Below are 144,179 nucleotides of genomic sequence, written 5' to 3' on the forward strand. Positions count from 1 at the left end.
TGGATCTATGTGTAAGATTTCCTTTAACCTTTGGCTACAATGTTGGCTTCCTCAGAATGAGGATATTATTATCTTAATGGAAGTGAGTACAGTTACTATAGAAAGCACATCCCTTTCGCCAGTGACAGAAAAACACCAGCTGTAAAAAAAAACAAATCATGTGATGAATTTATTTTCTTTTGATTTCTTATGTATGGGGTGAGATTGGACACACCCTACTTACAAGGGAGATGGTAACAGTCGCCATATTTATTTCCTTCATAAAAGAGGACCAGCACATCAAGGTATGTTCAGAAAATATGTTACTGAGATGTTAATTGTGAATAGGATTGAAAAAAGTCACAGGTCCAGCCTGTAACACTATGTTGTTGGATCCAGAGGAAGGCAAAAAGGCAGATTGTAGGGGAACAAATTCTTCTGAACTCCAAATATAATGGTCAGGATAAATTTTAATGTTGATATAATGGATGATGTCACTATGCTGGACCATAAAAGAAACATTATCTGTAAATGCTTGAAAAGGAAGTGATCATTGTTGATTACAATTTCTACAGGTTCCTTACATAAATGTTACATCCTACAGGCAGAGATGAAAGAATGGGGCACATTAACTTAGCCGCCCCGTTGACCCTGCCCATCGAGAATGTCCAAAGACGATTCGAAGCTTCCGCGATTCACTAAGATCGTGCGTCCAATTTCCTGCATGTGTCGATTTCCCGCTGAGGTCCGTCGGAGTTCACCATCTTCTTCCCAATGCATGTAAGTGCTGATCTTGAAACACAATTTTGAAAGTTAAATTCCGCGGTTTGTCCGAATCAGTCAGGTTTTCCGATGGCAACGCCCCCGATTTATGTCGCATGAAAGCCGGCGCCAATGTGCCACAATCCGATCGTGTGCGCCAAAAACCTGGGGCAATTCAGGGCAAATCGGACAAATTTGGGAAACCCAACCGAAATGGACCCTTAGTAAACGTGCCCCAATATATTCTGAAAATTCTGCCATTTGCGAAGCTTTTCCCTTCTAAGGCATCCTAGAAGAGCTTCTTCATGCCGATCTCTCATCTATGACAGAGATATTTCTTCTAAATGTTTATGATGCTGATGAAGTGATAGGGGTGTATCAGAATGAGAGCGACAGGAACCGCTTAGATCATCTGCCAATTTATTGTCCATCTGATACGTTATATACAAATACCATCTCATCTATCATAGCACAGCTCTAATGCAAATATATACCAATAGGCAAATGTTATACCTTAAGGGAAACCTACCATCAGAAATCTACCTATTGATCTAGATCTGACAGTAGGTGGCTAGTAACGTGCTAAGCCCGAATCTATTTTTACCTAATACTAAAATACTTCCTAAACTAAACTACACTTTATCTAGCTAATATGCTAATTATCGGCAGAGGCTACTGGGGTGTGGATTAGCCATTGTTCCCACTACCTGGAGAGGCTAATCCACACCCTGGTAGATAATAGTTAATAGGTAGATTTCTGATTGTAGATTTCCTTTAATTTGCCTTTAGGGTACCCACACACTCCACCCCTTAGTTGGCCAACAAAGTATAATACCCTCTTTAATGGGCCTGAAAAAAGTTGCCCTTGGGACCCACATAGTATAATTTTATCTTATGACTTCCAAAGTGTAAAAATCACCCATCCTGTGGCCCAGCGGCCCAGTAAAGAACCCCACTTGCTATGGCTCCCACAGTATATAAAGTTAACCCAATTTGGAGGCTAGTGGCCCCTATTTTCTTTGGGTTAATGAAAGAGCACAATTAGGTTTACAGCCCTTCGCCTAAACAAATATATTCTTTTTTTCCTGAATGAATGATACAGTGCCCCCCTCATTAACTTATTTACACCTTGTCCTTAAAGGAAATCTACCATCAGATTTAATGATGGTAGACTACTAGTACTCATATGTGGGTTTTTTAATATTCTCGGTGAAAGTATTTTCTGGATGGCCTAAATTTCATAAAAATGTGTTGTTTAAAAATATCCAATCCTTGAATTGTTATGGAATGAATAAATTAGTACACGGGAGAGCCTGGAAGTGTTCCAATGACACCCCCACAGGGTTCTACCAATTTATTCACTCCCACATCCACCAGCCTAGACCTCTCACTTCTCCTGCTCCTGTCCAAATTGATATTACCAGTGGCTTTCCTATAAAATCACACCAGAGAAAAAGCAGGTACAATTTCCTTTTGGTCAGAGTCACAACAATTCTGCTTTATTCGATCAAGTACACAAACTCATATAGAAAAAGAGTAGGTGTTGCCAGCTTTGTTCTTTGTCTCTTCTTGTTAGGAAGATCCATGATGACCAACACTTCATGGTGGTCACATTCCAGCCTTATCTCAGATGCTGACGACATCTTTGGGTAGTCTTCAGACACAGATTCCATATTTAAAGAAGAGTATTTTCACAGTAGTTGTAGACGGTTATCTGTTCACATGATGTAAGGTCAATAAATGGATTTTGTGTGCACAAACAACCTACTAAACATAACCTTGAGATTTCTTCCTTTGCAGTCCCCATTTCTCCCCACAGTCCCCATTTTTTAACCTTCTTTCCCTAACACCTGACTTACCCACTATCATGTGTCTTGAACATTTTTGTTGGTCCTTTAGATTAGTGAAATCTTACATATCGCCCCTCTTGGTTCCCTACACATTAGGGATGGGTCCTGTCCCTTCTTGTTTTACATTAGGGGACTTATGTTTTGGTAAAGCTGCCTCCGAGGTGTCCTATTTTTTTCACTGGTGGGTGTAAGCATAAGTTAAAACTGTGATGGGATCGTCACGATCTGGATCTGTAAATTGGGTTCCCCAATCAGATTCTATGGTTTTTGGTAGGCCAAACCCTGCAACACACCTCACCTTGACAACTTATTTGCTGTGACTCTGACAGTAGCCTTGGTCATAAGAAGAGCTTGCAGCCAACCTGGAAAGAGATCAATGCACACAAACACATACTCATATGTGCCACTTTTTGGTAGCAGCTCTCTCCCAGGACTGCCTTTCCTCTAATGGCTCTTGTTACACCACAGCTAAGAACACCTGTGGATCAAACTAACATTTCCAAGTACTCAATGAGGCAACCTAAACCTTCTGGGGTTCAATTCTCTTCATTGGCTTCTCTGTCTGCAGCATTGTTTCCCTTTGCCTCCATAGTTGAGACCTTTGTGTGTGTTCTAACTTGTGTGTGATCTACAAAAAAACTAATCTATTCAAGGTAAAAAAATATACTCATGAAAAACCTGAAGTTTGCTGTTGTTGCATTACAGAAATTTTCAACTTCAAATAACTCTTAATAATCTAGGAAATGATCAATACATTAGTACCAGACTATTGATAAGTGTTTGGGCTGCACTTATGGGCACATGGCTAAAATATCATTAAAGGGGTATTCTGGGAATAAAAACATCTGATGCAAAAACCCATGATGATGTTAATGAATGAATATAACAAAACTCAATTTCATAAGTCATAAAAAGGAGCTTAAATAGGTTGATTTTATGATTTACAAAATTTACAAACTCTCTAAAGAGTTATCACCAACTACAAGTTCCATGATCCTTTAGTGCTCAGTAACTTCTCTTACCTCTCACCCTATGCTTCCAGTGATGATCTAACAAACTTTCTTGCTCAGTTACCATAGTAATGACGTGTAACTGCCATCACTGCACATTACCTTACTTAGATTAGATCTCACCATAACCACAGTCATACTGGATGAACTGCAACCAACCGACTACAGCCAAACATAGTGGTGATCATATAACCGCTCAGGCAGGTGCAGGACATGTAATGCGCACAGGTGATCAGTGGCCATCTTCTGTCCTGTCATAAATAGTACATACAAATGAAAGGAAATCTACGAAATCTACTATCAAAATCAAGCATGGGTACATCAGGTGCACTTCTTATCCATGACCTCCTTCCTTTTAAAATTAACTTTTAAATTATGCTAAAGAGCGGTTCCCAGTGCCGCTCCGTTTAACAGATTACAGGCTGTAACAGTGTGCAAGGAGTACTTCACCACTCCCACTGTGTTCTGAATCTTCCACTGCTGTGATGAGATTAAATCAGGCAGAGGGAGAGGAGTAGTGCTGAGGGGGAAGGGGGAGAGAGTCTAACCGAGCGTGAGCAATAGGAGGGGCTACAAGAGAAGACTTATGGCTCATCCAGTTCCCCCTCTTCCTCTCAAACGAGGCAAAAGTACAGGTATATATGCGTGCAGAGACATGTCTAATGGAACAGATTCATTGACAAGTGGCCAACCCATTTAATATTTCATAGTTGCTGGTTACAAAGGGTAAATATAAGAACTGTCGAACAATGTTAATAGCTTTACTACCTCAGTACACAGGGCCAACTAAATGTTTGCATCCCTGACTAATACACAAGATTATGAATGTAGTATGGAGTCCACTGGCACCCTGACGCACAATTTGCAATACTCTGCTTCCTCAGGGGGTGTCTCACATTATGTGCCCTCTTCCCATTTATGTCTCTTCCCATTTTAGTCTGCTAATGATGATCGTAGTGTGTGTAAATGGTCTGGTGTGTGAGTACAGCCGAGTGATTTACGACGTATCCGTGCCATCATTGCCCTACTTCTGGGACAGTGGTAGAGTTGCCCAGGATTCCAACATGTATAAGGAAAACAGATACTGCACATGCGCCATAATACAGCGTCAGTGCAACACAGTGTCGCTCACAGACGGATAGCGTGCAAGCAGCAACATGAGTTAAGCAGACTAAGTATGTATGATACTGATATATCTGATAGCCACAATAAATTGAGTACAAGTCCAAAGTGCTGTTCATGGGAGTTTGGCAAAGCAAAAGTATCACTTGCCAAAACACTACATAAAAGAACATCTCTCATTTCCAAAAGACAATGCCAAACAATAATAAAAGCACTTGTACCATCCTTGCACCAGATGGAGTAAAGACTTGTGGAATACAGGAAATAAAGGACATTCATGCTGTTCATGGTGGTGGTAGTAAGAGATTTTAGAAAACCAAATTTTCTCTGTTGATGATACGTCTAAATAAAAAATAACTAAATCTTTTATAAGGTTGTATGCAGATATAAATAGTAATTGTATCCTTATATATTTGACAGCTTAGTGTGTTTCTTATTGAATATAAATAAGTATTGTGGTCCATATTTAGGGAAAAAACCCATATAGGGTTAACTTTACCATGTGCAGGCCCCCCAATTGTTTTGATAAATAATCCGAATGTTTGTTCATTTTAGCATCTATTCTAACAAGGACACAGAGAATTGAGACAAAGTGTTGTTTCTGCAGTTAACAACACAAAGGACAGATTTGTAGTCATCCATAAGATGGTAATTTACAGTTGGTGTCCTCTGTACTCCATTAAAAGTGTCTCCCATAGGCTCCGAGACAAAATTTACTGAAATGGTATTGCAAAAAGTCTAGGACTAGCCATAAAAGTGATTCCAGCAATACATGCTTGTAAAATGTGCCTTATTAATAATGAGTTATTTTTGTGCTATAATCCAAATGGCTTTCAGTTCAGGATCAGGACATCTTTGCTTTTCACGTAATATCTTTACCACTCAAATGAAAAATAGCCGTGCAATGTATTGGCTGCCTGAAAATCTATTTTTCTTTACAAAGCAGTTAACACTGTGTCACTGAATTATACCAACTTACGCAAACCAAATCTTTCTTTTTAAGTACAATATACATATACTTTAGATATAAGGTGCTTGTTAAGGCATAAGGTGATAGTTAATCCGAAATATGGGGACAGAAATGCAGTTGACAAAACAGCTCTGGGATCTGGGGCACAGAAAACACTTCTTCACATTCTAGAAGGCTATCTGCAGTGTGTACATGCAAATATCTGCATAAAATGGTATGCACCTCTGCATACATCAAAGATGATCTCCAAGAGCAATAAGTTGCCACAGTAACACTATAGGCTAGCTCGAAACATTGCTGTCCCCATTAGTGTGGTCCCTAATTACAAAGTAGTGATGGAGGTTGCCAGCAGAGACACTATTCACTCTAACAAGAATTGCATGGAAGATTTGCTAATTTGAAGATTTCTCTTTTACTGGATCCGTTTTCCCTTATTAATTATTGAGTATAGCTATTCTTGTGTTAACCTTTGTTGCTGAGCAACAAAGGTCCTTATCCTACTGCTTTAGTGGCTTAACCAACTGTAATATTGCTTATTTCTAAGGCATTAGATGGGTGTAATTGACACATTAAAACAGATTTGAATACTGATAATTAAACAGAAATGTAACCTTTAAAAATGTTATCTCAGGACCTAGTGTTGAAGTGCCCCTTCCTTTAACTTTATACATTTTATGCCCTTTAATATCACTCGCTTCAGGAATCATAACTATTAGCCCAAGTGAAAAGCCACTAACAGACACCATTTTACAACATCAGACCATGGTAAGCCATTTATTGAATGACCAGGATGTAATACCACCTTTCCCCTGCAGTGGCATCTGCTGTGATTCTTAGAAGCAGTCATCTAGTCACGGGGCAGGCCTATTAGCGATTAAAGGAAATCAACCATTTGAAAAAACAAAAAAATACCTAGAAATACTCACCTCTGCTCCTCCTGTTGACACAGTGGGATCACCTAGAAAAGTAACTTATAATTAGCAGCACAGAGTGCAGGGACAAAATGTCCAGTGCTCCTGGCTGCTAATTATGCATGCCATCTTGTTCCATTCCCATTTTTATTCCCTGTCAATAATTCTTCACCTTCTCATAATCCGTGAACCATTCATACATAACGGATACTACTTGCTATTGATACTCACCAACTCACAGAAAACCTTGAAGTCTACACTGTACCCTATCTCCTCCTTCACCTGTCCTAACCTGGCTAATAACCATTATAATCTTATAGTAAAAAGCACCCTGAATGAGATGGCACCAATCTATTCAAAATTTTCAATACAGACCCAAACAACCTTGGCACACACCCCAAACCTGTTCCCTTCAACAGTGCTGCAGGAGTGCCGAATGTCTGTGGAGAAAATCACACACATCTGTAGACTTTCCCTCAAAATTCATGCTCAGGACCTTTGACACTCTTAACTCCTAACTAACTCCCAAACAGCAGCCACCTGTCACAGACATCGAGGCTGAAGATCTGGCCACCTATGTTAAAGGAAAGCTAACACTACAGTTAACCTAAATTAAACTACAGATCCTCACCTTTACTCCTCTTCACCTTGATACCGGCACTCCTCTTTATGTTTGACATGCCTTAATAACCTGACAAAAAGTTATAAAAAACAGCCAGGAGCACAGGGAGGTAAAGTCCAGTGCTCCAGGCTGCTGATTATTAATGCCTCTCGCATGATGTCACCTCCCTCTTCCATGCTGGGAGAGGAAGGTGACATCACGCGAGAGGTGTAAATAATTAACACCCCAGAGCACCGGACATCTCGTGAAGAGGAGTATAGGTGATTCCACAAGCTCCATGAATCCGCTTTCCTCCTGTACCTCACCCTGTTTGCTCTCTACCTTTGAGCAAGTCACGGAGGAAGAGGTGTCCAGGCTCCTTTCCTTTGCTCACCTCACTACCTGCATCAGTGACCCCATCCCCATGCATGTTGTTCAGTCCCTCTCCCCACTAAAATCTTTAATTTCTCTCTTTCTACTGTTGTCTTTCCCTCCTCCTTCAAACGTACTGTTGTAACCATGCTGCTAAAAAAAAACCCTCCCTGGATCCATCCAGTGCTGTTAACTACCGACCAGTTTGTGCAAGGGAGTCAAATTTCTTACCCAATTGTACCAGAATGGGACTCTCAGGACTCTGCATACTTTAGCCAGGAATTTAATCTGGCACCTACTGCCTTTTATAGATACCTTCAACTGCGTTATGCACTGGTGGCACAATTTGAAAAAAGGAGAACCTAAAAATCTAGCATAGTCCTTTGAAGACTAATCGCTAGATTCAAAGATCTTGCAAAACACACTTCCACTTTCTACAAACAGCTACTAGACTAGACCCGCAGCCTTCACCCTCAGACAGAATTTCTATGGAATTGCAGTGGGATATCTCTGAACTGGAATACTGCCACTTTAGGACTCACATATAATTGGCGCTCCACAGCCATCAGCACTCGTGATCAGATGCAACAGGTCAAATGGCTCAAGGAGTTTACCTGACCCCTTTGTGTCTCCGCCAGCTGCGCGGACTCCCCTCAGATGTGTGCACTAGAGGTGGAGATGGTACTGGTACATCTATTCAAGGTTATTGGATGGACATTGACTCTTACTGAGTGAATGAGCATTTGGGTCTCCCTGGTGTCTGTTCCCCTCCGGTGTATCTCCTGGTTGAGTGCGGTCAGCTGCCCTAGGCAAGAGGTAACGTTTGTGAGGAGTATGCTCCTCATATTTCTGTAATATTATTTCATAGGGTTTACCTTTACTACTCCTTTTGTACAAATCACTGTTCATGATTGTATTATGTACTCCCTTGAAGTGGCTGTTGGCTCTTTGTTAAGTTTTATTTTTTTTATTAAAAAAGTCTTTATTTTAAAAAAATACTACCGACCAGCTTCAAATCTCCCCTTTATTTCCAAACTACTGTTTTTGTTTCTTGACTAACTGGTTATCTCTCTGCTTACTACAATCTGGTTTCCAAATTCCACATTATGCAGTCCACTGAAACTGCTCTTTCTAATGATCTCTCACTGCAAAATCCAAATGTGACTATTCTCTCCTCATTCTACTGGATCTCTCTGCAGCATTTGGTACTGTGGCCCACCAGCTCCTCCTTAGCATGCTTCAATCCGTTGGATTGAAGGACACTGTGCTCTCTTGGATTTCCTATCTCTCTGACCGCATTTTGAGAGTCTCTTTCTCTGGATCTCTCTTGTCTCCTCTTTCCTCTACTGTTGGGCTTCCTTAGGGCTCAGTCCTAGGTCCTCTTCTCTCTTCTCTCTATACTGCCCCTATCGGAACAAACCATTATCAGATTTGGTTTTTAGTACTATCTTTATGCTGATAATACCCAACTCTAAACTTCTATATACATCACCCCTGCCTTACTTCATAATGCTAGTGATTGTCTTTCTATCATTTCTAACATCATGACCTCTCTCTGCCTGACGCTTAATCTATTTAAAACTGAACTTCGTGTCTTTCCACGATCTGGTAATCGACCTAAACCTGACATCTCCATTTGTATTGGGGGTATCACTATGACTCACTGTCTTGGGGCTGCTCAACTCTGACCGCTCTTTTGAGCCTTACATATAATCAATTGAATATTCCTGCCTTTTCATAGTATCATAGTATATAAGGCTGGAAAAAGACGCAAGTCCATCAAGTCCAACCTTTAAGAATTAAATAAATGTTTTATCCCCATAACCCGTGATATTTTTTTCTCTGCAGAAAGGCATCCAGGCCTCTCTTGAACATGTACAAAGAGTCCGCCATAGTCTCACTGCTCTTACAGTAAAGAACCTTTGTCTATGGCTATGGTAGAATCGCCTCTCCTGTAGGTATAAAAAGATCTTTGGAGAGATCCTTGTACTGTCCTTTCAGGTATTTGTACATTGTAATGAGGTCTCCCCTCAGACATCTGTTTTCTAAACTGAATAATCCCAAATTTTGTAATCTGTCATTGTATTCTAATCCCCCCTGGTTGCTCTCCTCTGCACCCGTTCCAACTCTACTATATCCTTTTTATACACTGGTGCCCAAAACTGTACACAATATTCCATGTGTGGTCTGACCAGGGATTTGTATAAGGGCAAAACTATGTCTTTATCATGAGAATCTATTCCTCTCTTGATACATCCCATAATTTTATTTGCTTTAGCAGCAGCCGCCTGGCTCTGGTCACTAAAATTAAGTTTACCATCCACCAATACCCCCAAGTCCTTTTCAGCTCCAGTTTTAACAAGTAATTAACCATTTCTCTGCCCACTCCTCAAGCTTCCACAAATCCCTCTGTAATGCTAAACTATCGACCTCAGTATTTATTACTTTACACAGCTTAGTATCATCTGTAAATATTGAAACTTGACTGTGTAAACCCACTACAAGGTCATTAATAAAAATATTAAAAAGAAGTGGCCCCAATACTGACCCCTGTGGCACTCCACTGGTAACGTCAACGCAATCTGAGAATGTGCCATTAATGACGACCCTCTGTTTTCTATCACTAAGCCAATTACTTACCCAAATACACAGATTTTCTCCTATTCCCAGCAGTCTCATTTTATATACCAACCTTTTATGTGGCACGGTGTCAAATGCCTTTGAAAAGTCCAGATATACAACATCCACAGCGTCCCCCAGATCCAGTCTTGAACTTAGACTTAGACTCACGGGTCTGTAGTTTCCAGGATCGCTATTTGATCCTTTTTTGTATATTGGTACCACATTTGCTATGCGCCAGTCCTGTGGAACATAACCAGTCCTCAGTGTATCTTCAAATATTAAAAATAACGGTCTGTCTATCACAGTACATTGTTCATGCAGAACCCAGGGGTGTATGCCATCTGGCCCTGGTGATTTATCTATATTAGTGGTTGTGAGGTGGCGCCGTACCTCTTCCTGGGTTAAACTGTTGACATTCCAAAAATAATTTACATTATTCCTCATTGTGTCTTCCACCAGGGGATTTTCCTGGGTAAAGACAGTAGAGAAGGCGACATTCAGTAGATTGGCCCTTTCCTCATCTCCTTCCACCATGACCCCCATGTTATTTCTAAGGGGACCCACACTCTCTGTTTTTAGTTTCTTATCATTTATATACTTGAAAAATAATTTGGGATTATTTTTGCTCTCCCTGGCAATTTTTCTCTCTGTCTCTATTTTTGCAGCCTTTATCTGCTTTTTACAGGATTTATTTTTCTCTCTATAATCCTGTAATGCCTCATCGCTACCTTCACGTTTTAGCACCTTAAACACTTATCTTTCTCGCTTATTGCTTTCCTTACAAGATTAGTTAGCCACATTGGCTTTTTCTTGTTCCTCTTATGCTTTTTCCCATAAAGTATGTGTTTCTCACAGGACTTTTTCAGAATATATGAGAAAAAGTCCCATTTTTGGGGGGGCTTTTGTCTTTGAGAACATTATCCCAGTCTATGCCTTTAAGGTCTTCCCTTAGTTGCAGAAAATTTGCCCTCCTGAAGTTTAGAGTGTTGGTTGCCCCTTCCCTAACGTTCTTAGTAAAGCGTAATATAAAATCAATAATATTATGATCACTATTCCCCAGGTTCCCCCCAACCTGTAGTTTGATACCCTATCAGGTCTGTTGGTTAGGATAAGGTCCAGCAGTGCCCCCCCTCTTGTTGGCTCCAGGACTATATGCGACAGGTAATTGTCTTTTGTTGTTGACAAGAACCTGCTGCCTTTGAAGGACCTGCATGTTTCTGCCCCCCAGTCAATATCTGGGTAATTGAAATCCCCCATGATAAGTACTTCACCATGCTTTGAAGCCGCATCCATTTCACTTATCAGCATTTCCTCTGCTGCCTCCAATATATTTGGAGCCTTATAACAAACCCCTAGTAATATCTTAATATTCTTTTTCCCTCCCCTTATCTCCACCCATAGGGACTCCACATTTGCATTTGCGTTACTGATGTCATCTCGCAAGAGAGGCTTGAGGCAAGAATTCACATATAAAACAAACCCCTCCCCCTTTTTTATTTATACAATGCTTTCTAAAAAGACTATAACCAGTCATAGCTACTGTCCCGCCATGTCTCTCTGATACCCACTATATCATATTTCTGCTCCAACATCAAGAGTTCCAGTTCCTCGATTTTGTTTGTGAGGCTTCTGGCCTTTGTGTACATACACTTTATATGGTTTTCCCTGTCTGTATTCCTTTTGTTCTTATTCCCCAATCTCACTCCAGCCCCCCTTCCTCCCCCATGGACTATGACTCTTCCCAGCTCTCTATGTACACTGTCTATTTGCCCTGCACAAGTGTAGTTGCCCTCCCCCCAGGTCTCTAGTTTAAACCCTCCTCCAACCTTCTAGCCATTTTCCCCCCAAAACAGCTGCACCCTCCCCATTGAGGTGCAGCCCATCCCTACTGTAGAGCCTGTAGCCGACAGAAAAGTTAGCCCAGTTCTCCATGAACCCAAAACCCTCCTTCCTACACCAACTTTTGAGCCACTTATTTACCTCCCTTATCTCCCGCTGCCTTTCTGGTGTGGCATGTGGTACAGGTAGTATTTCGGAGAAAACTACCTTTGAGGTCCTTGCCCTGAGCTTATGGCCTAAATCCCTGAAATCATTTTTTAAGGACCTTCCACCTACCTCTTACTTTGTCATTAGTGCCAATGTGGACCATGACCGCTGGTTCCTCACCAGCCCCTCCCAGTAATCTGTCAACCCGATCCGCAACATGCCAAACCCGAACACCCGGCAAACAACACACTGTTCGGTATACACGATCTTTGTGACAGATTGCCCTGTGTGTTCCCCTAATAATCGAATCTCCCACTACCAGCAGCTGTCTTATCTTGCCTGTGCTCCCATTACCCTTCTCACTGGAGCAGACAGTCCCCTGGTTGCTAGAGGCCATGTCTTGCTGCAGCATTGCTACCCCAGAGCTGATATCCCCCTCATCCGCCAGCCTGGCAAACTTATTGGGGTGCACCAGATCAGGACTAGACTCCCTACAACTCTTCCCTCTACCCCGCCTTCTACATGTTACCCAACTAGCTGCCCCCTCACTCTGCACCTCCATACTTCCCTCCCCACACCCATCTTCCCCAGAGAGTTTGTGCTACAGGAGCAGCAAACTTTGCTCCATATTGTCAATTGCCCGCAGCCTTGAAACTTGCTCATTTAGATCCAGAATCTGGGCTTCCAGATGAGCAATTTTCACACATCCCACACAGCAGTATTCCCCCTCGAACGGCTGTTCAAGCAAAGCATACATGGCACAGGATGTACACTGTGTAGCAATGCCACTTATGGGGTCCATTGTTCTAATGGGGATTACAATAGAAATATGCACGGAAAGAAGAATTTACAGTCAAAGTAACACAAAATACTTTACCTGCTAAAGTCCCTCAAACTTAAGTCCCTTAAACGTAAGTCACACTTAGGACTCAGCACACGCTTCGGATCAATGCACACTCGCTTTTCTGATGCTTTTTTAAAGGCTGGCTGCAAACTCAAAAACATTTTTAGAATCCATCCTTTCTTGATCATGGAAACCTTTATACCCTAATTGTTGCACTGATTCACTGATTAACTCCCTACTAAATCTCTCCTCAACAATCCATTAATGCTGCAGCCAGTCTGCTTTCATTCAGCATTATTTATCTCTTTATTTATTTAATAATTTTATACTTTAAAGAATGGCTGGCCATAGTAAAAGTCTTCTTCTGTGTCCCCCCTTCATCCTCATAGATTGTAAGCTCTGGCGAGCAGGGCTTTCATCTGATTATGTTATTACTCTGTAATGTCTTGATATATTTATATATGTTCCCCATGAGCTGTACAGCACTACGAAATATAATTGTACTGTATAACTAAAGATTTTTTATTATTCTTATTATCCATTTTCCCTACTATTGTTATGCGTAGAGAAAATTGCACTGCCTTATGTATACTCTTTTCTGAATTGCTTTTTAGAGTTTTGCCCTTGCTGGGTTTATCCGATACTCAAAAACATTCAACACAATATGTGATTTCTATGTTTAGTTTAGATATTGTAAAATTTACACTAAATGTAACACCAAAACAAAATGACACTCTGATAATGTGTACCAGATAATGTATACGTTCTCACCAAGTGACTGATAAGCTTTCCTTGTGCTGTCAGAGCTCGAATAATATTAATTTATTTCTATGACTATCCATCATAACCTATTCTTTCCATGTCTAACACACTGTTTAATGTTATCCTTGGAAAGTGCTTGTTACTGACAAGAGTAAAGAAATGTCTATCACATAAAAAAAATCAATGTGGCTTTTTTTCACTGGAGCTAGATGGTAAATGACATGTTCTCCAAAGTGCCCTTTCTTGAAAGAAATGAGCAGCAAAATCTTGGGGTCAAGGAGGATCCACACTGCCTTTGCATTAGAGACATCAAACTGTCCTTGCTATTATCAGGGCTCTATTTCTTCTTTCCCAAGCCAGAGTATTATAATATTGTAAAGATATTTGTAATGATTGGACTGTGTGCACAGTTTCCCTGGATATTTCTGTATATTTTAGCTTTTACAATGTAAGGTCTTATTATAATAAGAAACATAATACATGGGAACATGAACTGCTAGATTAAGCTGATATTGAATAAATCACAGCACTCGATCAGGTGATGATGGGAAATATTTGACCTGATCTGTAGTTTAGTGTCAGAAGAGTCAGCTTATCTCTCTCATTATAAAGGAAAAAAATTATATGCGAAAGCAGTTAATGTCTATAATAAAACTGTTTTATCATAAATACATTAAAAAGTCCAGACTAATTAATTATTATATCTACATATCTGCTGCAAAAAGCTGGAGTTTAAAGAGACAACATATATTAATAGGAAATACTGGATTTTACACTAATTCATTTTCAAATTTTTACACATTTTCTTAGACTCTTTACTGCTCCATTTTTATGTTATTTCTCCCAACAGTCCAACACTGTACCGGTTGCAGACAACACCTCCTTTGAGCAAAGGAAACACATCAGAATGGAGATCCATGAAAGTCAGACTAATTCACTATATCCAAACTGGGATGATACAGTAAAGATGCAGATGTGCAGCAATGGACTTGCATGAAACCCTATAGGGATGCAATGCTTAAAGAGAATCCGTCAGGCAAATTAAGCCCCAAAACTTAATATATATTCATAAACTGCCATTAGAAAGCATTGTGTCTATCCAGTCATTGTCACTCTACATGCCTCTAAACTTAAACAATCAGGTACTAAAGGTGTATGCAAATGACCTGAGAGAGGTCCAGTGAGTCATTAACCTATTCAGAAGTCCAGCTTATTCATGAATGGGAGGCACAGCTACACCCCCAGTGCTTGACTGACAGCCTGTATAATGATGTGACACTCCTAGTGCTGGCTCCTCTCTATACTTCCTGGTTGTGGCGCCCCCTGCACCCTAATGTATGTATGAGATACAACTGCTCCAGGATGCAGCCATGTGTATAGAAGAGTATGTCAGGCACTTGTGTAGCTAATGTCTGTGTCTCACACATGTGCATGGGAGGACACAGCATGTCAGCAGGTAAAGCACAGACACCAGCAATGCTTTACTATGCATTTAAATACATACATATATGCAACCACCTCTAACTCCTTTCTACATCATGTCCAATAAATTGACCTGGCAGACCTTAAAAATCATTCACCCATGAATTAAAAATACTGCCCACCAACAACTAATAACACCATTACACAGTATCGCTTGCTCACGTTCAGAAGGAAGACTTGGCTTATTAATGCTCTGTGAATGACACTACCACTGCTGAGAGATTTCTCATACACACTAGAAGGTTAGTCAGTAGCTACAATACTGATTAGACACTTGCAGAAGTGGCATCTAGCAACTTATAGGTGATAATTCTGTTCCATCAGGTCCAGAACCTCAGAATAAACCTCCTGGCCATGTCTTATCCTACAGAAGTCTTCAGCTCCTCTCATCTCAATTCTGCTAGATCTAGTCCAAAATTTCAGATTGAACTTCTTGCTACCATGACATGGCTGATGAATTTTCTACAGATGTGTTCTGCTCCTTGCATTACATCTCCACACTATTTGTTATATTATTGAAAATTAATAAAATACAGTTATAAAATAAAATAGCAGTCACTTAAAGTATAGTGTCCCCTAATAACCGATAAATCCCGCTCTATACGCTAAAACAATATATAACCCTCACCCCATTATGCAGCCATTTATATGCAGCACCCCCAAAAGAATACATTTATATGCAGAACCCCTCACTAACTAATTAATATGCTACACAAAGTTGAACCCTCTGGCTGAGCTAAAACTATAAAAGTGCCTTACTCTCTGAAGATCCTGTAGATGCCTCTCCTACCAGCTCTTCTGTCTGGGTTCTTGCCATTGCTAAAGAATGTGTCTTATAGAAGACACATGTAGAGATATCTAGGAATCAATGACATCTGAAACTTAAAGAGTGACCAGTGACCTCCCTCCCAACATGCCGAGTTCAGTTCAACGCTTCTACATAAGGACGGGTAAATCCAGCAAACACACGGTGTGAGTTTGTGGGAAGTTTTGTGTTCCTGACCTTTATTGTAAAGGGAGGCTGGATCCTTGCTCTATCTATTCAAGTCTATAACTAATTAAGTTTATGTTTTTGATCTCTTGCTATAATTTTTTAAATGTACAGTACATTGCACTAGAATTAATTGGGGCTTTAAAAGTGAATGCGGTGGTAATAAAATAGAATTGTGCAAACTTCACGTGTAATTGTCCAAATCTGTTTAATAATTGACTTCATATGAAGCTACAGTAAAGTTACTATACTACTACTCCCAGGGGTGCACCACCGTTCGTAGTCGTAGGTGTATAGTGTCAAAAAAATCACTGCATGATGGACCACAAAAAATGTTTGTACAGTGAATATCTTAGTTATGACCTAAGAAAACAATCAGGTCTATGTTGAATACATTTTAGTTGTCTGAAACTTTACATCCACGGGGACCAGGAAAAGGGCAGCAACCTTCAGATTAGCTATTTTCAGTAATTAAAGTGATGGGGAGGCATGGATACGCATACTAGACTGAAACTTTGTGTTATTGCTAGACAAAATATGTAGCAAGTTTCTCGGTTTACTAATATATTGGATTCATGTAAACACAAATTCATTTATCAAACTTTATTATTTTTTCCACTCTTTTTTGGATTTTTTTTGTGTAATTGCCACACAATTGCTACTTTTACACCTGTTTTACAAATTTTACCACAACAGAGCAACAATCCAGCGCTTGATTTATATTGCAAATCGAGATGCGGACGTCTGAAAAAGTTGTTTTTGCCCAATCTCAGTGAAAAAGTTTGGAGCAAATAACCTCCAGTCCACAGCAGTTGCAGGCAAGGGGTTGCTTAAATGTTTGAGACTTTTGTGTGACTTTTCAGACTAAAGTCTAAAAAATCCAACAGACTCACATGTCTAAAAAAAACCCAAAAAACTAGATGCACATTTCCAGATAAATGTCCCCCAATGTCCTTTAATAATGCACTATATAATGTCATATTTGAGTTTAGTGACACTGATCATATAGAGGTACTGTGCCTTGCAAAAGTATTCGGTCCCCTTTTCTACTTTTCTACCTTTTGCCACATTTCAGACTTCAAACATAAAGATCTAAAATTGTAATTGTCAGGGCTGGGAATCTGTGGACCCTCTGGACCACCACAGGAGATGGTACTAGCCAACCTGGGACCAGAGTCTAAGTGGCATCCGGTCTTCACCAGAGCCCGCCGCAAAGCGGGGTGTGCTTGATGCAACGGGATACCACCAGGTCTTTCCACAGGTTCGACTAGCCCGGGGTGGCTGCCAAGGTAGTAATACAGGATACAGTCTGTACCCGGGGTGACAGCAGGAAAATAGAACAAGAAGGTATTCTAGGACTCACATCAGCAATCACAGCAGCTGGCACGCAGGTCAGGAACACAGGAACGGACTGGCACACAGAAATGCAGGTACACAGGAACGGACTGGCACACAGGAATGCAGGTACACAGGAACGGGCTGGCACACAGAAACCCAGAAATTACAAGAACGGACTGGCACACAGGAACCCAGAAATTACAAGAACGGACTGGCACACAGGAACTCAGGAATCACAGAAACGGGGGAATCACAGGAATGCAGGAATCACAGGGGAGCTTTCTTTTCAGGGGAAGGCTTGAAGATCCAGCAAGGGTCACAGGAAGGGGCAGGAATTTATATCAGGCCAGCAGCAATTATCGCCGAGGTGCGGGAGCAGCAGAGATTGCCGCTGGAGCCAGGGGAGGTAAGAGGCACCAGACTCCGGGGGCACATGGAGAGACACGGGTACGCACAAATGGGACACAATTGTGAAATGGAACAAATTTATTGTATATTTTAAACTTTTGTAAAAAAAACAATAAGCTGAAAAGTGGGGCATGCAATATTATTCGGCCCCCTGAAGTTAATACTTTGTAGCGCCACTTTTTGCTGTGAATACAGCTGCAAGTTTTGCACATCGAGAGACTAAAATTCTTGTCCATTCTTCCTTTGAAAACAGCTCGAGCTCAGTGAGGTTGGATGGAGAGCGTTTATGAACAGCAGTTTTCATCTCTTTGCACAGATTCTCGATTTCAGTCCAGTTCTGGACTGTGACTTGGCCATTCTAAGACCTGGATAGGTTTATTAGTGATGTGATGTTTTGGATCATTGTCTTGTTGGAAGATAAATCTCTGTCCCAGAGATTAGCCCAGCTGAAATGTGTTTACTGCAGAGAGGTCTGTCATTTTGTCCATCACATAAATTCAACACTTTCGATTTAGAAATGGATCTACAAAAATTTTTAGAGGGATTCGCCTCAAAACACATTTTGAGGACTCTATCCCACCAACTATCGAGTATAGAAGCCCAATTAATCTCCCATCATTAGGTTTGAGGAACAAAAGTCACTTCATGCCACCCAAAGGTTCACATAGTGTTGAAGCCTTCATTAACTTAGTCAACAGAGACATTACCCAACTGAGACAGAACATAGACTCAGGCCAACTATATGCACCCAACAACATGAGTAGCACTGACAAATTAGCACTATCTAACCTTTTGTCATCCAAAGAGATTATCATAAAACCAGCCGACAAAGGCGGAGCTATAGTAATCCAAAACAAAGAGGATTACATTAATGAAATACTATCACAACTTAATGATACCAACATTTATGAGAGACTAGACAGAAATCCTACAGCCAGGATCTCTAAAAGAATAAAAGACACTTTGGATAAACACCTCTCACTTGGCACAATTGACTCCTCCACACATACCTTCCTAACACAAAAAACACCTATCATCCCAGTAATTTATACCCTTCCAAAAATTCATAAAAATCTCAACAAACCTCCAGGCCCTCCCATAGTGGCATCAACCGAATCCATACTCTCACCACTTTCCATTCTTCTCGAAAAAATTCTAACCCCATTGGTAAGATCTACAAAGTCTTTTCTCCTAGATACCAACTCATTTCTCGAACTCATTAATGACATTAAAAAAAATCAACCCTACAGACCTTCTAGTCACCTTAGACGTTAACAGCCTTTACACCTCGATAGCCCATAACAAAGGCCATAGAGCAGTTCAGGAACTACTTAAAGAAACCAGCTATCCCACTGTTGTAATTGACCTATGTCTTGAATTACTAGAAATCGTACTCACAGAAAATCACTTCATGTTCCAAGACTCATTCTACATCCAACGACAGGGTACCGCCATGGGGTCCAATGCGGCACCCCCATATGCGAACACCTACATGGCCTTCTTCGAAGAAACCTTTGTCTATCCCAATCAACTCTTCTCCACCCATTGCCGCATCTGGAAACGCTATATCGACGATGTGTTCTGCATATGGGGTGGCACATTGGACTCCTTGCACAACTTTCTTCTTGATCTCAACTCAATTTGGCCAGAGTTACAATTTACACTCCACAGTGACAGTGAAAGAATAAACTTCCTAGATACCATGATCATCAAAGAGACAGATGGGACCTTATGGTCAGATCTCTATACCAAACCAACCGATCGTAATAACCTACATCACTTTACTAGCTGTCACCCCAAATCTACCAAAAACTCACTCCCCATCTCCCAATATAAAAGACTTGAAAGGATAATCAGTAAACCAGATATCCTAAACACTAGATTAGAGGAGATGCAAGTAAAATTCTCAGAAAGAGGATACCCCTCCAATACACTCACAAAATACAGAAATACACCCTCGAGACCCAAAAGGTCCGCCCAAAGACGCATACCGTTTGTTCACACCTATCATCCTTTCTCTTTCAAAGTCCATAAAATCATACGGAAACACTGGCCCATACTCCAAAAAGGACACCCAAATATCCCGGAATTCAACGAACCATTTCTACCCTGCTTCAAACGCCCTGATAATCTACGAGACAAATTAGTTAAAGCTGACATAGGCTCGGGAATTAAATTACAAAAACAACTATTCCTGAGAACTCAGAAAAAAGGCACTTTCCCATGCCTTTCTTGTGCACAATGCAACAATGTACAAAAAGGCGAGACATTTTCACACCCCCATAACGGGAAAAATTATCCCATACATGACTTCTTCACATGCAACTCCGATTTTGTGATCTACATGATCAAATGCCCATGTGGCCTCGCATATGTCGGCGAGACCACATTACTCATCAAAGACAGAATTTCCAAACATAAATCTACCATCAGACTAAAGAACACTTTACTCCCAATACCAGCCCACTTCCTGGAAAAAAAACATTCTATCAACCAACTAAAATTCCAGGTTATCGAACAAATAGGGACCCCGAGACGCAGTGGGGACCGAGTATCAGTTCTGAAAAAAAGAGAGTCTTTTTGGATTCATACACTACAAACGCTATCACCAAAAGGAATGAATAGGGACTATAATATCCAAAGCTTCTGCTGATTTGTCATTAATATGATCAATTCTATTTTTGTTACAGAGACGCTGAAAACATACATATCATCAACGCTATGGTATTGTATATGCAATATAGTAGATATGTGTTAAATCTATGTTATTACTATGTTATTACTTTGTACATGCACGCATGTCATATATGTCCCCATATCCCATATTTGTTTCCCACCACTGCTATTGCATCTACTCACATTGTAGCACAGCATACACTAGATATCACTTTTAACATCTGGCGCGTTTTAATATACTCTACCATTTAGGCGTTTATTCTTCAGCCTAACTACACTAATAGCTCCCATTATCCTGTACTAATCTCCAATAGTATCCCCACTTGATACTATTATCGCGCCATACTCCTTATTCCTTTAACGTTCTGACACATCCAATACTATCAGTGTACGCTACAGCCACTCCCCCATCATCTCTGCTCCTATCAGCACACAATAGCCTATGCGTTCCACCTCACGGCAACGAGTGGAACGCAAGCTATGACACACTTCCGGTCCAGACCGGAAGTGACGTTTTCAGGCGCTCGCGCGCCCGAAATTCCTATTTAAAGCCTCACAGCACTTACCAATACAGCGCTTCTACCACACAAGCGGACTCCCGCTCTTCCCCTAAGCGCCCAGCCTGCATAGCAGCTCCTTAACCTCTACTAACTTGCATATTGGTAAGCATTGGTAAGTCTTATACTCTCATGCTTCCTTTACAGGTACCCTGTCAAGCTTTCTACTACTGAATCCTATAGCATCCCCAGAGTATCCCTGCTCATCCATTACCATATGAATTGATACACTATGTGAATTGATACATCATATACCCTCGTGTCACAGGAATAACCCTGGCCTTCTCTGTATATGTATCACGTATATCAGTATACCACTATACTTGTTTTGTAAATATGTAAATATGCCCATTGTATATATCTCTTTCACTATTTGAAACCTTCCTTATTGTTATGCATAAATATTTATATGTAATCCCATCTCACCATTTACAGTGTCTGAAGAAGGTCAGTGATTGACCGAAACGTCACTTGAATATAACTGTTTGCAAAATAAAAAATTCAAATTCACAATCAGTGAGACTGGATTCCGTACTATAATGTTTAAATGGGATTGGGACCCTATCCAGAGCACCTGAACAACAAAACCCAAGGTGTGCGATACAACTCCTATACGAAAATCTGATGTCCCAGTCTCAAGTCTTTTGTAGTCTCCAACAGGTTTTTTTTTTCCAAAATGGTCCTGTATTTGGCTCCATCCATCTTTCCATCAATATTAAACCAACTTCCAAAAGTCCAGATTTGTGCAATGTACAACTGGTTGTTGTCCTATGGACAGACGCTCCCACTTCAGCTGTAGATCTCTGCAGTTCATCCAGAGTGATCATGGCCCTCCTGGTAGCATCTCTTATCAGTCTTCTGGTTGTATGAGATGAAATTTAAAAGGGACGGCCGGTTCTTGGTAGATTTTCAGTGGTCTGATACTCCTTCCAATACAATATGATAGCTTTCACAGTGCTCCTTTAGATGTTTAAAGTTTGTGAAATCTTTTTGTATCCAAATCCAGCTTTAAACATCGCCACAACAGTATCACTGACCTGCCTAGTGTTCTCCTTTGTCTTCATGATGCTCTCTGCACATTAAACAGAACCCTGAAAGTATCAGAGAGCAGAGACTTGATAACACACAGGGGGTTATATTGATCATTGTCAGTCCTTTAGGACAACATTGGATCATTCAGAGATCCTCACTGAATTTCTGGAGTGAGTTTACTGCACTGAAAGTAAAGGGTCTGTTTAACCACTTAGCGTTCAGCACCGTAATAGTACTGCGCAGGCTCCCACTATTAGCGCTCAGTGCAGTACTAGTTCAGTGCTGAGGCGTTGACGATTTGGCTCTGTACCGGAGCCGATGCGACATACCCAGCTAATACCCTGCAATACATCAGTATTGCAAAGTATTATCATGAATAAGCAATCAGATGATTACTTGTTCATGTCCCATGGTGGAAATAATAGTTAAAAGTTTAAAAAAAGTTATTAAATAAAAATAAACTAATAAATTAATAAAAATGCCCATAAGCACCTAAACATATAAAGAGACATATAATGCACAAAAAAGTCTAAATCATAACACAAACCCCACATATATAGTATCAGCACATCTGTAACAACCCATTTAATACAAGTCAATAATTATTGAACCTTTTCGATGAACACCGTAAAAAAACTGTTAAAAACCAGCCAAAAATTATGATTTTTACCTATTTAATCCCACAAAAAATGCAATAAAAATTGATAAAAAAATGGAACTCCAGAATGATACTGTAGCAAAGTACAACATTTCCCGCAAAAATAAAGCCATCAACCAGCTCTGTAGCCAAAAAAAAGTAAAATGCTATGCCACTTGGAAGGCGGCGCTTCAAAAATGATTTTTCCCCACATTTGGCTTTTATTTGGCAAATTTTGTAAAACATAAGAAAAAATGTTCAAGTATGGTATGCCCGTAATCGTATCGACCCATAGAATAAAGATAACATGATTATTAGGCTACGGTGAGCAAAAAAAGACAAAGAAAAGTGTGTTCCTGCCTTTCACACTCCTAGCCTTATTGTGCCTAGCTAACAACCATGGTTTGGTAACTGTATACAAATACTGAATGTTATAGGCATGGTTGTGCCATTATTTCCATTGATGTCATATACTTTTTGCTATTGAAGCCATTAAGTGGGTTGATTCCTTTTTATGCACCCTTCTGGATACTCGTCTTGACTAATGGGGCATTTGGCAATAATTGTTTTATTTGTCTTTGCTTATGCAATGTGATGTATTGCCTTATCAGGGTCCGATACAGTGGTCTTTGTAACATGTACTGGTGTACTTTTTTGATGTTTTTACATTTTGTGTTGTTTGGTACTTTGAAATGAAATAAAACTTTTGTACATATTTTTGGCCTCTATACATACTTTTCTTTGTCTTTTTTTGCTCATGGTTCAATAGTTGTCTTAGTATGTTGGCCTGTTTATATTATATGACACACCTCTTTTTTAGGTATTGAGTTGTGCAGGTTTCTCTTCTTGTGCATAGTATTAGGCTATGGTGAACACCAAAAAAGAAAAAGGAAAAAATCCAGTACAGAATTGATGCTTTTCTACTCCTGCCCTCAAAAAAAGTTCAACAACAGAGGATACCAAACCCAAAATGGTAGCACTGGAAAAAGCATCTCACCCCACAAAAAAAATTACCCCAATAAAGAAAAAGCTAAAATCTCTGTACATGGGAGAGATGGGTTTTCTCTTTTTATCTTTTGAAAATGTTAAAATTTTAGGGCTAAATAAACATGTAATCAACAAAATTTGACCATTCTAAATTTCACCTCCATTTTGATTTAATCACTATGAAGATCTCAAGGGGTTAACAATCTTCCTAAAAGCTATTTCTGATTGTTTGAGGGGTGCAGATTTGAAAATGGGTTGATTATATAGGTTTTTTAATGCTAAATATTTAAAATTTCATTCAAAATAGTATTTATCCCCAAAATAGTCAATTCTGAAAAAACTGAAAAGCGGTATTCGATTTGTAAGCCGTGTGACATGAAAATAAATTATCCAGACATTTCAAAAATGATGAAAATGTAAAGAAGACATATGGGAAATGTTATTCAGCAAATTATTTAGGTGGTAAATCTATCTGGCTGAAAACGTGATTATTTCAAATTTAGAAAATGGAAATTTTTTTAAAAAAATCATTATTATTTTTTTTTGTAAATAAACGCAAAACTTATTAGCCAAAATTTACCACTAAAGTATGATTGAAAAAACAATATCATAATCGCTTTGATAAGTAACAGTGTTCAAAAGTTATAACCATATAAAGCGATGCATGTCAGAATACAAAAAATGGGGCTGAGCCTTAAAGAGGACCTGTCACCCTTAAAAATGGCACTCCTAGTGCTAAAACAAATGCAGCAGTGTTACAATGCTAAAGTAATCAGAAACCTCCGATAACCCTAACAAACACTGCCGCGCTGTATACTAGAAACGCCGGACCGCTTTCAAAGCAGTCCAGCATATTAATTAGGCGGCAGTCCGAGATGCTGCCTCGTCCCGCCCCGCCCTCTTCAAGGCCAGAGGTGACTGCTATGTGTCATGTATCAGTCACTGCCCCTAATCCTGCCCCCTCATGAATAGGCCGGACCACTTTGAGAGCGGTCCGGCGTTTCTAGTGTATAGCGCGGCAGTGTTTGTTAGCGTTATCAGAGGTTTCCGATAACACTCGCAGTGTAACACTGCTGCATTCGCTTTAGCAATAGGGGCTACTTCCTTAAGGAGTTAATGTTGCATGCCCCACTTTTCAGTTTATTATTTTTTTACAAAAGTTTAAAATATTAAATAAATTTCATTCCACTTCACAATTTTGTCCCACTTGTTGTTAATTCTTCACCAAAAAATTACAATTTTATATCTTTATGTTTAAAGCCTGAAATGTGTGTGCCACAATCAGATGGGTGTGCCACAATCAGGAACAAGGGTTTACGGTATTTGTGTCGTTTAACTTTTAAATAGTCAATAGTTTGAATAAGACCATAGCGTTACACCTATCACTACAATGTTATGACTTAGCTTATGTAAGATTGAAATCAATCAGTTCTGACATCTTCTTTCAGTCATGTCATTTATTTTGGCCAAATGCCCTTGTGTTCTCACTTATGTGGTTGAAAGAAAACAGCAAACTTAGGGTGGAATGACAACATAAATCATTTATTAGGACATCATGTTAAGAAAACAAAGCCAAGAAACATAGTTCGACATTGTCAATTGTCTTTGAAACAAATTCATGGTTTATTTCAGAAATGCATAAATACAGGCGGCCCCCTACTTAAGACCACCCGACTTACAGATGACTCCTAATTACAAATGGACCTCTGGATATTGGTAATTTACTGTACTTTAGCCCTTGGCTACAATAAACAGCTATAACAGTTATTACAAGTGTCTGCAATTAAGCTTTATTGTTAATCCTGATTCTAATGACAATCCAACATTTTTTAAAATCCAATTGTCACAGAGACCAAAAAAATTTTGTCTGGAGTTAAAATTATAAATTATACAGTTCCGACTTACATACAAATTCAACTTAAGAACATACCTCTAGAACCTATCTTGTAGGTAACCCGGAGACTGCCTGTAATGGATATGGATATATAGAAAATATGTACACAACTGACATTTAAAGTGTTAGGTTATTTTAATTGTTTTTTTTGTACTGTGTGTGTAAGTGTGGGAGCAGGATATTAGGGAATTTAACAATATACACTTATTAAATGTTCTGCACCACTTTCTTGAAATGTAAAGTAAAGCCCCCGGGTTCAGAAATTAGTCTTTTACCTCATCAGCTGCCATTTCTGTCCATAAAATGGCCTCAGATGGAGGGTCATGTGATCTCTACCTGTCCATGACCAATCTCCCTTCCAGGACCTTATGATTATATTTATGAATATAAGCTTAAGGTCCAGGAAGTTTGATTAGTCATGGTAAGTTATGATCACATGACACTCTATTTGAGGCCATTTTATGGACAGCAATGGCAGCTGATGAGGTAAAAGAAACTTCTTAACCAAGCAGGTTCTCTACACTTTTCAAGCAATAGAGGTACATTCATAATTTACTTAATATCCTGCCCCCTCCACACTTACACACACATTACTAAAAACTTGTAAAATAAAGTTATAAGTGATGTAGTGAGCACGTCAGTTGCAGTACCTCTTATCTAGACCAGATTGATGAAGGTAAAATTGGACACCCTATCTAAAAAATAGTCTCTGCCATCCCTTAAACCTTACCCAATTACTTCAGTGAGCAAAAGATATCTAGAAATTTTATGTTGAAGGGTCGATTTTCTTCTTTGCATTCACAATGGAGCTGCTGCGATTCACTAATTTCCTGCATATGTCGCTTCCCCGCTGAGGTCCGCCGGAGTTCACCTTTTTTTCTCGGTGCATGTGAGTGCTGATCTTGCGACACACTTTTGAATGTTAAATCCCGCACGTTGTCCGAATCCACCCCCCCCCCCCTTCTAAATGCGATCCACGGACCCTAAGTAAATGAGCCCCAATATGTTACCATGGAAATATGGACAATGAACTAAAAGTTTGCTGATATATAATCCCTTGTTTTAATGAGAGTTTATATGGTATAACGGGTTGCAGATACATTTTTTGTGAAGTTTCAATGAAGACTTCTGGAGCCTTACTGATTGTATAGCCGGATTGAGTATAGCGTATAGAAAAGCTTCTTAGTGTTGGTTTTTGTGATGATATTTTGTATGCATACATGTCAGGAGCTCTCCCAATGCATACAAATCTTATAACCAGGTATAAGTAAAATACCATAATGAGGTCACCCATAATGTACTTTGGTAAACTTGTTGAACTAAAGTCCCGGAGGAACCCTTCATGAACATTACTCCCAAGTCAGTTGCCAGGGACATCTGCATGCTACTCCAATTGTTGCCATAGGAGTGATGTTCATGAACCGGCATGCATATAGTAATGAGTGCATGGCCGTCTGACCTCCACCTACAGCACTGAGAGCCATGCAGAGCCCTCCTGTCTCATTACCATAATTTAAAAGTTGATTTTAGAAGGAAGGTGGCTACAGATAACACATGTAAGGAGATTACCACAGTTACTGTCCCTGGATCTTTGAGTAAGTGGTCCTGTTTTATCAAGCTTGATTTTTATGGTAGATTTTTTTACATAAAATAAGATGCCACACACACTGAGGTTTTTTTTCATCTTTATTGTACAACCTGTATACCATAAGTATAATTTCCTTTTATTGCTTAATGTCTAACACTTCTAAATGGGATTAGTAGTTTGATACAAGTTATTGTTCTCACTAGATAATATTAACAGGCATCTGTTCCTACGTAGCTTGTTTCACAAGAGCTGAGGCATGTGTGCTCTTCATAAAATACCTTCACACAGGAAAAGGGAACTACTATTTCTGTCTGTTATAGATAGAACATATCTAATTCCAGGAGCAATCTGCTGACAGCTCCACTTCCCCAGCATTGAAGGTACCACCTTGCCATGTCTCACAAGAGCATTCAATACTTCCCATTTGTAGAAGTGTATGTTTGCTACATTTAGATTGAAAGTATCTTTTGTTAAATTTAGCAACCAGAGTCAGTAAGTTAAGAAAAAGATGTCTTATTCATAGTGTACAACAAGTGTCTAATGCTCACCCAAAGCACATAAAAAAGAACGAAAAAATAGGAATGATCAGCAGGGTTGTGTTGTAGAAGGTGTCACAAAATCACACATCAAGTAACACGTTTCCACATCACCCTGAGACGGTGCCAAGATTACACCTGCGATTTAAAACCAGCCTACTGCTCTTAGCATTGTAATGCCAGCTATGCAGACTTCACTTGTTCAATGGAGAAATCGCACAAACATTTTTTTTTTCAACACAATGATTTCTCTTACATAGTTGACAGTATAGAAGTTAGAAAGATAAATTCAATTCACTGATATGAGAAACAGTTTTGTGTGTAGAATTACTTTCTGGTAAGCTGGGGCCCCTAACACAGACAACTAGCATGGGAATCCAAGCATGCATCTAGTCCAGTGGCGTAAGCGGGAGAGGATGGGCCCCCTAGCAGATTTCTGCATCTGGCCCATCTTCCCCTTAAAAAATATACACATATTTGTATGTTAATACAATCACACAAATTCATATATACACACATTTATATACAGGCAGTCCCCAGGTTACATACAAGATAGGGTCTATAGGTTTGTTCTTAAGTTGAGTTTGTATGTAAGTCGGAATTGTATATTTTATCATTGTAATCCCAGCCAGAACTTTTTGGTCTCTGCGACAATTGGATTTTAAAAATGTTGGGTTGTCATAAGAATCAATATTAACAATAAAGCTTCATTACAGACACCATTGATAACTGTTACAGCTGTTTATTGTAGCCTAGGACTAAAGTACAATAAATTACCAATATCCAGAGGGCCGTTTGTAACTAGGGGTCGTATGTAAGTCGAGTGTTCTTAAGTAGGGGACCGCCTGTACTTAAATTCTCACACACATGAAGTTCTATACTGATACACACATTTATATACTCACACAGTATAAAAACACATACATACATGTATACACTCATATGCACACATTTATGGACTCATACTTATATACAAACTCATACAGTATATACACACAGTATGTACACATCCATACATTTATACGCACATATACACATATGGTTGAGATTTATCAGAAGAGTCTGAGAGCAGAACTGTTCTAGTTGTCCATGACAGTGCCCAGCTTTGATTTTCTCACAGGTGTTTAAAAAATGAACGCTGAGCTCTGATTGGTTTCTGTAGGCAACTAGAACAGTTTTACCTCAGAAACTTGTGCTAAATCTACCCCTATTATAGTATATACACATCAAATTTGCACACAAAGGAGGCATTGATCATAGTTTTTAGAATGTTTTGCTGATTTTTGGGGAAATTTTTACGGGCTCAGTTATTAAATTTGTCTCTAATGGTGAATGGCTGTTCTGCAGTGAATGGCATGGTATCTATCACAATTTTGTGCCTAAAAATTCACAAAAAAGTCACAAATATACACCTGCTCTAAGCAGGTGCACTTGAGAAAAACCTACATTTTCATTACTGAAAACAAAGGTATTCGCTTCCAAAATTGAAAATAAACTCCGTACGGTGACACACGCTCATATCCGGGTTATGGGGACGTGTATACATCGGCCATATATACGTCCCCCAATGGCCGTGTGAATGCAGTGTTAGAGAAAGGTTAACAGACTGATAAAATAGAGATGTGGGAATAGCATTTTAAAGGAAATCTACCATCAGAATCAAGCATGATAAACCAGGCTGTGGTAATGTTTTTATATTTGTTATACAATGCCATCCTTCTTCCTAAAATCAACTTTTAAAATTATGTTAATGAACCTGAGGGGTGCCCTAGCCTCTCTGCGATCTAGTTTTACAGGCTGTATATATACTCTGCACTGTTCCGTCATCAGGAATAATTGCTATGGGACTTCCAGGGTGATTTACAGGTTAAGGTAATCTCAGAAGTCCTTATTACAATTGGTAGTTTTAGGGTGTTTGTGATTCCTCTGTGATGACCATGAAAAAGGCTTCCTAAATCGAAACATGTTGGTCGTTCATGTTGTTTATGTATCCTGTACATTTTTATAAGAATTCAATCAAGACAACTTATTGTGCTGGGAACTGTTCTTTTATGAATTGGGAGTTCCTCTGTTCTGCTAATCACAGGGTCCCAGTTCATGAATTATAATAATAATAATAATAATAATCTTTATTTATATACCACCATCAAATTCTGTAGCGCTTTACAAATCATAGGGGACATTTACAACTATATTACATTACATAGAACAAACAGTCATATGGAACAATAGGAGTGAGGGCCCTGCTCACAAGAGCTTACAGACTATAAGGATCAGGGTGTTAACACAAGAGGTTGTATAATGGTCCAGCCATTCTTTATAAGGGAACAATATAAAATAATAATAAATAATTTAATCAATAAAAATTTTGCTGCTTGAACCAGCCATCAGCAGCCATCTTATTTACAGGGTCCTAGGTGAAAAAGACTGCAGAGAAGTCTGGAGCTTGGTAAATATTTGGAATAGTAAAGGGAGAGTTGACATTTCATGCAGTTAGCGAGTGTGATAGGCTGGCCTAAAAAGATGGGTTTTAAGAGCACGTTTGAAGCTTTGGAGGGTGGGTATTAGTCTGAGAGTCCGGGGAAGGGCATTCCAAAGAATTGGAGCAACTCGGGAGAAGTCCTGGAGACATGCATGAGAGGTTCAAATTAAGGTAGAGATTAATACGGAAGGAGACAGGCAGCCAGTGCAATGATTGGCACAAACTGGAGCCATCCGTGTAGCATTTGACCTGAAAGATGAGCCTGGCTGCTGCATTAAGAATAGATTAGGAGAGGAGAGTTTAGCAAGTGGAAGACTGATTAGTAGGGAGTTAAAGTAGTCTAGTCGAGAGTGAATAAGTGCAATAATTAGCATTTTAGAAGTTTAAAATGTCAGAAACCGTCGGATTCTCGAGATGTTTCTGAGATGCAAGAGTGAGCAAGAGATTGAATATATGGTGAAAAGTAGAGGTCAGAGTCCAGCACAACCCCAAGACAGCGGGCCTGCTGCCTCAGTGCTATAGTCATCCCACAGACTGAGATGGAGAGGTCAGGGTTGGGTTGGTTAGTAGATGGTGGAAAGACAAGAAGTTCAGTCTTAGAAAGATTAAGTTTCAAGAAGAGAGAGGACATGATGTTAGAGACAGCAGAGAGACATTCACTAGTGTTCTGGATTAAGGCAGGGGTGATGTTACGTGCAGAAGTATAAAGCTGGGTGTTATCAGCATAAAGATGATACTGGAAACCAAATCTGCTGATGGTTTTTCCAATGGGGGCAGTATAGAGGGAGAAGAGAAGAGGACCGAGGACTGAGCCCTGAGGAACCCCAACACTGAGAGGAAGATGAGAAGAGAAGGATCCAGAAAAGGAGACACTGAAAGTGCAGTCAGAGAGATAGGAAGAAAACCAAGATAGTGCAGTGTCCTTTAGGCCAATGGAGCGAAGCATCCTTAAAAGGAGCTGGTGGTCCACAGTATCAAACGCTGCCGATAGATCCAGGAGAATGAGGAGAGAATAGTCACCTTTGGATTTAGCAGTGAGGAGATCATTGGAAACTTTATAAAGAGCAGTTTCAGTGGAGAGCATAGAGTGGAAACCAGATTGTAGGGGGTCAAGGAGGGAGTTAGCTGAGAGATAGTGGGTTAGTCGAGAATAGACCAAGCGTTCCAGGAGTTGAGAGGGAGGTTAGAAACTGGTCTGTAGTTAGTAGCACTGGATGAGGTGAGCAGTGACTGCTGGGGAGAGAGTCTGTACCAGATGTGAGGGGATGGGGTCACTGATACAGGTAGTGGGGGGAGCAGAGGAAAGGAGCCTGGAAACTTCTTCCTCTGTGACTGGCTCAAAGTAAGAGAGTGAACAAGATAAGGTACCGGAGGGAACGGGATTGGAGGGGTGACTGGATTGAGCAATTATTCCCTGGCGAATACAATCAATTTTATCCTTAAAGTAGGTGGCCAGATCTTCAGCTCCAATGTCTGTGACAGGTGGTTGTACCTTTGGTTATAGTAAGAAGTGAAGGGTATCAAAAAGCCTTTTAGGGTTATTAGAGAGAGAGGATATGAGATTAGCAAAATAGACCTGTTTAGCAAGGTGAAGGACAGAGTTATACGTTTTTAGCATAAATTTGAAGTGTAGAAAGTCTGCAGATGTGCGAGATTTTCTCTACAGACGTTCAGCAATCCTGGAGCACTGCCGAAGGAAACAAGTTTTCTCAGTGTGCCAAGGTTGCCTGCGTGTGTGTTGAAAATTTCGGATAGTGAGTGGTGCCATCTCATCTAGCGCGCTTCCGACAGTGTGATTATAGTGGTTAGTAGCTAGGTTTGGAGAGGTAAAAGAGGAGATGGGGGACACTGCATACTGTACGTTTTCTGTGAGTTGATGAGTATCTATTGCACGTGGGTTCCGGTATGAATGATGGGTGGAAGGATTCTGAGAAGGTGGAGGATTATTGAAAGTAAAAGAAAGGAGATTATGGTCTGAAAGTGTAAAAGAGGAATTGGTAAAATCAGATATTGAAGATGGTCGGGAGAAGACCAAATCATGGATCTTTCCCTCACTATGAGGAAAACGCAGAGTTGTGAAAGACCTAGAGAAGTAGTTAGTGCTAAGAGCTGAGAGGCAGGAGGGGAAATGGGAGGGATATTGATATAACAGGGATATTGAAGTCTCCCATGATGATGGTTGGAATGTCACAGGATAGAAAGTAAGAGAGCCAAGAGGCAAAGTGGTCAAGGGACTGATGGGGTGAGCCAGGAGGACGGTATACTACAGCCACTCGAAGGGAGAAATGGCAGAAAAGTCTAAGGGCTTGGACCTCAAAAGATGGGAAAGTAAGAGAGGGTACAGGACGAATGACCTGGAAAGTGCATTGTGGAGAGAGGAGTATGCTTATCCCACCTCCCTGCCAATTCTCAGGTCTGGAACAGTGCGAAAAGTGTAAACCGCCATAAGACAATGCCCCAACGGAGGTGGGGTCATCCTTCTGGATCCATGTTTCTGTAATGGCAAGCATGTCAAAAGAAAGAAAGAGGTCATGAACTGATTCTAGTTTATTACACACAGAACGGGCGTTCCATAGGGCACATTTAAAAGGGGTTACGGGTGGAGGCGGAGAAGAGGGGATAAACTGAATCTTTATAAGGTTAGCAGGGTTTCTTTGTGAAGCGTTAAAATAAGCAGCGGGTTGGCCTGGGTTAGGAGAGATGTCCCCTGCAGCAAGCAGAAGGAGAAAGAGAAGAGATAAAAGATGTTTTAGAGATTTATAAGAAGTTATTTCTTGCTTCACAGCAGAAGACTGTGATAAGTTAGTATGGTTACATAACGTATAGAGTGTGTGAGTGGTAAAGAAAGGTGAGTGAAGAAGGGAGGCATTGATATGGATAGTTGGTACTAGTAGAATAGATGGACAGTAAATAAAACAACCATAGCAAACAGAGAGAAAATGGAACCATTTTTAGACAAACATAATGTTAGGGTTGGTTACACAAAAGACAGGGGATAGTGAGCCCTGAGCTTGCCCCAACCTCTGTCCCTTCCTATAGCCCCCCCACGCTAGACCGTGGGGCGACTACTTGAAGACTCGAAATATTCTGGGTAAGTGTGGGAAGGGGAACACAAACAGACTGACAAACATAAAACATAAAAGAATCGTAAACAAGCCGGAGTCACAACTAGAGGGTACGTCAAAAGCAGAATCAGTAAGCAAGAGTCAAAGTCCAAAACTAGCCGAGTTAGCAACAATATAGATACAGATACAGAGCAATACAAACTAGCAGCAACCAGGTGGAGAAAGGGATTTTCAAACACTGGCACTGGTGACTAGTGAAGCTGCAATTTATGCAGCCAGAACTCCACCTCCAGAACCTGATAGGTGCTGGACAGCATCTGGGAATTAACCCCTCATGGTGCAGAAACAACCAAGCACCAAGCAGAGGTTCAAAAGTCCCAGCCACTCCTAGACAGCGCGAGATCTTAGCAGCCGCTGCCCAGGACGAGAGGTGGAGTTTGCGCGGATACGCGCCGGGGTTCGGAGAACGCTGCTGGTACCACCAGAAGAACCAGAAGTCCCAGCAATCTCCCTAGCGAACCTGACAGTACCCCCCCCCTGACGGGGGGCCTTCGGACCCCTAGATCTTAAAGATGGCTTCTGAGGGTAGGTCTGATGAAATAACCTGAGTAACCGTGGAGCATGAACATCTCTAGCCGGAACCCAAGACCTATCCTCAGGACCAAAACCTTTCCAATGGACCAGGTACTGCAGGGAGTTACCTACCCATCTGGAATTCACCACCTTTTCCACCTCAAATTCCAGATTCCCCTCCACAATAGATGGAGAAGGAGGGTCAGAAAGAGGCAAAACAGGCTCAACATAGCGCTTCAGAAGACTCTTATGGAAGGTGTTATGGACCCGCCACCCTGCTGGAAGTGTAATCTTGAAGGAAACCGGGTTAACAATATGAGTAACAACAAACGGACCCACAAACCTGGGCGCAAACTTCAAAGAGGGGACCTTCAATTTAAGGTTTTTTGTTGATAACCACACTTTATCCCCCACCACAAACGTATCAGATTTAGTGCGCCTTCTTTCAGTTTGTTGGACCATAGAATTTTGTGCCCTCTGAATATTCTCCCGAACTTGTGACCAGAGCGAGCGCAACTTGGATGTAATGGCTTCCGCTCGAGGAATATTAGAGACAGGCACAGATGAAAAAGAGAAACGTGGATGAAAACCATAATTGCAGAAAAACGGAGATACCTGTGTGGACGAACTACAGTGGTTATTAATAGCAAATTCTGCCAACGGAAGGAATTTCACCCACTGGTCCTGACTGTCCGAGACAAAGAGTCGCAGATATTGAATCATCTCCTGATTCATTCTCTCGGACTGACCATTAGACTCAGGATGAAACGCTGAGGAGAACGACAGATTAACTTCCAGTCTAGAACAAAATGCTCGCCAAAATTTGGAAACAAATTGTACGCCCCTATCAGACACAATATCATCTGGTATACCATGGAGGCGTACAATGTTCTGTATAAACAAATCAGCCAATTCTTCAGCTGAAGGTAACTTTTTTAATGGAACAAAGTGTCCCATCTTGGAGAAACGGTCCACTACCACCCAAATCACTGTATAGCCTTGAGATGCTGGCAGATCAGTGACAAAATCCATTGACACTTTAGACCATGGCCTGGTGGGAACTGGAAGCGGAAGAAGAGGCCCCTCAGGACGTCTCCTGGGAGTCTTTCCTCGCGCACAGACCTGACAGGCTTGGACAAATGCGTGCACATCATTAGTCATGTGAGGCCACCAGTAACTTCTCTTTAAGAGATCCAAGGTACTCCGCATTCCCGGATGACCTGCCAATACTGAGCAATGCGTCTCCTCCAACACTCTCAAACGACAAGAAAGAGGAACAAATAATTTGCCTTCCGGAAGGTCTTTGGGTGCAGATTTTTGTCCTGCTAAAATTTGAGAGGAGAGGTGGGAGGAGACAGCTGCCAACACAACACCTGGAGACAAAATATTACTGTCCGTAGTCGCTGGAAGCTCAGGAGTCCCGAAGCTACGGGACAAGGCATCAGCCTTCACATTTTTTGACCCAGGTCGGTAGGTGACCACAAAATTAAAGCGAGAGAAAAACAAGGCCCACCTAGCCTGACGTGAGTTCAAACGCTTAGCAGTATCCAAATATACTAAGTTCTTATGATCTGTGAGCACAGTTATCGGATGAAGAGCTCCTTCCAAAAAGTGTCGCCAGACTTCAAATGCCCACTTAATGGCAAGGAGCTCTCGATTACCAATATCATAATTCCTCTCACAAGAGGAAAACTTTCTAGAGAAATATGCACAGGGCCTAAGTCTGGTGAGAGTGGAGGACCCCTGAGACAACACTGCACCTACTCCTACCTCGGAGGCATCAACCTCCACAACAAACGGTAGAGAGAGGTCAGGTTGAACCAAAACTGGGGCTGACGAGAATGCCGCTTTTAAAGTTTCAAACGCTGAGCAAGCGGCAGGGGACCAGTTGTTTGGATCAGCACCCTTACGGGTTAGATCCGTGAGGGGTTTGGCGATCACAGAAAAGTTCTTTATAAAGTTCCGATAATAGTTAGCGAAACCTAAAAATCGTTGTAGGGCCTTAAGATTGGTAGGCCGAACCCAGTCCGTGAGCGCCTGAACCTTACTCGGATCCATCTGTACATCAGAGGGAGTCACAACATAACCTAAGAAGGAAACCTTCTGGACGCAAAAAACACACTTTTCCAGCTTAGCGAAGAGGTGGTTTTTGCGCAACCTGGTAAGTACTTGGCGGAGATGTTGCTGGTGAGAAACCGTATCAGGAGAAAAAATCAAAATATCGTCTAGATACACCACCATAAACACACCGATGTAATCATGAAAAATGGAGTTCATAAAGCCTTGAAAAACCGCTGGGGCATTACTCAAACCAAAGGGCATAACCAGGTATTCAAAGTGCCCCAAAGGTGTATTAAATGCGGTTTTCCACTCATCCCCTTCTCGGACCCGAATCAGGTTATAAGCCCCTCTGAGATCTAATTTAGAGAAAACTTGGGCCCCAGAAACCTGATTTAAGAGATCCGGGATCAAGGGGAGGGGACCTGAGTTTTTTACCGTTATCTTATTTAATTCTCGATAGTCAATACACGGCCGTAAACCACCATCTTTTTTCTCAACAAAAAAGAACCCAGCCCCAGTGGGCGACTCAGAGGGACGAATATGTCCGATTGCCAAACTCTCATCAATATAACTCTTCAGTGCCTCGCGTTCTGGTACCGACAAGTTATATATACGACCCTTTGGCAATCTAGCATCAGGAAGAAGGTCAATTTTACAATCAAACTCCCTGTGAGGAGGAAGGACTTGGGACAAGGGTTTTGAAAACACATCTGAGTAGTCCGAGAGAAAACCTGGAAGACCCTGATCTTCCGTCACTACTGTACATAGTGAAACTCTGGTCAGGTGCTCCTTACAGAGAGGACCCCAATGAACCAGCTCCAGAGTTTCCCAATTAATTACCGGATTATGGATCCGGAGCCAGGGTAGACCAAGAATGACATTTTCAGACAGGTTTTCCATAACTAGAAAAGAACACCATTCTTCATGCATAGCTCCTACCATAAGCTTTATCTGCGGGGTTCGGAATTTGATCAACCCTGCCTGTAGAGGGGTCAAATCCGCACCCGACATCTGGATAGGAGTGGACAATGGAATCAATGACATGCAAAACTGAGAGACAAAATTATAATCGATTAAATTAGTCGCAGCACCTGAATCCAAAAAGGCGCGACCAGTGCAGGAAACAGACTGAAACTTAACCGTACAAGGTAAATACATTCTAGACACAATAGGGAGTACCTGAGCTCCTAAGCAGTCCCCCCGACTACTGCTTAGGAGCGGAAGTTTTCCTGCTGCTGCCTCTTGGAACAGGTGTTGATCTGATGATCAGGACTTCCACAGTAGAAACAAAGATGGCGTCTTATTCGATGTTGCTTCCGCTGTGCAGGAGAGATGCTATCCAGCTCCATGGATTCCAATTCTGGACTACCTGGAGACGGACTGGCCGCTGGCTGACAGTCCGAGGACACCCGAGGTGATCGCCTGGATCTTAGGCGACGATCAACTCGGATGACCAGAGTCATAGCATCATCTAATGTCTGAGGCTCGGCATAAGCTAAGACTAAGTCCTGTACTCGGTCTGACAGTCCGGACATAAATTGGTCTTTTAGGGCGCAGTCATTCCATTGAGAGTCAGTCACATACTGTCTGAACTGGGCACAATAATCTTCTGCTGTCCGTTTTCCCTGACACAGAGATCTAAGGTGGGAAACTGCAAGTGCTCGGCGGTCAGGTTCGTCATAAATCTGGCCTAAAGCAGAAAAAAAAGCGTCAAGAGAAGAACGGGATGGAGAGTCAGGTGGGAGAGAAAAAGCCCAATTTTGCGGATCCCCACGCAACAGGGAAATTACCACGCCCACCCTTTGAATCTCTGTGCCCGATGAACGAGGGCGTAAAGAAAAGTAAAGTTTACAGCCCTCCCGAAATGAAAAAAATTTCTTACGGTCACCAAAAAACACGTCAGGGAGAGGAACCTTAGGTTCAGGCGTGGGTGGCAGTGGATCCTGCGGTGATGTCTGCCGTGGAACCTGCATAGATTCCTGAATTTGGAGACGGGAAGCTAGATCCTGAACAAGCTGAGTTAGGGTCTGGACCTGAGCGACCACAGCTGACAAAGGCTCCATGGAAGGAGAGAATGTAGCAGGTCGGATACAGGATGCAGACCTATGTGTGGCCAGTGTTTCTGTTAGGGTTGGTTACACAAAAGACAGGGGATAGTGAGCCCTGAGCTTGCCCCAACCTCTGTCCCTTCCTATAGCCCCCCCACGCTAAACCGTGGGGCGACTACTTGAAGACTCGAAATATTCTGGGTAAGTGTGGGAAGGGGAACACAAACAGACTGACAAACATAAAACATAAAAGAATCGTAAACAAGCCGGAGTCACAACTAGAGGGTACGTCAAAAGCAGAATCAGTAAGCAAGAGTCAAAGTCCAAAACTAGCCGAGTTAGCAACAATATAGATACAGATACAGAGCAATACAAACTAGCAGCAACCAGGTGGAGAAAGGGATTTTCAAACACTGGCACTGGTGACTAGTGAAGCTGCAATTTATGCAGCCAGAACTCCACCTCCAGAACCTGATAGGTGCTGGACAGCATCTGGGAATTAACCCCTCATGGTGCAGAAACAACCAAGCACCAAGCAGAGGTTCAAAAGTCCCAGCCACTCCTAGACAGCGCGAGATCTTAGCAGCCGCTGCCCAGGACGAGAGGTGGAGTTTGCGCGGATACGCGCCGGGGTTCGGAGAACGCTGCTGGTACCACCAGAAGAACCAGAAGTCCCAGCAATCTCCCTAGCGAACCTGACACATAATTGTTCCAGACATGTAATTCCTATCCTGTGGGTGCTTTTTAAATTAAAATCCCCTTTGGAGTATGTGCAACTTGAGTATGAGTAAGCATTATCAAGCTTTATCAAGCTAGGATAGGATACCTAGGAATGTAGGCCTCAAAAATCCTGTTGATTTTAGCAATATAGCCAGCAAAGAAATTGCTTTTTATCTATTGATAAAATAAAGTATATAATTTTAACTCTTATTTTAAATGCCCCCCAAGACGGCAAGGTGCAAAATCATAAGGCAGTAAAAAAGTCAAATAGGACAGTATGGTAGCAAGCACAGAAGAGTATATGATGGTAAATTTAAGTGAAGTGCCTTGACGCTGCCCCAGTAGCTGATTGGTTTATAGGCAGTCCCCGGGTTACATACAAGATAGGGTCTGTAGGTTTGTTCTTAAGTTGAATTTGTATGTAAGTCAGAACTGTTTATTTTATCATTGTAATCCCAGCCAGAACTTTTTTTGGTCTCTGTGACAATTGGATTTTAAAAATGTTAGGTTGTCATAAGAACCAGGATTAACAATAAAGCTTCATTACAGACACATTTGATAACTGTTACAGCTGTTGATTGTAGCCTAGGACTTAAGTACAGTAAATTACCAACATCCAGTGGTCCGTTTTTAACTAAGGGTCATATGTAAGTTGAGTGTTCTTAAAGGAAACCTACCACTTAGAATGGTCGGTGTAAGCAGTAAATACCGAGCACCAGCTCAGGTTGAGCTGGTGCCGGTACTTACTTTCGTTAGTGTTATAAACCGCGGTATCGCGGTTTTAACACTTTTTAAACTCTAGAGTATAACAGGCTTCGGCGCTGCGTGCGCCTACATAGGAAATGAAGGAGACGTTGCGCGCGCACGGTCGCGCGCAGCGCCGAAGCCTCTTCTGCTCTAGAGTTTAAAAAGTGTTAAAACCGCGATACCGCGGTTTATAACACTAATGAGCTCATCCTGAGCTGGTGCTCGGTATTTACTGCTTACACCGACCATTCTAAGTGGTAGGTTTCCTTTAAGTAGGGGACCGCCTGTATTTGGCAATAACTCAAACTGGCACCTGTGACATACCCCCAGTTCAGAGAGGCAGCAAGATTTCAATCACTCAGCACTCTGCAGAGGATTCACCTTGGTGTGCTACTCATCCAGTAGAACTCAAATTGCTGAACTAGAACCTGCAGGAGTACTGACAGCTGTATGATTAGTTCTGTTTCTAAGTTTACCTCTGAGGAGCAAGACTCTTCTTGAAATGACTGGTTTTACACTGCAACTTTTGGAAACTTTTAAAAATAAATACTTTTGTAATTTTAACATATTAATATTAATCTGTACACATATTCTAAAAAAGAAAAAGGGAAGGAATAAAAAGGTTTATACTAAAAGTTATTGTTGAATGGGAATACTTATTATCACATGCAGGGATAAAACATGTTAGCAGATCCGTACTGAATATATAACAGTGGCTATTAGGGCTGCAAATGACATGTTCTATAGTATTGTGTCATGATCTCGGACATAGATTGATATGATTTAACCTGACTGAATCTCTTCTAAAGATTGCATATGACATGCTTTGATGAGAATTAGGAATATTCTTCCCAGGCTATCTGTGCTCATTTTTTGATTGTAATTGTTTTCGATGATGGGATTTAGTGCCTTTAGATATTGACCTCTGGTAAATATCACACTGTCATCTATATAATTGGCCAAAATCATGTACCAACAAAGGAACATTTTTATTACTATTTTAGAAATAGGGGCACTAGACTAAATGACAACAGTCATGACAATGAACCCTAAAATTCTAGCCCCCTTGCCTGATTACCTCTGCATATCCTAGGTCAGTGATGGCGAACCTTTTATATACAGAGTGCCCAAACTACAACCAAAACCCACTTTCATGTAGCAAAGTGCCAACATGACAATTTAAGCAGTAGCCTATTGATCCCTGCTGTATCACAAGTTTCAATCATATTGGCGTCCTGAGGACACCAATACAATAGAAAGCAGGAGACATTTGGATTGTAGCTTCCCTCCAGAGTCCCCTGCCCACAGAAAAGGCTCCGAGTGCCACCTCTGGCACCCGTGCCATAGGTTCGCCACCACTGTCTTAGGTGATATTGGACAACCATGAAGACAGTCCTTTCCTACGCCACAGTGCAGACAAGAAACAAAGGCAAACAAACAGATAAACACACAAGGGGAGGTAAACAATCTGGGTCACAACTGGAACAGCATATACAGTACAGAATTGAATACACCAAAGAATAGTCACAGAACAAGAAAAGAATCAGATAACAAGAAGTAGCGAAGAATAGCAGTACAGAAAGTAGAGCAGACAAAAATGACTTTTAACTGGCAATGGACTAGGTGAACAGAAGATAGTTATGTGTTAGCCAGGAACCCAACTCCAGGTGCAAAACGCAGGGCTCTGGCAGTCAGAGTAAGGTAAAGGGGTTTGCCCATGAAAGAAAGTTCTCACATTTTAATCACCTAGTGATGTTTACACAATAAAGATAATGTTTAACTCTTCACATTGCAATTTCAGTCAGTTTTATTGCTGTTTTTGGTCAGTGGTGGTCCGTGTAAAATTCAGCAGTGTGGGTGGGTACTAGCTAAGGAGATACTTCATGATTCCTCTATGCTATGAGATGCTGTGTGCTGACAATGTTCTTAGATTATCAGGATACAGGCAGGGCCGATTCTAGCCTTTTTGATGCCTGAGGCTAAAACTGAAATGGTGTCCTCACCTCAAAAAAGTCCTAGCCCAGATTGCCTCCTATATTCAGCCCTCTGAATTTACAAATGCATCTTACAGAAGACTCTAAAACCTGATTAATAGCTAACTATATCCTCACACAGCACCACAGATCACTGACACCCTGTGACTGACACTATACATGCTGACGCTGTCTCACACACTAGTTATCAATCAGTGACAGAGACTTTAGTGGTGTCTAGTAATTGTAACTCCAGTTACACTGTTGTTATGCAAATTCAGAATTTTTATTTAGCACAACATCCAAAAGTGACGTTTAGGTCAGACAATTAACCTTCATCAGACTCTGTGAATACATAGTATGAGTGTGGATTACAGCTAAGTAACAATATAGGCAAAATGTTAAATATTTACATATATACAAATCCCTATGCGTGTTCATTTTTCCAATACCTTTCCCTTTTATCATTTTATTATGTATTCCTAAATTATATTTTATTATGTTTCCTTTTAGCATGTGCCAACGATAGGTAGCCTCTGCTACCTATACTTTTCATTTGATCACTACATTCTATGTGTAGCCTCCTCTACTTGCACTAGATACTAGGTCACCCTCCGATTTGCATCGCATGAAAGTCAGGGCCAAAATCCAATCGAGTGCGCCAAAAAAAACTGTTAAATGCGGTGCAAATCGGAAAACAGTCCGCGGACCCTTAGTAAATGAGCCCCATTATAACAGCTTCTCTCTTTGTATTTATGTAAATTCTAGCTGTAGCTCCCGGATTTGCCCAGGATAGTAAATAACTGCTCTTAGCTGTAACAAAAAGAATGGGTTAACAAAAATATTTTATATGTATCTGTAGACCGTCTCTGTCTCGAGCACTCTCATTCCAGTAACTGTGTGTCTCAGGCACTCTCATTCCAGTGACTGTCCGTCTCGGACACTCATTCCAGTGACTTTCAGTCTCAGGCACTCTCATTCCAGTGACTGCCTGACTCGGGCACTCTCATTCCAGTGACTGTCTGTCTCAGGTACTCTCATTCCAGTGACTGTCTGTCTCGGACACTCATTCCAGTGACTTTCAGTTGCGAGCACTCTCAATCCAGTGACTGTCCGTCTCGGTTACTCTCATTCCAATGACTGTGTGTCTCTGGCACTCTCATTCCAGTGACTGTCTGTCTCGGGAACTCTCATTTCATTGACTGTCTCGGGCACTCTCATTTCAGTGACTGTCTCAGGCACTCTCATTCCAGTGCCTGTCTCGGGCACTCTCTGCTTCCAGTGACTGTCTGTCTCACGTACTCTCATTCCAGTCATTGTCTGTCTTGGACACTCATTCCAGTGACTGTCTGTCTCGGGCACTCTCATTTCAGTGACTGTCTCAGACACTCTCATTCCAGTGACTTTCTGTCTCGGGCACTCTCATTCCATTGACTGTGGGTCTCGGGCACTCTCATTCTAGTGACTGTCGGTCTCGGGCACTCTCATTCGAGTGACTGTCTGCTTCTCTCTCACACTCTTATTCCAGTGACTGTCTGTGTCTCTGACTGTTACTTTGTCTATGGGGAGATTTATCAGAAGTGTCTGAGAACAGAACTGCTCCAATTGACCATGGCAACCAATCAGAGCTCAAGTTTCATTTCTGCACAGCTGTTTATAAAACTAAAGCTAATCTCTGATTGGTTTCCATGGGCAACTGGAATAGTTTTACCTCAGACACTTCTGATAAATCTGCTCCTATCTCTGTATCCCTATCCAGCTTACCTCACACATCTGTCTTATACTCATTGCCTATTGTAACCAGAGCTCATATTAATGACCTGTGGCAAAACAGCAGCAGCAGACAATGGCTCCTGTATATGGTGGGTTCCCTGAGACACAGGCAACAACTGTGCGTCACTTTTGGATGTTTGTGCTAAATGAAAATTCTGAATTTGCATAACAACAGTGTGACTGAAGTTACAATTTTCCTATGCTTTAAAAGATTGGATCCACCCTAATGAGCTTATGGTATTTACAGCCCAAATTAAATTATCTACAGTACCCCATGATAGCCCATAAATGCTCCCCCTTTACAATCTACCCTTCATATAAAATCCCCCCATTTAAATTATATACAGTAGCCACCACCCAGTTCAATTAATATCCATCCCCTGCAAAAAAAAAATCCATCCCCAGCCCCAGTTTAGTTATATATATATACTTATATATAGAACCCCCCGCACCCATTTAAGTCATGGGCAGCATAGTGAATGATGGCCCCCCTTTCCCCAGGTTTTGTCATATATAGAACCCCATAACCTCCCCTCCCCCCAATTTAGTTAGAATCTGGCCCTTAATATTTAAATCACCCTCTCCTATTTATTACATACAGCTGACAAAGATAATATTTTTTATTAATATTATGGCCAGTTTAAAAATAATAAAACTTCCCTCTCATCTCCTCCCAGCTCTTCTGCCGAGCAGTGCTTCCTCACATGGATGCAGGCAGTGTGATGTCATCAAACACCGCCTTCGTCCCCTAGAGCCATGGAGCATTGCAGACAAATTGGTTTGTGCAGCGCTGTTCTGCACCACTGTATTGCTTCCCTCCGTGTCTGTAAGTATAGTAATTGGGCAATATGGACCTGCCCCCTTCTTCAGGGATACACACTTGCTGTCAGAGGTGGATTTTTCATCCCGCCCTATGGCAGATGCGGCCCTACGTACAGGGTTTAGCTCCACTTTCATTTAGCTTCTGCTAAAGATTGTACTAGTATCCGACACATGAGATGGGTAAGATGAGCCATGAGATGGATATAAGACACAATGACACACTCAGCACTTCTACCTCATCTATAAAACACACAGTTAGTACTGCTATTCCCCTCTCTCCTCGGATCCAGAGATTATCTTGCCTCTAGAAATGCTGCTGTCTCCTCTGCACGTTACTGCTGGCCAGGAAGTATGTCTATAGTGCTCTCTGCCTCCTGCCTGCTATAGTTTATAGTACACAGAGACAACCAAAATGTAAACAGGATGTGTTATCCTGAGTATATTTAGAAATTTAGTCTTTGTGGGAATACCCCTTTAAGCCCTGCTAGTCCAGAACAAAGCTGGACATGATAGTTTCACTCAGCAGTACGGCACCAGAATACTGTTCAGACTGCCGAAAAACAAATTGGTCACAAAGAGATCAGCGGGTTATGACAATTCTCTTTATTTTTTCTCTGCTCAATGTATTTTTTAATATCCTCAACCTTCCATTCACTATACAGGCATGAGGGATATGTGTTTGCCAACTGTTGGAGGTGGGGGCTTTCCCCTAAGTATACCCATTGCTGCTTCAAGAATCTCAGGGCACCTTGATCCTGGGGAGAGTTATTTTTGCGCCTAGACCTAGGAATACCACTGGTCCACCATAATCAATAAAAAAGCATTTTGTGAATTCATGCAAAGATTCTACCTTTAACCTGTGCCAACTTTCTGTCTCAAGTTATAGTAAATCTGTAAGGCCAAGGTGTTATTAGCCTCTCTTGAGCTACGTCCGGATCTGCCTATTTTTTACATTTTTTTTGTAAGTGGCCCAGAAGGTTTGAAAAACAGTCTACATTTTATGGGATGCAATGGCCCTGCACCATTAGCACCGTGTCTGGGTCGATTTTAAGTTTCCCTTAACACTTATTTGAAGTATGTAAATTGTCTGCTGTCCAAGGGCTTTTGGCTTTGAGGAAGGATCAACTGCATGTCTGAGTGGAGAATAGGACTGAAATGTTCTACCCCATAAATAATGGAACAGTCATAGGTTCTGAATGTCTTAATATCACAGCACCACTGAGATCTGCTGAGAGCAAATGAAAACATAAACAGTTTTGCAGCCATAGAAAAATTCGATTTAATATATTGCTTTCAATTGCACCCTTATTTTCTCTTGTGGTTGCAATATTTCTTGTGATCATCACATCAGCTTTCAAAATGATTTTCAGGATATATAAATAAATCATTACTTCTTCCACTTTTTTTTTCTAGCAATTCAACATTATATTCTTTCTTTTCAGTCCATGTATACCCAGTAGCACATTCTCAGCTGAAAAAGACTAATTGTTCTGGAGCTCTGAGGCATGATTTGTACAATAACGCTTGAGTTGTTTTGTCTTAATATGTATAACTGAGAAAGAGGGGGAAAGGGTCACATGACTACAAACTAAAGGCCACTTTCACATAGCTCTGCAGTTAAGGTTAAGAATTTTTAAGTCAAGGCCAGTTGTAAACGCAGAAGATGTTTGACTTAAAGGGGATGTGTCATTAGCAATATTTGTCCTCTAGAAATGTATAAATGTGGGGTAGGGTATTGGAATCACAGCTGATGGACTCTGTGATCAGCAGTACAAGGGATTACAAGTCTGATCCATAGTAAGGGTGTGGTTACACATTGCATTCCAATCTGTTCTTCGTCCGTACTTGCGTTTTTGCATGATTACCATGCGTTTGGGTGGATTGGATCTGTTGTTCGTAATTTCTGGAGATGAAAGCAGCTGTATTAACATTTTCACAGCTGCTTACACTTCCATAAATGATGAAAAACATATTGAAACCAGCTAAATGCATGGTAAACATGCAAAAACGTGTTTCCAGTGCATTTAAAAATGCACCAAGAACGAACCAAGAACTCACCGTGTGACCGCACCCTTAGCCGTGTTTTGGGTGTGCTGTATGCTGATCCAGAAGTCCAACAGAAATCAGATGGCACAAGGGGGATCTCCATCCTGTGCTTGTATTAACTTCTATGACACTTCTGGATCAATAACATCCAAAATCCAAAGTGGATCAGAGGAACTTGCAAACCCCAGTTATGCTGACTGTGGGAGATCCAATAGCTGAGACTATTGTATTATTAATATCACAACCTCTTTAATTAGAACTAGTGTAGCACGCCAAGCAGACTACTACTATGCCATAAAACCACAGCAAAAGAATGTTAACCCATCTACAGTTTATTGTGATCTACCTTTCAAAGAAGGAGAAGGAATTACGTAAGTATGTCTGCATCGTAGTAGAACCATGAGGATTGCAGGCACCCACAAGGTTTGTTTTCCAATAAAACATCCTTTATTAAGCCAATTCAAAACTTACAGGAGAGATGAGGTAGTGCAATATCAGGCATTCCCGGCTGGCAGCGCTTCTTCTGTCTTTTGTCATATGACAAAACTTTCCCTTTAAACCCTGTTCTAAACCATTCCCCTGTTTCCTATTGGTTATTTGGTACATCAAAAGATGTTACCGGTGATAGTATATTATGCCAGTTAGCCTTTATTATACCATCAATCAATCAAATATTTTAATTGATGTAACAAATTACCAATAAGAAAGAGTGGTTTGGAACAGGGTTTAAAGGGAAGGTTTTGTCATATGATCAGTGCAAGGCACACAACCATCTGGGGGGCGTATGCACGGTCACAAACTTGTGGTGTACATACGTCCCCCATAGACGGGTACGGCACCTGGGCTTGGTACGATGAACACAACAAGTGCCTGCTCTATCTTTGGCCGTATCAACGACCGTGCAGCTACTATTTTCTATGGAGAAGGGAGGGGGTGAGCAGGGGTCAGCCCCTCCTCCTTTCCCACGCGCCAACGTATATGCCCACCCAACTATGGCTGAATAAATGGCTTACTAAAGGATGTTTTATTGGAAAGAAAGTCGGGTGAGTGTAATGCCATCCTTGTGGTTCTACTATGATGAAGACATACTTATGTAATTTGCTTTTGTGTCAAATCATAGAAAAACATTACCTTGTGAGAAGATACGTAAAATTAAAAAAATATATATACCTTTTGAGTATATATAATTAGATATACCATACAGTACTACAGAATACTAATCACATAATAATCATGTAAATCTTATATAACAAAACCCCACATCCAGGCTCCTCCTTGTCACAGTGATGAAGCATCAGATCTGATCTTGTAGAAATGCTTCGCACTATACATAAACTCATGACTGTAAAACCTTATTCAGGCTATGCCTTATAGAGGATGCGCTCCATTCTAGTGCATATATGACTGCATTTCTTATTGATCACAGGGATGCTTGTGGAAATTGTATCTGCAGGGCAATGAAGTAATAAAGCCATTGGGAGATCAGAGTCATCTTTATGACCCTCCATGACATTAAATTCAAAGTGCATTTGCAGAAAAGCCAGATTCATTCTCAAATAATATTCAGGTTGTGGCTGGATTCCGTATGAAAGAAGATACATGAAGTCCAAGTTTATTTCCAGGACTTCTCCTGAAATGCATTTTTAGATAAAGTGAGCCTGTCACCAAGACAGTTATTTTTAGCAAGGGGCAGGAAGAATGCATGAGGAGACAGGCACAAAGACTTCTGCAGCTGATCCTCCCGCCCCCGAGGACTCACCACATGCTGCTGGCAGGGAGACCGGTAATGTGAAATAAAGTTTTATAAACCAGTGGCAGTATTCAGAATGCTGACAAAGGAATTATAAAAGTCAGCTAATCATAAGCCATTGGAACCTGTCACCAGCTTAAAATGACATTCCTGCTGACAGGTTTTCTTTAAAGGACATCTATCACCAGATCAAGGATTGTACACTAAACATACAGACATACTGGTGTGTGCCCCCTCTGTCAGGATCTGCTGTTCTTTTAGCTTCTTATGCCCCAGTTTTTAAGAAAAAAATGCTTTTACAATTATGCAAATGAGCCTGAAGGGCATCAAGCTCCATAGGAGTTAATGCAGCCTGGAGCCCATTGGACTCATTTGCATATTTTTAAAGCCCTTTTTTCTTAAAAACAATGGGATAGTAAGCTAAGAGAACAGCAGATCCTACCAGAGGGGGCACCAGTATGTCTGTATGTTTGGTTTACAATCCTTGATCTGGTGATAGATGTCCTAAATTAATGTTCTATTTCTCAAAATTCAATTCTAGAAAGTCTATTCCTTTGGCTTTGTGCCATTACCCCTATATTTTTAGTTTTGTTTCATTAGTTATTACTCTGTCATGTCTGAATTTTTTCAGTATATTTATCCTTTGATTTGTTAACTGACACGCAATATTTTGAAGATATATATTGAAGACTATTAGTATTTATTAATTAGAGCACTTTTAATTCCATGCACATAGTAAGAAGTGTTTACACTGTATGAATACAAGAACAAATTAATTCTAAACCAGACTGAATTGACACAAGTCAAAGGTGGACCCTGCTTTTGAGGGTTCGCAATCTATATGAAAGGGTAACAGGGATACACAAGGTGAGGGAGCAGAGCAGAGACGTTTATCGTTATCATTTATCGTTATGTTATATTGTATGTTATACTATATGTTGTAGTATTGTATTATCATTGCATTTAAATTTCTAGAACTTCAAAAAAGTTTCAGTGGGAATAAGAATAGACTTAAAAAGGCAAAACAGCACAAACTTGATGGATCTCCAACGTCCTCTGAGTTAGCAGAGACTGACACTCTCCAATGTAGCCACTATCCAATGTTAAACCTGCTGGACTGCAAGTAGGTCACATGTTATCAGTGAAATATAGGAAATCCCAGTACCATATTAAAAACATTTAAAAAATTTTTTAGGATTCTAAAATCTCATGTGAGATAGTTAGAGCCTATGCATTTCTAGCATGGCAACACCCTCTGTTACACATAGGCTTTGTCTATCTCTCATAGCAGGAGATTTTAAAAGGAAGTGGTAAAGCCATTAAGTGACATATTTCTTCATATCCCTCTTTGAGCTACAATTCCGCAGCCAAGTGAACTAATCCTGACGGAAAGTTTATGTAGCTAAAACGTAATGTTTCATTGGTCCCTACAAAACGATAATATAAAAGTGCTTCTTTATGAGAATCATACAAGCCTCATATAGAATAAGGTCTATTCTCACAGCAGGAAAAGAGAGGAGCGCTCAGTTATACAGCAGTAAAGTGTCGGAAGACATGGATTTTATTGGCTCTTCAATTCGTTTGGGAAACTGAATTTTCTACAAGGTGACAGATGGTATTAATGAGAAATGTGCGTTTAGCAATGCTACTAATTCATTCTAACTCCTGGGGGTCAGATTACTAAAGGGTGTGGAAAACCTGCATAATTTCCAGGCTTCTGCTTGTATCAACTCACCAGGGTGAGCGCAGAAAAAGTCTGGAAGATTTATCAAGCTGCCGACCCGGCTTGTTTTCGTTGAGTCTAAAGCAGATGTGAACAGATGTTTAAAATGGCAGATTTCTGCACAGACTTATTACCTGACTTTTCATTGTTTATGTGACGACAGGGCGATACACCACATTTTGCCGTATTTCAGGTGATGTGACCTCCCATGCAGGAGAGATCCTGTTTCACCTTACTTGACTGTGATTGAGTAAAATAGATGGGTATAATGTTCCACAGCATAAATCTCTCCCCTTGAACATCTGTTCCCATATGATGAATGCACCGTGCCATCCACTGTCACCGAACACCTGAGAATAGCAGTAACAAGGAATATGACCGCATGTGTCACCGTAATTGTCCTTATTTATATAACTAGGTGACCTTCTGAGAGATTACATGTACTGCTTTAATAATATTAATAGAATATTTGCCAGAATAAGAGAGAGCAAAATGGTATTAACCCAGAAAGTTAGGTCTGTTGATAACCTTGCCAGTATGGATAGGTTTAATACTTGACACCAATGTGGACTGCGGGTGAGGACTATTCCACAAGAGTCTAGAAGTGCTTTACTTATTCACTTATATTGATTATATAGCAGCCGCAACATTCATAAGACCTCCGAATGCTTCCAGTTTTTCCTGCCAGATTTAATGCATGACCCATAGAAAGAACATTGTGGCATGGTACATAGAAGATATATTCTGGAGCTATGCTTCCACGGGAGAATAATCTCATAATATATTGCCACATGTATCTATATATGGCAGCACAAAAAATTGCCTACCTTTGTATAGTACAGAGGGATCATGTACTGGTGTCCGGTTTCTGGGAATATTGCTCTGCAGTTTAGGCCTTAGTTTCACCCCACTAAACTACTAGTCCCTCAAATGTCTTTTCTAAAATTCCCTTTTTTATGTGAATTCCGATCCATTTACTTATAAAATAAAATCTCTAGCAAAGTCAGGTAAATATATCTTACACCATTTTCACATGAGATGAGTCAAAGAAAGTGGTTGCAGGGGTAGCGTAATTTCAAACAAGAGCACCGGAGGATGGGGAGGCCCCCGCATGAGCTGATCCTGCTAGCCAGCCGATCCACTGCCACGACGTCTACGAGGCAGCAAGGCTGGCTAGCACATACGCAGTGCAGAGGTGTATCATACAAGACGCATCTGTTTCTCCCTCCAGGTACACACAGGGCCGGAGGAGAGATAAGAGGGGCACTGCGCATGTGCAAGATTGCAAACAAGAGAGCCGGAGGACTGGGAGGTGCCGGAGAGCCAGGAGGCAGGGCAGGTATTGGCTCGATGGAGGGAAGACAGGCAGAGTTTACATGATAATGTGACCTGGAGGGTGGGTGAGAGCTTGACTCCTATACCCCGAATCCCACCCCCCAGCCTAGTACCTCTCTGTACATATAACTTTATTTTTCAGGATACAGGCAGCTTTAGACCGTTATAAGGACATGACTAGAGAACACTAAACAGCCACTATAAGGTATGTTTTCGAGTTTTAGAGCTGTGCAGGTGGTGACAGGTTCCCTTTAAGTGCCGAGTTCTTTGCTGTTTTTTAAGTGGTTTCATGTACTTTAAAAACAAAATAAGCCAGAATAACTTTAGAGGCAGTCCTATCAGTAATAGGCAGCAATGTCTGTATACATAATCCGCTCAGCTCCTCCCTCTCTAAAACATGAAGCTTGCATATAATACATTTGTGCAGATTTTCAAGTTGTCTATTCTACAATACTGGAGTAATTTGCACCACATGTATTAAGGGTTTTGCACAGTTTTAGGCAATATTCCTACTTCTACACAAAAAGTGTTTGTGCTCCAAAAAATAAGGTTGGTGTGCCTGTTTCGGGGTGAATGGTGAACTGTTTGTCTTCCCTGTGTGTTTGTACCTTTTCTTCTTTTTTTCCTCCTGCTGGCCAGCAAACCTTTGTCTCTGTCCACTATTGTTTCACCAGACAAACCAGTTCGGCAGTCACCATTCAGCATTACCTGATCTTACCTGTGTGTGTGTGTGTGTGTGTGTGTGTGCAAAACCTGAGCAGAGGGTGAGCTGGGATTATATAGCTGCACCTGATTACTGCCAGGTGATGCTGAGCTGAAGCCATGTGGTTTATGTTTGCATTTCTAACTTTGGTTACTTTGTGTATATTGTAAACTCCCCTTTATTTTTATATTGTGTATTATATTGTATTGTGGCATTATGTATATTAAGTAAGAAATATATCTTTGTGTGATGTTTGTTGTTAAAGGTGCAACCCAGGGGTGTATCCCTTTAAAACCCAAGGGAAATAGTTGGGTATTTAATGACACCTGTGTGTACATGGATGGTCTATAGGTCAGAGTGTCTGATCTGACCACAGGGGAGGTGCTTGTTCCAAGGTAGCTGCAATCTATCCCCTGAATTATCTGCATTTTTGTTCTGTACATTTTATTTTTGTGCAAATAAATGCAAGCCTTTTCTTTGGACCTGAAGCCTGAATAAAGATTTATTTTTTTTAACAGCCAGAAGACCCCACATCTCAACAGTGCCAAAAAAAGTGCATTGAACTAGACCAACTAATAGTGCAATGTACAACTCAAGAGCCTTTATTACCCCAGATAGCTGAACACTAAGGGATTAAAGAGACTGTGAGTTTTTATTCAAACTTTCTGTCTCCTTTTGTGATCCCTGGTCTTCTACCGCTAACACCACAGGCCTCCCCTTCACCATCTGCCCTACTGTGGACACCTGGAGAGCCCCAGGAGAAACTCTTCACCATATTGTGGCCTCCCCCTTCTCTTACATCTCCCTGCTGGCTCTGACTGGCGTGGATGAGGTCTGTTCTCCTGGACCAAGCTAGCTCACACTACAAGCCAGCCACTCAGGTCCCAGGGAATCCAGCTGCCCTGTGGTCAGGCCAATTTCTCTTTGCACCTTGTCATAGTCTATGAGGATTAGTCCCTTAGGACTAAGTAAGTGGACTCCCTGGACCCCCGCAGGAGATAACAACCTTAGCCGCACCCGGGAGCGGAGTCTAAGTGAACTCCTGGTCTTTGCCAAAACCCACCACAAAGCGGGATGGTCTTGCTGCGGCGGGAGTCACCAGATCGCTCCGCAGGTGCAACTAGGCCCGTGGCGGCAGCCAAGGTAGGGACACGGGGACCACGGGAAGGCAGGCAGGACCACGGGAAGGCTGGCAGGACCTCTGAAGGACGGCTGGCAGGACCTCTGAAGGACGGCTGGCAGGACCTCTGAAGGACGGCTGGCAGGACCTCTGAAGGACGGCTGGCAGGACCTCTGAAGGACGGCTGGCAGGACCTCTGAAGTACGGCTGGCAGGACCTCTGAAGGACGGCTGGAAGGACCTCTGAAGGACGGCTGGCAGGACGGGAATCACCACAGGAACACGGGAATCACCACAGGTACACGGGAATCACAGAATCCACAGAGGCGTCTGGAAATGCTCGGGAACACGGAGGGCTTTCTCTTCAGTAACAGGACATGAAGATTCGGCAGGGGATGCTGGGAGTCGCCAGGCTATATAGCCGAGCCAGGAATGCCAGAGCCAATAAAGAGGATGCTGGCCCTTTAAGGCTGGGAGAAGTCCGCGCGCGCCCCTTCTAGTGGCAGGAGCACGCGACTGCATGGAAGAAGCATGCGGCCTACATGCTGGGAGCAAGAGTGCAGGCCGGAGCCAGGAGAGGTTAGTGAGAGCTGGTGGAGCAGGGACCGCGGCAGCAGGCACGGGTACACCCTCAATCCGTACCGAGGATCGCGGGTGTAACCGTGACACACCTCTTAACTTTGTGTGGATTTCCAGGATTTATTTTGTATTTATTTTCCACTTTATGTAGAAATGCTGAATTTGATTTTCAGTTTTGGGAATTTTTTTAACAACAAGTTATATTTTTTCAAAGGCTCGATTTGCATTGAGCCAGTGTGGGTCCTGTCTAACTGTCAAAAAAAAGCCAGGATGACTCAGTTTTAAATAACCCTTAATGTATTTCAATTTCTTTTAAGAAAAGTCAGAGCCTACTAATGCATATTGAGAAAAAAATAACTTTTTTTCAGCTTTAGAGGTGAATTTCGAGTAAAAGTAATTTTTGCTGAAAGATGCTATGTCATAATACTCCCTTCTGTGCACAGTTCGCAGTCCTCCCACTTTTTCTTGGTGACGGCAGGATCCCATCCTCATCACAGCACAAGTCACAGATACTACAGCGAAAGAGTGCTTGGTCAGATAACAGGCAGCCGTATATCACAACACTTTTTCTGCTGGAGCAGCATGTAACACAGCAGTGTGTAGAACACTGAACCAGTCTGAGGTGGCGGCCAGTTATTCTACATAGGCAAAATTATAACCATAGAACACTATGAAACACACAGTAACATCTGTTGCATTATGCATATTGGTTTTTATGCCTTGGCAAACTAGTATCAAAGTATTAATAATATCAAGTTTACTAACTTAGAAAGAGTGTAAGTGTTAATTATATTATATAAATTCAGTTTTTGTTAAAAGGGCAGGAATTTCTTTGATTAGTTCCACTGTATAAAAAAAAAAATCTCAATTCACATAGTAGAATGTTGCAATGTAAATCCACAGGAGCAGTTTCTGAGTCAATTAGGAAGTTACTTTAATTTTCCAAATGTCTTTTTAAAATTTAGCTTGCTTTCATTTATGTAGATGCTTCTCACAGTGACTGAAGACTTAGTGTATATCTCTTATATGTCTTCCCCTATTAAGATTAAAAAAAACATATAGCCAAACTGAATTCTTTTTAGACTGATCATAACCATCACGAGCATAGAATTTAAAGGGGGGGTTCTGATTTTTCAGGACTGGGGGAAGCAGAAGAAAAAACTATATTTAACCCTCCAAAGGGGATCCTTGGTTACCCCTCCGGGGATCCTACAGCTATTACAACCTGCCTCTAGATGTCAACCAATGACAACCCTAGAAGTCTCTAAGAGGCCCAAAGCTGTCAAGGCAAGTGACTGACAAACCAATGATGTCACGTATGTCCCTAATGCTTAGCTGCTGTGGTCGGGTACCTAACCCACTAACTGCAGTTAAAAGTCGTTGTCTCTTGTATAATTAAAGGGAACCTGTCAGCAGGAATTGACCTAATAAACCACTACCAGCATGGTGACAAGCAGGAATTGACCTAATAAACCACTACCAGTATGGTGACAAGCAGGAATTGACCTAATAAACCACTACCAGTATGGTGACAAGCAGCAAAACACCTTCCAGATCATGTTTCTTTCATGGCTCAGTGTGGTAGAATTATCGAGAAAATCTACTTTGAAGTGAGATGTAAATTGGTTGTATAAAGTCAAGGAGTTGGGATTTTAACACTGAAGTCAAACTCTCTCTTCCTCAGAAAGCCCCTTAACTGTAATTGAAGGTCCTGCATCAAAACACATTCCTTACCAGATCTCCTGAAGTCAGAAGCATGATGTCAACCACAGAGGAGGAGGCTTTCAATGTTCCCCACCTTGACTTCCCCAATTAAATTCTCCGCCTCCTTGACTTTATACAACCAATTTACATCTCACTGCAAAGTAGATTTTCTTGATGATTCCACCATACTGGACCCAGAAAGAAACATGATCTTGAAGATGTTCGGCTGCGTGACAATATTCTGGTAGTGGTTTATTAGGACAATTGCTGTTGACAGGTTCCTTTTAAGCAGCCACCTGCCCTGTATGGAGAGGGGTCAACCTGTAGATAGACATTGTTTTTTGGACTTAAAGGTGTGTTAGGAACACTGTGGCACTTGTCATGGAATAGTGGGTGGTGGTTGATTTCATTGCAAAAAAATTTCTATCCCATAACACATGCAATGCAATCATTTTATCAATTGACAAAAACAGCAGCAGTTGAGCAAATCTCATATATAAATACCAACTGGCTCCTTGGTCCCACTTCTTAGCCTTTTAGCCAGCTTTAGCTTTCAGAGAAAATCAGATAAAGAAGTGGAGAAGGAAGCACTTTTCTCAAATAAGATATATTACAACATTTTTTTATTTAAACACACAAGTGAATCTGTCCTCAGTTTTGACCATGTAAAACTGCAGATGTTATTAGGTAGCAGAACTGTAGAACTGTGTAACCTTACCTTTCTGTGTGTTTTTAGTCGCAAAATTGTGAAAAATGCATTTATATTCCAGTATTGTATCTGGAAAAGGGGATGTCTGGTGCACTGGTTTGTGAGATCTTTTAACTGAACACAGCACCCTGCTACAGCAATGACTCATAGCATAGTGTGGTGTGTGCTGTGAGTGCTTTGAGTCCAGCTACAATTCTTGAAAATAAATGCATTTTTCACAGAACTACTGCTACTAATGATACACACAGAGGTAGTGTAACACGATTACTGCATATACCGTATTTTCCGGACTATAAGGCGCACTTAAAAGCCTTGGATTTCCTTGGAAATCCAAAGTGCGCCTTATAGTCCGGTGCGCCCTATATGAGGGCAGCGGACCCTACTTACATAGGTCCCCGCTACCGGAGACAGCAGATCTCCAGCGGGAACTGCAGACCACGCGGCACGAACAACTTCTGCCGCGTGGTCTGCAGTTCCCGCTGGAGATCTGCTGTCTCCGGTAGCGGGGACCTATGTAAGTATGGTCCGCTGCCCTCCTCCACCTCCCCCTCACCTTCCCCACTCACCTTCCCCGCGTCGCCGCGTCCGATGCGCCTTATATATGGAATTATTACATATATAAGGCGCATCGGACTGTTGCGCCTTATATTCCGGTGCGCCTAATGGCCCGGAAAATACGGTAATTCACTAACTATTTGCATTAGTGCCCATGTAAACCCGCTTACCGTTTTCCATGTCAGCTGCTAAGGTAATAATATTTCCCAATACAGTTTGCATATTTTCAGCAGCATATCCTCCTGTCTACAAGTAGAGAAACACTGCCACCAATTTTTCAGCCAGAATAAACATGCGATCATCCAACAAAATGTTAGCTCTGTTGTCAACTTGTTGTGTGGCCTTTTGCACAGTCTAATGATCAAGAACAGGCATGTAAATGTGAATATCCATTCATTTTACCAGTATATCAATCTCTCATATATTCATATATAATGTATCCATTTCATGTATTGATGGTATATTATACTTAGCTGTCTGTTTCATAGCTATCTATCAGAGTGATGTCTTCAGGTATCCACATGTAGTTTGGCCATGCAGAGAAATGAAGCAGAATCCACCTTGTGTTACAAGTTTGTGCCTGAATGAGAAGTAATGAGAAATAATGGGCACCAATCTCTCAGGGCTCTCTAATATGATGAGGATCAATAGACAATGATGTGCAGTAATAGGCAGTGATCTCTCAGGGTCTTTTTTTTTTATTTGTAACTGCTTCTTGATGACATTTCTTCTATAGAGAATCAATGCTAGATGGAATATGCTCTTTTACGGAGGACCAATGGATACAATCATGTTCAATGCATTATTAAGTGCCAATATTTAGGAATATTGGATAGAAATATTATTATCCTTCTATATATTATATAAAATTGATTTCCTTACTTTCAATTAAAATTTGAGAAGTGAAAATGGCTGTGAGCTATATTACCTGCAAGTCCTCGCGTCCATCAATTTTTGGTAATAAGGATTTAAAAATCCATTTGAGATGTGTAAACTATTATATTTCAGTGTAAAATTCTGGATAGTTTTGAGTGTAAAGTCTAATAAATGACCTTGACTTTACCAGGGACTGGTGTCAGGTTGTGAAGATTTGACACTGAAGAACAGTGGACCCAAAGCAAATATGGATCATTTTGCTGAGCATTTTACCATGTATACAAGCACTTGGCACCAATGGCAAGAAACAGTTTTGGGTGATTCAAAGCCCAACATTAGTTTCAAAGTGAAAATGTGTAATAGCTTTGGGCATGCTGTGATGTATAGCAAAATGTGCATCCCCACCTGTTAGACAATGGCGTATTATAATATGGTTGATACTTGCTTAGAACTACATACCACTAATAAGAAGATCAAAACCATCTGTATCTTTAAGACAGAGATGCTTTTGATTCTGAGAAGAGTGCAGCAGAGATACCTATCAGTGCACTCCCTCTAAGACACAGCCAGTGCGCATACTTATACTATACAATACCCAATGCTGTCTGAGTCCTACCAGAAGTGAAAAAACGCAGGCGTAGAGCCAGGTGAAGAGTCAATCAAAGGATTGCAGGAGGGTAAGACTCTTTTATTGTTTTTACAGCCTAGGGGGGCCATAGCTCTGATGTGGGGGAACTGCATATATGTTATTTATGGGGTGCTACATATATAAAGTATCCACAAGGAAGTGCTTCATGTAAATTAGGCACAAATTTTATGGTTCAATAGAAGGTTTTTGAAAAACTGAGTGACAAGTAAAAGTAACAATAATATTGACAGTAGAAACAGGAGTACCAAGTGACCTACATGGCGGTCAGAATGTTCGGGACGCAACCCCATAAAGCGATCATGAGAAAAGACTTATAACACAAATGTAAGCGCTCAAGGTACCTTTTAAGTAAATAGTGGAAACCAGAACAATGGGGAAGTGGGGTAGGGAGGAGGGGGAGTAGGGAAGGGTGGGAAAAGGGAAAGGGGGGAGGCCCCCCTGGCTCCACAGGTCATTGTGAAATAATTTCTAGTTTGATGGAGAGATGGAAAGTGCCGTAAGCATCAGGGGTCACCAGAGAGACAGTTATTGAGAGAGTCTGAGTTTCTCCACTGGGTCCATTTAGACCAGGTGGAGAAATAAGCCTCCATCCGGTTGCCGTCCGACGCTCAAGTTCTTCCATACGGCAGATGTGATCTATTTCCTCAACCCACATCAGTCGCATAGGGAGGGGGTCGTAGACTTCCAGAGTCTGGGGATCACCAACCTGAGGGCTACTAAAAAGTGTCTCAGGGTGCCTTTCTTAATGTCGCGGAGGCGACCCGGGAGCATCAAGAGTAATGCAATAGCAGGTGTGAGATCCCCAGAGGCTCCACATATGTTCCTGTATAGGTCCCAGACGGCCGACCAGATGGAAGCTATAACCTTGCAGTCCCACCAGACATGGGGCATAGTTCCAGGGGCAGAGTGGCAGCGCCAGCATATTGGTGGTACAGATGGGAACATGCTATGGAGGAACACCGGGGTCCTATAACAGCGTGTTAGAATTTTGTAATCAGTTTCTTTTATTTTGCCGGATATTGACATTTTGTGGGTCAGGACCAGGGATTTAATTAGGCACAAATTTTATTTGTGGTATGCAATATAAAGAACTGATATTGTATTAAACTTAATTATTGGTGTGCAGTAAATTAATGCATGCATATCATGGTCAGTTGTGCTGTGAGGGCTATACGTTATTGTTTGGAGCACAGTGTGGGACATAGTTGTGTACAGGCAGTCCCTGGATTACGTACAAGATAGGTTCCATAGGTTTGTTCTTAAGTTGAATTTGTATGCTAGTCGAAACTGTATATTTTATAATTGTAGTTCCAGACAAAAATGTCAAATTTTTTTGCTGTACTGGGACCAAGATTATCAATAAATCTTCCTAACAGATAACTTACAGCTGATCATTGCAGTCTGGGACTATAGTAAAGCATTCAGAGAGCTTTGACAGAGGTAACAGTGGGCATAGGGGTCCTTCTGTAACTAATGGCTGTCTGTAAGTCGGGTAAGTAGGGGACCGCCTGTATCCTGCAAGAAACCTAGTTATTTTTAAGGGATTCAATGTGGAAATGAGTTAAAGACATTTAGAGAAGCAATAAGTCGCATGAAGTTCTGGATCCGTTGGAACAGATCCTCATACTGTGCTTGATCATAGCTGTAGTCACTCATTAATCTTCTAGTGTGTGAACAGCTCTCAGCATGCGTAGTGTCTTCTAAAGGTAAGCTGACCACACTAATAATAAGAATCATTCCTTAATTTATATAGTGCACACAGATTCCGCAGGGCTACACAGAGATTGCCAAATAAATCCCTTCCCCTAATGGGGCTCACAATCTAATCAACCTACCAGTATATTTTGGAGTGTGGGAGGAAACCGGAGGACCCAGAGGAAACCCAAACAGACACGGAGAGAACATACAAACTCTTTACAGATGTTGACCTGCATTAGGGTGTTATTGGTTGTCAGTATTTTTTGTTTCTGGCCATGTGCTTTTTAAACCCCTTCAGGACCACACCCTTTTGCGTTATTGCATTTAGATTTTTCACTTTCCACATTCCAAAAGCTATAAACATTTTATTTGTCAATTTACGGGGGCATATGAGGGATTGTTATCTGTGAAACTAATTGTATTTCCAAGTAGCACCAATTAATATTTTGTGCAGTATACTGGGAAACTGGAAAAGAAAACTACTTCAAATCAGGTGGAAAAAAAAATGCAATAGCATGATATTATTATGGGTTTTGTTTTTATGGCTTTAATTGCACGGTCAAATTGCCATATTTTGATATCTGTAAGTTTTTAACACTTCAGTGCACAGAGATGTGCAAAGGGTAATTGCAGGAGGAGCTGAGGTTTTCATTAATATTGAGAACTTTGTAACCTTTTGATTAAAACACAAAAGCAGCAATTGCACACTTGGACTTATTTTTTTTCATTGTGGCATTCACCCTATGAAATAGTTACTTTTATATTTTGATTGATTTTTTTTCTTAATAGACTGATAAGTTTTTGATGAATAGCTTGGGATGGGATATGTAACATTTTTATTATTTTGGATTTTATATATATATATATATATATATATATATATATATATATATAGATAGATAGATAGATAGATAGATATAGATATAGATGGCGTGTTTTTTAATGTTCTTTCGGTTCTCTTGTTCTCTTGAGTTTTTTGAACCCTAGGGGGTCTGATCACTTATATAAAATACTGAAATACTGCCCCCAGCAGACTATAATACATAGTGCTTAACTATTGGATTTGAAGGGAAAAAGCTTTACTAACTTGACACCAATTACTTAAAATAAAATGTATGTGCCACTGCGTCTCTCTAGAATGGAAGTAGATGATCTTGCTATTAGTATAATAATAGAAGTACATGGCAATTACATTAAAAAAAGTTAAATAATTTGTTAATCTTCCCACATGAGTTGTTAATTTTGTGACAGAACTTGTAACTTATTCTGACACTTCCCTGTATCTAGAGGCACACATCAGTCAATTCACAGCTTGTGATGCAGCAGTGGAGTGAAATTGCTTACATTTGTGGATCTGACAACTATAGCATTTAATCACTAAGATAAAAAGAGAATAACAAAGTGCTGTGCTCAGATTCGGTGCTGGCTATACTGAGTTCCATTGTAAGAACTCTTAATAGGAGAAAATCTGGGAGACCTTTCCCAAATTTTATGGACCCTCTATATTGAGAGTCATATTTGGTGCTAATGAAAGTGACAATCCTGTGACCTTCAAGATGTTTGTATTCATGACCCACAATAGTGGCCACTGCATAATGATCAAATTATAGGCTGTGCAATGTATTTATTCTTGTTGCTTCTTTATAGCGCTTACATTTTCTTCAATCCCATACATAAATTGTCACTTACCTCAGTCCCTGGCTATCTAAAACACATACACTTTATGGTGAATTCCATAAAAAGCCAATCTTGGTATTCTTATCTTCTGGGTACACAGTTCTGAACAAATAACGGAATGACTGCTTTATTTTTCTCTGAATAGGCCTAGATAACAATGGATTTAAGGACAATGGCAATCAGAAATAAATAAACAGACACATAATAGTAATTCTTCACGAAACTCTTCTGCCATCTACCAGGATGATGAAGAGGAAACAAGGACGGAAAATTCTGTAGGACACTGATCCTAAACACACAGCCAGGGAAACTCTAAATTGGTTGCAGAGAAAGAAAGTAAAGCTGCTAGAATGGCCCATCCAATCTCCTGACCTCAAGATCTATGGAAGAAACTAAAGCTCAGAGTTTATAGACCAAACCCACAGAACCTGCAGGATATGCAGATTGTTTATGTAAAATAATGTCACACCTGACCAATGTATGCAACTAGAATATCCAGGGGCGTAACTTGAGGGGGTGCCTAGTGTGCGGTCGCAACCAGGCCCAGAGCCTTAGGGGGCCCATAAGGTGTCACATTTCCATATAAGTAGATTAATATTATAAACCATACAATGCATTCGGGCCTGGACTTTGCACTGGGGCCCATCAGCTTCAAGTTACGCCACTGAGAATATCCATACAAGATACAAAGGCTTTTATACAGAGTATTCAATACATTTCAGTAAGTGAGTTCAATGCTTTTTCTGTGGCATTGCTTATTATTGTACATAATTTAATTTACGGACATCAGTGGTATAATTTCTTAGCCAGAGTGTATGGATGGCTCCATCTGGTGATGTGTGGTTATATCTTAGGCAATTAGTAATCAGCCACAGCGGAATCCATTACGAGTACCATACAATGATTTACAGACACTGCATAGTGGATGGGATTTATACAAATAAATCCAGCCCTCAAGGGAAGCTGATTTGGGCTGCTGGTTTAGATGCTGCAGGATATTACTGTGGAGTGTAGTGCTTCACCTCCCTGAAACAGCGTAATAACAGCTTAAAACTGCAATAGAAACCATCCCTTATCAGCCGGCTTATCCCATGGAGAGAATCACTGTATATTATGAAATGTGTACAAAATATTCACCTTTGGTTAATAATGTTTTACATTTGTTAAATGATCCCACATGATAAAACCTACAAATTAATTGATTAACCCCTTATCTCCACACATATTTTCAACGTTAATGCCCAGGTCTCTTATCTATCTTCTCATCGTTAATTCCTATGACAAGCTACAAATTTGGCAAAATCTAGTATTTATTAGCACAATTTTTGGATTTATATGCCCTACTAGTTAACTTTTATTATCTCTTTCAATGCAATATATTTAACCCCTTAAAGAGGACCTGTCACCTCTAAAAACTGCAATAGGAGCTGCTTAGTAAAGTAAGCAGCTCCTACTGCTAGAACAGATGCCGCAGTGTTACACAGCTAGCATTATCGGAAACCTACGATAACGCTAGAAAACACTGCAGTGCTATACAATAGAAAACGCTGTGGCGCTGCTTCACCCCCGGGCTGCCCTCCTACTCTATAGGCCGGCGGTGACTGCCAAGCTTCACGCTAACCCCGCTCCCTCATGAATATGCCCGAACACTTATAGCGCGGACCGGCATTTTCTATTGTACATCGCGGCAGAGTTTGTTAGCGTTATCAGAAGTTTCTGATGTCGCTAGCAGTGTAACACTGCGGCGTCTGTTCTAGCACTAGGAGATACTAACTTTATTAAGCAGCTCCTAGTGCAGTTTTTAGAGGTGACAGGTCCTCTTTATCGTCGAGGCCCTTTTTCGTTTTTGAGTTTTCATTTTTCATTCTATTTTTCAATCTATAACTTTTTTCCATGTAAAGAGCTTTGTGAGGGCTTGTTTCCAAATGCGGTGAAATTGGTGAAAAAATGCATTTGCACAATTTTCTTGTGGGCTTGTATATTACAGATTTCACTTTCTTTGGGTCGGTACAATAATGTGGATACCAAATTTATATAGGTTTTATAATGTTTTCATATATTTACAAAAATTTAAACCTCCTACAAAAAAAATTCTTCATTTTGCCACCTGCTGGTGCAAATAACTTTTTCATACTTCAATGTACAGAGCTGTCATGTTTTGCGAGATGATATGATGTTTGCAATTCTACCATTTTGAGGACTGTATGGCCTTTTGATCCCTTTTTAGTAAATTTTTTATATGTTGCAAACTGTCAAAAAAATGTGGCATTTTGACTTTGGGCGCTATTTTCTGTTACAGGGTTGAAAGCCAGTAATAACCATTATATTTTGAAATATTGGATTTTTGGGATGCAGCGATACCTAGCATGTTTATGATTTTTTTCTCTTTATATTTATATCAGTTCTAGGGAAATTAGTGTGATTTTTGGATTTTTTTTCCTTTTTGTTTTATTTTTATATATTTTTCAGTTTTACTATTAACCTTAGGCTGTCTGATTGATCCTACCATATACTGCCATACTACAGTATGGTAGTATATGGGGAATTCCCTGATCATGCATACAATGTGCCACTGGCACATTGTAACGAATGATCAGATGCTAAACAACCTCGGGTCATACAGATTCACTGACCATGCATACAATGTGCCACTGGCACATTGTAACGAATGATCAGATGCTAAACAACCTCGGGTCATATAAAGACCTGAGGCTGTCATAACAACAGATTGTCGATCCCTGATGATATCACGAGGAGCGACGATCAAAGCCAAGATGGCTAGCACAGATCACTGGTGCTACTGGTGGGTGTTTGCTGCAGTCCACTCTGAATACCCGCAGCCAACATGTGATGTATAGATACGTCACATGTAGTTAAGGGCTTAAAAAGAAAGCAAATCTGACATGGTTCATCCTAACTAAAATGTTATGCCTATATTGTTGAACTTAAATCATGTAACAATCTATTATAATTGAATAATTTTAGAATATTTATAATAATTTTATTTTTTCCTTGGATCACCATGTGACACCCTGTGATTACAGCAGCATGCTCCCTCTGCATCCACTTAGACCCAGTGGTCCATGTTTGACTACGGTTACTAAGGGGTTAAATGTCTGGGATTGGAAGTTTTCCAATCCCGGTTGTTAGTGCCGGGTCTGGGCTATGATAACACAGCCCGGCACTGGCATTTGCAGGACCCTGTGTCCTGTAATCTTCTTTTGACATGCCACAGTAGAAAGGCGGCATGACAGATGAAGTACCCTTTATGACCACTGTAGAATCCCACATCAAGGAGTTAACATTGACATTGTTTTTCCTGAAATCTTGTAATCATATAACCTTACATATTTCATAATAAATAATATCTCTGCAGTTATAAAGTGTAGATTATTATGAAAGTTCAGTAACAAAATAAGATAATTATATCACAATTTTTATTGCTTTATTATTTGTGATTTATTTTTACTTTCAATAATATATTGGATACTCCTGCTGTCCAGATATGTTGATCAGAAAAAAGGAAGAATGGAACACAGCAGCCAACGGATACAGAGCCATCTGTTACTAGTATGAAATGGATATTAAAGATGTTTACATGTGTAACAGTTAAGAACATTTTTATGCTATAATAATGGAAGAGTCATCCGCAAATTTCACTATGGATTTAGATTAGATCAGCCATATGCAAAAACCGGGCAGATTTGGAAATTTATTATTTCTGTACTCTTATAATTCTATTAAATTTGCCATAAATATAAATAAAATCACATATTGAGAAGCATCATACTCAATTTCTGGCTGAAGTTTCCTATGTATCATATGTATCCCTCCTACATTTCCTGCGGTTGGAACTAAATTACTATAAATAATTTAGATTTGTTTTTTTCCCTATAGGAATGGTAATAACAATCTTCCTGAAGATAAACAACATTTTGTATAACAATAGCAAAGGACTTTTGGGTTTTTGATCTTAGAGAAAAAAAAGGGAAGCCACTATTTATACTGAGGTTTAGGTCCTAAGAAATGAAACTGAAGAGCAGTTTTATTATTCTACTTACATGAACACTAAACCCAGTAACTAAATGGGTTGTGTCACGTCCACAGGATAGGTGATAAATGTCCCAGTGAATGGCAGGAAGGTGGACCGCAAGTCCTTATGACTGGGGATTGTAGATCAGTTCAGGTTCATACGATACATAGAGCAGTGGTAGATGCTACTACATAGTCAATACTATGCTGGCTGACCACTTTAGTTCTGAAGCTGGGCTGTGTCAAGGCTGTCACAATAGATGTCCTCTTACTGGTTTGGTTTTATAGTTTAAAAAAAGTAATCTTGGATTTCCTATGCTGTTAGTGGATAAATCCATTTTATGATTATCAAAATATATGTGGCTAGAAAGAAGGGTCAAAGTTTAAAAGTATGTAACAAGGTGACCAAGCACCTATGTCAATATCTGTCATTGATACGCCAGGAGAGTTGGACTTAATCCCCATGTATAACAATTACAAATCAAACAGCACAAAAATGGGGAACTAAATGAAAGTTCAAGAACAATAAAATATAAGAATACAAAAAGTTTATTGGTTACAATGTGATTGGATAAAAAACATATATGGAACAATAAAAGGGACACTGGTTACAGGAGACAGAAGATCATACAGACCAGGTATCATGGAATACAGAAACTATATACTGCAGAATGCAGGACATATGAAGGAGACATAGTCAGTGTAAAGCATTATAGCAATAGATGTACCTGCACACATATCAGTAGTAAAATGGAATCAGCATATGCATCATCAGATGACGCGAGTATAAGATTAGGCACAAAATAACATGCGACACAAGAGGTGTGATTTATTTTGCACATTGTCCATGCCCTCAAATTTACATCGGCATGACGACTCGGGAGTTGCGAGTCAGAATCAGGGAACATGTCAACGATATCTCCAAAGCAACAACTATGGACCTCTCTCAGAGTGACAAACTGAAACCGATTCCTCGCCATTTCAAAAAGTATCATTCCTGCAATCCAAATCTTTTACAGATTCGGGGCATTGATCACGTCAACCTTGACATGCGTGGAGGGGCATTAAAACAGAAACTACTACAGACAGAGTCCAAATGGATTTGGACTCTGAATACAGTGCACCCAGCAGGCTTAAATGAAAATTTTGGCTTCTCTGCATTCCTATAAGATATCTACATTATTTGCTCGAAACGAGGCATTTCCTGCATCGGCCCATTTCACCCTATTCAGAATGTTCATGATCTAACTTTTTAATTGATTTTAACTTTCCATTTTATATAAGTGTTCTAGGTTATGCACAATATCAGGTATTTGTAAATTTTTGTTTGGCAGACCATCCAGCCCAGGTTGGCTATCTGACCCCAATGAGTGCCTTAGGAGAGGCTTGCTGATTAACATGCGTTGACCATTACCTCCCAGTTTTAATATCTATAGATTCATGTTAAGTTTACGTGATGTCTCTACAAGCACGCTACCTTTATCCCAGAGATAGGTTTACTGACCACCAACAATCCATCCTGCATTCTTGCGAACTATGTAAGTATGCTTACACCTGCTGCACCCTCCCTCACCAGGTTTGTCACTGCACCTGCACCCACTTCCACACGTTTTGGTCATGGTTTTATCACTGCACCTCCTCACCTTCCCCCCTGAGTTTTATTCACTCACTTGGCTCCAGCATGGGCACAGATATTATATATGCCCTCCTTAAGCTTCACAAATTCTTGTTCATCCTTACACTTCCTACATTCACACTTCACCATTCTCTCCACATTGCAATCGGTCTCATGTGGCTTTTACGTACGGCACAACCTCACACGATCACTGCTGACCGCTTTCGTCCAACCCATTCTCTTCCCTTCACACACATACACTTATCATTCATCCTCACTATCCACAGCATTCGACTTCACTCGAACACCTTCCCCACACTAAACATGCCTCAATGCTTTATATCACATTTCGTAGATGCACATCCAATTAATCCTATTCGCATCAATACACAGCACTCCAGAGACATCACATAGTAATCAAATCTTTTATCCACTTTCAGTATTATTATCATATCTATATATCATATCTATACAGAGAGAATTGAGGCCAATTACTGGCGAACACCACCGACATGCCTGGTCTTGGGTATCATTATATAATGATATCTAATAATCTATTTAATGTTCAATTCATTATTTATTTTTGATGGAGGTATAGATTCAGCTTTGGGCTTCCCACCGTTTTAGAGAATCGCATGCTGATTGCAACATTGTCCTGTACATCCTCTGATGGAGAGTACCTACTAGACCTCTCATTATATCTGGTGTTGTAGTTGGAGTATAGACCAATACCGCACGGGGGTATTTCCTCTGCATCCTGCACTCCTCACCTAGTGCGCATGTCGGCCGGCCGCTGGTCCATGTCTTCCGTGCCTGGAGGCGTGGTGCTGTGGTCATGTGATGCGGTCATGTGACCCGCCTCGATGACGTCAGCGCCCGATCCGGCCGGTGACGTGGATGCATGCCGACAGCCATGCGCCACTTCCACAGGTGACTGCTATCATCATTAAGCACTTCATTGGTTGGCCAGCGTTTAAATTCTGGGTCAGGCATTTCTAACATCACCCCTTGAGAAAGACCGGCGGGTCGAAACGCGCGTTGGGGCTAATTCAGCGACCAGGTAATTATGGATACAGTTTTGGCAACTTTCAGCTATGCCAATTGCTAAGTACTAATGACTATTTTAGTCATCTGATGATGCATATGCTGATTCCATTTTACTACTGATATGTGTGCAGGTACATCTATTGCTATAATGCTTTACACTGACTATGTCTCCTTCATATGTCCTGCATTCTGCAGTATATAGTTTCTGTATTCCATGATACCTGGTCTGTATGATCTTCTGTCTCCTGTAACCAGTGTCCCTTTTATTGTTCCATATATGTTTTTTATCCAATCACATTGTAACCAATAAACTTTTTGTATTCTTATATTTTATTGTTCTTGAACTTTCATTTAGTTCCCCATTTTTGTGCTGTTTGATTTGTAAATCCATTTTATGCCTGAATGTTGGTGCACACAACTTTAGCGACTGAAAAAGAATATAGTAATCTTCTGATTACATGTTAGTCAGTGTATAGCAGATAAAATAATCATCGGGCAAGACCTATCTGGAGTAAGTTAGCCATACATTGAAATACTATGAAATATACACTCACCGGCCACTTTATTAGGTACACCATGCTAGTAACGGGTTGGACCCCCTTTTGCCTTCAGAACTGCCTCAATTCTTCGTGGCATAGATTCAACAAGGTGCTGGAAGTATTCCTCAGAGATTTTGGTCCATATTGACATGATGGCATCACACAGTTGCCGCAGATTTGTCGGCTGCACATCCATGATGCGAATCTCCCGTTCCACCACATCCCAAAGATGCTCTATTGGATTGAGATCTGGTGACTGTGGAGGCCATTTGAGTACAGTGAACTCATTGTCATGTTCAAGAAACCAGTCTGAGATGATTCCAGCTTTATGACATGGCGCATTATCCTGCTGAAAGTAGCCATCAGATGTTGGGTACATTGTGGTCATAAAGGGATGGACATGGTCAGCAACAATACTCAGGTAGGCTGTGGCGTTGCAACGATGCTCAATTGGTACCAAGGGGCCCAAAGAGTGCCAAGAAAATATTCCCCACACCATGACACCACCACCACCAGCCTGAACCGTTGATACAAGGCAGGATGGATCCATGCTTTCATGTTGTTGACGCCAAATTCTGACCCTACCATCCGAATGTCGCAGCAGAAATCGAGACTCATCAGACCAGGCAACGTTTTTCCAATCTTCTACTGTGCAATTTTGATGAGCTTGTGCAAATTGTAGCCTCAGTTTCCTGTTCTCAGCTGAAAGGAGTGGCACCCGGTGTGGTCTTCTGCTGCTGTAGCCCATCTGCCTCAAAGTTTGACGTTCAGAGATGCTCTTCTGCCTACCTTGGTTGTAACGAGTGGCGATTTGAGTCACTGTTGCCTTTCTATCAGGTCGAACCAGCCTGCCCATTCTCCTCTGACCTCTGGCATCAACAAGGCATTTCCGCCCACAGAACTGCCGCTCACTGGATGTTTTTTCTTTTTTGGACCATTCTCTGTAAACCCTAGAGATGGTTGTGCGTGAAAATCCCAGTAGATCAGCAGTTTCTGAAATACTCAGACCAGCCCTTCTGGCACCAACAACCATGCCACGTTCAAAGGCACTCAAATAACCTTTCTTTCCCATACTGATGCTCGGTTTGAATTGCAGGAGATTGTCTTGACCATGTCTACATGCCTAAATGCACTGAGTTGCCGCCATGTGATTGGCTGATTAGAAATTAAGTGTTAACGAGCAGTTGGACATGTGTACCTAATAAAGTGGCTGGTGAGTGTGTATATATATATATATATATATATATATATATATATATATATATATATATATTGGGCACCTAATATGCTGACAAGGCTCTGTAGCAGAAGAGGGATTAAACCAGGAGACTGAGCATAATTAATGGTGAGCGTTCCAGAATACTACTTCTATTTGTGAGACATACTATATTAAGCTCTGTAGTGTTAGATCGGAGGTGCCAGTATGGTCCTTTGCCCAGGATCATAGCCCTTCTATCATGGTAACACCACTCCAGGAGATAGTTTACTACTTTCAGCTAGTGTGGTCACAGTTGAATATTCATTCTAGTCTTTTACTGACACACACCACATATTAAAGGAGTTGTCTGGAACTTGAAAAAGATGGCTGCCTTCTTCCAAAAACATGTTTTGAGCTGGTATTGCAGCTCAGCTGCATAAGGATGAAATAGAATTTATTGCAATACCAAGCCCAACCCATGGTCAGGGCTGGAGCTGTTTTGGAGAAAAACAGCCATCTCTTTTGACCTATGGACAATCCCTTTAAGGCATTAGCTCACAGACCCACAATTTAAATTTTTGCAGTCAGGTCCCCTTCTATATGGCAAACTCTTTTTTATCTTGCAGCAAGTGGGCTGCTCTCCTCTACTTAACCAGACTGGACCTGTGGAATATCTTTATAACCCAAAAAAAGCCTTGGGGTAGTGGTTTCTCAGGATGGAGATATATGTTCCCAATCATAGGTAAGGTAGGGTAAAAGAATAAAATATCCTATACTACTTTCCTGCCCTTCACTAGATCTTGCGGCTCCTATTGCCTGCGGTCTCTAAAGAAAGAAGCGGTTATGTTATGTCAGTGGTACCTTACTACTGCAGCCTCATACTCCAGCAGAGGCAGTTATTAGGCCATCAATACAGTATATGTCAGGTTGACTCCATGTTAACACATGACCCTATCAGATCCCCATCTGGACCCAACACTATTATTTTAATCACAAAGGGTTAAATCAATGCAGGGGGGTGGTCTTATGCCCCCCACATCTACACTAGCTCTGAAATAATCACACAGTCTGATATATACATAAATGTGGCCTAACGTCCATCATATATATGACAATTTTGTCAAAACTATTGCACTACATACCATGAACAATACAACAAGATAACACAATTCAATTTTTAACTGACATCACTGCTGTTATCTATCGCATATAGCGTGCAACTGAGAGGTAATGATAGTTGACTCCTGTAGCACATCTGTCATATGACTAGTAGCCTATCAAGGTACTGACATATCTGACCGGCTACTTAGGGCTAAGGTCACTTCCTGCCAAAGACTATCAGTTGTCGACACATTCCAAGCAAGTTATTAAAAACCCTCAGAGGGCATCTTCGGGCAGTACAGAGCCCACAAGCCTGAGGAAGTCATACTGTATATAAGGTAATTCTATGTTGCATTGATTTTCTATTGTGAGATTACAGTATATAGTATATATGGCATTGTGTCACTATAGCTAGGATTTTCTTAAAGGTTTGATGAATAGAAATTGTAACTGGCTTGAGGATTAATATATAATATGACAATATGTCCTCACAAAGGTGACAAACATAAGATACTCTTTCCTTTGGGTTTTTAATGACTGTCTATGTCTAAGGCAACCAGTACTTAATAAATCTGTACAAAGCATTTAGAAGTAAAACATTACAGGGTCCATGTAGCTTGGCTATAAAATGAATCAGTAAGGGCACAGTTAGAAGTTACAAAACTTCTTATGTGAAATAATCAAATGGTTCTCATCAGTTTCCTCTCCCGGCACAAGGATGGTTTTGTGCAGCAATTTAATCACAGTTATATGAAGAGAACAGCTTGCAAACAAAATCCTGAAGGATTTTAGCTTCTTTAAACTTATATCATTAATTCCGTTTCCAAACTGTCTTTCTGTACTGGATTTTTTTAAATATATTTTCGACAACCAACAAAATATACACTCTATTATTTGATGCACTGTTATACTAATATATAAAAATATTTTAGACAATATTGCCAATCAAATAGAGGAAAAAAACTAGTTCAGAATTATTTAGCTTAAAGGGGTTTTCTGGCATGATGTGTCATTCTTAGTGATGGGTATACACAAAGTACTAGAGGACATGCAGAACATAACTACAGTTCCAGGATCAGATGGACACATGGGTAAGGCTGATTTAGTATGTAAAAGTGTGATGATAGATTTCCTTTAACAAGTCTTGGATGACCAGTCTGATCTAGGATCTGTATTTAATCTGATGTATAAAGTTATTCTTGCTTCAGTAATTTGAGGTATATATTCACTTAAATCTCACTCTCGCTCCCATGCAGTTATATTGAAAGGCTCATTTTCACCAAGGGAATCTAGCCTGCTCTACTATACAGGCTGAGCTACCGGACTCTCTATTTCAGGGTGTTCTCAGGGAAATTATTTCCCTTCAGGTGGTCAAGTTCTATAATATACAGCGATTCAGAGATTGCTATTGATAACATGCTTAAATTTATTTGACTTTTTATTCATTCACTTTTAGAGGTAGAGGCTAAATTTGCACATCAGGGTGCCGCGCGTTGTGCTATTTCTGAATACCTCTCAATGTTCTAGAAGTCCAGAGGGATGAGGAAATTTTGATATGTAAAAGACCTGCTTTTCCATGCAATACCATACTCCTGTACGTCCTTCAGCAGTCCTTCAGTTACACAATCCGGTAAAATTCTGCTGAATATGCACGTACAAAATGGATTAGGAAAATTAGGGATTTTCCATATTGCTATTTTTTGCTGTGTTTTGGTGTCCACAACTATAGTTTTGTCAAAAACACTGTGGGAGAAAAACAGGTGGAGAAATATAAAAAAACTCCACAAGTTCAGACCCAGTCTTAGGTATTTACTGCAGCCCCTTAGTAGATATTGCTGCCGGAATGACAGTGGGGGAAATTTTAAGACTGGTGTTTAAAATGAATTCCCCCAATGTGACCAGATGCCACTTTAAAGTCAACATACATAGCCTTTCTGGGTTGTACATGAAAACCACCAGAAAAAACTCATATTGGATTTTTTTTTACTTGCAAAAGAGTATGTAACCCCCCCCCCCCTACATTTATGTCAGTACCTCTCCAGCAACTGTGCAACTACAACCAGGCTTGGCGCTAGCTGTCAGACTAGGTAAGTGGTGGCGAACACACCCTGCGATGTCCGTGCGGGCTAAGGCCCTGCCTACAGCAGATAAACCTCCCTAACTGAAGGTCCTTGAGTCACCCTACAAGATGACAGGGAAGACTTCCAAGATGGCAGCAAAGGTACAGAATCATATGGCAAAATGAAGCATTAGTCAAACACACAATAGCAAACAAAGATATCAAGAGCACAAGATACAAAGATTAGACTGAATAACCATCAAGGGGCTGGGCAGAATATAAGGCAGTAATGGACACTACCTCCAACACTGACTGGCTCAGCCATCCATCACTCAAACTGCAGCTGCAGACAAAACGAGTTCAAAGACGCACCCAGCTTTCCCAAAGATCAGAAAGGGAGCTGTCAATCACAGGTAGCACTGGGTGTGGCTTTCCTGCAAGAAGCCTGAAACCTGATGCTATCAGAACAATTTGTGAGTTCTGACAATTTATAAATGCTATGTACTATTCAGAAACAATGCTGGCAAATTCTGGAATCTTTTGATCTGAAAAGGGGCAGAATTTACAAATTCAATGAAAGGACAATCCTATTCACTTGGGTCCTGGGGGTGGGATGTCTTTTCACCCAAGTGTAGGAAAAGGTTGTGCAATCTTAGGATTAGTTCACATGTCGGAAATCAATGGGAGACCCTCAGGTGTTTCTTGTGAAAGTGGTTTTGTTGATTTAGAAAAAATATGTGGCATAAAAAGTGAAACTCCAGTAAAATAAAGAACAATTAAAGGACAGACAAATTCCATGGTAGAAAGCCTGACTCTTCAAATTCCATTGTCTACTAATCAATTTATTATTATTATTAGCAGGACTGCATGGAGCTTCTGTCTTGTAAATGTGGCTGATGGGGGGGGGGTCATATACAGCAGGAGAAGACAGGCGGAAATGTCTGGTCGTATGAATTCATATCAGTCATTGTTACAAGATGGGAGATTCATGAAAGCTGGGATGCCTCCACTGTCTGAGGAGAGGGCAGAAACATGGAATGACTCTGAATAACATACTGTTTATTGCCTTTTTTCTACAGTTGATGTACTTTTGAAGAAAATATTTCTAATATAGTCACCTTTAAATTTATAACAACTAAAATCTCATTGGTTGCTCGTTGCAATGAGTCCCTGCGCTTGTTATGCCCTAGAGATCATGGAGTTACAATGCAGGTATAGTTGAGACTACAAATGCTAGCATTCAATTCTGTAAGGGCGCCTTCCCACTTGCCGTTTTCGTAGTATTTTTAAAAGCATCCAAAAGAAAATGGGAGGGGGTTTGGCCAAAACGCATATGCGTTTGCAATGAAACAGACCCCCCCTCCCACTTCCGTTTTCGATGCATTTAAAAACGTGATGATAACGGTACTGTATATGTAGTTGTACTTTGCACCCCCTATTAGTTGGTTTACGCCAGAAACGTCCAGCAAAATTCCATTATGTTAGCATTATTTTTGGTGCACTGACTTTTCATAAGCCATGCACCATTTGTCATGCTTGACGTAAAAATGTCTGAAAACTGTGTACAACCCCTGATAATTGTTGTGCAGACAGTGAAGCAGAATTCTATTTTAAACAAAGTACAGGCGGTCCCCTACTTAAGAACACTCGACTTACATACGACCCATAGTTACAAACGGACCTCTGAATATTGGTAATTTATTGTACTTTAGTCCTAGGCTACATTAAACAGCTGAAACAGTTATCAAATGGGTCTGTAATGAAGCTTTAGTGTTAATATTGATTCTAATGACAACCCAACATTTTTAAAATCCAATTGTCAATTGTATATAAAATATATAGTTCCGACTTACATACAAACTCAACTTAACAACAAACCTACAGACCCTATCTTGTATGTAACCCGGGGACTGCCTGTAGTGGAATAATTCAAGTGGTGTTTATTCCCCAGCTGCTACGTTTCAGGTAGTTTTTGCTCTAGAAAGGCTTCGGATGAAGCTGAAACGCAGCAGCTTGGGAATAAACACCACTTGAATTATTCTACTACTTTGGAGTGCCGTTCGTCTTTGTTTTTCTATATTTGGAAAGACGTGGCTGTCCGGTGGTAGCGTGCACCCATCCCTTATCTTATTGCAGTGCCGTTAAAGAAATCTTTTTTTGTATACATATATATATATATATATATATATATCTATCTCCTGCTCCCATTAGTCAGTTTGGCTTCAGTCTTTACAATTACACTTACCACTTCAAGTGGCCTATAAGGCTATATAGATTTTTAAAAAATCAAATATGGCTGGGGGGAGGGGGTTGGGGAGATTATAAAACTCTAAATAAAACCTTTTCCGGTGCCCCGGTCTCCTCTAATGCCCTCTATCGTTGTCCGCCTCTGTTTGTTTACAGGCGCTTCTTTCCTTTTTTACTATTACACGCCTACTAAAGCTTGAGTTTGTGTGTATCAGGTGTGCAGAGGTAGTCGGGAAGGAAGCGCCAAACAGAGGGCGACTGCATAGCTCCCAACCGTCCCGATTTTGACGGGACTTTCCCGTTTTTCGTACCTCTGCCCCCCGTCACGGGCAGCTATGAGATTGTCACGGATTCTCCCCCCAGGTCCCGCTGTGTCCCGGCGCTGTGTCCCCATAGTAAATCCTTTGAAAGTCTGAACTCACAGTACAGAATGGCTTCTACAGACATCGGGAGGGAATCCTTTTCAGAGAAGTGTCGGGTTAGCGGAGAGCAGGGACCACGTCATCAGCTTCTGTGACAGGAATGGTAGACTGGGAGAGACAGAGGAGGTGAGTATATCTTGTTCATTGTTTTACTATTATTTTTTAACAATTTTGGACAAATGAAATTCAGTGCATAGTGCAGGGCTGTCTTACCAGCTGTGTTGCACGTCAGATTTATAATAGTGGCTTAGACCGTTTGATACATTTGGCATATGGTGTAACATATGGTGTAAAGGTCTGTATATGACTTTCAGGTGCAGGTCATAAATCCACCACATCTGGATTCACATGAAAAAAGTGTCAGGTAAAGTCGAAAGTGGAGTGTGAAGCCAAAAGTAAAAAAAATGTCAGTAATTAGGCGATGCGATAATTGTGAGGCATTTATTATACACCAGAAAATGAATGTCTCCCCTCCAATAAGTGGAAGCTGACTGTAGTTGCTCCCCTGATAGTCACACTCTATGTAAAGTCTGCCACAGGTATAAATATAGATACATAATAACATAAAAATGTACAATTAGAGCTGTTTCTGCGATGCTGATGTGTATATACTTCTCTAATAATATGAGTACATGAAGCACATATACACCGCCCGCTATGTAAAATCCCATTCTTCCTCGGTTACCTTGGCTTCCAACTAATCCCTCTCTGCCCTGTCTGTCTCTACACTGGTTTCAATAAAGTTGCCATTGTTTGACAGTTTTCCATCTTGCCGCGGGGGTTGCTGGGAGTTGTAGTCTTTATTTACCAGTCCTGCTCCTCCTCTCATGGCCGGCTCTGTGGGGCCGAACGGAGCAGCGGATTGGGTCGGTGACAGGGTCTGGCACAGGCCGGGTACGATAAGGCACAATAATCCGCTGGGCTCTTTATGAGGTGAGGACTGAGCCGGGTTACGGGGTAGTTTGCGGCCGGCGCCTTGCACCGGGGTAGGCCGTGGACGGGGCGCCGCAGGGAGAGGCCAAGGCTTTGTGAGGAGCAGGAGGCCTGGGGAGAGCGTGCAGGAGCCTGCTGGGGACGCTGTGCGCTGCTGAGGACGTGGCTGTATACAGGGGCCCCCGCCTGCTGTGCTCACATCTCCCCGTCCTGCTCCACGCACTTGTTGCCGTTGTTCTCCTCTGTACTTAGACTGCTGTTCACACCTGGATCCTGTAGACATGGAAAGTCGCACGTTAATCTGATGGGATGTGTGGCCGATAGTGATCAAGATCTCTGCTTGCAGCCATTGACTACAAACCTTCATTGTTTACACACTGCCATATGATGATGACAGAGGTCCCTGTTGCATGACATCAGAGATATTATCTAGTGATAGTGTCCAGGCTGCTGGAGGTGTACAGATAAGGAGAGGTGTAACCTAAATTTACAGGTGTTATCCTGCTGTCTACAGGTTATATGATGACATGTGACATCAGAGGTATTATCCTGCTGTCTACAGGTTATATGATGACATGTGACATCAGAGGTATTATCCTGCTGTCTACAGGTTATATGATGACATGTGACATCAGAGGTATTATCCTGCTGTCTACAGGTTATATGATGACAGGTGACATCAGAGGTATTATCCTGCTGTCTACAGGTTATGATGACAGAGGTGACATCAGAGGTATTATCCTGCTGTCTATAGGTTATATGATGACAGGTGACATCAGAGGTATTATCCTGCTGTCTACAGGTTATATGATGACAGAGGTGACATCAGAGGTATTATCCTGCTGTCTATAGGTTATATGATGACATGTGACATCAGAGGTATTATCCTGCTGTCTACAGGTTATATGATGACATGTGACATCAGAGGTATTATCCTGCTGTCTACAGGTTATATGATGACAGGTGACATCAGAGGTATTATCCTGCTGTCTACAGGTTATGATGACAGAGGTGACATCAGAGGTATTATCCTGCTGTCTATAGGTTATATGATGACAGGTGACATCAGAGGTATTATCCTGCTGTCTATAGGTTATATGATGACAGAGGTGACATCAGAGGTATTATCCTGCTGTCTACAGGTTATACGATGACAGAGGTGACATCAGAGGTATTATCCTGCTGTCTATAGGTTATATGATGACAGGTGACATCAGAGGTATTATCCTGCTGTCTACAGGTTATATGATGACAGGTGACATCAGAGGTATTATCCTGCTGTCTATAGGTTATATGATGACAGGTGACATCAGAGGTATTATGCTGCTGTCTACAGGTTATATGATGACAGGTGACATCAGAGGTATTATGCTGCTGCTGTCTACAGGTTATATGATGACAGAGGTGACATCAGAGGTATTATCCTGCTGTCTATAGGTTATATGATGACAGGTGTGACATCAGAGGTATTATCCTGCTGTCTATAGGTTATATGATGACAGGTGACATCAGAGGTATTATCCTGCTGTCTACAGGTTATATGATGACAGAGGTGACATCAGAGGTATTATCCTGCTGTCTATAGGTTATATGATGACAGGTGACATCAGAGGTATTATCCTGCTGTCTATAGGTTATATGATGACAGGTGACATCAGAGGTATTATGCTGCTGTCTACAGGTTATATGATGACAGGTGACATCAGAGGTATTATGCTGCTGCTGTCTACAGGTTATATGATGACAGAGGTGACATCAGAGGTATTATCCTGCTGTCTATAGGTTATATGATGACAGGTGTGACATCAGAGGTATTATCCTGCTGTCTATAGGTTATATGATGACAGGTGACATCAGAGGTATTATCCTGCTGTCTACAGGTTATATGATGACAGAGGTGACATCAGAGGTATTATCCTGCTGTCTATAGGTTATATGATGACAGGTGACATCAGAGGTATTATCCTGCTGTCTATAGGTTATATGATGACAGGTGACATCAGAGGTATTATCCTGCTGTCTACAGGTTATATGATGACAGAGGTGACATCAGAGGTATTATCCTGCTGTCTATAGGTTATATGATGACAGAGGTGACATCAGAGGTATTATCCTGCTGTCTATAGGTTATATGATGACAGGTGTGACATCAGAGGTATTATCCTGCTGTCTATAGGTTATATGATGACAGGTGACATCAGAGGTATTATCCTGCTGTCTACAGGTTATATGATGACAGAGGTGACATCAGAGGTATTATCCTGCTGTCTACAGGTTATATGATGACAGAGGTGACATCAGAGGTATTATCCTGCTGTCTATAGGTTATATGATGACAGAGGTGACATCAGAGGTATTATCCTGCTGTCTATAGGTTATATGATGACAGAGGTGGCATCAGATAACCAACAAAAGAACAAGAGAGAGGATACGTATAGTGGACTGAAGTAATATCAAGAAAACTTTATTGGTATATATAAATAAACACAGTAACAACAAAACCACATATGAATAAAAACACTTAAAAAAAAGTGCACCATGCAAGGTGTACTTAACCTCCCAGGGCCTGTGTGTCCTGGGCTCCCCAGCCCATAACCGACCAAATCAAGACGACAAATAAATGATGCAGAACAAGCGAAAAGGTGCTAAATTATAGCTGGATAACGTCAGATTGCAACAGGAAATATGCGCATACATAAAGTGACCAGTGCAAAAGTAAGCCAAGCAGTCCTGTATGTGGTGGCCTAAGTGCCCCAGGACACACAGGCCCTGGGAGGTTAAGTACACCTTGCATGGTGCACTTTTTTTTAAGTGTTTTTATTCATATGTGGTTTTGTTGTTACTGTGTTTATTTATATATACCAATAAAGTTTTCTTGATATTACTTCAGTCCACTATACGTATCCTCTCTCTTGTTCTTTTGTTGGTTATATGCTCTCCTAGTATACGTGGACTCCACCTTTATCTCTATACATCGGTAGTGCCTGTCCTACTCTCTGTTTGGTCAGAGGTGACATCAGAGGTATTATCCTGCTGCATTTATCTTGGTTCTGCTACAGTGACCAGTAAAACAGGACTGTGGATTGGTAGACTCCTTTTTGATGGAGCTGGAGTCGAAGTTCTGGAAATTGAGGAGTCTGACTCTGAAGTTTGGCTTACCGACTCCACAGCCATGGATACCAAGCTCAGTGTTGAGCTTGGAAACCATAGCTATTATTCGCTGAAGGTGGCCAGTGTAATGGAAACTACTAAAAAATATTGCACACCTGAACTGGACGATCATGTCCAGTTCTATGTTCAGAACCGGTAATTCCTGCCCACATATGTTGTGAAGTTGCTTGACCAAACTCACGGGCTTACAATGCTCCTTAGATTACCTTCTGATGGCTATTCCAGTTTGCTTAGTTTGCATGTTGGGAGAGGAGAATGGAGATCCAACTTTCTGCATTTCCCTTTGTAGTAGAAGTATAGAACATGTTTCAACATGTCTGATCCATTTGTTCTTAAAGCAAATAACGCGTACAACACTGGGCAGAAGTCAGGAGCAATGCTTATTGACTGACTGCTGTCTTATTGTTATGTGTACCCATGTGGTAAGTACAACAGTCATATACATGTATACACACACATTATGTATATCCCCATGGTGGATGACTGGCACAGAGGCGGCTGGAGGGTAGTATATTCCTATGCTATGTGCTAATTGCTTCTTTATGTTGTCTTGTGCGATTTGTTTCCTACCTGCTTTATCTATAGACAATTTGGCTTACATAAAGCCCCTGTAATTGCATGCCAGGCTCCAGTAGTGAGAACTGTTCCTGGCAACTGTTGTTATCACTTGTGATTCATCCTCTATAATCGCACAACGTGAAACAAGAACTGAGAAGGAGAAACATTGATAATTGAAATGCTTACCGACAAGGTGGTGGAGCACCGGATACCTCCCTCTGCACAGCCATTACTGTTGCCACCTTGTGTATTTTTCTTGGTTAAGATATGGTGATAATAATATGGTATATATTTGTGTATAAGCTGAGTTTTTAAGCACAAAAAATGTGCTGAAAAACCTCACCTTGGCTTATAGACAAGTCAATAAAAAAAAAAAAAAAACATTTGCATACTCGGTGCGGGGGGCTTGGATAGCTATATACCACTTGGGGTGGGGGGGGGGCTTGGCTGGCTGTATACCACTGGGGGGGGGCTTGGCTGGCTGTATACCACTGGGGGGGGGCTTGGCTGGCTGTATACCACGGGGGGGGGGGGGGGCTTGGCTGGCTGTATACCACTGGGGGGGGGGGCTTGGCTGGCTGTATACCACTGGGGGGGGGGCTTGGCTGGCTGTATACCACTGGGGGGGGGCTTGGCTGGCTGTATACCACTGGGGGGGGGGCTTGGCTGGCTGTATACCACTGGGGGGGGGGGCTTGGCTGGCTGTATACCACAGGGGGGGGGGGCTTGGCTGGCTGTATACCACTGGGGGGGGGTGGCTTGGCTGGCTGTATACCACTGGGGGGGGGTGGCTTGGCTGGCTGTATACCACTGGGGGGGGGTAGCTTGGCTGGCTGTATACCACTGGGGGGGGGTAGCTTGGCTGGCTGTATACCACTGGAGGGGGGGGGGCTTGGCTGGCTGTATACCACTGGAGGGGGGGGGGTTTGGCTGGCTGTATACCACTGGAGGGGGGGGCTTGGCTGGCTGTATACTACTGGGGGGGGGGCTTGGCTGGCTGTATACCACTGGGGGGGCTGTGACCAATGCATTCCCCACCTTCGGCTTTAAACTCGAGTCAATAGGTTTTCCCAGTTTTCGGTGGTAAAATTAGGGGTCTCGGCTTATATTCGAGTATATACGGTAATTAATAATAATTCTCATATAGCACACGAAGATTACGCAGTGCTGCACAGAGATACAGAGATTGCCAAATCGGTCTCTGTCCCCAATGGGGGTCATTCTAATCAACATAAATGATTTTGCCATGGATTTTCAATCAGATTACATGGTTTTTGCATTTTCATTTTTCAGTCCCCACCTTCAAACATCCATAACTTTTTTTTTTTTTTTTCATGTTAAGAGATGTATGGGGGCTTGTTTTCTGTATAACAAATTGCACTTCATAGTGGCAGTATTTAATATTCCATGCATGTGCTGGGAATATACTAAGTATGTGGGCATTTTACTTCACATGCATGACAACGTGCAAATCTCACATTGTAACTCATTGTTGAAAAAAGAGACTTTGTGTGACCCAAGGCTGCCAAAGCAACAGATCGGCGCTCCCCTATGATGTCACAGGTAGCGACGATCGGCGTCCCCTCCAATCTGCCACAGCCGACACGTGGTGTACTACCTACTATGTCACTCGTCATTAAGGGGTTAAATTTCCAGCACAATCTGGGTGGTTAACTCGCAGTGTCAGTTGAAGGGTATTGGTCACCCCAAGTCACTTACCAACTGCTATGTTAGATAGGTCTATGCCCACACATGTCTCCCATACCTTTCTTTCTATTTTTCAGCTTCTCCTTCTTTGTCAAAAGTTAACCTTAGAAATATGGAAATTAGCTGAAGTTCTTCAGGACATTGGCAGGGCACCTCAGGAATGTGTATCCGGAGCCCTAAGGTGATCTGCCAAAACACGTCAGTCTAATGTGCATAATTTTAAAGTGAAGCTTTGACCTCAAAAGGAGCAGTTGGAGAATAAAACCAAAGTTTTGGGTGGCATTTGTATGCATAGCCCTATGTAACATAGCAGTTAGTCCTCATAGAAAGCCCACTCACAATCTGTGTGAAATACCACAGTGTAAGAAGTCATACACTTCCGACGTCTATTATATCCTTATATACATGTGCGATCGATATGAAATGTAGAAAACCACTACCAGACTTCCCTGGGTCTCTGAGATCGCATATGAATCGGGTGGCTGGGTCCTTAGTTTCTCTAAAACTGCTCTGTTGCCGAATGTTGGGGGGCAAAAATAAGGTTAAATAACTGTTAAATTATTATTAAACTATTACCAGAGACACCCACACACATTAAAGGGAACCTGTCATCAGCATTTGGCCTAATAAACCACCACGTGGTATCTTATCAAACAGCATAACACCTTGTAGTATTTGTTTCTTTCATAGTCCAGTGTGGTGGCCTTATTCAGAAAATCAGTTTTGAAATGAGATGCAAGGAGGTGGAGAGTTTAATATTGATGTCAAGTTGGTGAGCTCTGAACACCTCCTCCTCTGTGGCTGAGATTATACAGCAGACTTCAGGACATCTGGTTAGTGATGTCTCTGGATGCAGGACCATAAATAACAGTGAAGGGAGCGTTCTCCGGAAGAGACAGCTTGGCTCAGTGTTAAAATCTCTGCCTCCTTGACTTCATACAACTTCACTTCAAAGTTAATTTTCTTGATGATGCCACCACACTAGGTCATGAAAGAAACATTATCTGGAAGGTGTTCAGATTTTTGGCAACATATTGGTAGTAGATCAATTTCTGCTGACAGGTTCCTTTTACTACTTTTACATCTTTTACTACTTAAAGGAAACTGCCACCATTCTTTTAGCTAAATATTGTCCCTGTTACATCCACATAAATCGCCTTTTATCCTTTATTACATGGAATCAGAGGGAGGCGTGTCCTGCTTGGCCGGTTCATCTGATCTAATCTTTCCCCATGCCTTATGCCTCCTTACTGGTCACAGTTCATGTCATGTGACCAGAGCGGCGACATCTCAGGTAATTTAGCCTCTTAACAATAGCAAACTGTACCCCATGCATGTATTTGACGACATGAAGTCACAGCAGCCTCCATGGACTTCTACTCATCTCCATCCTCAAGGGACGCTGCTGTGATTTCATGTAATCACATACATGGTGTACAGTTTGCTATTCTTAGAAGGCTAAAGGACCTGTGATGATGTCACTCTGGTCACATGTCATGAATGAAACACAAGGCACTGTGTAAAAAATTTACACAATATTTCCCATCTGTACCTAGAGCTTTATGTCTGTAGTTGAATATTAGCAGACAGTCCCTCGGCTCAGTGATTTGAAGAGACACAGAGCTGTTAATCAGAATAATGGGGCCTGGTTCACTGGCAGTCTTAGGGAGAGTAGAGTAACAGATACCTGATGTGAGTCAGAAAAGCTAATTTGCATATCAGAAAAACATCTGTAATTAAGGTACAGTGCCTCAGCGGCAGCTAATTTTAGATGATATGGGTAAGGACTTGTAACCCTTTATCAACAGGAATTGTTAGTCAGGGTGGTCAAAACCTGAAGACCGCTTCTCTTTAAAGGAAATTTACCACTGGGACTCAGCTCTACCCTGTGGTGCTCTGTGATTTTGGCACACAGTGGCAGGGGGAGATTGCACGGGAAGCAGGGAGGTGTGGAGTGGGGGCATGTAATAGACGGAGGGGCTCTGATGACTCCCCGGAGAGCACTTGTGCTTGATTTAAGTAAATATATCAGTTCATTTTTTAATGAAAGTACATAACTAAATCCCAAAATATATATAGGGCTGTATTCACCCTATTGGGAGCTATACCCGCTGCGTTAATGGTGAATATACCTCTATCCCAGTGGTAGATTTCCTTTATAGTGGTTGATTTCTAGTGTACTTGCATGACAGGTGATTCTTTCAACTTCCTTCCCTTTAAAAAAAAAAAAAAAAAATGTTTTCCTGTCACCATCTATAATGAATAAAAAGTGCAGTTTCTTCCTAGGCTGAATAGACTTGCGCTTGCTTATTCTTTGTGGGTTTACTACACAGTTTTCACTTACAATAGAAGGTAAAGTGATTTTATGGGAAACTCCATTATTGCCTTCACTACTGACGATACAGATTTTTTTACACCTCCCATCGACATAGAGCATTGCATGAAAAAGTCTCCAGCATAGGCGGCCCCTTCACCACACAAGGACTACTTCAGATGCAGCAAATATAAAATATACTGCAACATAGTAACATAGTAATACTGCAGTATATTGTATCAGCAATTCGACCCCTAGGAAGGCCTAAAGAGAATTGCACAACTACGTTATTCAGCGTTTTGTGGATTCTCAGTACATGTCACAGAATATTAAAGGGGTTTTTCCATGAAGAAAAGTTTAAACCCCAAGCTCACAGATCTCCGTCAGTGATGAGTAGTCCAAAGGACCCCTCATTGTTGCGATCTGTGGGGGTCTCAGCACCTAGACCCCGATTGATCAGCGACAGATAGGGTCTAACTTTTCTTTGTAGGAAAACCCCTTTAAATCCTGAAACCAGGAAGTGCAGTTTGTCCTGATATTAAGCCCTCATACAGGGAGAATATCAAAGGGTTATTTTACAAAGTTGTGGGCAGCAGAGGACAGACAGCTGAGTTTGGAGGGCAGGCGACATCCCTGTTCCATCTCTGTCCTTGTACATATTCCATGTAGTGTGGTTGTGGAGCAGCTTTACACAGGGGATAGGTCTGAATAGAGACAAGGTAGCCACTTTAGCTTGTTACTATCGTGTTCTTGCTTGTGGCAGCGAGCCACATATTTTGTTGTATACAGCTCCATAAATAGTGCCTCTTCCGATAATTAACTTGTCCAAGCAAACAGTGTATCTCACAGTGCAAGGATTCTTTTACAACTGTGTAACCAATCTATTCTGGTCTCTGTTTGCTTCTTCTTATCCCTTATTCATGTATATTCATCAGTGCAGAGGTGGTTTGGATAGGCCTTGACAAATGGGAGGTAATGGATAGAAAAGTGTCAATCTAAGGCTACATTCATACGATGTATGCCTGCTGTACCGTAGTGTGCCCGGGAGAGGGGTAGGGGATGCTCACCCCTGCCCCTCTCCATAGGAATACACAGCACAGTAGCAAGATGGGAACGTGTGCTGCGCCGTACCGCTCCCATATGGCACTGTAAAGCTCTCATTTGCGAATCCTGAATAAATTCAAATAAACATGGAAGTTGGCATGGTATAGCCTACTTGCATGTACACTGAATTTCAAAAGGGGGAAATATGGCTCAGGAGCTTGGGCTATACCATAGAAGCTGTGCCAACACCTGACCTGCTGGAAATATATTGGATTCCATGGCCAACGATAAGCAGATGGGTTCCAATTGGTTGTCATGACTTCTGAGGACTGTAAAGCCACAGTTCTAGTCCAGTGAAAATTGGGCAACTTCACTGCTAAACATCACTGTTGCTTGACTGCAAGAGCAAATGAGAGCCTCGAAAATGGTGTTCACTTGAGGTTGGAGTTGAGTGCAGACAGCAGTTGGAGGATGATTCGGAGAATGATCAGGAAGTAAAAACAAGAAGTCTGAGATGTAGTCACAATCTTGGGCCTCTTGCATGGCTGGCAATCCACGAACCCAGGTAAAAACAGTGCTGTCTACAGTTGGGCGTCTGTTCCTTCTGGAATAGATATACTGGTTTGGCTTAAAGGGGTATTCTCGTCTCAGCATTCACATTCAGTTTGATAAATCTTCCATATATAAACATTTCTTCAATTAGATGTTATTTAAAAAAATGTTCCTGTGTGAAGATAATTTCTCATAAATGTAGTCATTTTGTCCCCTAGAAACGGGATCACTTCCTCAGATACGGCCACCTCTGCTGGATGGATTTCACAAATAAACAAAAATTTTTTGTATATGAAATGTCCATGAGTTACTACATGTCCCACAGCCGTCCTGTGTTAATGATCGCTGAATCCAGGAGGTCAGGCAGTACTCTATAGCGCAAGTCTGGCCACTGCTGCCTAAATGTGAGGTGGTCGTAACCGAGGAAGCTATCTTGTTTCTAAGGGACAACATGGCTATGTTTATGGGAAATTATCTTCACACAGGAACATTTTTTTTTAATAACATCCAATTGAAGAAATGTTTATATATGGCAGATTAGTGAAACTGAATGTGAATGCCCAGACGAGATTACCCCTTTAATCTTGCATCATGTTATTAGACTTCTTGTAGGTCATACTTGGTGTTAAGGGGGCTGCCTTTCAAGGTTGCAAAAGGAGGTATTGTTTTCCATTTAACACCTTGGAAAATGTATTTGCATATTTCCCATGGACCCATGTGTGAGATGAATGCTCAAGCCACGGGTCTTGGAGCAGGTCATTTTCTGGTCTCTGTGGCTGGAGCAGTCTTTAAAGGGCACCTACCACCACGAATCTACCTATAAAGGTAGATCGGGTGGTAGGTGGATGTAAGGGACGTGAGGATAGCCCTTTTTAGAGCTAATCCTCACGTCCCCGCTAGCCTAGCATAAACTTTAATGCCCTAATATGTTAATTTAATTAAGCGGCTACCGGGGCGTGGAGTAGCCGGACACGAGGCTACACGGCGCGGCTACTCCACGCCCCAGTAGCTGCTTTCCCCCGCCTACCCTGTGATCTTCGGCGCGCAGCTCCTGGCAGCTGCGCGCCCTCGTCCGAGAAGCCGGAGTTCTGCGCATGCGCAGTAACTCCGGCCAAGATGCGCGATCTCGGGAACGAGGCCGGAGTTACTGCGCATGCGCAGAACTCCGGCTTCTCCGACGAGGGCGCGCAGCTGCCAGGAGCTGCGCGCCGAAGATCACAGGGTAGGCGGGGGAAAGCAGCTACTGGGGCGTGGAGTAGCCGCGCCGTGTAGCCTCGTGTCCGGCTACTCCACGCCCCGGTAGCCGCTTAATTAAATTAACATATTAGGGCATTAAAGTTTATGCTAGGCTAGCGGGGACGTGAGGATTAGCTCTAAAAAGGGCTATCCTCACGTCCCTTACATCCACCTACCACCCGATCTACCTTTATAGGTAGATTCGTGGTGGTAGGTTCCCTTTAAAGGGGTATTCCCACGTAGACAAGTTTATTAAATATACTTAGGATAACAAAATAACACATTGTTTAATTAACTGTTATTAACAAAAAACTTATAATTCCAACCTGTTTCTGTCCTGGTGTACACTATTTCAGTTGTCCCTAGACACTACTCTGTAACTTTGGGTCAGGAAAGCCATCTTGGATCTCTGTTTGATGGCTGTGGAGATGAGTTTCTCTGATCCCTGCACTCTAGCCCCTCCACTTGTATATCAGGATGGAGCTCACAGACACTCATTCACTGTTGGTAAAGAAGCTGCAAGCTACGGGCAGATAAGTTCTTTATCAGGGGGAATAGAGACAGAGGTACAGGAGATATGTAGCAGTGCTGACTGCTTGTAGTAGGCATCTCATGGATCACATCATTTCATCTCTGATTTGTCTTGTGTCTCTTTCCAAGTGTCGGATACTAGTACAGTGTTATGAAGCTAAATGAAAGTGTATATAAACCTTGTACCTTGATAACCTAACAACATTCTCAATACACAGAGAACTAGATAGATCATAATGTGTCTGCTTAGAGAGTCCTCACCCACACCCTAAAATTTTACACTGACCAGCGTAGGGAGCAATAGGAGCTAAAACAGCACTAAAACTAAAATTTTAAAGCTGTAAAATCTTTATCGTTTAACCCCTTATCACCGACACTAGTTTTCAGCTCAATGACCAGACTCGATTTTTCAAATCTGACATGTCTCATGATAATTGGTTATAACTTCGGAACGCTTTAACATATCCAGCTGACTTTGAGAATGTTTTCTCGTGACACATTGTACTTCATGTTAGTTATAAAATTTAACCCCTTCCCGACATTTGACGTAATAGTACTGCATCGCGGGAGGTGCGTTCCCGCAAAATGCAGTACTATTACGTCATGCTTCTGGCACCGGCTCCTGAACGGAGCCGGCGCCAGAAGCTGCAGTTGTCAGCTATATATTATAGCTGACACCCGCCTCTAACACCCGCGATCGGAGATTTCTCCGATCGCGGGTGTTAACCCCTGACACGCCGCGGTCGCGCTGACCGTGGCGTGCAAGGGGCATTTCAGAAGAATCAGACCCCCCCGCGGCGCTTACCGGGGGGGTCCGCTGCTCCGATCGCAGCCCCGGGACTGCCGGTGCCCGGGGCTGCGCGATCCTCCTGCCGGGAGCCGGGTCCTGCCTTCTGACAGGACCCGGCTGTAACACACTGAGCATGCGCAGCATGCTCAGTGTGTTACATTACACAGTGTAATACATCTGTATTACACTGTGTAATGTGAAGAAGAGCTTGAATCAGTGGATCACTTGTTCAAGCTAACCTGTAAAAGTTAATAAAAATGTTAAAAACACTACATAAAATAATTTTTTAATAAAAATAATTAATTAAATAAAGTTAGAGTCCCCTAAACACAAATATTCCCTATACACATGCAATAAAGTGAAAAAAACACAAAATCGCCAAAAAACCCCACATATTTGGTATCGCCGCGTCCGTAACAATCCGTACAATAACTCAGAAACATTATTGGACCCGCTCGGTGAATGCCGTAAAAACAAAACCCGAAAAACACGCCAAAAATGTACATTTTTCATAAAATCTCTACACAAAAATGTTCTAAAAAGTTATCAAAAAAGTTATGTGCGCAAAAATGGTACCACTGAAAAGAACAACTCAACACGTAAAAAATAAGCCCTAAACTAGCTCTGTCAACCAAAAACTATTAAAGTTACGTCTCCGAAAAGATGGCAATGCAAAAACAAATGAGATTTCCTCTATATTAGTTTTTATCCAGTAAAATTGTAAAAATAAATGAAAAACTATATAAATGATGTATCACCGTAATCGCAGTGACCTATAGAATGAAGATAATATAATATCTTTAGTGTACGGTGTACGACCCCAAAAAAATACGAAAAGAAAGTAAACCAAAATTAACAATTTTCTTTTCACCCATACATTCAAGAGTTAATAAAATCTCATCAATAAGCTAATGACCCACTAAAATGAAGTATTTGTAAAGTGCATCTCATGTCGCAGAAAATAAGCCCTTATATGTCCAAATTGCCAAAAAAATAAAGATTGTATAGCCAATAAAAATTGACAATGCATAATCTGCTTTGAATGGCGCAGCTTCCCTTCGATGCCCTGGCGTGTGCCCATACAGCAGGTTACCACCACATATGGGGTATTACTATACATGGGAGAGATTGGGTATCAAATTTTGTGGAGCGTTTTGGTATTTTATCCACTGAGAATTTGTACATTTTTTGAAAAACATATTAATTTAGCCAAAAAAATGTTACTTTCAAAATTGCATCCGATTTTGTTTTAACCCCTGTAAAACAATTAAAGGGTTAACAAACTTCATAAAAGTTGTTTCACGTACGTTGAGGGGCGTAGTTTCTATAATGGGGTAATTTATGGGGTTTACTTTTATTTAGGTCTCACAAAGTGACTTGAAACCTGAGCAGGTCCCTCAATAGCAGGATTTTGCGTTTTTTATGAAAATGTGAAAAATCGCACCTAATGTTCAAAGCCCCATAACATCCTACAATAATAAGAGTATGCATAAAAAACCATGTCCACATAAAGAAGACATTTAGTGAATGTTAGTTATTACGTTTTTTTGCGGTTATGACTATGTATGGAAAAAGAAGAACATTTTGAAGTTCAAAAATCTAAAATTTTTCCAAATTTTCACCAAATATCTGATTTTCTCATAAATAAATGCAAAACATACCACCAAAATTTTTCAAATAACCTGAAGTACGATGTGTCACGAGAAAACAATTTTAAAATCACTTGGATATGTTAAAGTGTTCCGAAGTTATTACCACTTATAGTGACACAGGGCAGATTTGAAAAAATGGGCCGTGTCAGGAAGGTGAAAAGTGGCTTCAGCGTTAAGGGGTTAAGGGATAAGTTTTGCATTTCATTCTGAAAAAAAGTAAAAATTTGGCAAGTTTCTAAAAATTCTTCATTTTCCAAGTGTGAAATGTTCTGCTTTCCAGACAAGATGTAAAACTACCCAAAAAGCTTGATAAATTACATTTACGGAATGTCTGCTTTATGTTGGGATGATAATTTATGCATCCTCTCATTTTTCTAGGATGTTATGAGGTGCAGAACTTTAGGTGCAATTTTTCTCATTTTCATGAAAATTGCTAAAACTCACATTTTGAGGGATAACTCTGCTTTCAAGTGACTTTGTAAGGCCTAAATAATAGTAAAACCCCATAAATTACCCCACTATAGAAACTTCACCCCTCAACTTCTATTGAGTCTTTTAACCCTTTAAGTGTTTCACATGGGTTAAACAATATGGACCTGCGATTTAGAAACTTTGGGATTTTTTTGGAAAATACATTAATTTGGGCCAAAACTGACAGTTTCATAATAAATAAAATGATGAAACGCCTAATGCCCAATTTCTCCCGAGTATACTGATACCCCATACTTGGTGGTAAACTGCTGTACGGGCGCACGGCCGAGCATAGGATCAAAGCAGCGGCATGAACAGCAGATTTGTATTGTCACATTGTACAAGCTATAAATTTTAATTTTATTTGGTAATGCAAACATATGAGGGCTTATTATTTGCGGGATGAGATACAATGTATAGATAATTCATTTTGGGGGTCTATAGCTTATTCATGAGATTTTATTAACTATTTCAAGGGTGACACAAACAAAATCATCAATTTGTATTTTGGATTTTTAGCACTTTTTTTCCCCGCTCACCGTAACGTAAAAATAATATTTTATGATTAGTCTCTGGTTCACTACGATTACGGTGATACCTCATTTATATATATATATATATATATATATATATATTTTTTATCTTTGCTCAAATTTAATTAGCAAAACCAATATTGGAGAAATCGCATTGTTTTTACAATTGACAACTTTTCAGGGCCATAACTTTTGTATTTTTCTGTTGTCAGTTCTGGTTGAGGGCTTATTTTTTGCGAAAAGAGTTGTTCTATTCAGTCGTATGATATTAGGGAACGTAGCTTTTTTTGATCACTTTTTAGAACATTTTTTGTGATGGTGTTTGATGAAAAATTGTATATTACGGGACGTTTTTCGTAGTTTTTTTTTTCGTCGTTCACAGAACGGGTTCAATATTGATTTAGATTTATTGTACAGATTAATACGGACGCGGTGATACCAAGTATGTACATTTTTTGTGTGTTTTATATACTTTATTTGCATTTTGTGTGTAACTGGGGACATTATGGGACTTTATTTTATTTATTTAATTACCGTATTATTATAAAATACATACATTCATACATTTTCCACCTTTTGGCTTGAACAACTGCGCATGCTCAGTTACATAGAGCCGGGTACTGCCAGGAAGGCAGAACCTGGCGGGAAGAGGAGCCAGAAGCCTCGGGTCACTCGCCGGACCCGGGGGCAGCGGCAGGAGGGATCGGATCCCCCGGTAAGCACATCGGGGGGGGGGGGGGGGTCCGATCCACGTGGGACACTCTTGCACGCCGCGGTCATGCTTGACCGCAGCATGTAAGGGGTTAAATAACCGGGATCAGAGTTTTTCCGATCCCGGGTGTTAGTGATATCACAGCCCGACACCGGCACTATACTGACCCGATGTCCCGAAATCATCTTCTGACGCGGCGCCGTAGAAAGGCGTCGTGTCAGAAGAAGTACCCTAAATGACCGACGTAGATTCTAATAGGGCGGTCATTAAGGGGTTAAACATGGCTAGGGGATTGAGATTTGTGGGAAAACCCCTTTAATGCATTCGGACTTGAAATGGCCAGAGGTCATGCTAACATATTTCCACAAGGGTAATAATGCTACCCTTTCCATTTTTGATGAATATTTTAGAAGAGGAGGAGTGTGAAATTTTAATAAATACAGAAGTGTCTATGCTGTTTGTGCAGATGTTAATGCGACCTCTGCACACACAGATGACCACAAACCAGTATTGTGTTTGTTGCCTGTCATAGGCACACACGACTTTATACTTATTCTGAAAGAACTGAAGCACTTGAAGATATGACACTTGCATCTTACATAGGCACCACCAACCTTTCTGTCATCCCTAGACTTGAGATTCTGTCTTCAGTTTTTGTTATTTGTGAAGTGTAAGTGAATACTGTGCTGTATGGTTCCTCTTTGCATTGCTATGTGGGTTGTTTATGCAGTCTCATGCATTTGTCCTTTACAGATTTAAAAATAGTGTTTTACATTTATAGCAGGTAGTAAAACTGTCATACTATTACATCTCTACAAGCTTATTGCTCCCAACGGGTGTGCATTATTTGCTGTTTATCCAAGTTATGTCTCAGAAATGGCCAATAACGTTAATACGTTTGTATAATAGGCATCTGAAAATTTTCAAATGTGAATTTATATATAACACAGTGATTACTGTATCTTTATCTGAGAAAAGCAGGAGTTTTCTGCTCTCGGAAAAATAGGGGATCTTAAACTTGCCCCCCCCCCCCCCTCCCCTCTCCCTAGCGATTAACTAAAAGAAATTTTGAACCAGACAGGTCATGTAAAAGTGTGCTGACTTGTTCAATTCTTTTTTTTTTTTTTTTTTTTTTGTTGCTTTTAGTGCCGAAACTCGAGTTCAGGAAAGGAAATCTACCAATTGTTTTCATGCATTGTGAACCAAATCTACCTTGAGAATGCAGTGGCTACACTGATGCAGAAAAATATCTTGTTTAATCCGTGAATTGAGTGATTTTGCTGAATAAATAAATATAAAATGATAATAATGAGGCTGTGTGGCTTCTGTTGCTGCTCGGCACTTCTCTTTTTACCCTAATTATGCACTGCTCCAGAGAATGATGGGTTAAAGGAAATTCATCATTGGTTTTCATGCATTGTGAACCAAATATACCATGAGATGCCACTTGATGCATATCTTGTATCATCCCTGATCCGAGTGGTTTTGCTCATAAAACACATTTTAAAATTCTGGACCTTGGGAAAGCTGGGTTGCACGCTGGCTGCAATTCATAAACACATTATACGGAGCTTCCTAACCTGTCCAGACAGGACTAATTAACCTGAGATTCATGACTCATATACAGCAGCTGGGGCATGGTGCAGCAATTGATTCTTCTGCCTGTCAGGGACAACATTTCCTTTAACCCTTAAAGTTTGTGTTGTCCCTGACGGGCAGAAGAATAAATTGCTGCACCATGCCCCACCTGCTGTATATGAGTCATGAATCTCAGGTTAATTAGTCCTGTCTGGACAGGTTAGGAAGCTCCGTGTAATGTGTTTATGAATTGCAGCCAGCGTGCAACCCAGCTTTCCCAAGGTCCAGAATTTTAAAATGTGTTTTATGAGCAAAACCACTCGGATCAGGAATGATACAAGATATGCATCAAGTGGCATCTCATGGTATGTTTGGTTCACAATGCATGAAAACCAATGATGAATTTCCTTTAACCCTTTAAGTTTTCTTTTTTTTTTTACACGTAAAGAGCTCTGTGACAGCTTGTTTTCTGCGTAACAAATTGCACTTCAGAGTGATGGTATTTATTCTTCCATGGCGTGTACTGGGAAGCGGGAAAAAAATTCAAAATGCAGTGAAATTGGTGAAAAAAACGTATTTGCTGCGTCTTGTTCTGGGCTTGGAATTTACGGCTCATCAGCCTGTCACTTACAGAACTTAGCTTCCCAAAACCATTCTAAGTTTAACAATATAATGCAGCTCAGGCAGGCCCCATCCTATATTGGTCTGTAACGAAATGTGCTCACAGCCCAGGAGAGTACTATGCTCGGCTAGCTTATTGCATGAAAAACTTCTGAAACATTGAAAGGTATAGAAATACTAATTTTTTTTTTTTTTTTTTGCTTTATCTACAGGTGATGGTTACAGAAGCTAAATGACGCCTTTTAGAAAAAGAGGTGAAGCAGTGATTAATGGCGGTATTCTAGGGCCAATCCATTGGAGAGTCCAACTGCAAAAGGACTTGATCACTTGCCATAATGAAGAAAATCAGTCTGAAAACATTTCGCAAATCTTTTAACTTGAACAAAAGCAAAGAAGAAAATGATTTTGTAATGGTACAGCAGCCTTCACTTAACAATAGCTTTGTGAAAGATGACTCTCTGTTTGGAAGCTGCTATGGAAAAGACTTGACAGGATGTGAAATCAACAGTGAAGATGAGAAAGGTGGGAAAAATAGGCCAAAAAGTGAGAGCTTAATGGGGACATTGAAAAGACGCCTTTCAGCAAAACAGAAACAAAAAGCAAAGGGAAGCACATCCGTTAACTCTGTAGAAGAAGACACATTTTCTTCATCTTCTGCGCCTATTACTTTTAAAGATGTGAGGTCTCAGAGGCCGTTAAGGTCAACATCCCTTCGAACACACCACTACAGTCCAACTCCATGGCCATTACGTCCAACCAACTCTGAAGAGACCTGTATAAAGATGGAGGTGAAAGTTAAAGCATTGGTTCATTCCACCAGTCCAAGCCCTGCACTTAATGGGGTTCGAAAAGACTTTCATGAGCTGCAGTCAGATAATGTGTATCAGGAACAAAGTAATACATTGAAAAGTACAGAGTCTCATAACGGAGATCTCCATCTGCATATTAATGAACATGTGCCTGTAGTTATAGGACTTGTGCCTCAGGACTATATTCAGTATACTGTGCCTTTAGATGAGGGAATGTATCCTTTGGAAGGACCACGTACTTACTGTTTGGACAGCTCCTCCCCGATGGAAATTTCTGCTGTACCTTCCCAAATAGGAAGTAATGGCTTTCACGAAGAGGAAAGTCAAGTGGCTCCGGATGTAGTAGTGGCTTCGGACATCTTTGTGGACCAGACTATGAATGGTCTGCTGCATAGTACCAATGGAGTTCTTTTTCAAAACTCCAGAGTAAGTCACAATGACGTCCCACCACTCTCCCCATTGCTACCTCCAGTCCAGAACAGTCAAATCCAAAGGAACTTTGCAGGATTTAATAGCACAGAAGCACATGAAAACATGCGGTGCCATTTGAATTTTGACCCTAACACTGCTCCTGGTGTGAGCAGGGTCTATGACTCTGTCCAAAGCAGTGGACCTATGGTTGTCACCAGTCTTACAGAGGAGCTTAAAAAACTGGCAAAACAAGGGTGGTACTGGGGACCTATCACACGCTGGGAAGCCGAAGAAAAATTGGCTAATGTGCCAGATGGCTCCTTTCTGGTCCGAGACAGTTCTGATGATCGTTACCTTTTAAGCCTAAGTTTTCGTTCTCATAGTAAAACGCTTCATACGAGAATTGAACATTCAAATGGCAGATTTAGCTTTTACGAACAGCCAGATGTAGAAGGACACACCTCCATAGTTGACCTTATAGAACATTCCATTAGGGACTCTGAAAATGGAGCATTTTGCTACTCCAGGTCTCGGGTTCCTGGATCGGCTACTTACCCTGTTAGACTGACAAACCCAGTGTCCCGGTTTATGCAGGTACGGTCATTGCAGTACCTGTGCCGATTTGTGATACGTCAATACACCAGAATAGACCTGATTCAGAAACTGCCTCTGCCAAACAAAATGAAGGATTATTTACAGGAAAAGCACTACTGAACTTGTGGGAATTTTGCAATTTGCACTTTGGGATCAAAAAAAGAGATTTGAATACAGTTTACAAATGTTCATTGCGCTCTCAATATTTTGCTGCCATACTGATATTTTAGTTCTGAGGAATAAATGTAATGCATTATTCATTTTTTTTTTCTTTAATAGTAAAACCTTAAAAACATCTGATGCGTGAAATCACCATCTTTTATCAACATCCAAACTCACAATGTGAACTTTTAGATTTTCCTATATTTTTTCATGTTCTTAGCTGCTATCCACTGTGACTATTATGCATTATAAGCACACATTTCATGTGTCCTTTACCACCGCTGACATTAAATTGAACCTGTAGATTTCAGTTTTTGTTACCTGTTTGTTTTTAAATTTGGGAATCCTACGTTTATTTTTATAGCCTAAAATATATATATTTATACACCTATGTACAGTATCTGTTAATATTAAGAACACCTACAACTGCTTTCATTACAGTATCACCACGTACATAAATGGGAATAATGGTTACTTTATAGCATTCAGTCATTTACTTACCCCCAAACTGTGACCAATTAGTTTCATTTGAGATTTGTTTTCTTATTATATGTGATAAATCTACTAAGGATATTTGATTTGGTTAATGTAGATGGAGCAGAGTATAACAATGCAAAGTTAAAGTTCTTCATACTATAAGATGGTATCCTTTCAATATCCTAAGCTACAAATCCATCCAGTACATGCTTTTACATATCGTCGGCTCACAAGATTCCACCATATCATTATTACCAAAAATGAAGCCAAAATGGGAAAAGTCCTAAGTACACAACATGAATCAATAGCTTATGACAGTGACGACAAACCTTTTAGAAGCCAAGTGCCCAAACTACAACAAAGACCCGCTTATCGCAAAGTGCCAACACAGAAATGTAATTTGTGATTTATACTCCCTTCTCTGCCACAGTTTTCATTGATACCAGCACCTGAGGACATCAATAAAGCAGAAAATAGCCCCAGGTGCAGCTGTCACTTTAAAATAGCTCTGTGCACAGCAAGTCCTGGGCTGTCTGGGACTGCAGGAAGATACCTGGAGTCATCTCTGGTGATGGCCTGAGTGCCCACAGAAAGGGCTCTGAGTGCCACCTCTGGCACCAGTGCCTTAGGTTAGCCATCACTGGCTTATGACATTCGTCTGTGCACATCTTTCTTACACTGCCTGTACCTGTAGTGTATTACTGATGGCAGTGTAATAAAGTAGAGGTGTAGTGTATGGCATTTATTAAAATCCCATACACACTGCGTAAAAAATTTGCAGCAGAAACTGCCTCCAATGACTTTGGATTCAGGCGTGGTAAGGGTGATCTCCTGGTTTGAACCCAGCTGTTCTTCAAAGCAAAACCCTCCACTCAGCTCCTGTTCCTCCCCTTTTCTTCCATTAAAGTAATCCTCTGCTCTGTTCTTATGTCATACATGCATGCTCCCAACGTCTCTCTACTTTCCTGTGTAGTAAGACATTTGATGCCCAAGTGTAGACTCTTAGGCCAAATTACACAAATCAAAAGTGCAGATGATAATGGGAAACTTTTGTCCCCCCTTCTTTCTTTTATCAGTATGTATAAATCCATTTTTAAATCTTATCAGTACAGGCGGTCCCCTACTTAAGGACACCCGACTTAAAGACAACCCATAGTTACAGACGGACCCCTCTGCCCACTGTGACCTCTGGTGAGGCTCTCTGGATGCTTTACTATAGTCCCAGACTGCAATGATCAGCTGTAAGATGTCTGTAATGAAGCTTTATTGATAATTCTTGGTCCAATTACACCAAAAATTTTGAAACTCCAATTGTCACTGGGGCAAAAGAAAATTTTTTTTCTAGAACTTCCATTATAAAATATACAGTTTCGACTTACATACAAATTCAACTTAAGAACAAACCTCCAGACCCTATCTTGTATGTAACCCGGGGACTGCCTGTATGTCTAAATCGGCTTCTCCTGGAAGACTCCACTGGCAGTTGAGAGATTAGTAGTTTCTGTTAACTTGAATTGTCACTTAACCCCTTAACGCTGAAGCCACTTTTCACCTTCCTGACACGGACCATTTTTTAAAATCTGACATGTGTCTATTTAAGTGGTTATAACTTTGGAACGCTTTAACATATCCAGTTGATTTTGAGATTGTTTTTTCGTGACACATTGTACTTCATGCTGGTTGAGAAATTTAATAAATATATTTAGTATTTATTTATGAAATAAATGGAAATTTGGCAAAAATTTTGAAAAAAACAATGTTTTCCAAATTCAAAATTTTCTACTTTTTGGAAAGTTGGTCATATCACTAAAATAACTTGATAACTAACATTTTCCATATGTCTGCTTTAACTTGGCATCATTTTTCAAACATCTTTTCCTTTATTTTGGATGTTAGGAGGCTTATAACTTTAGGTGCAATTTTTCAGATTTTCACGAAAATCATCAAAACCTACTTTTGGAGGGTCAATTTAGTTAGAAGTGACTTTATAAGGCCTACATGACAGAAACCCCCCACAAATGACACCATTTTAGAAACTACACTCCTCAAAATATTCAAAACAACCTTTGGGAATTTTGTTAACCCTTTGAGCGTTTCATGAGCGTGAAAGATAAATGAAAGTGAAATTAGAGAAATGTAATTTTATCTTACTATAGATTCATTGAACACTAAAATTTGCACCTTCACAATGGGTTAAAAAGGAAAATGCATTTTACAATGTTGAGGGCAATTCCTCTTGAGTATGCCAATACCCATTTTGTCACTGTACCCTGCTGTACGGGCACATGGGGGCACTTGGAATGGAAAGAGCATTGTTTCGTTTTTGCAGGGTAAATATGGCTGAAAAAGTTTACATGTGTCAGGATGCATTTGGAGAGCCATAGTGGTACCAAAACAGAGGAAAGCCCCAACATGAGACACCAATTTGGAAAGTACACCCCTTGGAGAGTTTAGCAACGTGTAATTTGTGTATTTTCCCCAACAGGTGTTTGATTCAATTAGGCCCCAAAAGGGAAAAAAGGTAAAAATTTTCTCAAAAAAGTCACTTTTACCCCAAATTTTTGTAAGCCACAAGGGATAAAAGATGAAACAACCCCATAAATGTGTAAAACTATTTCTCCTAAGCACAGAACTGCACCACTTTTGCATATAAAGTGTTGTATGGGTGCAAAGTAGGGCTCAGAAGGGAAAGAGGGGCTTTGGCCTTTTAGAAGCCAGATTTGTCAATCATCCTTTACATGTGTCAGGATGCATTTGGAGAGCCCTAGTGGTACCAAAACAGAGGGGAACCCCAACAAGTGTCACCATTTTGGAAAGTTCACCCTTTGGAGAATTCAGAAAGGTGTAATATGTGTATTTACCCCTACAGGTGTTTGCTTCAATTAGGTCCCTAAAAGGAAAAAGGTGAACATTTTCCCAAAAAAGTCACTTTTACGGCTAATTTTTGTATCCCATAAGGCATTAAAGATGAAACAACCCCAAAAAATGTGTACTAGCATTTCTCCCGAGTATAAAATTGCCCCACACATGCAAATAAAATGTTGTATGGGTACGCAGTGAAGCTCAGAAGGGAAAGAGGGGCGTTGGCCTTTTAGAAGCCAAATTTGACAGACATCCTTTACATATGTCAGGATGCATTTAGAGAGCCGTAGTGGTACCAAAACAGAGGGGAACCCCAACAAGTGTCACCATTTTGGAAAGCACACCCCTTAGAGAATTTATCAAGGTGTAATATGTGTATTTGTCCGTAAAGGTGTTTGATTTAATTAGGACTTAAATAGATAAAAGGTGAACATTTTCTTATAAAGGTCATTTTACTCCTAATTTTATATAGCCACAAGGGATAAAAAAATGTAATAACCCCTCAAAATGTGTGAACCTATTTCTCTCGAGTGTAGAAGTACCCCACATGTGTGTATATAAAATGTTGTATGGGCGCACAGTAAAAGGAAAGGGGGATGTTTGCCTTTTAGAAGCCAAATTTGACAGAAATGTTTGACATGCATTTGGAGAACCCTAGTGGTATAAAACGGATATGAATCCGAAAAGTGACCCTAATCTTTGAATGCACACCCCTTAGAGAATTTCGCAATGTGTAATATATGTATTTGCCCCTACAGGTGAATGATCCAATTAGGCCCGAATCATTAAAAAGGTGAAAATTTTCCTATAAATGTCACTTTACCCCTAATTTATGTAAGCCACAAGGGATAATATATTAAATAACCCCAAAAAAGGTGTAAAACTATTTCTCCCGAGTGTAGAAGTACCCCACATGTGCATATAAAATGCTTTATGGGCGCACAGTAGAGGAAAAGAGGGATGTTTGTCTTTTAGAGGCCAAATTTGTAAGAAATCCTTCACATGTGTCAGGATACATTTGGAGAGCCGTACTGGTACCAAAACAGAGGAAAACCCGAAAAGTGACCCTAATTGTTGAATGTTCACCCCTTGGGGAATATAGCAAGGTGTAATATGTGGTGTAGGGTAATACACGTGGTGAAATGAGCATTTTGAACATATAGGTGGTTTCCAAATATGATGTGCAATGGAGTCCAAGATGGAAATTGCAATTATTTCTGGAAAGTTCAGTGCCCGTTATGTGGCGCCCCTTATGAAATAATGGAGGGGTATAGGGAGCAACGGGACATAACAGTTGTTACAATTATTCATTTTACCGAAATTAATTCACAATAGGTTGGGCGTGAATTGTGAATGTCTAGTGTATAAGGAGGTAGAATATACCAGGGGACCAACTAAACTTTTGTCACTCTGGAGTTGTCGCAGGTCTCTTAGTAGTATATAGTGTCCATCCTTAGTATGTAGTGTCCATCCTAACTTCTCTTTTGGAACAGACTCTTTATTGAGTCCTACCATTAGAAGCAGCAGAATTCACCGGGAAAATGCTGTCCTGGCAAAACACAGGAACATCTAAACCAGAGGTACTGGGGCCCCGTCCTTCTTGTACCAATATTAGTTTCCTAATATCTTCCTCTTGAAAACAGAGAAATGATACGGCAGGACATGCACATTGGAACAGCTCGTAAGAGTTGTACAGCGTAATCTGTACAATGTGCACGGCCAGCACTTTTGTACCATATCTTGGTTTTTCGTAGGGAAATTATCGCCAAGTGTTGCTCTTATTCACCCTAGCGATGCCCATTGTGACGAATATTGCTGCTTTTGGCTGGACCATATCGACCAGCAAATAGCGGCAAACATGGACAGAGGGGGGCAACAAAACCCCTCTGGACCGCAAGGCAAAATTGGTGGATGTCAGGAACAGCCGCCACCCTGCCCCGATCACCGTGTCTATAGACATGGTGACCGGTATTACTGACGTCATAAGTAAATTCGCTGCTATCGGCTCGTCTGAATTGATGAGCCAGTAGCAGCGATAATAAACTGGGGGTGTGTGGGGGGGACGTAACCCTTCTGGTCCATGGGGCAGGATGGATGGCTGTCAGGAACAGCCGCCGTCTTGCCCCGATCAGTGAACAGCCGCCGTCTTACCCTGACCGGTGTTGGAAAGTCACTACCCGCCGCACCGTTCTATAACAACGCTCGTTGGGAATAGGCTATACAATCTTTATTTATTTTTTAAGCAATTTAGACAAATAAGGGCTTATTTTTTGCGAGACGAGATGCACTGTAAAAAAAACCTTAATTTTTAGTGGGTTTTTAGCTTATTGAAGCAATTTTATTAACTTTTTACGTGTGGAGGAAAATAAAATCATCAATTCTTGTTTTGGGTTTTTAGCATTTTTTTGGGGGGTTGTTCACTGTAGCATAACAATATATTATCTTTATTCTACGGATCACTACGATTACGGTGATACCTCATTTATATAGTTTTATTTATATTTGTCCAATTTTATTGAAGGAAAACTAGAATAGAAAAAATTGCATTTGTTTTAGTATTGCCATTTTTATAGTGGCATAATTATAGTATTTTTTGGTTTACGGAGCTGGTTGTAAGCTTATTTTTTGCGTGACAAGTTGCTCTTTTTAACGGTATCATTTTGGTGCTTGTAACTTTTTCGGATCACTTTTTAGAACATTTTTTTGTAAAGCAATTTGATAAAAAGTTTTAATTTTTGGCAAGTTTTTGGTTTTTTTTTTTTTACCACGTTCACCGAGCGGGTCCAATTATGATTAGGATTTATTGTACAGATTGTTACGGACGCGGCGATACCAAATAAGTGGGGTTTTTTCGTGATTTAGTGTTTTTTATACTTTATTACTTGTGTAAAGGGAAATGTGGTGTTTGTGGGGACTTTCACTTTCTTTTATTATTTATTTTTACTGTAAAAAACCTTTTATTTATTTATTTTTCCTTTTTTTACTGTTACTGACATCTAAGCTTGAACAAGTGATCTTCTGATCACTTGTTCAAGCTTTTTTTACAGGTTATACAGTGCAATACAGATGCTGCGCATGCCCAGTGTCTTACAGCCGGGTCCTGCCAGGAGGCACGGACCCGGCACTGAGAGGAGGATCGTGCAGCCCCGGGCACCGGCAGTCCCGGGGCTGCGATCGGAGGAGCGGACCCCCCCGGTAAGCGCCGCGGGGGGGTCCGATTCGCATTTAATTAACTTTAAATGCCTCTGACACGCCGCGGTCAGCGCGACCGCGGCGTGTTAGGGGTTAACACCCGCGATCGGAGAAATCTCCGATCGCGGGTGTTAGAGGCGGGTGTCAGCTATAACATATAGCCGACACCCGCAGCTTCTGGCCCCGGCTCCGTTCAGGAGCCGGGGCCAGAAGCTTGACGTAATAGTACTGCATTTTGCGGGAACGCACCTCCCGCGATGCAGTACTATTACGTCAAATGTCGGGAAGGGGTTAATTGATTCCTAACAGTGTGGAATCATAAAGTTAAATATTCTCTAGGTATGTAAGAGGTTAATCTTTAGCCTCTTGTCCTTCTCTATCTGCTGTGTACGGTTTTCAGAAATGCTGTTCACAAAAGTAGCAACTTTCTTGGTAATAAGTGTGAGACTCAAGTTTTTTTTTTTTTTTTTTTTCTTTCCAAGGATGGATTTCACTTTAAGCATAGGCCTTGTGGGTCAAAATATATACCTGAAGACCAACACCAGATTTTGATAGATTTTTTTTTTTAGAAAAATCTATCGAAAAAATCTAATTATCAATGTGTGAAACTAAGATTGGCTGCAAGTGCTACAGCCAAAAACGCAGTTAATAAAGCAGATTGCAGCCGCTTGGCAACCACAGGCTCGTCCTCCTTAGGCATGCCTATAATTATCTAGATTGTAATGGTGCATCTGTTGGCGAATGCACGCAGTAATATGTGTAAATCAATGGCGCATCTCAAATGTTTGTCATGAGTAAAGCAGATTCTCATTCTCTCATTTTTTGATCATGCCCTCCAGTGCTGGAATCAAGGATATTATTCTGGCATGGTTGCCACCCTTTAGCACCGTGGCCCTTTTTTTCGTTTTTTTGCGTTGCCAGTTTTTTCCATGTAAGGAGCTGTATGAGGGCTTGTTTTCTGCGTAACAAATCGTACTTCACAGTGACGGTATTTAACCCCTTTACGCTCTGCGTCCAGATGATTGCTTGTTCATGTCCCATGGTGGAACTAATAAAGTAAAAAAAAAATAGTTCTTAAATAAAAATTAATAAAAATGGCTACAAGCCCCATAAACACATAGACATGATTTAGACTTTTTTGCATTCTAACACACCAGATATATATCATCACTGCGTCCATAACAACATGTAGGTTTAAAAAAGATCATTATTGAACCCGCTTCATGAATACCGTAGAAAAAAAGTTAGAAACCTGCCAAAAATTATGATATTTTTTAACCATTTCATCCCACAAAAATTCAATAAAAACTGATGTACTCTAGAATAATTAGAAGCACAACATTTCCTGCAAAAAACAAGCCATCAACCAGCTCTGTAGCCTAAAAAGTAAAAATGATATGCCACCTGGAAGACGGCGATACAAAAATGATAGATTTTTCCCCTTGCTTTATTTGGCAAATTTAGTAAAACGTAAGATTATAATACACATACTCGTATTGACCCATAGAATAAAGATAACATGTTTATTAGGCTATACAGAGAACAACGAAAAAAAAGATGCTTCTATACTCATAAAAAAAGCTCATAAAATTTCAACAATGGGGGATACCAACCTGAAAATGGTAACACTGGAGAAAGCATTGCATCCCTCAAAAAAGCAATGGCCCCAAAGCAATGGTCACATGGCCCCAATAGAGAAAAAGCAAAAATGTTATCGCCTAAAAAAGGGGCAAATGAGGAAACGAAAATCCTGGCGCTCCTTCTCTTCTGCGTGTCGTTGTGTGCACATAAAACAAGTAACAGCCACATTTGGGGGGGGGGGCTCTGAACTTGGGAGAAATTGCATAACAAATTTTAAGATGGGTTTTCTTTTTTTCTCTTTTTTGTAAATTTTAGGGATAAGTGAACATATATAGCTGACAAAATTTGACCATTATAAATTTCACCTCCATTTTGATTTAACTATTATGAAGATCTCAAGGGGTTAACAATCTTCATAAAAGCTGGTTCTGATAGTTTGAGGGGTGCAGATTTGAAAATGGGTTAAATATACAGGGTTTATATATAATATATTTTTCATTAAAACCGTATTTATCCCCAAAATAGTCAATTCTAAAAATACAGAAATATGGGAAATGTTATACTAATTTGGTGGAAAATCTGCCTGAAAACACAATGATTGTGATTTTTGAAAATGGCAAATTTTAAAATTTTTTAGAAATAAACGCAAAACTCACCAGCCAAAATATACCACTAAAATCAAGTGCAACATGTGAGAAAAAAAAAGCAAAAAAGTGTCAGTGCTCTACTCCACAATAGGCTCCTATTCACATTCGGTCATGAGGAATCTCACCACCCCTTTTCTTCAGGTTAGGAATAGAGGTCTGCTGGGTTCAGCATCCTTTTCCCCATCTACACTTACTGGACCGAAGTTTGCACCCCGTCTCACTCTCGTGCCCGAGGTTCACTATCATCCCTGTATCGGAGATTGCGGACAAATAGTGTAGAACGCCAGGATAGAGGGTACAAACAATTTATTGTATATACTCACAAAAAGCATTTAAAGGGAACCTACCACCACAAATCTACCTATAAAGGTAGATTGGGTGGTAGGTGGATCAATGTGATGTGAGGATAGCCCTTTTAAGGGCTAATCCACACGTCCCCGCACTTTTTTAGTAACTTTTATCAAACTTTTATGCTAATTTTATGCGGCTACTGGGGTGTGGAGCTACTCCATGCCCCGGTAGCCTCTTTTCTTCTCCTACTCACCATCTTCGGCGCGCAGCTGCTCGTAGCTGCGCGCCCTCGTCTAACGATCCTGCAGCCTGCGCATGCGCAGAACAGCAGGCCCGCGCCTGCGCGGTCACTGCTCCGAAGCCCGGGCTGCACAGGCGCGGGCCTGCTGTTCTGCTAGGTAGATTTGTGGTGGTAGTTTCCCTTTAAAAAGCGCGCATATCCTTAAAATCAAGAGACGCGAAACACCTTGCCCGACCCAGGTTTCGCCTCTTCAGGCCTCTTCCGGGGCTTGGTGTTTGACGTGTGTTCAGGTATTTAAATACAAAATTTCTTCTTACATATTTAAAACAAAAACAATTCTTCAGCAATCCAAAACAATATATTCCTATCATCCTCTTCCTCATACTACTCATACTGCTATGTTCTCTTATAGTTTTGTAGAAAAAGTTAGAAACAAGAAAACTTACAACTCCAAGCCTGTCTCATTTTTCAGACACAGGTTTTTTTAATCAGCCAGACTTTTCTGCATTCTAGTTCTAAAACCAGTCAGTGGATCACTTCAGTACACACCCCCACCATCACTCTCTTTTTTTTTTTTCTTTCTTTCTATCACTCGCACCCATTCTAAAGAAATAGATCGCTACACTATGTGAGAAAAAAAACTTTTCATTATCGCTTTGATAAATAACAGTGTTCAAAAGTTCTAACCATATAAAGCAGTGATGGCTAACCTATGGCACTGGTGCCGGAGGTGGCACTCAGAGCCCTTTCTGTGGGCACCCAGGCCATCACCAGAGATGACTCCAGGTATCTTCCTGCAGTCCCAGACAGCCCAGGACTTGCTGTGCACAGAGCTATTTTAAAGTGACAGCTGTACCTGGGACTATTTTCTGCTTTATTGGTGTCCCCAGGGGCTGGTATCAATGAAAACTGTAACAGAGAAGGGAGTATAAATCACAAATTAAATTTCTGTGTTGGCACTTTGCGATAAATAAGCGGGTCTTTGTTGTAGTTTGGGCACTCGGCCTCTAAAAGGTTTGCCATCACTGATATAAAGCAACGCAAGGCAGAATACAAAAAAATGGGGCTGAGCCTTAAGCTACAAAATGGGTGTGACCTGAACGGGTTAGTATTCCAGGCCGTGTACTCGAAAGCGTGGAAAAATTTTCCAAATGCAGTGAAATTGATGAAAAAAATTTGCGCCATTTTCTTGTGGGCTTGCATTTTACGGCTTTCTCTGTGCTCCCCAAATGCTTTATTCTTTGGGTCGGTGCAATCACAGTTATTATATTTTAATATATTTGACATTTTAGGACCTGGGGATACCTAACATGTTGAAACCAATTGAGCGGCGATTGAATCCAATATGGTGCTGCACAGAAGCAGAGGGGATTTAAATTCCTCCGGCAGCTGTGCCAGAGGCATGTACATGGTTAAAACCCGCAAACGATGACTGTATTTCCAATTGGCTTCAGGTCATTTACCAGTTCCTCCAGTGTAGCTCTGGGCTGATTCCCAACTTTTCTCAGAATCATCCTTACCGTCACAAGGTGAGATCTTGCATGGAGCCCAGACTGGGAAAGATTTGACTGTCAACTAGTGCCAACAGTTGCCTTCTCACCAAGCTGCTTGCCTATTGACCTGTAGCCTTTGTGCAGGTGTACAATTTTGTCTTTAGACAGCTCTTTGGTCTTGCCCATAGTGAAGAGGTTGGAGTGTGGTTGAATGTGTGGACCGGTGTCCTTTTATAAGCAAACAAGTTAAAATGAGTGCAAAGTAGGAGAAGCTTCTGAAAGAAAAACTAGCGGCACTAAGCCAGAATTCTTGCTTGTTCGTTATGAGATCAAATACTTATTTAATTCAATAAAATGCTAACTAATTATTGAAAAATCATACGAAAATCAGGTAATTTTCTGGAATTTATTTTTTCGATTCTGTATCTCAAAGTTGAAGTGTACCAAAAACAAAATGACAGACTCCATTTTTTGTAGGTGGGGAAAACTTGCAAAATCGTCCTGGGATGAAATACTTATTTTTCCCCATTGTATTATCCACAGCTCCCAGCCTACCTCCCGATACTATGGGCAGTATCCACTTTAGGCCATACTAACCCTCCCTTCTGAAATGGGGCTGTTGCCCCTGCTGCTTCTCCTCCTCCTCCTCCTTGGCCTTGTGATGCAACTGAGCCTTCAATGTTGGATGTGAACTCAGTAATGGCTCCACCAGATGCGCTTATATTATCTAATTTTCTTGTATGCTATAGTTGTGTAACCAAGGATGTTATCCTAACAGCAAGGATCCAGCAAGGGCCACCCAGTAATCGGCACTGGTGACAACGTGGGAAACTACATTTGTTGTGCAGCCACTGGAGCCAGGCTTCCCAGAGTCCAGGACAGGCTTTCCTGGGTTGGAGCCAACTCCTTCTTAGCAGCCCCTTATCAATTAGAGATCAGCGAGCACTAAAATGCTCGGGTGCTCGTTATTCGAGACGAACTTTTCCCGATGCTGGAGTGCTCGTCTCGAATAACGAACCCCATTGAAGTCAATGGGAGACTCGAGCATTTTTCAAGGGGACCATGGTCTGCACAGGGAAGCTTGGCCAAACACCTGAAAACCTTAGAAAAGGATGGAAACACCACGGAAATGGACAGGAAACAGCAGGGGCAGCATGCATGGATGCCTCTGAGGCTGCTTAATCGCACCATTAAGCCAAAATTATGGGCAACAGCAAGGCGATGACAGAGTGACCGAATGAGGCTAGATAGCATCTAAAATGTCCAATAATTGACCTTGACACTACAGAAGACAGCATGCAGAGGCAGCGGCAGACTAGAGAGTGGCATGGCGACATACCCCAAATGGACTCAGGCTTCAAACCAATTAAAAAAATTATTTTTGGTGAGTTTGCTATGATTGCAACTTCAGGTCTCCAGCATGGCGGCGACAGATGCGCCAAGTTCCATTATGTATCTGGTGAAGCACCTGAAAATTCTGCCTGACACAGCTCGTTTGATAAGGGGACGATGTGCTGTATTTCCTCTCGCGCTCCAGCGTCTGGGGTATAGACAGTTGAAAGATGCGCATGGAGACATTAGTGGACGCTGTGGAGGATCGTGGAGGCGAAATGGACAGGAAACAGCAGGGGCAGTATGTATGGATGCCTCTGAGGCTGCCTAATCTTGGGATGGAGCTGGCGGTCCGCTGCCAGATGAGCTTTCGTCTGTCCAAGCCCCTGTCTCTCGGCTCCTCCCCACCCAAAATGAGCCTGGGGGCCAGAAGCCTTTACTTTGAAAAAATTATAATTTTCAAAGCAGGCGGGGGCTACAAAGTGCACTTCTAAGAACCTTTTGTATAAGATCAAGTGTAGTACTGTTCTTATAAGTAATTGGCCTGGTTATAGCGGTGGAGGGGAACGAAAACAGATCTGCGAGAAGCGCTGAAATAATATCGGTCAATGATAAAAGATTGGCGGTATATTTTGTGGATAACACAGCAAGGTGGCGACAAAGTTAACAAGTTTGATGTAGAAGCCGTTAAAACAACCAAAAATTCTGCCTGTCACAGCTCGCTTGCTAAGGGGACGATGTATGGAGGCAGCTATGGAGATGATGTGTGGAGGTAGCAATGGAGACAAAGTGTGGAGGCAGCTATAAAGACGACGTGTGGAGGCTGCTATGGAGACAATTAAATTTGGATAGTGCCTGTATGTGGCAGTCCAAAAAGTTTTCAAACCAGAGGACCAGGTAGGTGGCCCTCCAGAAAAATTAAATACATAGAGTACTATAGCTAGAGCCAGTTGGCCCTTGTAAAAAAATAGCCAGTTTCCTCTGCTTTAGTGTACAAAGAGGAGGAGAAAGAGGAAAATGAGGAGGAGGAGTGCATATATTATTCAGGTTGAGCTTCTTTCACCTGGTGGAGAATGGAAATCCTGAGAAATCCAGGCTTTATTCATCTTGATAAGCATCAGCCTGTCAGCGCTGTCAGTCGACAGGCGTGATGCCACCAGCTGCACTGAAAACCCGCTCAGACAACACGCTAGCGGCAGGGCAGGCAAGAACCTCCAAGGCATACAGCGCCAGTTCATGCCACATGTTCAGCTTTGAAACCCAGTAGTTGTAGGGAGCTGTGTGATCATTTAGGACGATGGTATGGTCAGCTACGTACTCCCTCACCATCTTTCTGTAAAGATCAACCCTACTCTGTCGAGACTGGGGACAGGTGACAGTTTCGTGCTGGGGTGACATAAAACTGGCAAAGGCCTTGTAAAGCATACCCCTGCCAGTGCTGGACAAGCTGCCTGCTCGCCTACTCTCCCTCGCTACTTGTCCCGCAGAAGTACGCCCTCTGCCGCTAGCGCTGTCAGAAGGGAAATACTGTTTCAGCTTGTGCACCTGGGCCTGCTGGTATTCATGCATTCTCACACTCCTTTCCACTCCAGGGATGAGAGTGGAAAGATTTTGCCTGTACCGTGGGTCCAGGAGAGTGAATACCCAGTAATCGGTGCTGGAATAAATTCTTTGAACGCGAGGGTCACGGGATAGGCAGCCTAGCAAGAAATTTGCCATATGCGCCAGAGTCCCAACGCGCAAGAATTCACTCCCCTCACTGGCCTGACTCCCCATTTCCTCCTCCTCCAACTCCACTTTTTCTGCCCATATACCCTGAACAGTGAAGGACTGAGCAATGCTCCCCTCTTCTGTCTCGCCAACATTCTCCTCCTCATCCTCCTCCGATATGCGCTGAGAAACAGACCTGAGGGTGCTTTGGCTATCAACAAGGGAATCTTCTTTCCCCGTTTCTTGTGACGAGCGCAAAGCTTCTGACTTCATGCTGACCAAAGAGTTTTTCAACAGGCCAAGCAGCGGGATGGTGAAGCTGATGATGGCGGCATCGCCACTGACCATCTGTGTTGACTCCTCAAAGTTACTCAGCACCTGACAGATATCAGACCTCCACGTGCACTCCTCATTGTAGACTTGAGGAAGCTGACTGACCTGACTACCAGTTCTGGTGGAAGTTGACATCTGGCAATCTACATTCGCTCTGCGCTGCTGGTAAACTCTGGATAACATGGTTAATGTTGAGTTCCACCTCGTGGGCACGTCACACAACAGTCGGTGAGCGGGCAGTTGGAGGCGGTGCTGCGCTGCCCTGAGAGTGGCAGCATCTGTGCTGGACTTCCTGAAATGCGCACAGATGCGGCGCACCTTCGTGAGCAAATCAGACAGATTGGGGTATGTCTTGAGGAACCGCTGGACTATGCGATTTAACACATGGGCCACACATGGCACATGTGTCAGTCTGCTGCGTTGCAGAGCCGCCACCAGGTTACGGCCATTGTCACACACAACCATGCCTGGCTTCAGGTTCAGCGGTGCCAGCCACAGATCAGTCTGTGCCGTGATGCCCTTTAATAGCTCTTGGGCGGTGTGCCTTTTATCGCCTAGGCTCAGCAGTTTGAGCACTGCTGCTGTGCCTAGAGCTAGCGACTAATGGCGCCATGCCCACGGATGGTGATTCGGAGGAGGAGGTGGAGGAGGGGTGGGAGGAGGAGGAGGAGGCATAGTCAGCCTGAGAGACCTGGACCGAGGTAGGCCCCGCAATCCTCTGTGTCGGCTGTATATGACCAGCCCCAGGGTCAGACTCGGTCCCAGCCTCCACCAAGTTAACCCAATGTGCCTTCACCAATTATATAGTAGCCCTGCCCGGCAGCACTCGTCCATGTGTCCGTGGTCAGGTGGACTTTGTCAGAAACGGCGTTGGTCAGGGCACGGATGATGTTGTCTGACACGTGTTGGTGCAGGGCTGGGATGGCACATCGGGAAAAGTAGTGGCAGCTGGGGAGCGAATACCGAGGGGCAGCCGCCGCCATGAGGTTGCGAAAGGCCTCGGTCTCTACCAGCCTGTAGGGCAGCATCTCCAGTCTGAGTAATTCGGAGATGTGGACATTGAGGGCTTGGGCGTGTGGGTGGGTTGCACTGTATTTCCTCTTGTGCTCCAGCGTCTGGGGTAAAGACAGCTGAACGCTGCGCATGGAGACATTAGTGGATGCTGTGTAGGATCGTGGAGGCGAAGGTGTGGTTTTCGCATGGGAGGTGTTTGGGCTGGGGTCTTGGGCAGGGGGCTGACTAGCAGAGGCAGCAGATGACACAGGGGAAGGAGCAGTGGTGTGCCCGGCCGGAGGTGAACGGCCTTGGTTCCATTGAGTGGGGTGTTTAGCATTCATATGCCTTCGCATACTGGTGGTGGTTAAGCTGGTAGTGGTGGAACCCCTGCTGATCCTGGTGTGGCACAGGTTGCACACCACAGTCCGTCGGTCATCCAGTGTTTCTTTAAAGAACCTCCAGACTTCCGAAAATCTAGCCCTCGCCACGGGAGCTTCACTACGTGAAACATTTGGCGCTCATGCACCTGCTCTGGCGCTGACTCTCTGTCTGGCCCCACCACTACCTCTTCCAACTTGTTCTCGTCAAGGACTCACCTCCGTCTCAGAAGCACTGTGTTCACCCGGCCTCTAAACCCAGCTTGGGTCTGTCACCTCATCATCCTCCGATCCCTCAGTCCCTCGGACTTCCTGCCCTGACAACAACTTCACCACTGTCTGACAACCGTGTCTCCTCATCGTCCGACACCTCTTTACACACTTCTTCCACTATGTCAATAATGTCATCATCACCCACAGACTGCGACTGGTGGAAAACCTGGGCATCGGAAAATAGCTCAGCAGCAACCGGACAAGTGGTTTGTGACTGTGGGAAGGGTCCAGAAAACAGTTCCTCAGAGTATGCCGGTTCAAATGCCAAATTTTGCTGGGAGGGGGCAGACTGGGGGGAAGGAGGCTGAGGTGGAGGAGCTGGAGGAGTGCTGATTTCGGTGACATGGGTGGACTGCGTGGACGACTGACTGGTGGACAAATGGCTAGAAGCATTGTCCGCAATCCACGACATCACCTCTTCGCACTGTTCTGGCCTCAACAGTGCTCTACCACGAGTCCCAGTAACTTGAGACATGATGAACCTAGGGAGTGTAGCTCTGCGGCGTTCCCCTGCTCCCTCACCCCGCCCAGGACCATGGCCTCTTACCCCTGCAGTAGTTGGACACCCATGCCCTCGTCCTCTACCCCTAGCCCTCGGGTTCAGCATTTTCAAAATTAAAGTGTAAACCGTACATTTTTTTTTTGTGTGTGTGTTTTTTTTTTTTCAACAAAACGATCAGAAGAAATCACACAGCAACCCCAGAAGATGAAGATGATTGCTATGGCTAGTTTCTAACCTACACTAACAGCACACAACAGGATTTTATGTTGTGCCTGTGATGACTTTCAGTTTTGAAAAAAAAAAAAAATCGTCAGACTGTGCCTAATTCAATCAAACCCCTAATAAGTTGTCCCACTTAGGTGTTTGAGATGGATATGTGTGTCACTAAGAGCTAAATAGAACGTTCTCCCTGCAAATTCGTCACATTATGGTACTAGCTGCACTACTAGTGCCAGCAAGCCCAGCCAAAAGCAAAGAAAAAATATTCTAGCCCTAACAAGGGCTGTTGGGTTCTTGTAGACTCACTTCTGCCTAACAGTAAGCTAATATAACACCCTAACGCTATCCCTGCAGCAGCAGCAACTCTCTCCCTAATGGCATCCAGACAGACAATGATGCGAGCAGCGCGGGCAGGGGCTAGTCTATTCCAGGGTCACCTGATCAGGCCAGCCAACCATTGCTATCGACGTGTAAGTGTGCCACGTGATGCTGGGTGCAGTGCATAGTCTCCTGGCTTGTGATTGGCTCTGTTTCTGGCCGCCAAAAATCAAAACCGTAGGAGATGCCATTTTCTCGAGCTGGCGAAATATACGTCCGAGCAACGAGCAGTTTTGAGTATGCTAATGCTCGAACGAGCATTAAGCTCGGATGTGTGTGTTCACTCATCTCTATTAACAATGCTTCAGTAATGCCTATGAACTACACTGTGTACCAATAAATGTAGTGTAACAATAATTCTTTATATAGTGCTATACTATTCCACAGAGCTTTAAAGATCATTGGGTACATATATAGGTAAAATTAGACCTTGCAGAGTAATAATGTGGGTTTTGGGGGAAGTTTGAAGCTTTGGTAGTTGGCGATTGGGGAGGTAGGGCATTCCAGAGTGTTATCAGTATATTGTAATGAATGAGAAGGAAAATCCTCATTGTAGTATGGCAGTATATGGTAGGATCGATCAGACAACCTAGGGTTAAAGTACGCTAGGGAGTCTGAAAAATAGTAAAAATATGTTTAAAAATAAGTTTAAAAATAAAATTATAATAAAAAACATAAATATTCAAATCACCCTCCCTTCCCTAGAACTGATATAAATATAAATAAACAGTAAAAATCCTAAACACAAACATAATAAAACCTATACAAATTTGGTATCCCTGTAATCGTACTGACCCAAAGAATAAAGTTGACATGTCATTTGCGGTGCACAGTGAAAGCTGTAAAATCCAAGCCCACAATAATATGGCATGAATGCGTTTTTTCACCAATTTCACTGCATTTGGAATTTTTTTTTCCCGCTTCCCAGTACACGGCATGGAATATTAAATACCACCATTTTGAAGTGTAATTTGTTACGCAGAAAGCAAGCCATAACACAGCTCTGTACATGGAAAAATAAAAAAAAAGTTCCATTTTTCACTCCCCACCTTCAAAAATCTAGGAGTTAAAAAACTAAAAAGGGCCAGGTCATTAGGGGTTAAATAGACTAACGACAGCATGTATAAAAGTGGAGGGAAAGACACCAGCATTAAGTAGTACAAACTGACATTTGCATTGTCACCGTTTTGGGAATTGTACGACCTTTTGATCACTTTTTGTTAACATTTTTATGGGTAGCAAGGAATAAATGCAGGAATAATAGTTTTTTCATTTTTTGATAGATCGGGTATGTTTATGGTCATTTTTGTTTATTTATATTTCTGTTCTAGGGAAAACTGATTTGAACTTTTTTTTGATACTTTGTTCAGGGGGCCTGATCACTCATACAATATACAGACAGTCCCCTACTTAAGTACTTAAGTACACCCGACTTACAGATGACCCCTAGTTAAAGACAGACCCGTCAGCCCACTTTGACCTCTGGTGAAGCTCTCTGGATGGTTTTCTTTAGTCCCAGACTGCAATGATCAGCTGTAAGGTGTCTGTAATGAAGCTTTATTACTTATCCTTCGTCCTATTGCAGATAGAATTTTGAAAATCCAATTGTCACTGAGGCAAAAAAAAAAAAAATTGTATGGATCTACAATTATAAAATATACAGTTTCGACTTGCATACAAATTTAACTTAAGAACAAAACAAAATGTAATACTACTCTGTCGTAATTAGTCTCTGCCTCCTGTATGGTCTGAGTGAGTTCCTTCCATGACCAGCCTGTCATACCAATGAATTGATGCACTTGATGACCATGGTTGAAGGTGGCAATCCAAACTTACAGGGTGATCTGCATTTAAGTGCCACTCGTATATTTGTCTACTTACTCGTATGATTAACAACAACGATTGTTGCCTTCAGCAAGTTTGATAGAGGTGGGCGTCTGGTGCATAATGCAATTAACATGTATGAAGAGAGCGCAGACTGAGCCCTCTTTATGCTACTTTAAAGTGAAACTGTCACCACATTTGCACAAATTCAGCAAGTGAGAGGTACCTATAGAGCTCTATTAACTGACTGACACCCTTTTTTTTGCTAAAAATTGGTTGCCTTACATCCTCATAAATCAACTTTTTTTATCTTTTATTACCTGGCGTCAGGTAGGGGGTGTGTGTCCTGCTCAACCGTCCCCTCCAATATCATTATTCTCATGCCTTTTGCCTTCTTACTGTTCACAGTTCATGTCATGTGACCAGAGTGACATCTCAGGTACTTTAGCCTCTTAATAATATCAAACTGTACCCCATGCACGTATCTCACCGCATGAAGTCACAGCAGCCTCCATAGACCTCTACTCCTCCCCATCCTCCATGAAGGCTGCTGTGATTTCTTGCGTACACAAGTCACAGTGTAAATAAAATTTACACAATATTTCCCATTTATACATAAAACTTTATTTGTCTGTAGTTGAATATTAACAGTCTCAAAGACAAGGAGACAGAGAAGTGATATGAAGAGACACAGCTGTCAGTCAGAATAATGGGGCGTGGTGCCAGCCTGAGAAAGAGCTTTTGTGACTCATGTCTGGTATCTGTGACTTATTTAATTTGCATATCAGAAAAATGTCTGTAAGCTACCTTTCGGTGATATGGGGAGGACTTGTAACCCTGTATCAGCAGGAATTGTTAGTCAGGGTGGTCAAAATCTGGTGACAGGTTGTCTTCAATGATACCATGACTTACAATTACATAACTTGTAAATTAGTTGTTGAATGGTGACACTATGAAGTGAAATTGTTATGCGAAAGTCAAGCCCTCGTATGTCTGTGTAAATGGGAATATACAAAAGTTATTGCTTTTGAAAGGAGGGAAACTAGAAACAAAGGGCTTTGTCAGCAAAAAAATTTGCTGTTAGGCCAAAACTTCACTAGTCTGAGGGTGTTCAGGCTGGCAATGCTTCTGAATGTAATCAAAAGATAATCAGGAAAATACCAACACATGGACCCTTGGTTTGTGATTTTTAACTGGATCCTCCATTGTTTATTCCTGTTGGACATATACACACACTGGATGCAATACCGCTGGTAGGGGGTCAAGTTCATCCCATGGTTCTAGGAGATGTTTTTCATTGAAGACAATTTGCAAGTTTATGTGTATTTTTCTACTCCATTTTGATCGTTTTTTTTCACAGATAGGGTTTTTCAACGCTCTTAAGGGGTACAGTGGAAATGTTACATTTAACAACTTTCACACCTGGTTTCTGGCATGGGTTGTGAATAGATTATAATATGAAGTTCAATAATCACCAGTTCACTTGATACCACACAACCAGGTAATAATGCGAGGCGATCAACCTTGGCTCTTCTTCCAGAGACAAATCTTACAAGGGCGGTTCAATAAGTACTCGTGTTAGGAATGAAGACACCATTTAAAAAAAAAATATATATATATTTTTCAACTTAGTCCCCTCCTAGAAAGATACACTTCTCCCAACATTCATGCCACTTTTTTAACCCCTCCAAAAAATAGGATTTATTGAACTCTCCAAAATACGCCTCTGTCTTGGTGATGACTTTCTTGTTTGAGCTAAATATTTTTCCCTGAGAGCAATTTCTTCATGTTGGGGAACAAGAAAAAGTCACAGGGAGCCCGATCGGGTGAATAGGCGCGGTGCACCAGCAATTCATAATGAAATTCTTGCACTTTGGAGGCAACAACTATGGATGAATATGCTGGTGCGTTATTGAAACTATTGTGTTATTGTGTTGAAACTTCTTCTTTTTCCCCAAATACGGCCGTGTCTCCTTCAATTTTTTATCGAAGCGTTCCAATAACTCACTGTAGTATTGTCCAGTGATCGTTCTTCCTTTTTCTAAAAAAAATCATGAGGATGACGCCGTTCGCATCCCAAAAAAACATAGCCATGACCTTTCCGGCCGATGGGACCGTCTTCGCCTTCTTTTGAGCAGATTCACGGGGAGAATTCCATTGTTTTGGTGACAACTCAACGCAAAAACTCCTTTGGATCTCACTTAAATTGCTCCAAACACTGCTTTGAAGTTAGCAGGCGCATTCACTTGAGCAAGTCCACCGTGAGCAATTGCAGCACCCATCATGCCGACAATTTTTTCATCACCAACTTATCATGTAAAATATTAATTACTGTTGCGGTCAACACTTATGACCTCTGCTATTCATGTACTTTCGTTCGTTGATCGGCAAATATCATGTCGTGGACTTTTTTTTAATGATTTCCTCGGTAACCACGTCTGCCAGGTGTCCTGGTCGCTCTTAATCAAAAATGGATGTTCGCCCACTTTTACATTCGTTGAACCAATATCTAACTCTGGTCATAGATGGCGAAGTGATCCCATAAACAGCATCCAACTTTGCTTTTATCTCCTCGTATTTTTTCCCCATCCAAAAACAAAAAGGGAATTACTGAATGATATTGCTCTTTTTTCATCTTAGCGAAAAGCTGCCAAATCCAAATTAATCAATCAGTCTGCAATTTGTTTTGCCGTTGTTTGATTAATGGCAGCACTCGATGGTAACACCAACTTCCCTCAGAACACGGGTACTTCTTGAACCACCTTCTTACTTTATTGGATTTCAGGCCCAGAGACCACATTGACAATGGTGTTAATATATAATGTCCATTCAGCCTCCTTTTCTTCAGCGTTGCATCCCTTCCACTCCTCTGTATCCTTCCTCCTTCCCTCTCTCTAACCACCTAACTTTATACAGATTATTTCCCATTCGCTAGTACGTGGAAGATATCTTATTGGCTGAAACAGAGATAACTGATGTTCCCACAGCTGTACTCAGCTAATTAGGGAGACTATTATTATGGTAACAAATTTCTTCTCTTTGTCTGTACACAGACAATCCTGGAGGTATCCATTAACTAGATAGAGTGGTTTACAACATGTAAGAAGTCAACTGCCACCTAATTCTTCCTTTCTACTGATTAGGTTTGCCTGGCGATTACATTTGCAAATGTAACTCTAGGTCTAGAGCATTTTTAAGAGATATGTGCAATCTTTACTGCTCTCATCTACACATCAAATAGAATAACGCTGAATTGTTAGATCAATGCATACAGTGCATCGAGACGGGAATTAAAACAATAATATATGCCTACAGCATAAAAGCTTTCTACGATTGACCCAGGATCCTTATTAACCCAACATAGAAATAATCCAATGGCAACTTTTTTCTCACCACAGTTTGAAAAAATCCAATATACAATAATTGTTGATAGTGGTATATATATGAAGTTGCATAATACCAGCAATTACCAACGTCAGAACCGCTCTCAACATTTATATATCATATATTGGATTTTTCTAACAGCGGTTTTGACGTTGGTAATTTCTGGTACTATGCAACTTCATATAAAGAAGACGCTTTTTACAATTATCATACATTGGATTATTTCTATGTATTGATTCTGTTAACAAGGTCATTTGAAGCACATAAGACCTTACTAACATAAGCAAATGTAATCGTCTCTGTAAGGTTGTTGCTAATTTGTGTCAAGTCTTATTTTAATAAACTGTTTTTGGTCACCAAACCCAGGGGTCCATGTAGTCATGCCCCCTACTGGAAGGAGGAAATGTAAATGCACAAAAACCATGCAGAGTATCAAAACACTGACATGCAATAACAAAAATATACCTTCACACTATCTAGCCTGCTAGGAACCTTTTTACTCATGCCTGTTTTTGTGCTAAAAAAGACTGGAGCATAGCACCACCAGCCAGAGCAAGATGGTTCTGGCTGCCATGGTCATCCATAGTTACAGAATACTGCTAACCCTTTTCCCACTTATTGAAGTATTGTGACCCCCTACCTTCCAACCCATTTTATAGGTTCTTTAGACCCCCAATCCTTTGACACATTAATATTAACACTGGAACAGTCAATTTACCCAGTACTTGACAGTTTTTCTGTTATAACATCTTTGTCAGATAATGACATGTAAACATAGACTTACTATTAATCCTTTTAAACTTTTTCCTTTCATGTTATCTCTTATTGTCGCAGAACCTACTTTTAATTAATATAAGTTAACTTTTAATAAACAGATGACAAAAAATTCAGTTGTGAGATATGCTTTTTTTCCAAATGATGTCCAATCCACTTAATTTAGCCTAGGTAGAATCCAGTCCAGGTGTTGTTAAGACAATGAAGAGGTGCAAGACCTGAAATAATCCACAACCTCTGGCCCTGCCTACTTGCCAGGCATTGCACTAACCCACCAAATGGTTGATGTTTCCAACTTCCAATGTGTGCGCACAACAAATAACAAGAGTGGATAGGCATGCCCACAGGGAGAGGGGGATCTGAGATTTTAAAGTATGGCAACTGCAGCCCCCTCCCTCCCTAATCAGCCCTACAGTGGTGGGATCCAGAATGAATCTAACCTTTAATTTGTGGCAGCAGAGCATGAAAGCTTTTCATCTTTCAGGCCACCATTACAAGTCTGGCAACATGTGATGGTGTATCTGTCTGCTGCATCAGGTCATATGATAATGCAAAGGCCACTGGAGCTCCACAGTGAACAAGGGGAATAAGGCAAGTATTATATTTATTTTTGCTTAATCTACAGGGGCACTGGGACTGTGTATTATAGGGGTAGTAGGAATTGGCAACTGTGGGGTCACTGACTTGGCTTTTGTGGACTGCGCTGTAGCTTGGCCACTGTTGGGGACACACTCACTTTGCCACTGTGATATGGCTACTATGAGGAGCATGTGACATTATTGGCTACTAAGAGGATGATGTGATTGTACTCAAAGATCGCGGTAACGCCTCACCAAGCACCCTAGATGCATGATGAGGTGCCACTACACCCAGGAATAATTGGCAAGGGTAAATGTAAGCTTGGAAATTGTCCCCTGTAGTGTGGCTGGCACTGCTCAGTACACACTACATCAAATTGCATGGAGCTGCTCCGGGTAGCAGGGATGTCAGTCTCCTACAGTCTCCTCACAGTGCAGGAAGTAGAGCTGAAACGGCTGCCTGCAAGAAGAACTCGTAGAGGTACTGTCAGCGCCTGTTCAGCAAACGCGCATTCACAACCAGGCTTCGTGCTAGCTGTCAGACTGGGTAAGTGTTGGCGAACTCACCCTGCGACGTCCCTGCGGGGTAAGGCCCTGCCTAAAGCAGATACTATCAGGAACCTAACTGATGGTCCATGAGCGACCCTACAACATGACAGGAGAAACTTACTTCGTCTGGCAGCTGTTAGATTGTGGAGGGGACAGGTAACCGGAATACAGGTATAGACCAGTGTTCACACTGGCGCACAGAAACCAACACAGGACTGAACAGGTAATCGGACTACAGGAATAGAGCAGTGTTCACACTGGTGCACAGAATACAAACGCAGGACTGAGACAGGGACAAAACAACAGATGTAGACAGGTCTACAGGCAGATAATCACAGGTCAGATCCAGATACAGGTACAGGTGGTATATACACAGGTCAGGTCAAGATCAAATGGGTTAAATACAGGTCAGATCAAGATCAAGTGGGTAATATACAGATCAGGTACAGATACAGGCAGACAAACGGAGACAGGTAAAACTAAACTAGAAACACAGGGAAAACAATAACCAGCAAGGTATAATGGGAATGGGCAGGTATATACGGCCGATCCTGGACAAGCCTCCAGCAGCACACTGGGGGAACTGTCCATCAGGCTAGTAACCCTTGCTGGGCAGGACAGAAATGCAAGGAGCAGGGTGTGGCTTAGTTAATCCAAACACAAGAATAAGCCACAGTTCACACACAAATAAACGCCAAGTATTCCGCGGATAGAGCGACGTTCAGTCACGGACGTTACAGATACTATGTGTAAACATGTGTATGGAGGTGAGGGGGCTTGACAGGAGTAGATATGATGGTTGTAGTAAGGTCAGGGTATGTCTTGCAGGTGCTGAGGTGGCATGAGGTGTATGTTACATGGGACTGCATGTCTGGCAGGTGCTGAGGTGGTAGGTAATGACATTGTAAATGCACATGCATTTTTGATGTGTTTTTTTATAATTTGTGTTTAGAGTGTATCATTTTTTTAAATGATTTAATATTGTGTGGGCATCGTTACATACACAACCATCTTTGTTGTCCTACATGGCGCCCAGGATGAAGAATAAGAAAAGGTGACATTCTATGATCAAACGTGATCTGTCACCAGATTTACCACAAGTGCTGGAATTACCTATGAGCTCACATTTCTGCAGATTTTTCTGCAATATAATGCTGTCTGTCTCGCTCTGCTTAGCTCTTGTTCTGAATACATGTAGTAATATTGGTTCTGCTTCTGTATTTATGTAGTATGGTTGGTTTTTGTAATACATGTAGTAATATTATTTCTGCTCCTGTAATAAGATTCATTCTGGTACGAATTGTATGTAGTAAGCTTGGTTCAGGTGCTCTGTTTAGATTTGGTACTATGCCCTTGTAAAACATTTATGTTTTTATGGACTAGGGGCAAATAAAGTGTAAATAAAGTCGTTGAATAAGAAAAGAAGGGATTAAACATTATATTGGATGGAGGTAACCAAGAAGGGGGCAGTAAGCTTAAAATGAGGGAACCTGACTTAAAAGAAGACATAACCTAAGGTAGTGGTGGCAAAACACAGATGGTAGAGGTGGCAGTCGGAGCCCTTTCTGTGGGCAACCAGCACAGAATTTACCAGATAGGACTCAAGGCTTCCTCCTGCAGTCCAAGACAGCCCAGGACGCGCCACGCTCAGTGCTATTTTAAAGTGACACCTACCTGGCTGCCAGGACGACAGGAGGAGCGATAAGGTGTGGACAGAGATGGATTATCGTTGGAGCTCCTGCTTTGGGTCCCCTGATTCTTCCTCTCCAGGGGACCCTGGAGGGAAGCTACAATCCAAATGTCTCCTGCTTTCTATTGTATTGGTGTCCTCAATACGCCAACTTGTGATACAGCAGAGATCAATACATTACTGCTCAAATTGTCATGTTGGCACTTTGTATCATAAAAGTGGGTTTTGGTTGTAGTTTGGGCACTCTGTATCTAAAAGGTTCGCCATCACTGATCTAAGACCGTATGGACATTAACATGTTTTGGCCCCATTGCTTTCTGTGGGCTCATGCACATCAGTGGATTCCACTGCACTGTTCATGAACTGACTATAGACCAAGTCTTATCCTGTCTCTTTCGAATAGTTTTTCTATTGACATTAGGTGTGTGTGTGCTGTACCCACACCAATGACAGACAGGTGCAAAAAAAATAAGCTCAAGTTCAATGCTTTTTGTGTATAATGAGAGAGGGGCCCCATTAGGAGTTTTGCCCCTGACCCAGAGAACTGTAATTATGTCACTGATTGAGAGACCAAGGGACACAAGTGTAGTCAGGATGACCGAGTCAAGACCAAGATGGTAGAGAAGCAAAGAATAGTCTAGAATGTAGAAAAGGATAAAAAAGACATAAAAAATATGGTAAATATAACAAGGAGCAGGAGACTAGTATAACCAGCACAAAATGAAGTAAGGAGTGAGTCTAAATGGAGTTCAGGGGTGCTGCTTCAGCAGCTCATTGGTTTGGTTGTCCATCACTAAAACCACACCTGACACACACTAAGCTACAAGATGAGCAACAAGAATACTCTGCTCACAGCAAAGCAAAAGATCTGGGTGAAACAACCAAAAAGTGGTTTAAGCAGCACTAACAGTATACCCCCCATTTAGGAGGGGGCCACTGGACACATCTCTGATGGTTTTTTATCTGCCTCTTTAAAAATGATTTAAAACAATGTATAGGACTTTCAACAGGCTCTTGTGAAACTGTGCCCAAACTTGTTATTAGACAGGTCAGAAGATGTGCAACAAATACAAGGATCAAATCCTCTGTGAAAAACTGTAACATAATATAACATTAGATGGATCTTCCCGACGGACAAAAAACACCTTATAAATTGTTAAATCACCAAATTGGCCTGATCAGACTGCCACAGGAGGGTGAAACAGACTGTATCTTCAACTTCTTACAGAGCTAACTTGCATGTAGGAGCCAAGTGTTGATTGTTACATACAGTCATGGCTATACGTTTTGAGAATGTTACAAATGTTAATTTTTACAATTTGGCAATTTGCATATACTCCAGAATGTTATAAAGAGTAAACAGCTTAACAGCAATTAATTGCAAAGTCAATATTTGCCTAGAAAATGAAATTTTCCCCCCAAAACACATTTCAACTTCATTGCAGGCCTATCTTAAAAGGAGCAGCTAACATCGTTTCAATGATTGCTCCATTAACACAGGTGTGGGTGTTAATGAGGACAGGGCTGGAGATCAATCTGTCATGATTAAGTAAGAATTACACCGCTGGACACTTTAAAAGGAGACGGGTGCTTGGCATCATTGTTTCTCTTCTGTTAACCATGGTTATCTCTAAAGAAACATGTGCAGGCATCATTGCACTGCACAAAACTGGCCTAACAGGGAAGAGTATCACAGCTAGAAAGATTCTATTGCATCATCAAGGAATTCGAGGGGAAAGGTTCCATTGTTGGCAAAAACGCTCCAGGGCACTCAAGAAGGACCAGCAGACCAGGACCGTCTCTTAAAAGTGTTTCAGCTTCGGGATAAGGCTACCAGCAGTGCAGAGCTTGCTCAGGAATGGCAGCAGGTAGGTGTGAGTGCATCTGCACGCACTGTGAGGCGGAGACTCTTGGAGCAAGGCCTGGTGTCAAGGAGGGCAGCAAAGAAGCCACTTCTCTCCAGAAAAAACATCAGTGACAGACTGATATTCTGCAAAATGTACAGGGAGACGACTGCTGAGGACTGGGGTAAAGTCATTTTCTCTGATGAATCCCCTTTCGGATTGTTTGGAACATCTGGAAAACAGCTTGTTCGGAGAAGACAAGGTGAGCGATACCACCGGTCTTGACTCATGCCAACTGTAAAGCATCCTGCAACCATTCATGTGTGGGGTTGCTTCTCAGCCAAGGGAATTGGCTCTCTCACAGTCTTGCCTAAAAACACATCCATGAATAAAGAATGGTACCAGAATGTCCTCCAAGAGCAACTTCTCCCAACTGTCCAAGAGCAGTTTGGTGATCAACAATGCCTTTTCCAGAATGATGGAGCACCTTGCCATAAAGCAAAGGTGATAACTAAATGGTTCAGGGAACAAAACATAAAGACTTTGGGTCCATAGCCTGGAAACTCCCCAGATCTTAATCCCATTGAGAACTCGTGGTCAATCATCAAGAGACGGGTGGACAAACAAAAAACAACAAATTGTGACAAAATGCAAGAATGGACTGCTATCAATCAGGATTTGGTCCAGAAGTTGATTGAGAGCTGCCAGGGTTCATTGCAGAGGTCCTGAAGAAGGGTCAACACTGCAAATATTGACTTGCTGCATTAACTCATTCTAACTGTCAATAAAAGCTTTTGTTACTCATAATATGATTGCACTTGTATTTCTGTATGTGATAAAAACATCTGACAACCACAACTAAAAACCAGAGGGCAACAGATTATGTGAAAATATAATATTTGTGTCATTCTCAAAACTTATGGCTATAACTGTATGTAAGGAAAAATAAATCCAACTCGCTAGCCGATTTAGAGTTTTGCAAACCATAGAAAAACAAGCTGATGGATTTTGGCTTCTGAGTCAATGATGACAGATACCAGGTATCTTCCCTGGCGTAAAGATATTAACCCCTTAAGGACGCAGCCATTTTGTAGCTTAAGGCTCAGCCCGATTTTTTGGATTCTAACCTGCGTCGCTTTATATGGTTATAACTTTTGAACACTGTTACTTATCAAAACGATTCTGAGATTGTTTTTTCCCCACATGTTGTACTTCATTTTAGTGGTAAATTTTGGCTGATAAGTTTTGCGTTTATTTACAAAAAAAAATAAAATATAAATTTTTTGAAAAATTTGCCATTTTCGAAATTCAAGATCATTGCGTTTTCAGGCAGATAGATTTACCACCTAAATTAGTTGCTGAATAACATTTCCCATTTGTCTACTTTACATTTTCATAATTTCTGAAATGTCTGGATAATTTATTTTGATGTCACGCGGCTTACAAAAAGAATATCGCTTTTCCGGATTTTCAGAATTGACTATTTTGGGGATAAATACAGTTTTGAATGAAATTTTACATATTTAGCATCAAAACCCCCTATATAACCAACACATTTTCAGATCTGCACCCCTCAAGCTATCAGAAACCGCTTTTACGAAGATTGTTAACCCCTTGAGATCTTCATAGTAATTGAATCAAAATGGAGGTGAAATTTAGAATGGTCAAATTGTTCCCTTATACGTTCATTTAGCACTAAAATTTACACATTTCCAAAATATAAAAAGAGAAAACCCACCATACAATTTGTTCTGCAATTTCTCCTGAGTACAAAGACCCCCCACATGTGGCCATTACTTGTTTTATGGGCGCACAGCGAGCTGCAGAAGGGAAGGAGAGCCCTGCAGCTGCCAGGATTTTAGTTTCCTCATTGGCCCCTTTTGAAGGCTATAAAATTTTTGCTTTTTCGTTATTTGGGCCATGTGATGCCATTTTTTTTGCGCGATGAGATGCTTTTTCCATTGTTACCATTTTGGGGTTGGTATCACCTATTGTTGAAAATTTAGGAACTTTTTTTGAGGGCAGGAGTAGAAAAGCATCAATTCTGTACTGGATTTTTTACTCTTTTTTTTTTGGTGTTCACCGTATAGACTAATAATCATGTTATCTTTATTCTATGGGTCGATACGATTACGGGGATACCAGACTTGAATATATTTTCTTACGTTTTACTAAATTTGTCAAACAAAACCCTAATGTGGGGAAAAATCTATCATTTATGTATTGCCGTCTTCCAAGTGGCATAACATTGTTACTTTTTTGGCTACGGAGCTGGTTGATGGCTTATTTTTTGCGGGACATGTTGTACTTTGCACCAGTATCATGTCGGAGTACACATGGTTTTTTTATCACATTTTATAGCATTTTTTGTGGGATTGAATAGCTAAAAATCATAATTTTTGGAAGGTTTATAGCAGTTTTTTTTACGGCGTTTAACGTGGGGGTTCAATAATGATTTACTTTTATTCTACGGGTTGTTACGGACGCGGTGATACTATATATGTGGGGTTTGTGTTATGATTTAGACTTTTTTTTTAGTTATATGTCTCTTTATATGTTTTGGGGGTTTTGGGCATTTTTAGTGATTTATTACTTTATTTTTTTATTGAATAACATTTTTTTTTTTACTTTTTCACTTTTATACCATGGGAAATGAACAAGCAATCATCTAATTGCTTGTTCATGATAATATTCTGCAATACTCATGTATTGCAGAGTATTATCAGTGTCAGCCTATACACTTGCATAGGCTGGCACTGTGCCAGTAAGATGACGTCACAGACGCCATCTTACCGGCAATTCTTGCAGGTAACTCTGGGGTCCAGATCGGACCCCAGAGTTGCTATAGCAACGTTGGGCCCCCCCGAAAACGGTTCGGGGGGGCCGATCGTGGGGGAAAGAACCCCCAGAGGCATGTTAAACGCCGCGGTCGCGCTGACCGCGGCATTTAACGGGTTAAGCACCCGCGATCGGAGACAACTCCGATCGCGGGTGTTACATTGGGGTGCCGGCTATCAGTCACAGCCGGCACCCCGTGTTTCCCGATGCCGGTTCGGCTCAGATCTTGATATATCGGACGCTGAGCGTTAAGAGGTTAACTGACCTTCAGCATATGTTGCCATGGCAGGATCCACATACAACAGCTTCAAAGCAGAGAAAAAGAAATCAACAGAGGACATTGTAGGAACATCAAAGACAGACAGACATAAGCATAGTCAGGATAATTAGGTCAAAGCCTAAATGGCGGTGAAGTAAAGAATCAAAACAATAGTCAAGAATGTAGCAAAGGTCATGAAACACAGCAAAAGCAAGTATTACAACACGTATCAGGAAACCAGTATATCACAAAATGGAGGGAAGAGTGAGTTTAATTGGAGTTCACAGACACCCCTCCAGCAGATATTGATTTGGCCATTCATCACTCAAACCACACTCGGCTCCAAGATGAGCATCAAAAATACTCTGCTCTCTGGATAACAAAAGACCTGGGTGGAACCGCCAAAAAGTCATTTAAACAGCGCAAATTCTGAAAGATGATGGGAGGATTCCAGAGCGAAATATTAAGTGTTTTAGCAAAGGATCTGAAAACATCCTGCATGTACATGCAAAGTTAAAATTTTTACTTTTTTAAATACATTTTTAAGAATTTTTTCACATTCTCATGAGGGTTATTGATGGCACAAGGCTGCAAAATAAAAAAAAATATATTGAAGAATAAAAGGTCTAAATACCAAATGCTCTGTACATTATGTGTGTGTGTGAGAGAAATGTTCCAGAAAAATTGGATTTTATTTCAGCATATGCAGAATATATTTACATGAAGCAGATAAGCAAATACCACAGGGGATTGCAGAAAAAACGTTAAAAAAAAAAAAAAGAAACTTAACGACATTTTAAATTGGGTATCAAAGATGGAACATTTAAGCATTTCCTTCACATCTGCTCTTTTCTTAAAAGTCTTGCGGTTAATTTGACTAGCCTTAATAGTTTAAAAACAGCAGGGGGCTGCATTACTGGGAGACTGTTATTTGACAATAATGTGGAATAAACTGGCTGAAATTAGATGTCATATGATAAAATGAAGCTCATTACTGAGAATCACCAAACTTATTACTCATGTATATGAATATCTGCCACATCAGCTTTCCAAACTGCACGTCTTCCTTACCCAGAAATCAAATTACCTTATGTGATTGAAATGCATGCAGTGTATGTTATTGAATAAAAAGAGGGCGAAATATAAGGCCTGAAAATATTCAATTTCTTTCCTTTGTTTATAGCTTGTTTACCCTGTAGTGCTGCTTCTTTTCCTTGCGGTAACCCATTATTAAATAAAAGAAAGACTCAGCCCTCTCTGTAGATATTGCTATTGAAACAAAGGTTGTTTGTTCATTTTTGTATATACTGTATTTTTATAAAATAAAGCTTGTTTATTACATATTTGAGGTTTATTACCACATTTGTTGATATTTTCATTTCTGTAAAGATTTTTTTGCATATTCAAATACTGAATGGAGTTTTTCAATTAAACTTAATTATGGCCTATCCATAGGTAACACTTTCATCTTTAAAGTCCTGTGCCTACTTTGATGTTTTTTTCTGCCCATGTAACCCAGACCACCCTTTTAAAATAATTTTTCATCAAAAAACACTTTTGGCATGTCAATAAGATGCGTCCTAAAAGCCTTAAATATGTGGGCCATGCAACTACTTGTAGCCCACCTACCTCTAGTCCCCTGGCACATCTGTCTCTAAAATGACCCCCCCCCCCACACACACAAACACAATATCCACAAGATAAGCCATAAAGGTTTTATAGACGCCGATCTCACCTCTGATACCAAACCTATCTATCTATGAAAATGAGCCCTAGACCCAGGCCCCAACCTTTTACACTTGTCATCCTCATTTACGGGTAAATTCAGAATATCGGCAGTAGTCAGATTATAGAAACAGCTGAGCCCCCTGAGCAACACCATTTCTCTAGCTCTCAGTGAATTGCAATGATGGAAATGGTGCAAAACTGTGAGATATATTGTTCAAATTACAATACAACATACATCACTTATTTACCTCTATGGGACATACAGAAACCGCATAACTCAGAAACTCAACAATTTCCATAACCTGACTACCACTTACCACCTGGTTTCGACTATAAGTGGTTGGATAAAAGAAAACCATGAATTGAGGGGTTCTTTTACTACATAGATATGAGTCTCAGAGGTGGGACAGTATCCGTCAAACATTTATGGTATGTCCTGGGAAATTATGTAAATGTATATAATGGGAACACCTCTTTTACCTCCTTTAGTTTAAATAACTTTTTCTAGGCTGCTGCCACATTTGGACAATCTATTTTGTCCTTCGGATCATGCTGGTATTGTCATTGTGCCAGTGTGATCCGCAGCAGGAGATCACGGCTGTTACATATAGCCTTTGTCACTGTCACGTCTGCCCACGATGGATCTCTTCTTGCCAGGCAGTTTAAACCCTTAACTGCCATGATCAAACACGAGCACGGCAGCTAAGGAGAGAGACAGAGAGAACAGGGTTCACTTTCCCGGCCCCCCGCAATGTGATCGCCGGGGAGTTGCCATGGCAGCCGAAGGTCTGATGAAGACTTCTGTGTCGGCCATGTACAGTGGCCTATAAGGCCCAGCCCAGGACTGGGTCTAATAGGCAAAATGTCAGTTTAATATTGACAGATACAATACACTGCAGTACAGAAGTATAAGGAATCAAGGTATCCTCAGTGTAAGTTCCCTAGTGGGACAGTAAAAAATAGTTAAGTAAAGTTTTTAAAATCACCCATTTTATTTTGTGTTTAAAAAGTAAAAATAACCACCTCTGCCCACAAAATTGATATTGTCATGTCTGTAGGGACCTTGGCCAAGCAGGTATTACATTGTTATACCCATATTATGAAGGATATAAAAAGAAAAAAACTAATTAAAAATTGCAATTTTAGTGCTCCCTACCTCCCAAAAATATGTAATGGAAAGCGATAAAAAGTCTTGTGTACCCTATAATAGTACCAATATAACTGTTACCTTTTCCTAACAAGCAATAATAATTTGCTTTTGATTGAGGAATAAAAACATTATAGCTCTCAGAATATGGCGACACATAGGCAAATGCGATTTCCTAGGGTTTTGTTTGCTAACGTAGTAAAACATGAAAACCTTTACATTTTGCCTCTTTATTCGTATTAAACTACATTTTACCTTGTTTATTATGCTCTATGGTGAACTGTGTAAAAGTTTAAGTTTAAAAAACAAGTGTCAAAACAGCTGTTTAATTCTGTTTTGCTGCAGGAAAAAGTTAATAAATTTGAATCTTTTTGCTACTTTTACCATAAAAATGAACCCATTGGAAAATACAAATCTTACTGCAAAAAAAACAAGCCCTCATATGACTATGTGGGATAAAAAAATATGAAGTTAGTCTTTTGGAATTTCAGCAGGGAAAAATGAAAAAGGGCCATTTTAGGCAGTGTCCTTAAGGTGTTGACTAAAAGAATCCATACATCTATAAGGCATGGTGTTGGAAATTGTAATGCCTTCATCAGTTTATGTTGCTTTTACTTCAACTATTGTTTAGAATTGAATATATGTTTTATTGAATCTATGATCTGTATGGCTGTTTGTATATTTCGACTTGCAACTTTATTAATAAATTGAGTCAAGAAGATTTAATAATGTTATCTGGTTTATATTGGGGTTTGTGATCTCTGTTGATGTTTGACAATCCCCTACTTAAGAACACCAAACTTACAGACAACCCTTAGTTACAAACAGACCTCTGGATTTTGGTAATTTACTGTACTTTAGCCTTTGGCTACAATAAACAGCTAAAATAGCTATTCAAGGTTTCTGCAATGAAGCTTTATTGTTAATCCTGGTTCTTATGACAATCCTACATTTTTTAAAATCCACGTGTCACAGAGACCAAAAAAAATGTGTCTGGAGTTACAATTATAAAATATACAGTTCTGACTTACAAACAAATTCTACAGAACCTAACTTGTACATCACCCGAGGACTGCCTGTAATAAAAAAAGAGACTGATGGAAAGCTACAGTTTTAATACCTTAACAATAAAGAAAAAAACACCATGCTCTGAGTAGTGGTAAAAAAATTGACCTAATACACTGTTAAGGCAATTGGGCAATGCTATAAAATCTTTACCTATATTTGTTCATTGATTGAAATGTAATCTCCCTCATTACGAGTGAATTAATGAAGCAGATCAATCACTTTGTACCTTTGTACCATTTTCTCAGCCCTTTTATTTTGTATGTTCATATTTAACATGCAGCAGCGTTTTGCTCCCTAAACGTAGCTGAATGTTGAGCAAACCAGGCTTAATGTGCTTTTTTGCATTAAGTACAGGAAGTGAAATAAGGTGCTTTGCAAATGTAATACAGTTTAATTTCTAGATCATATGGAAATAAGCACTTTATGGGGGATTTTTGTGGCTTTTGTAAGATAAATGTAAAATATGTAATAAACGGAGATGAAAGAAACTGATGAGCCTCATAAAAAATCAAGAAAAAACCCTGCGTGCCTCAAGCTGTACGAGTTTCTCTAATTAGTTATCTGATTTATGTAACCGGGATCTGTATCACTTAAATATTGTGTGAACGGTAAGCCCATCACATTTCTTCGCTCAGCAAGATAATAGACTCATAATGAAAACAAATGTACATTTATAGGTTAATACGGTAATTTATTGAGAAGCATGTTTAGAACTTCTTCACATAACCTTGCAGACAATACACAATAATCTGTTTCATCTCACTGTGAATTAAGCAGCGCTGAATAGATATCAAATTAGCGGTAATGATTGAGGGAACGAAAAGGTCACATTATATAAAACTTGGTAAATTAGAGCGTAACAATGTTGGAAATTGACTTTAAAAGCTGTGCGGTAGAAGGAGGCATGTTTCTTGTGCGTTTTATGTTCTACGTTCAAAAAGGTTAACTAGTTACCTCTAATAACTTTGTTTTGATTAACCTATGTATTCCAGCCCAGAATGCTCATTTGCATTTATTTGCTTTCAGACATATTTCATAGGAAAACTAAACTTGAGGAGGAAGGAAAGAAAATCCCTTAAAGTAAACTGTGGTACTCGCATGTTTTTGGTTTACAAATAGAATGGACCACAAAACAACGGTAAACACAATTGTCTCATGGAGGATTCAGTTGTCGCCAAATGCATCATTTACATAATTTTAACTCGTATGTTCAATATCCTTATTGACCAGTGGTTTAGTGTTCCAAATTACCATTAAGAAAGTCCCTAAGTGCCAAGGATGTATCTCATACATCCTTAAAGGGTAGCATATGTATAGCCTTACTTCAGAGGGCTATAACAGCATCGGCTCTGTGGCACCTAGAAACACACTTCTTTTTTCTTTTCACTTTTTTTATTTGGGTTACCATTATGTAAGGGAGCATACAAAAATATATCTATGTGAAGCTCAGTACAAATTTCAGCAAAAAATGTTTGACGCCCCCTGTGGATTTAAAGTTCCCTTTGCTGCATATTTAAGTGAATATACACATGTGGGGTATGTATGTATGATCTCCTCACATCTTGCTGTTTTAGGGAAGTATATTTTCTTCATAGAAATATTCTGGATTTGTACATATTTTAGAGGAAATTTTACATTTCCATGTCATTTTTGCATTTTATTACTGTTTGCTGCAAAGTTGCATGAAGGTGGTAGTGTTTATGAATTTAAAACTTATTTTTGTATACATGGTAAACGGTGATTTCTGCAAAAAAAAATTCAAAAAATAGGAGCTTCTTACTTTGTGTGTAATATATTTTTACACACATTTGTGATGTTGTTTGATGTTGTGTATTGTGGCATATATAAACCTGCTCACTTTATGTTATTATTTTTAAATGCCTATTTGTGCGTAAACCTCTGCTTTGATGTGAGTTTTATGTAAAAATGTATGTTTTCATGGAATTTTCAATGTATTTTTTGCTTAATAATTTGTGTGTCACATGTTTGTTACATGAGGGCGGTTCAGGCTGTGAACTGTTAAGGCAAATTGCAATCGCCTGGTTTTTAGGCCTGCCTTTGCTTTTCATTCTGTTTTATTTCTATATTTTGCAGAATGTGACTGTCTTAAAATTTCTAGTTAAAATCAGATATTTGGTTATTTCAGTTTGAGTGATATTATGATGATTTATTCATGTGAACATACGACTATGAGCAGGGCCGATTCTAGCCTTTCTGCTCCCTGAGGCGAAAATGGAAATGGCGCCCCCTCCCCTGCAATGGAGCCCTGTTCCCTGCTATATTCGGGTCACCACATTTATTGACACAGATCAGTGGCATCTAGTACCTATACAGGATATGATCTATTCCATCATACAGCGGAATTCATTACAATTTCTCCCTCCTGTGGTTTATCACTGCTGAATTAACCAACAGTTGTCTTTAGCACCGTGCAGCACATTTCTGCACTGTGCACCCAAATATACCACAATCAATCACAGTATAATGTCAACTGGGTAATATATACTCCAAACAACAAAACTGACAACTCAAATAAAACATCCTATATATAGCCTAATTAAAATATAGATAGTATATACACTCAGACCCCATCACAGGTAGGTGTTGCTCATAGATAGTATATACATGCAGGGACACCCCCGAACTACAGTATATACAGGCAATACCCCCATAGATAGTATGTACAGGCAGGCACCCCTCATAGACAGTAAATACAGGCAGGGCCACCAGCACATATAGTATATACAGGCAAGATCCCCCATAGATAGTATTTACAGGCAGGACCCTCCCCCCCATAGAAAGTATATATAGGCAGTACACCACCTACCATAGATATTATGTACAGGAAGAATCCCTCCCCCCACCATTGATAGTATATACAGCTAGGAGCATATACAAGCAGCACCCCCACCCCTATAGTAAATATTGTCAGAACTTCCTCATAGATAATATATAAAGGCAGGAAACACATATAGGCAGAATGCCCTCATACATTTTACCTAGGAATGGGGTGGGCTAGGACCTTGGAGATGAAAGCCAAGGAGCCTCAGGAGACAGGAGGACTGGGCAGGAAAGTTGCCTTGCCTCAGGGGAATAGTACAGCTGGCCTGGGGCGTAACTAGGTGAGGCTGGGCCCCATAGTAGATTTCAGCATGGATCCCCTTACTACCTCAAAAAAATATATACATACGCAATCATTATGTAGTAATACATTATATATACTATATACATTGTATACAAACTCATGGCGGCTTATTTATCAGTGCTTCTGCGCCATACCGCAGGGCATAGAACCCCTGAAATAATCACAAATGCTAGCGTATCGTTAGCATTTGTGATTATTTTGCCCTTTCCGCCATCTCAAAGGCAGGGAGGAGAGGCGTGAAGGGGCGCAATTTCTATGCCAGATAGAACCCGGCATAGAATTAAGATATGTCGAAGCCACATGCCAGATACATCAAAAATCCTAAGAGTATCCAGCTGCATGAGGAGCAGTGTGCAAGAATTTGTGATTATTTCACTGTTTCTACACCAGAAAACTGGCGTAGAAGCAGTGATAAATTCCCCAGTGTATACGTATATACACACATTCTATATAATACATGTACATTCTAAACACATTATATACATAGACATACAGTATATACACACCCTATATACAAGTAAACATACTGTATAAACACACCATATAAACACATACTGCATTTACATACAAATAAAATATACACACATACGTACAGTATATTCATCATGCACATACAGAACATACTCACATATATAACACACTCTTATCTACTTACCAGACATGGTACTCTTCGTCTGAACCACGTTCCACTCTAACCTGTACATGTTACCCATGTGACCAGACGGCGGGCAAACTAGGTGGGTTGGGGTCCAGGCGGGAGTGGATGAGGGGGAACATCACTGGGGGCCTGGGCAGAGACAGACTATGCTCCCTCATCCTCTCTGCAAGGGGGGTAGGGGTTGTGAGAGTGCCCATGTGCCCAGGCAGCCTAAGTTGATTAAACCTCCTCCTCTCCAACGGAGTGGGCAGCAGTTTTGATCCTAGCATGGTGGTCATGACCATGAGGTGAGAGGCGATTGGTTATGTGCCGCCTCTTGAAGGGCTCAGCAATGTGCCGTCTGAGGCAGGATTTTCATCCTACCTCATGGCAGTTGCAGCCCTTACTGAGGTATCTGTGAACTCGACACATGTCCATATATTACATTTAGGGGATGTAAAAGAAAATATTTTCTGTTTGGAGCACATTTTTTGCAATTAAAGTCAAATTTTATGTAAATTTTATGAAATTTTACACCTTGAATCAAAATTGCATGAAGGCGCCTATGTCTATAAACTCTTATAATGTAATTTTAAAAATGGTGCAAGTGTCTGCTTTCAGAAAATCTATGGTTTGTTGGGGTTGAGTATTATTCTTTTTGTTGTAATTTAAATTTTTTTTTGTAAAGGTGAAAATTGTAAAATTTGCTCTGGCAAATAACGCAACAGAATTTCTAGAAATGCCTGGCAGCAAATGGTTTATATATTAAAAACATTAATATTTACCTGGTTCGGGTGCTCTCCTTGCCTTCGCAATCAAGCAGTGCAGTTGGCGTACCACACCCTAGCGTCACTGCGCATGTGCCATGGTTTTGGCGTTTGTGCAATGAAGCCAGGGTGAACAGGTCCGGCTTCATTTAAGCACTGCGCAGGCACGGGAGCAAAAAAAAAAAACTTGATACTTACCTAGAGATGGGTCCGATGAGACGCTTCTTGCTAAAGGGCTATTTGGGACACTTAAACACCGTTTCCAATTGACTTTGCAGGTTGTCTTGAGTACAAAATTCTCTTCTCCAGAAGAAAAATGTCTCTCTTGTGCCCTCTAAAGGTGGTACTAACAATGAAATGACTTCTATCCTTTTAATGTCACTCAGGAATTAATATATGCAAACTATTTTTAAAAAGGGGAATAGCAATGGTAGCCCCCACTTATTGCTTCTGTGCGCATCTCCTTTAGTACAATCACACAGTGGGCTGCTTGCATTACCATAAACTTTTACAGGCTGCAGGTAATGTAGTGATGTTGTGTAGCCAGACTGCAATGTATCCTTCAGAAGTTTGAACATGCTACAGACCGAAAGAGGACCTTACCTTTCTGATTATTATCTCTAAGGGTTGCCCAAACTGCCCCTTTTAGCACATAGAATAACTAAAAAAACCCCCACAAAAACCATACATTACCTCCAAGACGATCTAGCCTATTTATAAGCCTATGCATCTGAATAGACTGACTATGGTAATACACTGCCATACATAGTTATTGCCATGTGTCTGTGTGAACAAGTGATCAAGAGATCACTTGTTCCAGCTGGCACCCGTCTCTAGCACGCACAATTGGACTTTCCTTTAACCCCCACCATGATCAGAGGAAATGACCGCGGCATGCAAGGGTCTTCTACATGAGAACAGACCTTCCCTCCCCCCTGTGGTGCTTACCAGGTGGGTCTGATTCTCCACTGGCAGCCCCGGGGTCTGCCAGTGCCCTGATGCTGCGCGATGACTTCCAGGAGCCAGGCCCTGCCTTCCAGCAGTATTACATATGTATTACACTGTGTTATATGTAAGAGAGCTTGAAAATAAGAGCATCACTTGTTCAAGCCAACCTGTAATAGTAAAAAAAAAAGTTTAACACACTTAATAAAAACACTTTTTAATAAAAAGAATCAATTAAATAAAATTAAAGTCCCCTAAACACAAAAATTCCCTATACATATCTAATAAAGTAAAAAACACAAAATCAACAAATAACCCCCACATATTTGGTATCACCGCGTCCGTAACAATCTGTACAATAACTCAGAAACATTATTGCAATGGATCAGTGAGCGCCTTAAAAACAAAAAATTGCCAAAAATGTATATAGGACAACTCAATACAAAGAAATAAGCCCTAAACCAGCTCTGTCAACCAAAAAATATTAAAACTATGTCTCTGAAAAGATGGCAATAGGAAAATAAATAAGATTTTCTTTATATTAGTTTTTCTTCAGTAGAATTGTAAAATTATATTAAAAACTGTATAAAGAGGCAGCGCCATAATCGTAGTGATCTATAGAATAAAGATAATATGTTATTTTTATGGTATGGTGTACCACCTCAAAAATATACAAGAAGAAAGGAAACCAGAATTTATGATTTTCTTTTCCTCCTTACATTCAAGAGTTAATAAAATCTCATCAATAAGCTAATGACCAACTAAAATGAAGTATTTGAAAACTGCTACTAATGTCACAATAAATAAGCCCTTATTTGTTCAAATTGCCAAAAATTTAAGATTGTAAAGCTGTTCAATGGGGACAATGCATAATCTGCTCTGAATGGCGCAGCTTCCCTGCAATGCCCTGCCGTTTTTTACCACCGGCAGTTTACCACCACTTATGGGGTATTGTAATACTCGGGAGAGATTGGGTATCAAATTTTTTTGGAGCATTTTAGTATTTTATCCACTGAGAATTTGTACATTTTTTTAAATTCACTTTCACTTAGCCCAAAAAAGTTTCACTAAATTTTGTTCTATCCCATGTAAAACTATGGTTAACAAACTTCATGCAAGTTGTTTTACATAAGTTAAAGAGGGAAGTTTCTATAATGGGGTAATTTTTGGGGTTTTACTTTTATGTAGGCCTCTTAAAGTGACTTCTGAAATCTGCGCAGGTCCCTCAATAGCATGGTTTTGTGTTTTTTATGAAAATGTGAAAAGTCGCACCTAAAATTCAAAGCCTCATAACATCTTACAAAAATGAGAGGATGCACAAAAAACCATGGAGACATAAAGCAGATATTCGGTTAATGTTAGCTTTCAAGTTTTTTTGCTGTTATGACTGTGTGGAAAAAGTAGAACATTTTGAATTTCCAAAGATCAAGAATTTTTCCAAATTTTCACTAAATATTTGTTTTTTTTCATGAATAAACACAAAACATACCACAACAATTTTACAAGTAACATGAAGTCAAATCAAACAGGTGGGGAGCCAAAGATAAGGAGGGCGACAGATTGCCCTATGCTCCTATTGTTAGGGTTGGGTAACACAGAAGACAGGGGATAGTGTGCCCTGAGCTTGCCCCAACCTCTGTCCCTTCCTATAGCCCCCCCATGCTAAACCGTGGGGCGACTACTTGAAGACTCGAAATACACTGGATAAGTGTGGGAAGGGAAACACAAACAGACTGACAAACATAAAACACAAAAGAATGGTAAACTAGCCGGAGTCACAACGAGAGGGTACGTCAAGAACAAAGTCAGAAGGCAAAACATCAATGTCAAAAACTAGCCGAGGTCACAACAATAATAATACAGATACAGAGCAATACAACCTAATGCAGCGAGCGAGTGATGAAGGGATTTCAAACACTGGCACAGGTGACTAGTGAGGCTGCAATTTATGCAGCCAGAACCCCACCTCCAGAACCTGATAGGAGCTGGACAACTACTGAGAATTAACCCCTCATGGTGCAGAATAACCAAGCACAATAGCAGGCACCATTCAGAGGTACCACAAGTCTCAGCAGTTCCGAACACAACTCCTAGACAGTGCGAGATCTTAGCAGCCGCTGCCCGGGACGAGAGGAGGAGTTTGCGCGGATACACGCTGGAGGTTGGAGAACGCTGCTAGCACCACCAGAAGAACCAGAAGTTCCAGCATTTTCTCCAGCGAACCTGACACCTATGCTCTGAGTATGTCATATCCAAAAATTGTACATACAAATAAATGATGCATTCATAACATATTTATGAATATTCAATAAACTTTATTAATTTATCACAAAAGTAGTAATCATCACAAAAATGGGAAGGTAGCCACACAATGGGAACACTTAGTTAAAAGCAGTGTATAACCAACCAATAAACAAGAAAAATATCAAAAGAAAACAATGAAAATCGGTATGGGGTTGGGGTTGCACAGTGTATACCTCTCTCTCCAGTATGGAAACTATACTTTTGGCTCCCTTTGGCTTCCTACTTACGAGCTAAGGCTTGTACTCAGTTGCTCTATATTAGGTCATTTAACTATGGGTCCCATACCGATTTTCATTGCTTTCTTTTGATATTTTTTTTGTTTATTGGTTGTTTATACATTGCTTTTAACTAAGTGTTCCCATTGTGTGGCTACCTTCCCATTTTTGTGATGATTACTATTTTTGTGATAAATTAATAAAGTTTATTGAATATTCATAAATATTTTGTGAATGCATCATTTATTAGTATGTACAATTTTTGGTTATAACTAACATGAAGTACAAAGTGTCACAAGAAAACAATTTCAAAATCACTTGGATATGTTAAAGCGTTCCAAAGTTATAACCACTTATAGTGACACATGGCAGATTTTAAAAAAATTGTCCGTTTCAGGAAGGTGAAAAAGGTGAACTCTGTCCAAGTAGTGCAAAGAACGCCAGATTAATGCAGAATTGGCGCCACAAATCATGAATCTAGCACCCTCAGTACACTGCACATTTTAGTAAATGTGGGCCATTGTGCATTAAAATTTGTTTTTGTAGAAAATTTCTGATTTTCACTCAGGGGCTCTGCAGATGTGAAATTGAACCCTTAAAACTATTACATTAAAATCTGCAGTTTCTGACCAAATATCATGTTTTGTGCACCGTAATTTGTGACTTGCATTTTACCCTTTAATTCCTTGCAAAAGTAAAAATTTTGGGGCCAAAGTGACATTCAGATCTTGATCAACCAGATAACTTCCCCAAAGTATTAGTTTATGTATATTTATTTAACCACTTTTTTTTGTTTTGTTTTTACTTTCCACCTAAAAGATTTTAATTTATTTTTCAAAAATCGAAAAAAGTTCTGAAGTGATTATTCAAATTTTCTTCCAATGAAGACATTGGGAGGATTAATCAAAGCTTGTACAACAGAAATTATGATTAATTCCTTCCTTACATCACCTCCAAGTGGGCATGGAGGGGATGGACCAAGTGGCAGATTGGGCCAGCACCAGACAATCCTTTGTTTATAGCTCAATTCTACGCCAGGCAGGGCCTAATGTAGAGTAGCCGCCGGTGTGGCCATCAGTCAGATTTCTCAGGAAGCCAGAGCCTCCAATAAATTTGGCTTGGCTGGGGGGAACATAATAGGGGGACATCTTTTATATCATAAATTTCCACAGTTGCATTTAAAAGAGGTACATAGACTTTTTTGTGTTCTCTGTACCACTATTTGAGAGAAATCAGATGTATTAACATCTTGTGTACCTCTATAGCATCCATATTCTAGATCTGTACAGAACATAGACAGAATAAATTATCCAACCTGACTATAAGTCTTTTTATGTTTATCACTTTGTGCTATGCTGGTTATAATAGAAAAAACACAAAAATCTTCCACTAGTTCTTTTTTACCTGATACAAACGATTAATTGAATTGTGAGTGATACTATTATACAACCAGTACGTCAAGTTATAATTGCTACTACCTTGTCCTCATTTTCAATTTATAATTTGGCTTTAGCTGTGGGTCATCGTGTAGAATTTCATTCCATCTTTGTACCATAAATCAGTATTTTATGTCAGTGGCCTTTTTGACCCCGAACTGTATAAAATAAAAATGTTATTGGAATGAGAGCTTCAGTGCAGATACCTGCCTAGTTATAGAGAAGATATTTATTTTAACTGCAGTGTAGTTTTGTCGGTGTGTTATTAATTCATGTCCTTGTAAACCTAATACGATAGTTTTAGTGCAGAAGACAAACAGATTTGTTCTCATCTTTTTTATCTAGCATTTTTTAATTGGCATATTGACAGAAAAATAATGGCTGCAAGAGAAATAATATGACGGTGTAGAATATTTTCAGTTTTTTCCCCATCTATACCAGTACTGAGATAATAGGCATGCTTCCATGCATTACTACATTAAAGGGAAACTACCATCACTTTCTCATAGATCCAGGCCCTTTGACCTTGTGGTCAATTTTCGAATTTGTTATCCATGGCTTCCTTCTAAAATCAACTATTTTAATTATGCTAATGAGTCAAAAGGGCTCTGGGGGTGTTACTAGAGCACCTTGGTGCTGCTGCTTTAAAGGCTGTTACAAAGGCTCTTTAGCATAGTTTTAAAAGTTGGTTTTAGAAGGAAGGAGGCCATGGATAACAAATCACAATCATGGTGCCTTTATTTATGTGAAAGGGCCTGGTTGCTGCATCCCAAAATATCTGATTTATCAAAGTATAAAAACTATTATTCCAAAAGGTGAACCCCGTAACAGAAGAAAGGGACCCACATGTCTGAATCCCTACTATGTCACTATTTTGCAACATGTAACAATTTGAATAAAAAAATGATCAAAAGGTCTTAAAAATGAATGCAATAAAAACAGCACGCCCCTTAAAAAAAGGACGCCTTACAGAGAAGTGCACTGTCCTCCTGAATACATGAAAACGTTTTTGGCATGTGAATATGGCAAAACTAAAAACTTCTTTTGCACAAAGGACCCAAAGAACAAAGTTGAGGTGCCATTTCCAACAAGGAAACTGTAAAAACAAGAGCACACATGAGCACATGGTGCAAATGCATTTTTTAATCAATTCCCCCAAATTTGGTATTTGTTTCCAGCCTCCCACTACATTTTACTTGTAGAATATTAAATACCATCTCAATGGTATCAATTTGGTCAATTTTGTTTACCGAAAAAATAAACAAAATTTTTGAAGTTGGGAAGTAAAAAAACTGAAACAGAATAAAAAAGGGTGTAGGCGGCAAGGGGTTAATAGATGGGTGCTTTTTGTGTCTGGTATTACCCACTCACCTAATAAACAGTGCCAACCAGTAAGCAGACACTGCAATTGTGCCTTGAAATCTTTGAAGTTAACTATGGCTTGGATTATGTAGAAGAATATGCAGGGGAATTTATTTATTTCTCTTTCTCCTCTTCATTCTTACTTTTGTGAGCTACTTTGAATAGGTCCTTTGCCCATTAAATGAAGATTTTGGGATAAAATGTGAAAATCCATTTGGGAAAAAGATGGGGGTTAGGAAGCAATGTTTGGGCAGGGAGAAGATCAGGAAAGGCAGGGAAGGGATCACCCAACAATTTCAATATAATATGTAACTATGGTTATCCCATAGAATGTGAGAGGAATAACAAATCCATCTAAGGCTATATTCATACACACGTATGGGGGATGTATAAACGGACGTATATACATGGCAGTGGGCGCACTGCTCCCTACAGGAGTGGTACAGTGCTGCATGCATGTGGCACCATACTGTTCCGTACCCAGGAGAATGGCGCCGTAATATGGCGCCGCGGCGTGGAGAGAAGCAGAGGTTAACGGCACTCCACCTCTCCCCGGCGCTGATGTGTGCCCACCATACTACGGTACGGCAGGTAACATCTGTGTGAATATAGCCTAAGAGGGATAAAATTATAAAAGTTTAGATAAGGACATACAATTTTTACAGGAGACATATTTCTTAACAGAAATGTATATTTCTAGGTTGGTTATCCTAGAAAATATTTAGCTTCACACCTTCTAAATGTAATATATGAACATAAAATCACAAACTGAAAAAACCCCAAAAAGTCACAGCCTGTAAAATATAGTGATTAAACAGATTCACCCTAAAATCTATATTAATTTGAAAGCAGACAACCTGGCAATTGTATTTGTTTTGGTTAACAGTTGAACCAACCGCCATCATGCAACTTTGTGACCAACAGGTTATTAAAAAAAAACAAGAAAACATTTTACAAAAAATTGTAAAAGTTGTTAGGAGTTCATACATACCCCACATTTGTACACTCACCAAAGTATGCAGGGAATATAAAATCCACAGGCCAAAAGACTATTGCAGAAAATTACATATAGATATATTATTTTACACTTCCTTACACAATGGTAACGCAAATAAAAATAAAATATACCGTATATACTCAAGTATAAGCCGACCCGAGTATAAGCCGAGACTCCTAGTTTTAATACAAAAAACTGGAAAAACCTATTGACTCGAGTATAAGCTGAGGGTGGGAAATGCATTGGTCACAGCCCTATCTAGTATATAGCCTGCCAGCCCCCTGTAGTATATAGCCTGTCAGCTCACTGTAGTATATAGCCTGCAGCCCCTGCCCCAATATAATGCCTGTAGGAAAAAAAAGTGTACTCATCTTCCAACACCCCCTTCTATCCATCACGGCTCCGGCATCGGCTGCATGTGCCCACACGGTCCGCCGCACCCTGACATTCTAATGTGTGCTCCGGCATCAGCAGACACAATGATGCTATCGAGCAGCTGGCGTCACCATGCCTGCAACAAACCGCATGCGTCGGTAGGTAAGTGCACTTTTTTTTTTTCTTGACTCGAGTATAAGCGGCATTAGGGTTTTTCAGCACATTTTTTGTCCTGAAAACTTGGCTTATACTTGAGTATATACGGTATCCAAAAACCATACTAATGAGATAACAAAGGTCACTTTTAAATGGGTGTGATATGTGCAATATAGTATTAGCAGCGCAATAACGGAACCTTTCACTGTTCCTAAGAATTTCAATAGGAACATCATAAATAATTGATAGATGGTGTGAAACAAAAAATTCATTCTGGAATGTGTGTGTATTTTACATGTTGCGTATAACTTTTTGGTTTCGGGGTAGGAGGAGGTGGCAAACAGAGATAATGAGCGATGTCCTGCAATCTTCAGTGGTGGAATTATATGCGCCACAGGGATTTCTACCTTGAGGCCCAGACACCGCTACTTTAACCCAGTGAGCAGTAAAAGATAGGTAACCTCCCTACCCATGTCTACTTTTCCACATATTAGTTGTGATATGCGACTAATGTCATAGCACAGTGCACACCTTATTTTTCCACAACCTGTGGGTACTGGGTGGGGATGGCCTGCCCAGAAAAGTAGTGGCAGATGAGAAAGGTGTATTGTGGTACAGCCACTACCACTGGAATGGTAAACTATTTTGCAACTGCACCAGTCAGGACCAGATGGTATATTTGTGCTCTCTCTCTATTTTTGGGGTATTGAAAGCTGAAGCCTTTCCTGGGATATTGTGAATAGGTAGTTTGTAATGGTGTCCAATTCTCCCTTTGCAGAGAGACAGGTGGTTTTGTGACTCAAAAGGGGATTGTAGAGGCTTAGACAAACAAAGCAGCATAGGAAAGCACAGTTTTTTTCATGTTTTTATCTTGGTGTGTCATCCTCTGCAACTCATGTGGCACAGTGGACTGGACTGGTGGCACAGTGTGACAATTATACATGTTTTGTCTTTTGCAAGTTGCTTGATTGCCATACCAGAGAGATCCTTTAGGCCAGCCTTTGTGTGCTCAGCCCTGGTACCCAATGCATTTTTGCATTCTTCCGCATCAGCCATGTTGAGTTATTTCTCTATGACCTCTGGCTGAGACATCCTTGCTGTTTTGAATGGGAATGTGGAGGGCTTTGCACCAACAAGGTGGACTTGGTTGAAGAAAATGCAATGGAACTTGAGGCCCTCTATTGCGATGTAATTGAGCAATGCCTTAACTTTGCTAGGCCTCTCCATTCTGGGAATACACATGCAGTACTTCAAACTGGTTTGAAAAGGACAATTCTTTTAAATTTTGGCCTGCTCTCCCACGAACATTG

The 144,179-nt window shown here is 40.9% G+C and overlaps 1 protein-coding gene and 2 long non-coding RNA genes across 5 annotated transcripts; 2 read left to right on the plus strand and 1 right to left on the minus strand.

Annotated features, from left to right (window-relative positions):
- Positions 1–2,200: 2,200 nt before the first annotated feature.
- LOC140132909 (uncharacterized) lies at positions 2,201–76,767 on the minus strand. Of its 2 annotated transcripts, XR_011855740.1 has the most exons (6): positions 76,250–76,767; positions 75,565–75,672; positions 61,317–61,451; positions 56,575–56,984; positions 51,183–51,329; positions 2,201–2,455 (listed from the first exon to the last, which is right to left on the minus strand). It is a non-coding gene; the product is annotated as an uncharacterized lncRNA (long non-coding RNA). The 2 variants fall into 2 exon arrangements; XR_011855741.1 differs by lacking the exons at positions 2,201–2,455; positions 51,183–51,329 and adding an exon at positions 54,263–54,472.
- On the plus strand, positions 3,834–52,339 carry LOC140132910 (uncharacterized). Its single transcript, XR_011855742.1, has 4 exons — positions 3,834–3,917; positions 50,932–51,039; positions 51,178–51,240; positions 52,257–52,339. It is a non-coding gene; the product is annotated as an uncharacterized lncRNA (long non-coding RNA).
- On the plus strand, positions 71,080–96,253 carry SOCS6 (suppressor of cytokine signaling 6). Of its 2 annotated transcripts, none has more exons than XM_072152313.1 (2): positions 71,080–71,174; positions 94,180–96,253. In XM_072152313.1, the coding sequence occupies exon 2, from the start codon at positions 94,303–94,305 to the stop codon at positions 95,899–95,901; it is 1,599 nt and encodes a 532-aa protein (XP_072008414.1). In that variant the 5' UTR covers positions 71,080–71,174; positions 94,180–94,302; the 3' UTR covers positions 95,902–96,253. The 2 variants fall into 2 exon arrangements, with proteins under 2 accessions (XP_072008414.1, XP_072008413.1); XM_072152312.1 differs by lacking the exon at positions 71,080–71,174 and adding an exon at positions 76,342–76,497.
- Positions 96,254–144,179: the final 47,926 nt, after the last annotated feature.

Source organism: Engystomops pustulosus, chromosome 5 (assembly GCF_040894005.1).
Source record: "Engystomops pustulosus chromosome 5, aEngPut4.maternal, whole genome shotgun sequence".
Classification (NCBI taxonomy): Eukaryota; Metazoa; Chordata; class Amphibia; order Anura; family Leptodactylidae; genus Engystomops; species Engystomops pustulosus.

Coding starts and splice junctions, on each gene's coding strand:
- SOCS6 (XM_072152313.1), top strand. CDS start 94,303: ATGAAGAAAATCAGTCTGAAAACATTTCGCAAATCTTTTAACTTGAAC.